Below are 144179 nucleotides of genomic sequence, written 5' to 3'. Positions count from 1 at the left end.
TATAAGTTCCTTTTATAATTTGGATATTAACCCCTTATTGGATATATGGTTTGCAAATACTTTTTCCCATTCCACAGGATGACTTTTCATTTTGCTGATGGTTTCCTTTGTTGTGTGGAAGTTTTTACTCTGATGTAGTCCCATTATCTATTTGTGCTTTTGTTGTAAAATATATATTTTTTAAGTTGAGTGATGGTTATGTGGTTTTCTTTTATAATTACTATTATTATTATTATTCTTTAAATCACATATACACATAGGGTCACAAACTATTTTTTTAATTTAAAATAACATTTAATAGCAGAATAAAATGCCCAGGAATTTGTAAACTATTAGAGTTTTGTAATGGTCATGTTCAGGACTTAGACAAACCAAGGAACTGAGATAGTAAATATTTGTACATAGGCTTGGTTGGGATAATGTAATTAGATAGCAAGTTTTATCATCAGCATGTAGCTATAATCCTGATGTATAGTAGACATTCTATAAATGTTTGCTGAATGGAAGAAGAAAAGAAGGGACTGAAAATTCTTGGGTTGGGCCTTAAAAACTATAGGCTTCATTTCACTACTAGTGGGATATAAGGCTTTAAAAGAAAATGATAGAATACTTTTGAAAATGTTCCCAATGGGATATAGGCCATTAAAAATGAAGAATAATAAAATGCTTATGGTTAGAGGGAGTCATAGGCATAATAAAAACAACTCATCAATTCATTTAATCTGTCAGCTTTGTAGCCTCACACAGACATACAGCTTAATAATTTTATTCATATAGCAGATTAATTTTAGGAATATCCTGTGGGAAAATTCCATCTTTATAAGAAAACACTTAATAACACATTCCTAGAAATATAGCTCTCTTATGCAGCATTTAGTGTTTTATATGTATAAAATGCTGTCAAATACTTTGTATCAATTACTTATAAAATTTCATGATCATATTCATATTTCACATGAAAAACAGAAAGACCAAATGTATCACCTTGTCACACAACTAATTACATAAATATTCAACTGAGCCCAGACTGCCCTAACATAGCAAAGTTTAAGTGCTCCGAATAAAGTGATATGTGGTTCAGGATGCACATATGTAATCTGCTTAAACTTACTTGAAGCTTTAATGCCCAAATGATTCATTTAACTAAAGTAGGGAGGAAACTAGACAAAAGGTGTCTTTGGAATCCGTTGTCATATTATTTCTGCAGCCATCTCCCATGTTTTTTCTATCTAGGCTATTTGCGTTCCTTTGGAGTTTTGACTGTTCCCCACCATATACTGTACCCTTCTAAAACCAGGCTTTCCTGGCAACACCCCATGCAAAAAAACCCTACTATCCTTTTCATCCCATCCTTAACAAAACTTGCCTATTTCATACCTAATCTCTCAGTAACCTGATGACTAAATTTTGTCCTAATCAATGATAAACAAACTCATAATTTTGCTTTTGATTTGTACTGGCTTAGCATATCATGTCTCCCAAGAACATCACCATCTTAACAGATGATGATAGATGATTAGATGCTTTATTGTGAGGTATTTGACAAACTTTCTTCCTTCCCTACCACTGCTAAAATCCAGTATGCCTCTTTAGCTTCCCCGAGATGCACTTTTCCTACTTATCACCTATATGATTCACATTCTAGACAATCTCTTTCAAAAACTACAATTCCTAATATATGCTACTGCTATAAGTAGCTATTCTTCTGTAGAGGAAGCACTTAATAGTTGACAAAGTGTACTAAGTCTTTGGGTCTGGCAACTCTCATTTTTGCATGATATATTTGCTCACAGTCACACTCCAGAGCAAGTCTTTCATGTAGCAGAAAGACTGCTGCACCCATAATCCCTGATTGCCCTGTCCCCATAAGCCCTGAAATGTCACACCATTAGAAATTCATTCCTTTAGGCTGAAGGAGAGTTCGACACACTTAAAAAAATTTCTTGGTATTCTCAGGAGAGGTAGCACTTTTTAAGTCCTTAAAATCTAAGTGGTCACTATTTGTTTTCCCACAGATCAGTAGTCAAGAAGTTCCCATGGATAAACTCCAAACGGATGAAAGACCTCGATGTGAGACAGGAATCCATCAAAATCATAGAGGAGAACATAGGCTGCAACCTCTTCGACATCAGCCACAGCAACTCTTTTCATGACAGGTCTCCAAAGGCAAGGGAACCAAAAGAAAAAATGAACTTATGGGACTTCATCAAGATAAAAACTTTCTGCACAGCCAAGGAAAAAATCATCAAAACAAAGAGGCAACCCACAGAATGGAAGAAGATATTTGCAAATGACACTACAGATAAAAGGCTGGTATCAAAGATCTACAAAGAACTTCTCAAACTCAATATGAGAAACAAATAATCAAATCAAAAAATGGGCAGAAGATATGAACAGACACTTTTCCAATGAAGACATACAAATGGCTAACAGACACATGAAAAGATGTTCAAAATCATTAGCCATCAGGGAAATTCAAGCCAAAACCACATTGAGATACCACCTTATGCCAGTTAGAATAGCAAAAATGGACAAGGCAAGAAACAACAAATGTTGGAGAGGATGTGGAGAAAGGGAACCCTCTTACACTGTTGGTGGGAATGCAAGTTGGTACAGCCACTTTGGAAAACAGTGTGGAAGTCCCTCAAAAAGTTAAAAATAGAGCTACCCTATGACCCAGCATTTGCACTACTGGGTATTTACCCCAAAGAAACAGATGTAGTGAAGAGAAGGGCCATATGCACCCCAATGTTCATAGTAGCATTGTCCACAATAGCTAAACTCTGGAAGGAGCCGAGATGCCCTTCAACAGATGACTGGATTAAGAAGTTGTGGTCCATATATACAATGGAATATTACTCAGCCATCAGAAAGAACGATTACCCAATATTTGCAGCAACATGGACGGGACTGGAGGAGATTATGCTAAGTGAAATAAGTCAAGCAGAGACAGACAATTATCATATGGTTTCACTCATTTGTGGAACATAAGGAATAGCAGGGAGATTGGTAGAAGAAGGAAAGGAAGAATGAAGGGGGGGTAAACAGAAGGGGAAATGAACCACGAGAGACTATGGACTCTGGGAAACAAACTGAGGGCTTCACAGGGGAGGGTGGTGGAGGACTGGGCTAGGCTGGTTGTGGGTATTAAGGAGGGCACGTATTGCATGGAGCACTGGGTGTTATACGCAAACTATGAATCATGGAACACTACATCAAGAACTAATGATGTACTGTATGGTAACTAACATAACATAATAAAATTTTTTTTAAAAAATGTAGTACCGCCAGAGGCGCCTGGGTGGCACAGCGGTTAAGCGTCTGCCTTCAGCTCAGGGTGTGATCCTGGCGTTATGGGATCGAGCCCCACATCAGGCTCCTCCGCTATGAGCCTGCTTCTTCCTCTCTCACTCCCCCTGCTTGTGTTCCCTCTCTCGCTGGCTGTCTCTATCTCTGTCAAATAAATAAATAAATAAATCTTAAAAAAAAAATGTAGTACCGCCAAAAAAAAAAAAAAAGTTCCCATGGGAGTATGTTACAATTGAGGGATGATGACCTGAGAGAAGCTGAGGCTAAGTTTCGTGTATGGGAGCACTGCCCACTGAAGCCACTCTAGTAAAAGCATTGAGCAGAGAGATCCAAGACTAACAGAGGAAGCAAGAGATAGTCTGCCATCTTGAAAGAATACCAAAGGAAGAGATACACTACTGAATAACTTAATGGAATAGCCTTAAAGTCTGATGTTGTCTCCTCTACTATTAGACACAATGCCTTCCTGTTCATCTGCTCAACACCTCCTAGGAGTTTAAGAAAAGGGAAAGTACCCAGAGAGTTACAAAGGGGTCAAATCACAGCCCAAAGAAGATTAAAGGATGATTTTTTTAAAAAGCAAAGTGGTGCAGAGTCAAGTTTTAATACCAGGAGAAGGGATAGAGCATAAAATGTGAAAGATAACCATGGTATAGTTCATTTTAGAGTTCTTCATTCTGTCAATTAGCTATTTATTGAGTAAGCACTAGTAGACATTACTGTGTCCAGTAATGAGGCGAATCCAGAGAAGAATAAGACGTGGATATGTGATAAGGCATGAAAGTCAATCAACAGTGTAGACTGTGGATACTATAGCAGTTTTGAGGAAAAAGAATTCCTTTTGGATGCATGTGCTTAATGGAGGAGTAGACATCTGAGTAGAACTTCAAAAGTGCTTGAAATTATGTTAAAGAAAGGCAAAAAGGCAGTATGAAAAAACAGAAGTAGTCAAGCAAAGGCAGTGAGGCAGTAGAGCACAAGATATCTTCAGGAAGCAGAGTAAGCTGTTACAAAGAGGTGGTGGTACAGTTTCCAAGAGCCTGTAGGGTCAGAACCCACTGCCTAGGTCAAATTCCAGCTCTCCCATTGGTGATCCTGAGCAAGACATATAGCTTCTTTGTGCCTCAATTTCATATCTGAAAAGAAATATTAAGAGTACCTACCTCATGGGAGTGCTGTTAAGAACAGAGAGACAAACTATGAATGTAAAATGTTCAGGACAATGATGGATACATACATTTGATAATTTTATTTATTACTATTTAATGTTATTTTTGTTAACACAGAAGATTTATATCTGTTATCAGTAGGAAATAGAGCTATAAAAGCAAGATCATTCCTTAAATGCTAGATGACAGTATGTAGATTTTACTCTATGGGAAATGAGGGAGTGACTGGAGCTTTTGGAAGCATGTCATACTTGGGGAAATTTACCCTGGCAGCAAGGTGCTGGGTGTGTCATAAGTGCTGGATGGAATGGGAGCTTAGAGACTAGAGGAAAAGAAATTGAATGGGAAGCAATGGGTGCAGGTGATGCATGAGGTAATACAGTCCTGAACTAGGAAATCATAGCAGAGGTGAGAAGGAAGTTATAGACTTGAGGGACACTGTGAAAGAAAGGTCTATTTGAATCTAGAAAGGAAACAAAAGTGTTAACTGACATTTTGAGCTTTAATGGCTAAGCCTACTATAGTGCCATAATAAAGAGCAGAAAATCAAGATAAAAAGATTTAGGAAAGAAGGAGAATAATTTGTTTAAAAAGTACTATGAAATTTAAATGAAATATACTGTAGACAGCTGGAAATGCAGAATGAGAACTCAAGAGAGGGCTTGGGCTGGAGATGTACTGCCTCTTCCAAGTAACTGAGAGGGGGTTGATAGATGACTTTTCTGCAAGCAAAAATGTCAAGGTAAGAATATCACTAATGTCTGAACCTTGGGGATTATGCAGACTTGGGCTTTGGAAGAAGAGCATTATTTTATTTTCTCTTGCTGTGATTATGCTGTTATAGAGCTATTAGCAATGAGGCCTAAATCCATGTTTTTCATTCATATATTCTTTCATTCATTTGTTCACTTCTGAATATTCATTATATCATTTTCAAGGTGTCTAATGCCCAGTAGCTACTTGATAAATGAATAAAATCTGTGGTTATCTACTGAATCCTATAGAATCGCTTATCGGACAGTCCTTCAGACTATTAGCACTTTTAAGGTGAGCATTGCATAGAGATCTGTCTGACATCACTGGGGCCCATAGCCCCTTGGCCATGCATATGCAGGCTGTAGCTTTGGAGAAATCTGATATGCCTTTTGAAGAGCTTCTCTTTTCTTCATGACCAAGCACTTTCATTCAACATATTCCAAAAATATTTTGACCCCATTTGGGAGTGTGAAGGGGACAGACTGCCCCTGGGAGCCTCACCTTGGCAGCACATGCTCCACAACTCACCCTTACTCACTTTGGCAGCAGTAGCTCCCTAGTGGGACACTGCTTTGCATTTTAACACTATGAACTGAGGTTGTAATTAGCATAAAATCACCAACTAAACACTGCTAGGTCCCTTGCTTCTTTAAAACAAAACAAAATGCTACAGCTAATTGTCCTTAACTGCCTAAGCCACACTGAGGCAAAGAGTACTTTGTACCCCTTCCTACCTCCAAGACCTGCCCCCATCTTTGCTCCACCATCTCCATGGCAACCGCTAAAACAAGCCCTTACAATTCTGACATGGCACCAGGCTGACACCTTGGGCTGGGATTTAATTTTGAGTTATGACCGCGTTAGGAAAACATATGATGTGGCCATTTGCTTACAGAAAGAGGAGGGAGAATCATAAAACCCTCTTTTTTTATGAGCTGTCGCTTGATTCGTTCCTGGAGCCCCAAGTAGCGAGCTTCTAAATCAATGCGTGCAGCTGTTTTGGCTTCTTGGAGCCCAGCAGGTGTATTGCTCAGCTCGGCTGCCATCTCCCTACACTCACATAACAAATAATAACGTCTTACACACACCAGCCATCCATCAGAGTTACTGCTGGTCCCTGAGAGGCTTCCTTCCCTCTTCTCTACAACCCTTTATCCTCCTTTCTTTTTTTCCTTCCTTCCTTTCTTTCTTTTTTTTAATTTTTTCTCTTTAACAGTAGATGTACTCCATCCATGGATTTTTCGTCACACTTTCTGGATGCCTTTAACTGAATAACCTTTGGGTCTTTTGGCAAGAGGAGAGAGGGAAAAGGAGGAGAAAATCCACCACAGTGTTTATTTGTGTTTTTTTAAAAAAATAAAACAATAGAAGTATTGTGACTAGTGAAATCAATTAGTCTTCCTAAGCAGTAAAGGCCCACATCTGGTGTGACTTAAGTTAATGTAAGGGAAGGGCTGCAGAGGCCCAGAGAACTTGCATTCTCATTTCAACAGGTGAGAGAAGGCATAAAAGGCTAATAATATACTACAAGTGCAGAGATGGTGTGATAAATACTGGGGGAGGGGGGGCTTGCCTAGGAGGTAAAATCCTCACTGGCCCATGACAACCAAATAAATGTTCCTTCTTTATGTTGGCCATTGACTTCAGGGAACTGAAGGGCTGAGACTATTCTAAAGGGTTGAGAGTATTCCAAAGGGTCAGCCAGCCCATTTCCCAGGGTAATGCAAAGATAAGAGCCTAGAACTCCAAGACTAGTGGTGGTGGGCAAGGGGAGCAAGTGAAGACAGATTTGACAACTTGTGGACTCTCCAATCCGTGTGGGTCAATTGAAAGAAGGCTATGGCAATGCCATGCATGGTGATTATTGCATAGTGGAGTCTTCTAGATGATTCAAATATATGGCTCAGAACTTGACCTTCTAGTAGGGTTGCTAGATTTAGCAAATAAAAATGTGGGCAACCAGTTAAATTTGCATTTTAACTAAAGAATGAAAAATTTTATAACTATGCCCCATGCAATTTTTAGATATTTTTATACTAAAAATTAATGTGTTGTTTGTCTGAAATTCAAATTTTACTGAGTGTCCTATACTTTATCTGGCAATTCTACCTTCTAGGAACTTACAGTTTTTAACTTGATGCCCTCCTCAATGTTTTCCATATTGTGTTATGGGTCAAAATAAGAAATGGCCATAATGAATGCATGTCTGCCATTTCTACAAAGCCACTGCTCATGACAATACCCATCACATTATCTAGTACCCTTTGAATAAGGACTCATGAAATAAATCCTTTTAAAACTTATTTTGAAAACTGTCATTCTTATCTAAAGAGCTGTATTCCTTCTTCATAAATGTCCTTTTTTGCCTTGATGCCTAAGGAGCTTGGAATTTAAATTGCTGCTCTGTTCCAGAAACCATTTTGGCATAGATCCATTTTTCACAATGTATGTTCTGCAGAACACTATGAAAAAAAACATGTAGTGGTATCCCTCTCTTGAAAGTTTATAGAACTTTTTAGCAAATTAAAGGATCTGGGGAATTTTTCAGTAAAAACATATCTGTTTAGCTTTTCTCCACTCAAAGTTTTAATTTGTTTGATTACAGAACCTTTTCAAGAAATACTATTTATACCCAACAGAACTAAGTGAGCAATTAAGATAGTTTGACAAATACTGGTTTAAGATTTTGTTATGTTTATTTTGTCCTCAGTCTACATGATTTTCAACCTTCTATTTAAATATTAACTGTCTTGTTCTACATGTATTTTATTGCAAGCTATCTGAAGTCTTTCTTCAAAGAATGCAACAAATAAGTTCTAAACAAATAAGTAATAAATAAATGCCTTGAGGTGGTTGACAGGTATCACATATATAGTACACAAAATACTCACAAACAACCTGTGATTCAGAACATTCAGAGAATCATGGTCATTAAAGAAACCTCTTACCCTTTCCCTCTCTATAACACTGCTCATGTATGTTAGGGTGCTCCACCCCCAAACAACCTGCCCCTTTCTTTCTGCCATTGGCTCCTGCCCCTATGATAACCCATCACCTGGGTGGGCAGCTTCATAGTGTGCTAGCACTCTCTACATCCAGTCTCTCCAGGTGATACCTTCCACCCCAGATATAGCTGAGTTTAGCAGGAGTTCCAGGCTTGGGAGTACATTACATACACAGTACTTAGGAACCTTTCAGGGATAAAGGAGGTGGAGACCATGTGAGTTATTGTTCTAACGGTCTCAATTATTAACTTAGCCCTCAGGCAAGATCCCCTTGGTACCTACCAATCATTCCAGCACAATATAAATCTATTTGTCACAGAGAAATCTCATTCCAAGGGGGAAAGACTCCCTTATTTATACCAAGACTGATGGCAGGTACTGGAAACCTGGAATGACAGGATAGTCCAAGAGTATTTTTATTTTTATTATTTTCTTAAACCAGTTTCCAACAGCTGGTCGCCAGTTGCCCCCTAATGTGGACACATAAAAGCAAAGCCTCCAGCACTGTGCCAGCCAGGATCAGGGAAGAAACACAGCCCTCATAAATCAAGGCTGCACTGTTCTACAGCTTTAGCTCAATGAAGTGCATGTGCCTGGGATAAAGGGGACGAGCTTTGGGGAAAAAAAAAAGAGCAATCCTCCCCCATGGATAAACCAACACCAGTTTGGATAAAGCTTTTGTCATCCCCTCAGTCTCCCTGCACCAGTCAAATCACTCCATCAAGAGCCCGTGGGCAAAGATATCAAGAGTCTAGTCCTGGATGTTTTTAAAGAGATGCCTCATACCTCTCGTTTCAGCTTCAGAAAGGAGGATCTCTAAGAGAGAAGAGCAGAGATCTGTAGGGTTCATTCCTGATCTGCTAGGAGGCAGTTCACTAGAGATAGTGATGCAAATTTGGGGCTGGGTTTTTAGGAAAGAGAGGAGAAGGTAGGTCATACATAAGTTTTTTATATGGCTTTTATTGTGTTGAGGTAGTTTTCTTCTTTTTAAAAAATTTTATTTACTTATTTTTTAAGCGATTTATCTATTTATCTTAGAGAGAGACAGAGCACAAGCAAGAGGAGGGGCAGAGAGAGGGAGACAAGCAGACTGAGTGGGGAGCCCCATGCAGGGCTTGATCCCAGGACCCTGAGATCATGACCTGAGCCAAAACCAAGAGTTGGATGCTCAACCTACTGAGCCACCTATGCACCTCCCCCCACAAACTGACATTTAATAACAGTGATCCACTTATAGTTAGGGGCCGAGTGGATACTCCAGCCATACTGCTGGATGAAAAGAACCAGAAATAAGTCAGTCAAACAATAAAATCAAAGGAGAATTTACCAGGGCATCAGACTTAGGTTATTGTCCAACACTGTCATGCTTAAGACCATCCACCGGTAAAGCATTCACAATTCCTCAGCATAATCATACAGCCTCACCTAACCTCTCAGAGCTAGTAATATTGGTCATGAAAAATGTGGCCTTAACACTAAAAGGGTCTAGGTGCTAATGTAAGGGAGAAAATATTAATGAATTCATTGCGGTCCATAATTTAGTCATTCATTCACATGTGAGGGTCAATTCTATGCCAGACATTGTGCCAAGTGGCTGTCCAGGTCGGGTGGAAGTCCCAGACCTAGCATTCCTGTCACCTTCCAACTTTATTCTAGCATAGATGCACAGGTCTGGAGGATGTGAGACTGGGGGCCCTTAGAAAGAGCAGGAAACAGAGGGCATCAGATTCTAAATGGAGGTTAGAAATCATGTGGTTAATATTACTTATTTCTATTTTTAGTGTCCCAATACAGTCATACACCTCTGGAGTAGTCAAGATAGACTATGTTATTTCTACTTCATAGCTGAGGAAACTGAAGCTCTGAAGAGTTAGAGGATTAGCCAAAGTCATCCCGTCCCTCAGTGACAGATACAGTCTGACTTCACCACCCAATTCCACCTTCCCAAAGGGCCTTCTCTTCCTTAACTGGTTAAGAAGGTCAACCAAGGATCTCCTTACATCTCCATATCTCCACTGTCTTCATTTCCAACAACAACTCCTCTCTGCACTATGGCCAATGGAAAGCCAGCTGCAAAAAAGTCAGGTGTTTGCACAACTACATCAACTAACATAACTTCTCAAGGCAAACTCCCAAACTAAATAGCCTTCTGCAACTAGTGGATGATCGTAAGAGAATCTTGTTTTTAAAACCAAGAGAAAAAAATTAAACCTATAACACACATAACCTTTATTCCTATATACCCTTTAACAGGAAACTCTACCTCATCAACCATAGGCCAGATCATAAAAGGCATAACACTGCACAAAATTTAATTATATGTGGCAAATTTGATAATAGAGAAAAGGTAATATCATAGAGCTCACTGATCTAAGTGTAAAAAAAATACCCAGGATTCTAATTTTTCAAAGAGATACCATCAAAATAAGATCTTTCTCTGCACAGCTTCTCATTTTAAAAAGAAAACAGTGAATCACTCTGACAACCTAAGATGTTTTGCATTAACTTAAGACCTGGAAAAATATTTAAAAGAAACATTTCTTCTAATTAAAATTGGGGCAAATTATTTTATAATTAATAAAACATATTTGCATGTTTTCTCAACCATGAATTGTAGATAATAGTGTATATTGCTATTCTTGAAAAACAGATGAAAGGAGAGGTTCTAGAAGGGTTTTAATACCCTTATAGAATTAAAGAAAAAACTTTGCTGTATTTTGCATCATTATTATTGTTATTGTGTTTGCTTATGGGATCTACTAATTTACTATCCTATACTATCTAGTCTCACCTCCTAAAGCTCCAGTAACTAAAGTTCTTCTATGGATTAGGGAGAATAATTCAGAGGTCTGTGGGTTTTTACAACAAGAATATTTATGAAAAAGTTACTTTTAATCATTTTTATAATATTTTATGATAATATTTATACAGATAATTCTCTTAGTTAACTTCCCACTCAATATCTTGAACTTCTCACCTCTAATGGTACTGTCTCTCACCCTACTTCAGCTACTCACACAAATGCTTATCCCTTGTCATTAACAATAAGTGCACATTCCATATAATCTCAATTTTAAGTATACTACTTTCCAGCCAGTGGTTCCTATCTCTCCATTTTTTTTACTTTGGTACCCTGATTCCCATCAATATCTAAGACAAAAAAAAAAAAAAAAGAAGAAGAAGAAGAAGAAGAAGAAGAAGAAAGAAAGAAAGAAGAGAAAAGAAAAGAAATTATCCATGTATGATTTTTAGTGCCTTATGACCTCACTTCTTACTTAACCTAGGTTAGATACTCTGGTTCCTCATTACAATCACTTTCTTGTATAATACCTTCAATCCCCTTGGTCAATTCTCCATTTATCATACCTTTTTGGCAAAAATTGCAATAATGATTAAATCTTAAATTCTGTCTACTCCACACTAGCTGAATATGTCTGGAGAAAAACATACATCTATATTGATGAGTCTCATTCTAATTTCCTCACCAGTAACACCAGGAGGACTCTTGTGCTACCCAGCAGTCCTACTGCATCCTTTCTAGTCTTACATGCCTTAACCCTTTCTTTTCTCCAAAACTCTGTCATTTCCTCCTTCATCTTTACTCTAAATTGATGACCTTATTTCCTATTTCACTGAGAAAAAAGAAGCAGTCAAAAGTGATCCTCTAAGAGAAAAAAAAAATGTAGAGCTAAGAAACTAGTACAGAGAAGAAAGAAAAATTTTACTATACTTAATCAAAAACAGTAATTATATATATGTTAAATACTTCAATGAAAAGATAAAGATCAACAAACTAAAAAAAAACCTAAAACCCAACTATGTGCTGCTCATAAGAGGACTATTTTAAATACAATGACATAGAAAAGTTGAAAGTAAAAATGTCTAAGAAAAGAGATACCTTTTAAACACCAACTAAAATAAGCCTAGTGTATATTTGCTCATATTAAACAAAGTAAACCTTAAGAAAAGAAGCATTACTAAACACAGATATTTCACAATAATAAATGCTTAATCCCAAAAACATAACACAATTCTAATTTATACGCACCTACCAACATAGCTCCCAAATTTACAAACCAAATATTGTCAGAAATGAAGAATAAATGAGTGAAACCATATGATAATTGTCTTTCTCTGCTTGGAACATGAGAAATAGGAAGATCGGTAGGAGAAGCAAGGAAAGAATGAAGGGTGGGTAAACAGAAGGGGAATGAACCATGAGAGACTGTGGACTCTGGGAAACAAACTGAGGGCTTCAGAGGGGAGGGGGGTGGGGGATTGGGATAGACTGGTGATGGGTATCAAGGAGGGCACATATTGCATGGAGCACTGGGTGTTATACGCAAGTAATGAATTATGGAACATTGCATCAAAAACTGGGGATGTACTGTATGGTGACTAATATAACAAAATATAAATTATTAAAAAAAAAGAAGAAAAGAAATGTTACAAAGTTAAAAAAAAAGAAATGAAGAATAAATAGAAACAAGTCTACAGTGATAGAGATCTTAACACACCTCTCTCAGTTACACATAGATCAAGGATCTAAACAGCAGTAGGATAAGCACTGAATGTTGTATGTAAGTAATGAATCACTAAATTCTACACCTGAAACTTACATTACACTGTATGGTTTTTGTTTTCTGTGGGTTTGTGTGTGCGTGTGTGTGTGTGTTACACTGAATGTTAACTAACTGTAATTTAAATAAAAATTTGGAGAAAGAAAACACAAGTATAGATGCAAAAAAAAAAAAAAAAGAACAACTCTATTACTACATGCTTCTTTTTTTTATAATATTTTTTATTATATTATGTTAGTCACCATACAGTACATCCCTAGTTTTTTATGTAAATTTCCATGATTCATTACTTGCGTGTAACACCCAGTGCACCATGCAATACATGGCCTCTTTAATACCCATCACCAGCCCATCCCATTCCCCCAACCACCCCCGAAGCCCTCAGTTTGTTTCCCAGAGTCCATAGTCTCTCATGGTTCATTCCCCCTTCTGTTTACCCCCCCTTTCTTCTTCCCTTTCTTCTCCTACCGATCTTCCTACTTCTAATGTTCCATAAATGAGTGAAACCATATGATAATTGTCTTTCTCTGCTTGACTTATTTCACTTACTACATGATTCTACACATAAATTTACAACAATTATATCTGAAAGAAAAAAGATGTTACTTGACAGTTTATACATAGTGTAGTTTCAAAGAGGTCAGCACGTTGCTATTCTCATTTGCTTCCACACGTTTACAAACTTAGATATGAAAGAAAGATGTTATTTCACAGATGGTTTGTACACAGTGTAGTTTCAAGGGGTTAAGCATACAACTGTTTTCATATGCTTCCATACAAAAGTTTTCATACACTACACTCTTAATGAAAGAAGATATTACCTGAAAGACAGATTCTATACAGTTTCGGCCAGTTAAGAACAGGAACTGTGAATTATAGGATACCATGCACATACCCTAGCCCTAACCAAACCCTAACTCTAACCAGTACCATTACCCTAACCCTAAACCTAACACTCTGGAGAGGTCTCTAAACTGCAGGTTACCAGGCACATATCCTCACCCTAACCCTAACCACAGACCTGACAAAATGGATTCCTGAACCCACAATAAGAAAAGCTGAGAAGCAGCCTAGTTATTCTCAAGAAGATACTAAACTTTTTAGAATTGGTAATATTTATGGAAATGGGTGTAAAGGTAGAGATAAAAACAGAAGGAACAACTGAATATCTATTTAAAGTGCATTTAGAGGCTCAAATCCCCTCCTTGCCTTGTCTCAGTAGATGGCTGCCATGACTATTTCACCCCAGAATAAGTTTAGGGTTTTCTTCTCTGGAGAGGTCTCTGAACTGCATGATTATCAGGCATATACCATAACCCTAACCCTAACCCTAACTTAAACATAACCCTTACAACCTATAACCCCCACCATCTAACCCCTAACCTTTACCCTAACACTAACACTAAGCTAACACTCTCAAGAGGTCTCTGAACTGCAGGACACCAGGCACATATTCTCACCCTGGTCCTAAACCTAACCCTCACCTGCCTCTCACCCTACTATGAACCCTAAACCTAGATCTGAGGAGGAAAAAAAGGAAGATGTGGTATATGTAATGGAATATTACCCAGCTATTAAAAAAAGTATAAAATCTTGCCATTTGCAATGACATAGATAGAGCTAGAGAGTATTATGTTAAGTGCAATAAATCAGTCAGAGAAAGAAAAATACTATGATGTCACTCATGTACAGAAATTAAGAAACAAAACAAAGGGGCAAAAAGAAACGAATATTACACTGTGTATTAACTGGAATTCAAATAAAATCTTTTTTTTTTTAAAGATTTTATTTATTTATTCGACAGAGATAGAGACAGCCAGCGAGAGAGGGAACAAGCAGGGGGAGTGGGAGAGGAAGAAGCAGGCTCATAGCGGAGGAGCCTGATGTGGGGCTCAATCCCATAATGCCGGGATCACGCCCTGAGCCGAAGGCAGACGCTTAACCGCTGTGCCACCCAGGCGCCCCCAAATAAAATCTTTTTTAAAAAGGAGTAGGATATAAAAGAATTGAATAATACAATTAAGAAAATGATTAGACATGTATAGAATATTGGAACCAGCAACTATATAGACTACTTATAAGGATGACATATGCTGGGCCATAAAAAATGTCTGAACAAACATCAAATGAGTGAAACCATTCAGAGTCCACATTCCGAACACAGCATAATTAAGCTAGAAATTAATAACAAAAAGATAACTAGAAAATTGCATGCTTAAAAATTTAAAAAAATAAACTTCAAGACATTGATAAACTAGGGGGAAAATCACAATAAAAATTTTTAAATGATTTGAACTGAATGCTAATAGCGCATATCAAAACTTCTTAGATGCAGCTAAAGTTTTAACCAGAATGAAATTTACGTCCTTAAGAAAAGCTAAAAACTATTTTTCTCAGTATCCATCTTAAAAAGTAGAAGACAACAGCAAATTAAACCTAAAGCAAAGGCAGAAGGAAGAAAGTAATAAAGGTAAGAAATTAATGAACTAGAAATATATACATATGCAATAAAAAGAATCAACAAAAAGAATCAATTGTTCCAAAAGCTGTTTTTTTAAGACTAATAAAATTGAATTAAATTAAAACTTCTGGCAAAGCTGGTCAAAAAAGAAAACACAGAATACAAAGACTGCCCATAGTAAGAAATTTAGATATTACTATAAATCCTAAAGAGGTTAGAAATATAATAAGAGAATATTAAGGACAAATTTGGGCCAATAAATTTTAAAATGTAGTTGCAATAGATAGTCCTAGAAGAATAAAACTTACTAAGACAGATGCAAGAAAATCTGGGAAATCTTATATATATTAAAGTAACTTAACCCATACTTTCAAACCTATCCACCAAAAAAAACCCCAGACTCAAGTGATTTCAGCAATGAATTTACTACGTTTAAGCAAAAAACAACATCAATCCTATATAAGCCCTTCCAAAAATTAGAAAAATAAGAAACAATTACCAACTACTTTTGCAAAGTCAGAATAACTTGATACCAAGCTTGACAAGAACATTACAAATTATTAAAATTACAGAACAATCACACTCATAAATATAGATAAAAAATTTAAACAAAATATTCATAATTTAAATACAGTTCAAATGTGAATATGGGATAATATATCATGACTAATCTGGATTTATTCTAGGAATGCAAGGTTGGCTTAACATTTGGAAAGCAATAAGTATAACTCACCACATAAACAGAATAAAGTAAAAAAACATATGATCAAAATAGTTGCAGGAAAAATATTTCATAAAATTAAGCATCCAATCATGATTTAAAAAAATTCAGCAAGGAAAGAAGTAAACGTCTTTATCTAATAATGTATATCTACCAAAAATCAAGTAAACTATTTTTCAGGGTGAAATGTTAAAAGATTTTCTTCTGAGAACAAAGATATACTATTCTATTATCCTGGCTAGTGTAATATGATAAGATAACAAAGTATAGACAGGACTTCTATCTATGGAGGAGCAAGGAGCTCTGTAAATCCTCTCTCAAATAAATAACACAACACTGGACAAAACCATCAGAAATTTTCATTAAGGGCTCTTGAAATTGACTAAAAGTAAATAACAAACTGAGAATTGTTCATTCATGAAAAACTATTGAACTTCAGGTAAGAACAGTAGGGAAATGTACCTTACTTACTTGGAGCTGCTTGCATTCCCTAACCAGTTTAGTTGACAAGGTAGTTCCCCAGAAAAGGGCCGGTTAAAACCAGCAGCTTTACTGTTGGAAAGACCTACCTTCTTTTGGAGGCATTGTAAGTAAAGATAGCAAATTCAGTAGGTAATAAACAGAGAAATCCTATAGCCTGACTAGCCTAAAGTCACAAACTCTTTTGGGATTAACGAAAGACCAGAGGACTAACAAGAAACCCAACAGGTAAATTTGGTAAATTTTCCATATACCTTGGCTGACTGAGAGACTATATGCACACACAGGGAAGACCTAACAGTTTCTAGGTGAAAATAAAACCTGTGGGAGACTTGAAAACTGCCTAAACTTTGAATGTACTACCAAACCTTCACACAGAGCGATTGACAGAAGGTAGAAGACTTAGTGCTGGAGATGTTTGGGTAAGCTCTGATCAATCACTGGCTGATCACTAAGCTCTTAAGAAAAAGTGATAATCCCTAGGAAGCAAGGCTAAAAGTTTAAGATAAAAATACAAAAATAAACTCAGCAGAAACACCAGCAACAACACGTTGTAGAGGTGACAGATTTTACCAATCAGACTAGTTATATGAAAACAAATCAACCACACAGGAAAAAAAACAAAAACTAAAAAACGCACAGCAACAATAATACTCAGGGGGAAAAATCAGAATCTAGAGTTGCTAAATGTTCAATTGTCAACTAGAAATTATGAGACATGCAAAGAAATAGGAAAGCATGACCCATACTTAGAAATATTCAATAAAACTGTCTCTGGGTGTGTCCAAATGTTGGCTTTGAGGAGACAATGATTTCAAAGCAATGCTCAAAGACTAATGAAAGTATTAAGGAAAATATTTTGACAATTATTTAAAAAACAGGGACTATCAGTAAAGGATTTAAAACTACCAAAAAAAAAAAAGTCTATAGCAGAAAAGTGCTATATCAAAATAATAATTCACTACACAGGCTTGAGATTAGATTTGAGATGGCAGAAGAAAGAATCATTGAACTTGAAGATAGATAAATAGAAATAATCCAATCTGAATAAATATATCTTTTCTCTTTTATTCTCTCTTTTCTTTAAAAGGAACAATTATAAAAAGCCTTAATTATAACACTACATTGTTGGGTTTATAACATATATAAATGTAATATACACATCAATAATAGCCCAAATGGGGGGGAGCAGTGGTAAATGTGAATATATTTAAATAAAATTGCTATATTTTGTGGTAATTGAGTCATTATTTACTTGAAAGTGAGTGTGATTTGTTAAGATATGTTTTACAATACCAAGAGCAACCTTTAAGGGAATAATTTAAATATATATATAATTATAAAATCAACAGAGAAATTAAAATCATACACTAAAAATATTTGTTAAACACCCCCAAAAGAGCAGTGAAGGATGACAAAAGGATAAAAAAGTCACAAGACATATAAAAAATAAATAACATAAAATAAGAGACAAAAATCCAAACATATGAATAATTATATTAAATGAGTATGGACTAATTACATTGATCAAAGGTAGAGATTGTCAAACTGAACTTAAAAAGCAAGATTCATCTACAGCCATTTACTAGAGACAAACTTTAGATTCAAGACAAAAATAGCTTTAAAGTAAAAATACCAAAATACATATACCATGCAAAGAGTTAACCATGAGAGCTGGAGTAGCCGGCTATTCTAGTATTGGGCAAAATAGACATGAAGACAAGAAATATTACTAAAGGTAAAGAGGAATATTTCATAGTGATAAAAGTATCAATAAATTAGAAAATATAACAAATATAAATGTATACATAGCTAATAAGAGTTGTTTACATAAATCAAAAACTGACAGAATTGAAAGGAAAAATAGACAACTCAACAATCAAAACTGGAAATATCAGTGTCCCACTCTCAATAATTGATGGAACAACAAGAATGAAAATCAGCAAGAATATAGAAGACATACACAACACTATAACAAATATGATTTAATTGACATTTACATAAGATATCAACCAGCTATAGCAGAATCCACATTGTTTTCAAGCACATATAAAACATTCTCCAGGATAAACCACATGCAATGGCATAATATAAGTCTCAATAAATGTAAAAGGAAATCATCCCAAGTATGTTCCCAACCACAATGGAATTTCATTAAAAATCAGTAACAGAAATTAACTTAAAATGCCCTAAATATTTGGAAATTAAGCAACATATTTCTAAATAACCCAAGGGTGAAAAAGAAATCACAGGAGAAGTTAGAAAGTGTTTTGCACTGATTAAAAACAAAATCACAACATAACAAAATGTGTGAGATACAGCTAAAACAGGGCATACAGAGAAATCTGTAGCTATAAACATCTTATTTTTTTCTTCAACAGTTAACTTTATTTTTAAATTTTTTAATTTAAATTCAATTTAATTAACATATAGTGCATTATTAGTTTCAGAGGTAGAATTTAGCGATTCATCAGTTGCATATAACACCCAATGCTCATTACATCAAGTGCCCTCTTAAAGCCCATCACCCAATTATTCCATCCCCCCATCCACCTCCCCTCCAGCAACCATCTTATTAAAAAAAAAGATTTCACCTTTAGGGGCGCCTGGGTGGCACAGTTAAGCGTCTGCCTTCGGCTCAGGGCGTGATCCCAGCGTTATGGGATCGAGCCCCATATCAGGCTCCTCCGCTATGAGCCTGCTTCTTCCTCTCCCACTTCCCCTGCTTGTGTTCCCTCTCTTGCTGGCTGTCTCTATCTCTGTCAAATAAATAAATAAAATCTTAAAAAAAAAAAAAAGATGTTTAAAAAAAAATAAGTGTTCACCTTTAGAAACTATAAAAAGAAGAGCAAATTAAATCCAAAGCAAGCAGAAGGAAAGAAATAATAAAGATCAGAGGGGAAATCAATAAAATACAAAAGAGAAAATAGAGAAAAAATGAAAACTAAAGTCATGCTTATAAAAAAATTTTTAAAAATTCATGAGCCTTTAGCTAGCCTAACCAAGAAAAAAAAAAGAGAAAACAAAAATTACCAAATTTAGGAATAAAAGAAGGGATATCACTTCCACATCTACAAAAATTAAAGGGATTTTAAAGGAATATCAAAGTAACTTTGTTCTAACAAATTAGACAACTTATATGAAATGAAAACATATACAATTATAAAATTTTAATTTAATTTAAATTTAAATTGTACTAATTTAAAATCTTACCATAATCTAAGGACCAGACTTAGATGTCTTCAATAGTAAATTATTTCAAATTTTTGAAAAAGAAAAAAAAAGTGAATTCTACACAAACTTTTTCAGACAATAGAGGAGAAAGAAACACTTCCAAACCCATTCTTTTAAAGTCAACATTACTTTGACACTAAATCCAAAAATAATGCAAATGAAGAAAAGTACAGATGCATAAATTATTTACAAAATTTTAAACTGAATACAACATATAAAAAGAATCAACAACATTACCAAGTGACATTTATCCCAGGATCGCAAGGTTGGCACATAATATGAAAATCAATCAATGTAATTTACCATATTAATAGCATAAAGAACAAATAATACATGATCATCTCAATAGACACAGAAAAGCTATTTGATAAAATTTAATCTTACATGATAGAAGCTCTCAACAAAATAAAAGAAAAGAAAACTGTCTCAACCAGAAAAAGTAAGGCAACTACAAAAAACCTATAGCTAGGGACACCTGGGTGGCTCAGTCAAGCATCTGCCTTCGGCTCAGGTCATGATCCCAGGGTTTGGGATCCCTGGGATTGAGTACTGCATCAAGCTCCCTGCTCAGCGGGGAGCCTGCTTCTCCCTCTGCCTGCTTGTGCTTGGTCTCTCTCACTCTCTGGCAAATAAAAAAAATCTTAAAAAACAAAACAAAACAACCTATAGCTAGCATTACACTTAATGGTGAATGCCTAAATCCTTTCCCTCTAAGATCATGAGCAAGACAAGACACCATTTCTATCCAACATTGTACAAGAGGTTCTAATTTATACAATAAAATAAGAAAAAGAAATAAAAGGCAACCACATTAGATAGGAAGAAGTAAAACTGTCTGTTTTCACAGATTGCATGATAGTCTATGCAGCAAATCTGACAGAATCTGCAAAAAAGCTAACAGAATTAACAGGTAAGTTTAAGAATGCAGGACAGAAGATCAACATTAAAAATAAATTGAATTTCTACATGCTACCATTGAATAATTGGAAGATGACATTAAAACAATTTCATAATATCAAAAAATACTTACAAATAATTACAAATCATTGATGAAAAAAACTAAGATCTAAATAAATAGAGAAATACAAAATATTCATGAATCTGGAAGAGTCGATATTGTTAAGAATGGTAATTTTCCCTAAATTGATCTATAGGTTCAATGAAACCCCAATAGAAATATTAGCAGTTTATTTTGTAGCAAGTGACAAGCTGATCTCAGGATTTATATGGGAGCACTAAGGATCTAGAATAGCAAAAACACTTTTTTAAAAAAGAAGACCAAAGTTTGAGGACCCACACTGCCTGTTTTCAACACCTATTATAAATCCTAATTAAGGCAGTGAGGTCTTAATGAAAGAGCAGACACAAGAATCAATGGAACAGAACAGAACCGAGAGTCTAGAAATAGACCCACACATCTATGGCCAACTGATTTCTTACAAAGGTGCCAAGGAAATTCAGTGAAAAATGAATAGTCTTTTCCACAAATAGAATGGAATAACTGTATATGTATATGCAAAAAAAAAACTGAACCACACTTCACAACACATGCTAAATTATCTCGAAATGAATCCTAAATCTAAATACAAAACCTAAAACTACAAAAATTCTAGAACACAGAAGATAAAATTTTTATGACCTTGGGTCAGGCAAAGATTTCTTAGACAAAAATCATTAATCATAAAATTTAAAAATGGATAAAATAGACTTCATCAAATAAAAAATTTCTTTGGGAGACACTAAGAGAAAAACAAAAAGGTAATGGTAATTCACTGAATGGGAGAAAATACTTGCAAGATATATACCTGATAATTTAAAGAACTCTGAAAACTCAATAATAAAGCATCATTAAAAATGAGCAAAATATTTGAACAGATACTCCACTAAAAATGAGATACAACTTAAAAAATGAGATACGACTGGCAAATAAGAAAATGAAGAAATGATCAACATAATTATTTATTAGAAAAATTCATATTAAAATAACAATTAGATCTCTGTACCTCGTATTTGAATGCTGGTGTGGATACAGGGCATCTAGAAGTCATACACTGCTGGTAGAAACGCAAAATGGTTCAACCATCTTTCTTATAAAACATAAACTACTGTACAACTCATCAATCTCCCAGGTATTTACTCAAGAGAAATGAAGATATATATATTCATACAAAAACCTAAATGTGGATGTTTAGAGTAGCTTTACTGATAATTGTCAAAAACTGGAAAAACAAAACAAATGTTCATCAGCTCGTGAATGGATAAACAATCTATGTTATATTCATACACAATGGAATACTGCTTAGCAAGAAAATTAATGAGTTACAGATATTTTCAGCAACATAGGTGAATCTCAAAAACCTTAGGCTAAGTAAAAGGAACCAGATTTATATACAGACTACATATTGTATGATTATATTTAATTATATTCTTTTTTTTTAGATTTTATTTATTTATTTGACAGACAGCCAGCGAGAGAGGGAACACAAGCAGGGGGAGTGGGAGAGGAAGAAGCAGGCTCCCAACGGAGGAGCCTGATGTGGGGCTCGATCCCAGGACTCCAGGATCACGCCCTGAGCTGAAGGCAGAGGGTTAATGACTGAGCCACCCAGGCGCCCCTACATTATATTCTTACAAAGGCAAAACTATAGGGGCAGAGAACAGCATTACCAGGGTATGGGAGCAAGGGTAGGGAACTGACTATAACTACTCTTCAGGGTAATGGGAAAATTCCATATATTGATATCTTTTATTAAAAGATTTATTTATTTATTTATTTATTTATTTATTTATTTATTTATAGAGAGGGAGACAGCACAAGTGGGAGGGGCAGAGGGAGAGGGAGAGAGAATCTCAAGCAGACTCTGCACTGAGTGCAGAGCCTGACACAGGGCTAGATCTCACAACCTGGAGACCATGACCTGAGCCAAAACCAAGAGTCCAATGCTCAACCAACTGCACCACCCAGGTGCCTCCCATATATTGATATCTTGATAGTAGTGAAGGTTATACAACTGTATGCCTTGTCAAAAACCACAGAAATTTATACTTACACTAAGAGATTTTATTGTATGCAAATTATACTTAAATAAACTTGATTTAAGTAATCTGGGAGTGGAGTAGGATTGAGTGGGGTAATTTATGAAACAAGATTGGCCATTAGTTGATCACCATGGAAGACAGATGAAAGGGTACATCATTATTCTGCTCTGTCTACATTTATATGTGTTTATACATAAAGATTTTAAAAAATCTGCAAATATAGTTTAGTCTTAAGGAAGTTATTTAATTAATAATAATGATAACCAGGGAAGTATAGTACAAGCCAAATGCCCATAAATAATTATGGTAAATAAATAATTACCATAAGAATTAGGGGCAGATATAAGCTATTGCTAAAGTTTTGGGTTAAATAGTAAGTTTAAGTGTGTTTTGTTTTTATTTCCAAAAATTGGTATAAAATAGTGCCATGCATGTAGCAATGATGATAGTGTGTCATGAACTAAAGTTGACAACAAATTCAATTTTACGTTGAGATTTTCAAATATGTAATACATTTTTTCTTGCCTGATCAAAACACTTCAAAGCCTTCTGATCTCATTCAGAGTAAAAACCAAAATCTCTTCAAGGTCCCACATGATCTAGACCCTAGCTAACTCTCTGATTTTATCTACTATTACTTTTTCATTCTCTTCAACAAATGCTGGCCTCTTTGCCATTCTTCAAATATACCAAGCTCCCACCTTGCCATCTGTAGTCTTCCTGCACCCTCTTGCCTGGAACTCTCTTTCTCTGAATATGCCAATGGCTTGTCTCCTCACTTCCTTCAGGTCTCTGTTCAAGTGTCCCTTATAAGTGAGGGTGTCACTGAACACCCTAAAACAGCACACACAGATATAAACACAACATTCTTGCAATGGCATTCATCTTGACCTGGTCAACCCTCACTCTATTAACTACCTACCTACAATTCCTTAACCTGCCAATCAGAAATTTACCCCATTAAGTGCCATCTTTCTTGACAAAAATAATGACGATAGATAACATTTTGCTATTAAATAATTGGGTCTAAAGGTAGTGGCTTAAAGAGGCTCAATACACAATTCTCTCTGGTTCTAACCCATTCCTACACATCAATCTGCTTGGCACTTACTCCATATAAGGCAATGTGCTGAGTGATGAAAGGTTCCAGAGAAGAGTAAGGTATGAATAAAGTCTTCCAGAGTTTAAAAGCCAATTTTGTGAGGTGAGATCCTTACATATATAAAGAGAAATAACAGCACCCCACAGAACATGTTGTGAAAAAAAAAAAGTGTTAAAGATAATTAGGGATTGAGAGTTCAAATGAGGAAAACATCACTGGAAGCCTGAAGATAAAACTTCACAGAGGAAATGGGTTTTGGACAACTTCTGAAGAATGTGGATAAGTGGGAGGAAGTTGAGGACAGTGATACAAGTAAGTGGCAAATATGAAATGTGCAAAATATTTGCAAGACATATGGCTAGAATGATGGATTCGGGTAAGACCTACAGTGGCAAATAAGGTCACAATGTCAAGTTGAGGCTCTGAATAAAGCAAAAGGTTTTCTGTGTTTCATATGGGCAGAACTGGAATATGTAGGAACTGACCATGTATGTGTCTATGTACGCCTATGTGTTCAGTTGTATGCATACATATTAAATAAACACAGTGTGGAATATCTGATATTTGCTTATTACTTCATCCTTCTACTCTGCTCTTCCTTAAAAAACAATTAAAAAGTGATGCAAACTTTATGTTTTGCATTCCCTTAAATTTTGGTCAGCCTATTTTGTATTATTGCAGGGTTCTCATCATTTAATAAATAAACATTCATTTACATTAGCTGTTGGGTTATTAACTATTCTCTGCATAGAGCAAAGACATATTTACATACCTGCTGTGTGATTTATTAACTTGTTATGCTATGTGAAACACAATTAGGCATTCCTACTCTGAATATTTTGTTTTCTCTGTGTTCTGGAATAAGAACTAGAGTTTTGTGTATTTGCTTATTTTTCAGATACATTTTTTTAAAAAATCCCCAATGCTTTTTTTTATGAGTTGGAGCCATTAATGAGCGTAAAATCAACACAACTTAGCTATATAAATTCTAATAGTCCTTTCCATCCAGAAGGGAAGGTGAAAAAACAGGAATTTGGCTTATTCTATGGCCTGTGAGTTAGGAAACGAAGGTTTTGTTGACACAGGAAAGGAAGGCAAGTCCCAAGCCAGAGCAGCCCAGAGGGAAATATCTTGTTGCTTCCTGGGGTCTGGCTTCCTGCAGCCACCAAGTCGTTAACACAAGTGCTGCTGTTCATATCTTCAAGCCCACAGAGTGGTGGGAAGGTGGTGCAGAGGTGGCTGGGAGGTGATCAGGAGTGGAGAGTGGGGCCTGAGTTCTTCTCTAAGTGTTAATGTAGTTAAGTGCTCTCTTGTGTCTTTCCCACCTCATTATACTTTTAGCTAAGAAACTCTTGTCAAAGACTGGAAGCTGTGGGCCACAGACCACCCCACCTTTGTGACAAGTAGAAATAAGAGACTGTCCCAGCAACCACATGGGAGCAAAGAGGCTTGCATATAGCTACAGACATGGAAGGAATCTGTTCCCAGGGACCTCAAGTAGTTACTATCACTTGAACTAAGTTTCATTAACCAAGGCAGAAAAACAAAACTCTCTCACTATCATCTATCTCTCTATCATCTATCATCTCTCTATCATCTATCTATCATCTATCTATCTATCTATCTATCTATCTATCTATCTATCTATCTAATCTATCATCTATCTAATCTATCTACTCATTAGTTCTTTTTGTGTCAATAACTCATCTAATAGTAAAAAACTCTTTCATAAAATTATGGTATTGCTTCAAATGGGCAGGACCGGGCCTAAAAATTAAGGCAGCATTTATTAAAACTGATTTTTAACAACTGAAAAAAAAAAAAACTTGGTCATGAGATTTGTCCCTCGGAGTTGCCTTAGGAAAAGAAGGGTAGAAATAGATTGAGTGGAAAGAAATACCCAGAAGTCTGATATGAATTTCCTGGATCATTGCGATGAAGAAAAGCAAACTCAAAGGCAGTTGGATTTGGGGGAGTAAAAACATTTTTGACCATGGAACAAACACTGCTTTTCTGACTTATATCCTAACACACACAAAATAAAACATAAAAAAACCCCATGATCTCTGATAATGACAGGCCACAATTCCTGGCATGATGCCTGACACCTGGCAGGTCCTGAACAAGTGTTAATCTCTCCTTTTCCCTCTTATACATTAGTATGCATAAGTATGCCTCCAAAAATAAGTACACTTAATACATAAAGTCCAAATTTACACAACAGATATATTATGAAAGTATTTCTGTTTTCCCTAGCAAATTGGTTAATGTATTTAATGAATTATTATTCAGCTTACAACATCTGATTTGTATGTATTTCAGGGACAAACCAGTTACATAAAGTTACACAGAACTATAGACATGTTTTCCAAATGTGAATAAATCTAATTTTGATTAGTTGAATCAAATATTAAATTTCCTTGGAGAGTTGGTTATTTGAAAGGGCCCCTAGGTGAATTCTTTTGGTAAAGCATAACTCTTTCTGAATGGTGAAAAATTTCTGTGAAACTTGATGACAACTTCTCTTGGCAGAAGAAGTCCTTGTCAAGTTTCCCAACAGTGGAGTCTAGGCAAAGTTCTGACAGCAGCTACAGGAGGGTAAAGGAAAGAATAGGTTATGGGAGGGGGTGGGCAGATGATCAAGCAAGGATTTCTAACCTTGGCTAAAAGATGGATGGATGCATGGTTTCCAAGCACAAAATCATGCCTGCCTCTATTTTTTATTTTTTATTTTGGCAGTAAGTTTTCCTCATGCATGTACTAGCTACATTTTACAAATTGAAAAATACAGTATTGACTAAATCTGGAGAGAATTACGTATGGAGCCTCATTACATATGAAGGTGAGATAAATGATACTTAAAACCATGAGAGAAGATGAGGACACTCAAAGGAGTGTGCAGCTCAAGAAGGAGAGAAAGGATGACAAGCCTCTAAGAAGCACTAATAATTAAGGTACAGCAAAGGAATAGAGTGAGAAGGGCTGGTCTGAAAGGAGGAGAAAAACTAGGAAAGAATGGTATTACAGGAAGCCAGTAAAGCATGCCTTTCAAGGAGAAAGTACCCAGGTTAATTGCTGAGATTAGTTTTGGAGGTTAGACTTTAGGTTTAGCATTCATGAGATCATTGTGACAGGTGACAGACCAGTTTCAGTGTAGAAGGAGGATAGACTTGGAAATAGGTGACCCATGCCTTTTGACCTTCAGCTGTTCCTGAGAGTCTACTGATAATCTAGTAGTGATTCTCACATCAAGATTGGATTCCCTTGGAAAACCTGAAGAAAAGGTAGTGTGTTGCTGCTTAGGAGAAAAGCAATGTACTCAGAGATACCAGGTATGGGGATGGCACAGATGCTTTACTCTGGTAAATACAGAAGTAATTATATATTCTCGACTTAATGGTGTATCTCAACTTGCCAACATAAAAGTTTTGTTGCAAGTAAATTTTATACTTTTCTCAGTAAACAATTCTGAATATCTGTTATTTTACATGCCAGTGACCCCATGATAATGAGACTATTTGTAGAAAATATTTAGTTCTAGTCTCCTCCAACACAATTTCTATGTCCTTGTCTTTTAAGAATTCCTATACTTATATTAATGAACTGTTGGATTCTATTAGCCAGGATCTTGTTGAGGATTTTGGCGTCCATATTCATTAGGGAAATCGGTCTGTAATTCTCCTTTTTGAGGGGGTCTTTGCCTGGTTTGGGGATCAAGGTAATATTGGCCTCATAGAATGAGTTTGGTAGCTTTCCTTCTGTTTCTATTTTTTGAAATAGCTTTAGGAGAATAGGTATTATTTCTTCTTTGAATGTTTGGTAGAATTCCCCAGGAAAACCGTCCGGGCCTGGAGTTTTGTTATTTGGAAGGTTGTTTATCACTGACTCAATTTCTTCATAATTAATTGGCCTGTTTAAGAAATCAATTTCTTCCTGTTTCAATCTTGGTAGTTTATAGGTTTCCAGGAAGGATTCCATCTCTTCCAGATTGCTTAGTTTATTGGCATACAGCTGTTGATAAAAATTTCTAATAATCCTTCCAATTTCAATGGTGCTTGTCGTGACCACTCCTTTTTCATTCATAATTTTATTGATTTGGGTCCTTTCTCTTTTCTTTTGGATAAGTCTTGCCAGTGGTCTGTCAATTTTATTGATTCTCTCCAAGAACCAGCTTCTAGTCCTGTTGATCTGCTCTACTGTACTTCTGGTTTCTGCTTGATTGATTTCAGCTCTAATTTTGGTCAACTGCTTCCTCGTGTGTGGATTAGGCCTGTCCCTCTGTTGCTGTTCCAGCTTCTTGAGGTGAGAATATAAAAACTGCATTTTAGATTTTTCTATTCTTTCAAGTGAGGCTTGGATGGCTACGTATTTCCCCCTTAGGACTGCCTTTGCAGTATCCCATAGGTTTTGGACTGTTGTATTTTCATTCTCATTGGTCTCCATAAATTGTTTAATTTGATTTTTGATTTCCTGGTTTATCGAGTCATTCCTGAGCAGGCTTATATTAATTACATGTTTGCATTGGTGGTTCATAGATTATTTATTCAACACTTATTGAATGAAAGTGTTCTAGGAGATAACCAGGATGAATAAGACATGTATCTTAACAACCTGCTAGACGAAATGAAATAACAAATAACTACACATATGATAGAATTAAATAAATGTTGGAAGATGAATTCAAGCAAACTCTCAGAAAAATGTGAACAAAAGAGTAATTAGATCCAATGCAGAATAGGGATTGATTCCAAATATTTCAAGTAAGAAAATGTGTTAAAGTGCCCTTGGCTTTCTCTTCTCTCTTTCACTATTCTCATATAACTTATTTCTCAAATCTTTAAATATTTGGAACTCTTCTTTGAAATTATTTTCCAAGCTTTTCAAATCCCATAGAATCCAATATCTGGCCTGCTATAAGTACAAAAATTAATATATAAATATTTCTCAAATGAATGTGACACCATGTACTATTATTTATTGGGCATTGGTGTACCCTATGACAGTGAATGCCATGGACTGTGCTTGAGGTCAGAACACATGATGCTTCTGATGGATGGACAACAGCAGTTTGCCCCTGGCCTCCCAGTCATGCTGGGAGAATTTCCAGAGAGCACCTCCAAGAGTGTACATATCCTGTTTCAGCCTGCAAAGGTATTACCATTAATTCAAACATAGCTGACAACCAAAAGGTGATGCAAAACTGCCCAACATGGGTTGGGAAGTCAGGAAAGTTGATTAACTGTTATTTCCTGATCTATAAATCATCAATTTCCAAACTCTTTGTGTGCTATCCATAAAATATTGGCTGTGGGCCTTTGTTACACAAAGACATCTCATTTTTTACAATGATCTTGTAAATAATAATTAATATGCTAAATGAGAGAGTATCCTGTTGTAAACCATGCAAAATCAGGTCACATATTTAACTGCTGTGGTAGTTAAGAAACATGCTAACCATGTATGTGTCTATACATCCTAGTAAGCACTTCATTAAGGCTATGTATCTCAGAATATTCATTTGCATTAGTTTGTCAATAAAGTTACTGTGTATTCAGAGAAAGATCTTCCTTACTAATCACCTCTCCTTAAGGACTTATAATAATCATGTTAATTTAAAAAATAAGGTATTATATATGCAGAATATTTTTTTTCTTTTTTAATTTAAATTCAGTTAGCCAACTTATAGTATATCATTAGTTTCAGATGTCATGTTCAATAATTTATCAGTTTAAAACTTTCAAGTTATAAAAAACACCCATACTCATTATATCATTTGGTTCACATAATCAGGTAGGTATCATTTTCCCTACTAAAAGGTGAGGAGAGTAAGATTCAGAGATAAGTAAATTTCCTAAGATCAACCACTTGTAAGTGACAGAAATGCAACATTGCAGGAGCCATGACTTTCAGTAGCTTTCCATATTGTTGCTGTTGATTGGGGACATTTCTGTCACTAAAGGTCAGATTCATAGACTAGTAACATTGACATCTCCTAGGAGCTTTTTAGAAATGCAGAATCTCAGTCCCCATTCTAGGCTGACTGAATCCAAAGCTGCATTTTTACAAGATTAGCAGATGATTCATATGTACATTACAATGAAAGAAGGAATGAAAGCAATTATTTCAGAATAATTTTTCAATGAACAATTGAATGAAAAGCTCATTTATTCAGCACATGTTCAGTACCTGTTAAGTAATATTTACTCAGTAACTGATTTGATAAGTTTAACTGATAACAGTTGTACATTTTATGAAGTAGGAATTAAAAACATTCAAGTATGGCTCTATCTCCAGCTGTTTGCTTGCTTAATGATTTTGACTGACTTCACAGATCAAGTCAATCAACTAGTCAATTAAAAAACTAAGTTTTTCCATTTTGTAATAAAATTGACACTAACATAAAAGGCAGTTAATGATTTATAGGTCTGCCTCACAGACTACACCCAAGGCCATTGGACAGGGGTCATCGCTGGCACCGTCCTGAACTCAACACTGGATTTACCATTAAATTAAGCAGATTCTCAAAAATAGTCAAATGAATTAATGAACGACCAATGAATAACTTGGGGTGGTTAGAGAATCATTCCAGATATTGTTTGCATAATGCCCCCCATTTACTCATTTAATTAATTAGCTACATTTCTTGAAAAATATCTCCTGAATATATATATTTTTTAAAGATTTTATCTATTTATTAGAGAGAGAGACAGCCAGCGAGAGAGGGAACACAAGCAGAGGGAGTGGGAGAGGAAGAAGCAGGCTCCCAGGGGAGGAGCCTGATGCAGGGCTCAATCACATAACGCCGGGATCACGCCCTGAGCCGAAAGCAGGCGCTTAACCGCTGTGCCACCCAGGCGCCCCTACTGAATATATTTTCTCTTAATTTCTGTATTTAGGGCGCAACAAAACAGTCTGCTGAGTATTGCTATTACGGATTATTTTTGCTGATTTTTTAAGTAACCACTCATTTTTTAGGACTTTGAAAAGGGAATTAAAAGAAGTAGTTACTCATTAAGTTTATTAAAAACAGGCAAATATCATGAAGGAGACATTAAACTAGAAATGGAAATAGATTTCATAAGTCTGGGGGAAAAATCTGAATTGGAATACTACCTCAAAGAGGTGCAACTGATTAAGGTCTTAAGTACATTGTTCTTTATTAATAGCAGTGTTTTTTGGAACACACTATATCCTTTTCCTTTTTCTCTTTCTTTCACCCTTTATTCAACATTTTATCTTCCAATCCAGTCATCTATCTTTTTATTCAGAACCCATATGAATATATGCAGATTTATGACTATATCCTTCTTCTTTTGCTTTAGTTTGTATTCATGCTGAACTTGCATTTTATTTTATCATTACCTAAAGCACAGCATATCTTTGCTTCATTCAAATAGATTATAACTAGATTACAACAACAAAGACTAATATTTTAGACAACTTGGTTATTCTGGAGGTTTGGAAGATCACTTGGATTGTCATGTGCCAACTGACCACCAATCTATCAAGAATATGGTGACTTTTGAATTAACTATCCCATGGGGGATTTTGTTGCAATGTACAAGTAAGGCCTTATTGTTTCTATGGGCACCTTTCATTCAGAATAGTGTGACCCTTGGAGGCTGACATTCCCAATCTTAATGGACCTTTTAGTGATTTCCACATTAAAAACTATATAAAAACCCATTTTTCTTCATGCCTGTGAAATTATGAAATCAAGACTGTAAGATTTATTGCTAACAATATATAAGGCTTCCCTTGCAATAGGTGTTATGTTGCATTAACAGAGATGCTGTGCATCTCTGACTAGCTTTTTGCTGAGGTATAATAAAATGTTTTGAACTCAACAGACATTTGTGAAAGTTATACAGATTTGGAATTCCATGTGAAAATCCAGGAAAAGACATGAAATGTGCATACCTTTAAGAGAGAATCTGATTTCTATCTCTGACACTGACTTCCCATTTGACTTAAAGAAAAATCATAAAATCATAAGGTGAGATTGTCATCTAAATAATCAGGTATACTTGTTTGCATTTTGTGTCCTACTAGCTTCCAAAAGGATTTAATTGACTTATAGATTGAAATACCAGAAGAATAAGACATAAAAAGAAAACAGACACTACAGTAACTTTTTAAAAGACCTTTAATGCACTGGTGTTTTAACCAATTCCACTATTTGGGCATTACCTCTGGGTCTAAGCTTTTTTTTAGAAGAGAAACAAAGAAATGCATCCATAGTATTTTAAGATCTCCCACCCAAATTTTCCAAGAAACCTGTGTACTTATTTATTTCAAAGGAGTCAATCCTGCTTCCAAATGCCAAGACGAGAAAGAACTGGATGTCCACCATGTCCAGTTGCCATTGTTTTGCTGCTAACATTTAATCTAATGAGTTTTTATTCATGGCTGTCCCCTTTACTGGTTAAGCAGAGTAACATGCTCAGGACTTACTAAGTTATGGCTGTGTTTAGCTTACATGACTGAGCCTAGCCATTCCTTCTGAAGCAAATCAATTGTGCAAGGGTAGCAGGAACATTTTTCTTCCAGTGACTTTTAATCAGATTAGTCCTAATAGTAACACTGATTCTTTTTTTTTAAGATTCTTGATTCTATATATTTACTTACTTCCTGCTCAAAACTCAGCATTGTGTACTAAGAGATATTGGAAGAAGCCATTTCTTGAGGCTTTGAAGGATCGCTTAAACAATATTCCAAGAAAATAAGTGGCTAATAGACTTATATTTCATTCATTTGTATAAAACAAAACTTTATGAGTGACTCTAATCTGCCAGACATTGTTCTAGGTTCCCAGGAAACCACGGTGAATAAATCTGACCAAGTCCCTGCAACCACAAAATTACATTCTAGTGAAAAGATGAACAAAAAACAAACATCAAGATATTTAATGTAAGGTAATGGTATGTATTAATAACATAAAGCAAGGAGCTAGAGAAGGAGACAGGTTATTTTAGATAGAGTTGTCACAGAAGGACAATTTAACATTGAGTGAAGTAGGGAGTAAGCCATGTAGATTCTGAGAGAAGAAAATTATAGAAAAACAGCATGTGCAAAGCCCTGAGGACAGCGTATGCTTGGCAAGCTCAGGGAACAGTGAGGAGACCAGTGTGTTTGGAGCAGAGTCAACAATGGAGAAGTGGCAGATGAGGCCAGAAACATAATCAGCGGCAATTACATCAAAAACTAGGGATGTACTGTATGGTGACTAACATAACATAATAAAAAATTATTATTAAAAAAAAGGCTTGAACAACAACAACGAAAAAAAAATGTAGATCCTTAAAGACCATGGTAAGAACTCTGGATTGAATTTGATGTGAGTTGCGAGGACTTTGAAAGATTTTAAGCATGAGACTGAGACAACCTCATTTGTATTTTAGAAGAGAAATCCTAACTGTTATGTTAAGACTAATAGTGTGGGGCATGGGGTAGTGGCGTAACAGTGGAAACAGAGAGAACAATAGGAGCAGTTGAAAAAATATAGCACTGATAATTTGCCATTGGATTTAATATGATGGAGTTTATTGGTAGCCTTGACAAGAGCTGTTTCATCAGACTGGTAGAGACAAAAAGCTTTTTGTACAGCCTTCTATTCTCTACTTCTATCATGAGCTGTCTTTGAGACTCTAGCAGAATTCATTCACTCAATTTGGCATTTGGGGGGGAGAATTACTATGTGCCAAGGACCACACTTCTTATCAGAGATACCACAAATTAATAAAACATTCGTTCTTATGTATCACCAGCTAGGAAAGACAGACACTTACAATGATAAATTATAACTCAGTACTGTAAACACACCTTGTTGGAATGAAATGTATACAATAAGAGCTCAGTCACTTTTCTTCATGAGTGTTTAACCCATCTGAAAATGGTCAGAGGCTTAGGAAACACATCAAACATGCCCTTGTCTCCCTTAATTTGTATAAATTTTTTTTTAAAAAAAGAGAAGCTAAATTGTTAAATGGCTTTACAAATAGTTTGCAAATAGTAGACCTACATTCGAAAAATGGTTTTCTTACTTTGCATTTATTGGCTATTGTCCCATCCCATTTACACAGGACATGTATGGGATGATTGTTTTTTTTCCAGTTCTTGGAACAGAAGACAAAGCTATGTAAAGGATGAAAGTGGGAAAGAACTGCCATAGCAAGGACACTTACAAATCTAGGGCAGGGTGTTTATGTTCCTTAACACAACAACACAAGAGCCTAATAAACCAAGCAAGAGGACATACTTGAGCAACCACACCATAACCCCTTCAAATAAACACCCTGACTGGGAAATATCTGAATGCTTTGTGTGTGCAAATGTGTGTGTGTATGTGCATGTATGTGTGTTTGTGTGGTCATACAATTTAATAAGTGCAGCTGTGTTTATTCAACGATATAACATTCCACATATACATAGAGCACACATGTAGCTGGAGATCATGCATAGCTTCATTTTTGGAAAAAAAATGAAAGTAGAAATATTGTACAACCCATGAAAACCAACTCACACTGGCTTACATACACACAAATGCAGAGAGATGCTTAAAGTAAATCTACGGTTGAAATCACTGCTTTAAAAGCTGAAACTGTTGGTTTAACTGAATAACTAGATGTAGTCCATTTAGAAGCATTTCTGAGAATAGCCACACACCTGAATAAAAGGATTGGAAAATCAAATTTACATGAGAACGTTAAAAGAAAAAGAGAAAAGTGTGATAACATATTGTTTTAAAATAAGCAAAAGTTATACTACAGATGACAATAACCCACATTTTCTGAAAATAAAATAGAAGAGATACATATGGAATTAGATAAAGAGAATTTTGTCTTTCAAAAAGAAGCTTTCTCAAATAATTGAACTGCATTGCAAAAATGGAGATTAAGAACTTAGTTCAACAGATATTTTTAATATGTAAACAACTATAAAAATACTGAAATTCCCTTTAGGAACTTACTGTCTTTTCTCAAGACCTTCTTTTCCTATCTTGTCCTGTGGTAAAGCATGAAGAACATAGAAACTAATAACTGCTGTGGAAAGAAGAAGACAGGACAAAAGAGAGAGAACTGACAACCTAAAATGTTGACTGGTAATCTGAACAACTGGAACTCTCAGACATTGCTGGTGGGAGTATACTATGGCACGAAGAGCTCAGAAAACTGGGTTATTATCGAGTAAAACAGGCATTTACTCTATGACCCACCAATTCTACTCTTAGGCATTTACCCAAAAGAGATGAAAACATATGCCCACAAAAAGACCTGTGTAAGAGAATGTTGATAGAAGTTCTACTTGCAGAGGATACAAACTGAAGACAACCGAAATGTCCAAAAATCACAATAGATAAACCAATTGTAATATTTTCATAGAACCATACACTACTCAGCAATTAAAAAATGAACTACTGATGCATGCAATAACAAGGATGAATCTCAAAAACATTTTTTTTAAGTGAAGGAAGCCAGACACAAAATAGTATGCACTATACAATTCCATTTATATTAAGTTCAAGAATAAGTAAAATGGACTTCCAGTGTTGAAAATCAGAATGGCAGTTTCCTGTTAGACGGGGATGGAAACTGATGGATAGAGAGCAAAAGATAACTTTGTGACGACTGCTTATGCGCATTGGCGTATACATTTACCAAAACTTATCAAACTGTGTGCATTTTGTTTCATGTAAATTTTACCTCAATAAAAATAAATGCAATGATCAAAACTCTCCAATGACTTTTCATCTCCCTTAGAATTAAATTAAACTTACTTTACATGGTCTCTAAGTCCTTCTCTTTCTCTCAGATCAGTCTGTCCCTTGCACATTCCTTTCCAAACTCAAAGACCTCCTTATCATTTCTTGAACATGTGGGCGTGCTCCTGCCTCAGATCTTACATGGCTCTTCCTTCTGTTAGGAACTCACCTTTTTAGGATAGATACAACCAGGTTCCTCACTTCATTCTGATCTTTGCTCAAATGTCACCTCATTAGACAGTGTTCCCTCAACATCTTTGCTAAAATGGCAACAACTTTCCCTAACACATACATATCCCATCACTCTTTATACCATCTCCCTCTTCTTCATAGTACATATCAATCCCAGACATTATATAATTTATTTTTTTTTGTCTTTCTCCCCTCCATAGAATTAAGGCTTCTGCAGATAAGACCTTTTCTTTTAATTCACTGATGTATTCTGTAGTGCCTAGGAAATGTCTGATACATAGATAATAAATATTTGTTGAATGATTGACTAGATAAGTAGAGGTTAGATAACTGAGAGGATAGAGATGCAAACGTCAGTGGGGGAACAAACTAGATGTTCCACCTACCTATTATTGCATAACAACCTCCCCAAACTAATGGCTGAAAACAACAAGAAAAACTTTGCTCAAATCTCTAATTTGGGCAGGGCACAGAAGGAACAGCTACTCTGTTCTGTAGGTTCAGCCTTGGTGGCTTGACTGGGGTAAAAAGGATCCACTTTCAAGGTGCAAATGACAGCTGGGAGCTCAGCCAACTAGAGGCATCCATCAGTTCCCCCCATATGAGTATGGTGGCTGGGTTCTAAGAGCAAGCATAGCAAGAGACAGAAAGTTGAAACATCACGTCCCCACTATGACATCATATAAGTAGTTATAGAGCTCAGACTCAATGGGAGGTAATATAAACCTCATCTCTTGATAAGAGTCAAAGAATTTTGGGGTCATTTTTTACAACCACCACACAAGATAGTCTTTTAGGAATGTTCTACTACTTAGGATTTATAATTCTGTGATTTATTTTATTGCAGAGCTTTTCAAAATTCATGTGAAGAGAAGTTATTTAACATTAAACAAGGCCATAATTCAAAAATCACTGGCTAATTATACTAATATTAAAGTTATGATTATGTACTAGATATAGCGTGTTAAAACGTTTTCTATATTAGATCTCATTATTTTTAAATTTGACAAACATTTATATAATGTTTACTATATACCAGGCACTGTTCTTAGTGATTTAAAGATAAAACCTAATTTAATCCATGTAATAATCCCATAAATTAAGTGCTATTATTATCCCCATGCTATAGATTGGAAAACCTATACAAGAAGGGATTAAATACATACAAAGTCACACAGACAATGAGGATGGAGCCAGGATTTGAACCTGCAATCTGATCCCTGAGCCTGTACCCTTAACCACAGTGTTATGTTATTTCTCTCATAATTACCCAGTAATCCTATAAAGTAAATACTATTGTTATCCCCATGTGACAGAAGAAAAAAACCGATGCTTAGAGCAGTTATGTCACCTTCCCAAGGTCTCTCTACTTATATGCTCCCAGCACTGTGCCAGTATTTTATACAATGTTTCTATCCTCATAGCAACACTGCAAGATAGATGTGTCAAAACTGAAAATCAAATGTTAAGTAAGTTGTTCTAGGTCACATAGCTAGCAAGTAGAGCTGGGATTCAAACTCGGGTGCATGTGGATGCAAAACTAGGCTTTTTCATTCTGCATTGCCCTCATCTTCTGGGGCAGGACAAGAAGGGAGGGGTGGAGCAGCTGATACTAGAAGAGAATACCCCTCCCACAGTGGGATTCCTGATAAACTTCTGAGAGGGCTGGAACAGAGATACCCAGAGGTGGTAAGAGGTCTAGAGATTATTAGGAGAGGTTTCCTGGTTCTACTGTTAGATTATAAATGCTAGCTCCATATTTTTCTCTCTCCCATAGATAAGTAGTTTTACTTTCCTTTCTCTGCTCTAGGACATGACCTGTTTTTCATTGCAGCCATCATCTTCAGCCCAACTGATGGAGGAGGAAGGTAAAGTGATGAAAGTCAACATCTATCCAGGGACCTCTTGTGGTTTAGTCAATTAATTGTTGGTCCTTTGGGGAGAGGGGAGTGGAAGAAGAGTGAGGAGCAAAGGAAGAGATGGGGGAAAAAAAATCAACTAATCTCCTGAACCTGTCAGGGTTCCTCTCAACTTTTCCTATGAAGATGTCCCCTGTGGCCCATTTAGAGCCATTTACCAAACCTTTTTCAGATTTCTTTGATTTTAACATCTGCTTTCCTCCTTCATCCCCACACAGTCCTATGCTTCCTGGATACATGGCAGTCAGCCTTTGATCTTGGTGCCTCTGGTTAGCTGCATGTTGTAAGTTATCCTTCCTTAACCTAATTCTGGGCAATGATGAAATCTACATCCCTTCCTTCTTCACCCTCTTTATCATAAGCTTCCCATCCAGTCTGACATGAGTCGGACCATCTCTCCCACGGGGACTCACAGAACTCACTAATCCTTTACAAAGAACAGGGACTTCAGGCTATACACAGTCCCAGAGTTATTATGTTAATCCTATAAATCAACCAACCTGAAAAGTCAGAGAGGCTCCAAAGAAATCAAATTATCAGCAAATAGGAAGTTTAGTATAATTTTCAAACACAATTAGGTTAGGTAAGGAAATTCTCTGGGTTATTTGAATCATCACCATTATTACTGTTACTTGATTTCTGTCATCCTCAAATTTGCCATGATACTGATTTAAGTGTGGGACTAGCTGAAAAACACTTTAAAGACAAGCTACAGTAGGGAAGGCTAACTTAATGAGAAGTCTTAATTGCAGAAGCTTTTAAAAAAAAGAACACAATTGTATTCTTATAAAATTACTCTGGTTATCTACGTTCCTAAGGATCCTTGCATAATGAAGAGATAAGGTAATTTATAATAATTTGAAATGTAATAAACATTTCTTGAAAACATTTTCTCAATTTTAATATTTCCAGGTGATAACTCCATCACATAATATTTGTATCCAAATTACTCTTTAATGATAGTGAAAACAAAGGTGAATGTAGGACCATTTCCTAAGCAAATAATCATAAATTCTGAATAATGAAGATTTTGTTGTACTACTTTTCTACCATCTGGAGAAAATGCAAGTAGTATGTAAAACGTTTCTTCTAGTGAATAGGAATTACTTCCTATATTTAAAAATTATTCATTATTATAAGTTTCCCAGAGGAAACCATGTCCTGTTACTGCTAATTCATTTTTTAAATAATTTTTATGGTTATATTAGTCACCATACAGTACATCCCCAGTTTTTGATGCAATGTTCCATGATTCATTATTTGCGTATAACACCCAGTGCACCATGCAATATGTGCCCTCCTTAATACCCATCACCGGCCTATCCCAATCCCACACCTCCTTCCCCTCTGAAGCCCTCAGTTTGTTTTCCAGAGTCCACAGTCTCTCATGGTTACTGCTAATTCTTGATATCCAAGTGAATTTTTCATTTTGTGACTTTTCCATGGCCAACATACACTAGCAATTACATTTTAGTCACAGTCTCTCTCTACTCTACAGCATGTTTCTGGTAGTTATTCTCCACTTCCTAGCTGGTAGCAAAGCTTACGGAAACATTCAGTGTGATAGCAGACTGAATTAAACAACTAGAATTTTAAGCATATCACTTTTTAATTATCTGGTACTTATGGGTTACCCATATCATGTCCCTTTCTAGATAATTAAGAATACACTTTAATAGCCTGCCATGTTAGAAGAGGGCCACGGGAAAGTGAAGGACATTTTTCTGTGTATACGATGATTTATTAGTAACCAAAGAAGTAAAACACATACACAGTCTTGTATAAAAAACAGGTAATAATGTGGTTTTGGCTGAAATACTCAAGATATAAAATGACCATGGATGGAATCAAGAAAGTTGGCTTTTAGATCCATGCTTTTTTAAATTGTTCTGTGGCCACTAAACTGAGCCATGTTCCAAGAACTAAACAGAATACAGAGAAGAGAAGGAATCTGAGATAGGAAGCGTTAGGGAAGGTATTCAGAGGCAGAGGTTCTTGATTGGATTTTAGGGTCAGGTGAAGGATGAAGTTGGTAGATAAAAGGGAGAATAACTGTCCTAAGCAGTGGTGATCAGCACTTGCTAAGAGCAGAATTCCTCCCCAGCAACACATGTTTTCAGACCTTCTTTGAAGCAATGAGCTACCCTTGCAGAACCTGGGGTGGGCTGTCCTCACCCTGCTCAAGCAGGGGTTCAACTTTGCTGACTCCATCATGTGCGGCTGTTGGTGAAGGCCCTGGAATGCCTGTCTTTGAGCCTCAACCCTCTTCACGACCCCCCCAGAGAGAACTGTCAGTGGGACGTTCCTGGCCATAAAAAATTATCCTCTTCCTGGGGACTAGATTATCTCACCTGGAAATCTCAAGAATCCTTTCTTCCTGCAAGCATTTGTCAATGGGACAAGACCTGTTGCTCTCCAGAGTGGGGATGGCTCTACCCTCTTCACTGCCTGCCCCTAGAGTTCTGAGATTCAGCTGCTGGGCATTATTGCAGTCTCTTCTCTTCCCTATTGCCCTTATCCCCAGCACAACCTGGTCTTTTAGAGTTTATAATCTATGCACACAATTCTGAGAGTAGCCTCTGAGACAAATATTTCTCAACCTGCCTACTTCCAGTGAACCAATTAAACCTAACAGCTGGAATTTACACAGCACTTACCTTCCAGGGAACTCAGAGCCTTTTCCAGTGGTAGACTCTAATCCTTCCCCAAGCTCTGGGTGGTAAGAAGCATTAATACTGTTCCTCTGAGTACATAAGAGGAAGATTGAGCCAAGGAATGTGTAATGATTTGCTGAATATTGCATTCATTCAACTTTTTTTTTCCAATTTTGTTCTTGTCACTTTACTGTAAGGTATTTTCACACATATTAACTCATTTTCCCCCAAATTTTCTCAATAAGAATCACCTAAGGCTCTTTTAAACAACTTCCCTGACCCCTGTCATGGACTTTCTCATCTAGGGAGTCTACAATGAGACTCAGGAAGTTGTGTGTTTGTCCAGGTGATTTTTTCTCTTTTTTTGTGAAGTATAACATTACAGATGATTATTATCATTAGGAAAGTTTGGAAGCACACTTTATTTCATTTAGTTTTCACAGTAACCCTGGGTGATAGTATTATTTACCTTTATAGATAAAGAAACATGGGATCAGTTTATCAATATAAAAAGCCGAGATATAAAATCAACTCTAACTCTCACAGACAAGAGGTGACAGTTGATTAATTTTTTATATTTCTTGGATTTCCCAAATCACACCTTCTCAGTTAAACAGTTTTTTAAAAGGCTATTCATCTGAGGTTTGAGCTATACATAATTTCTACTTAGACCTGTGCCATACATTAGTGCCATGAGAAATTTTTAGTAGATATTCTTCAAAATAGACTCTTTTTCCTTTTCCAAAAACATGACATCTCATCTATTAGTTTAAGTTCATCTCCTGAGTGCCCCCTTGGACTGTTCCTCACCCCTATTCAATTGTGGTAACTACTGTTTTCTTCTCCTGCTCCCTTGCCATTGCTCACTCATCATGGCCAATTTTAAGCTACCAAAGATTTAACAACCAGCTTAAAAGATTCCTGAATATTTAACAGGCATGAACCAGCTCCAGCACACCTCTGTATAAACCTGATCCCAGAAAAAATTAATTCATTTTCTCCAGTGTGCTTCCCACTGCGTACCCTAGTACACAAGGATTACTCACTCCTCCTCAGACATGCTCTGTTCTGTTCCACCACTATGCCTTTCTTCAAGATGGTCTATTTGCATTTCTGGCAAATAGACCATCTTCCTCATCTCCTCAAAGCCTATTTCAAATGTTTCCTATTTCCTGAGTCTTCATAACACTTGATCTACAACTCTCTTATGATATTTACAATTTTCTATTTTGTATTAGAGCTATATTTTTACTTGTGACCCATACAATTACTGGATAAATGTTCTCTACATTACCTCTGTATTCTTACAGCACTGATATCAATGCCTGGTGCAAGCAAGCACTTAAAGCCACTTTGACAACCATCTATCACATGCCTTCAATGTAGCAGGCACTATTCTAATCCACTGGAGGAAAAACTCGGTATTTGAAGAATTTGAGACCTTAAATTGAGGTTCTGTGGGGAAGCTTCAGAGTCAGATGGTCCATGTAAGTTGACTATTAACCCAATATATTTGGAAAAAGTTGATGACACCACTAAGTAGACAGCTTCCACCCAAGACTGTTGAAACAATTAGTCTAGACGGGAGGTCAGCAAACTTTTTCCAAAAGGACCAAATAGCAAATATTTTAAGTTTTTGGTCCAGAAGGTCTCTACCAAAATGGCTCAACTCTGCCATTACAGTGCAAAGCAGCTATAGGCTATACATAAACAAAATGAGCATGGTTGTGTGCCAATAAAACTTTATTTTATGTTTTATGGCAAGACAGATTTGGCCCTCATATTTTTGTAACTTATAAACTGCTAGTCTAGATACTTGAAAGCTCTGATTTCCAAACTGTCACGCAGCTAATTTGAAAAACAGTACAAAAACATGTTACACTGACTTTGCCAGTAATGATACAACTTATAGATAATATATAAATGAAGTAAAATGTCTTTGCAATAGAAGATGATGTAGATATTATCAGGATGCAGCTATGACTGCTGTCATGATAACATCTAGAAGCAATACATTTAAGTTCAATTAAGGTTAACTGTATCTCTTATAAAGTATTTGAGTCCCTTTTCCTGTGGTGAAGTCAGCATCTTCAATGCCAGCAATGTCCAAGACATTGTTCTGTGGTATTAGTAGATCATTTGTGGTGTATGACTCCCTAAAGCCCTAAATGATTCCTACAGGAAGTCTGTATGGATAAAACTCTTCCTAAGAAAATAAAAAATAATTGGTAAAATAAATTCCTAAGATTAATTATCTCACCATAGAAGCTGGAAAAATTAATATGGTCATCAAAAATTAGTTCCCTACTTTGGCTGCCATAGTAAATAATGCAGCTCTTATCCTGAGTATACAACTGACCTTTTTAAATTCCTTTGCCCAAGTAATTATGGAAAATAAAATAGCTTTAGATTTCCTTCTGGCAAACCAGGGGAAATCTGCCCCCTTTCTAATACTTCATGTTCTACCTGGATTAACAACGTGGGCAAAACAGAGAAATCTGTATCTAAGCTAAAATAAAAGGCAACCTGGCCATCTAAGGAAGATCCGAGGAATCAAGGGAATTGTTTCCTTGGTCAAGTCTGAGAAGTTTTGTTTTATTATTTGGAAGTGACTACTGTTTCCTTCTTAAAATACTTTAGTTATATTTGTCACACAAATTGTTCAATGTGTTTTCCAGAGTCTTAAGTGTTTCCATCCAGTCACTTTTCCAACAGATGATTGACCAAATAACAAGAAAACAAAGAACAGGATAAAATCATGCTGATCAACATTCAACTAAAATTCAGATGTCTGCAAACAAAACCTCATGTGCAAAGAGATTGTGAAAATATGAATAATGCTATTTTATGTCTTTCTTGAAACTTTAGCTAGAAGAGAACCTAAAGGATGATTGAAAAAAATTTAAATTTTCCACACCTCTAGAAGATCAATTGGTCTCATAGTAAAGATGACTAATAGACACCAGAATAAGTTTTATTTTGTCAAATGCTTTTTCTGCATCAATTGAAAGGATCATATGGTTCCTGAGACTTTTCTTGTTGATATGATGTATCACGCTGATGGATTTGCGAATGTTGAACCACGCTTGCATCCCAGGTATGAACCCCACTTGGTCATGATGGATAATCCTTTTAATGTACTGTTGGATTCTATTAGCCAGGATCTTGTTGAAGATTTTGTTGTCCATATTCATTAAGGAAATCAGTCTGTAATTCTCCTTTTTGATGGGGTCTTTGCCTGGTTTGGGGATCAAGGTAATATTGGCCTCATAAAATGAGTTTGGTAGCTTTCCTTCTGTTTCTATTTTTTGAAATAGCTTTAGGAGAATAGGTATTATTTCTTCTTTGAATGTTTGGTAGAATTCCCCAGGAAAACCATCCAGGCCTGGAGTTTTGTTATTTGGAAGGTTGTTTATCATTGACTCAATCTCTTCATAATTAATTGGCCTGTTTAAGAAATCAATTTCTTCCTTTTTCAGTCTTGGTAGTTTATAGGTTTCCAGGAAGGATTCCATCTCTTCCAGATTGCTTAATTTATTGGCATATAGCTGTTGATAAAATTTTCTAATAATCCTTCCAATTTCCTTGGTGTTAGTCGTGACCTCTCCTTTTTCATTCATAATTTTATTGATTTGGGTCCTTTCTCTTTTCTTTTGGATAAGTCTTGCCAGTGGTCTGTCAATTTTATTGATTCTCTCCAAGAACCAGCTTCTAGTCCTGTTGATCTGCTCTACTGTACTTCTGGTTTCTAATTCATTGATTTCTGCTCTCATCTTAGTCAACTGCTTCCTCGTGCATGGATTAGGCCTGTCCCTCTGTTGCTGTTCCAGCTTCTTGAGGTGAGAATATAAAAACTGCATTTTAGATTTTTCTATTCTTTTGAGTGAGGCTTGGATGGTTATGTATTTCCCCCTTAGGACTGCCTTTGCAGTATCCCATAGGTTTTGGACCGTTGTATTTTCATTCTCGTTGGTCTCCATAAATTGTTTAAATTGATTTTTGATTTCCTGGTTTATCCAATCATTCTTGGGCAGGATGGTTCTCAGTTTCCAAGTGTTTGAGTTTCTTGCAAATTTTTCCTTGTGATTGAGTTCCAATATCAAAGCATTGTGGTCTGAGAATATGCAGGGGATAATTTCAATCTTTTGGTATCGGTTGAGACCTGTTTTGTGTCCAAGAACATGGTCTATTCTTGATAATGTTCCGTGGGCATTAGAATAGAATGAGTAATCTTTGGTTCTGGGGTGTAGTGTTCTATATATATCTATGAGGTCCAACTCATCGAGTATGGCATTTAAAGCCTTGATTCTTTGCTTAGTTTTTGCCAGGGTGTTCTGTCTATTTCTGATAGTGGGGTGTTTAGGTCCCCTACTATTAATGTATTGTTATCTATATGTCTCTTTATTCTGATTAAGAGTTGGCTTGTGTATCTTGCTGCTCATCTAATATTAGATCCAAGGATACAGTATTGAAAGTGGCCAGGACAAAGAAATTTCTCATGTACCAAGGCAAAGGTATCAGAATTACGTCAGACCTGTCTACACAGACCTGGAATGAAAGAAAGGGTTAGGGGGGCATTTTTAAAGCTCTTTCAGAGACAAACATGCAGCCAAGGATCCTTTATCCAGCAAGGCTGTCATTCAGAATTGATGGAGAAATAAAAACCTTCCAGAATCGCCAGTCATTAACCAATTTCGGTAACCATGAAACCACCCTTACAGGAGATATTAAGGGGGGTTCTATAAAGGCAGAATAAGTTTTAAACCTGTTTAATCAATAAGTAAGAATTCAGTAGCAATGGAAACATCAGAATTGTTTGTAAACATATTTATTCAAATGAAAGTCAGCATGTCTTTATGAACACATTTCTGCAGGCCAACCAATTATTGAAAACTTCTTGCTTCTGAAGGTCAGCTGATCAGGAATGGTTAATTCCAATGACTTCTTCTGAGAACATACAGTTAACAGTGGTCCCCCCCAAATAATCACATTTTAACCGTTGATACCAACTTATTTACAATTCTGAACTTCCATCAATCTCTGAACTCTATGCCTCTGAGAGTCCTAATATATGACCAACAGTCTTTTCTGCTTAGAGAAACTGCAACTGAAAAACATATCTCCTGTACTTAAGTAAGCAATAAATTCAGCATTGTGGGCTTTTATTTGTTGGTTTGTTTCACCACCATTATGAATGACGGTTTCACACTTTAAAAAGATGGAGAAACATAATATAGAAAGGGTCCTAGGGATCCTTGGACAAAGACATGAGAGCACAAAGGTACTTGGGTGAGTTCAGGAATGTGGAACTCCTTGCAGTAGCTGATTGACATTTCAAAGGTCAACCAAGACCTAGATTTTGTACTTTAGAGGACAATATAAAGAGGTCATATTTTATCTGATAGGTGGTGAGGCCCCATCAAATATTTTAAGGAGGGCTATTATAATTAACTATGAGTTTTAGGGGATGAAAAATTCAGTGCCAAGGTCACTGGTTGAAGTGACCTTGATATAGTCAATATCTATGTTAGAGATTTAGGGATAGACTACTGAAATCTTAAGACTTACTGAATGAGAGAGGTAAGGAAATTAGAGTTAAGGATGAGATTTTTTTATTTGAATGATTTATTGGAAGAGAGAGAAGGGAAGGGAAGGGAAGAGGGCAGGAGGGAAGGATGAGAGAGGAATTATTGTAAGATTAGGATCCTAACAAGTGTGGACAAGGGAAGAAGTCTGAGCAAGATTTAATTATGTTAAAATTTTCATACACTCAGCAATCCATTTATCTCTGAACCTTCTATCTCTAGATCAGCAACTTGAACATCCACCCATCTCAAGAAGACCAGCATAAGGCACGTGATAAAAATATAGAGAAAGGAGATTTTTAAAAATGGAGATTAAGAGGTACAAACTTCCAGATATAAAATAAATAAGTCACAGAGATGAAAAATACAGCATAGGGAATATAGTCAATAATACTGTAATAACGTTGTATGGTGACAGATGGTAGTTACAGTTATCATGGAAACCATTTTGTAATGTATATAAATGTCAAATCACTATGTTGTAATCCGAAACTAACGTAACATTGTATGTTACTTATACTTCAATTTTAAAATAACTTTTTAAAAATGTATATGTTTTCCAGTACTTAGTCCTCTCCTCATCCTGTGTTTCTTTCATGCATTTATCCAGAAGCTCCTCCTTACTTCCTCAACAATCCACTTTCCAACACTGGTGATCCACCACCCCAGGGTTATGCACCAAGTAAAACAATCTGCACAGGGAGTTATATGCAACTGATAAATTATTGAACACTACATCTGAAACTAATGATGTACTTTAAGATGGCTAATTGAATTTAAATACAAATAAATAAATAAAAAATAAATAAGAAAAAAAATCTGGGTTCTGGGTCCTGCCCTCCCCTCATTTCCCATCTAAACAAACATGGAGTTGTTTGGTGAGTTAAAAAGTGAACTCTTATTTAGGTAGGAGAGTAAGGTGCTTGTATTTAGGATTTAATTTTTAGAAATGGCTTCATGAACAGATTTACCAAACCTTTCTTGGAACATGATCAATTAGGACAGCTACCATGGAAATTTTAGGGTCCTCTTACTACCTTACCTTATTACCTCTTATTATCAGGCTGTGACTTAAGGAAGCAGCCAGCAAAAGAGAAAGGGGGATGCCAACAGGCTCTGTACTAAAAAGCTGTAAGATTTATGCACATACCATTTATCCATGATCACTGCATCCTCCATCCCCAATACACACACACACACACACACACACACACACACACACACACACCACTTGGCACTACCACTGTGGCCATACTGATAAAGTGGCTACCAAATAATCCTGTTCTTCCACAGAACTCTTCCACCAATTTGGGGCCATTCTTCCCATCCCAGAAACACAAAGTATGAAGTAAATATGAATGAATTTATTCTTTTACTGACAGAGGTACCAACTGCTATCAGTGGAAGCTCAAAAATGCTAATACTCATTGAATGATACTACTTTCCAGGTACTTTAAGTGCTTCATATGTATTCCCCATAATAAAGTACCTATTTTTTGTCCATTTATAGATGAGGAAATGGAATTTGAGAAATTTACCAAGTACATAAAGCAGGGATTAATGCAGGTTTGTTTATTTTTAGAGTTCAAGCTTTTAACCACTGTGTTATACTATTTTTCCAATACAAACCTAAGAACTTACATTAAAATTATACATAACATAGGACCCATCTAAATATCTTTCCTAATTTTCAAGCACCACTACCACCTGTGTGACTTCTTTTTTCTTCAAACATGTGCAAAAGTTTCTTTCTAACCTTATTATAAAAAATTAAAATGTTGATTAAGGGGACAATTCTTCACAGATTTAGCCAAAGCTTTCACTCCCCTAAGAGTGACTTTGGGCTCAAATAATAATGAAAAATTACATTTCCATTTGATCTGGGTTATCTGAACAATGCTTCCTATTCAAGTACATTTCCTACTGAGACTTTAATATCTCATCCTTTATATTAATCTCTTAGGACTACCATTAAAAAGTACCAGATACTGGGTGGCTTAATGACAGAAATTTATTTTCTCACATTTCTGGAGGTCTGAAGTCTGAGATCAAGGTGTCAACAGGGTTGGTTTCTTCTGAGGCTTCTCTCCCTGTCTTGTAGATGGCTGTCTTCTCCCTTTATCTTTACATTGTCTTCCCTCTCCACATGTCTGTGTCTCTTCTTATAAGGGCACCAGTCATATTGGATTAGGACCAAACTTAATGACCTAATTTTAACTTAATTACCTCTTAAGAACCCTATTTCAATGTAGTCACATTCTGAGATACTCGAAGTTAGAACTTCAATGTATGGATTTGGAGTCAGGATACAAAACTCAGCCTATAACATACTCCAAGCCCTGAACCAGCACCTAACATGATACTGATGGTCAGGAAATGGATGAAACTTTTACTAGTCAGATAACTATCCAGAAAAGCAAAAGGAATAATAAATAAAATGATAGCTTGAGAGAGATATTCAAAGAAAGGCTGAGTTTAAATTTCCCCTTCTGGATGAGTAAAGCTGAGCTTTGCTCTGAGGGTGTGGGTGGGAGTGTGAGATGGGGAGGGGAGGTCTAACCTTGGCTTTCCTGCAGACTTGGTGTGTGGCCTAGCAGTTCAAAGGCCCCACATCTCCATTTCTTCCTCCTTCACTCCCAGGGGCTGTGATAGTGAATTAAGGCAAAGGCAGAGTCTTTGGGGGTCCCTTAGCTAGTTGAAGCTCAAATAGGTAGCTTAAATATTCTCCCATCATTACATGTTCAAGTGATACCTTCTCAGACTTGCTTTCTAGCCTGCAGCAAATATTTTTTGAGAATTTAGAATTACCCACTGAGATGTTTTTGAGCTGTAGTGCACCAAGGGATTTGACTGTAAAAGCTTTCACTCTGGCTTTTGCTTAGCTTCGAGCACAGGATTATATTTAGACCTGCTGCTTTATTTTCATGCTTATGGTTTAGGGCCTTAGGAGTCTGAACAAGTTCTCTTGGTCTTCCCTGGGGTTTAAGATGTCTGAAAACAAAATAAAGTATCTCCTCTCAGGCTTTTCTTGAGCTGGTTTTAAACAACAACAAAAAAAAAAGTTGAAGGGATGATGCAAGAGGACAGACCCTAAATTACTTGGTAAACACAGGCACTATAAACTGTAATTGCCTATCCCTTCACCTTCTTTGGCTATGAGGACAATCAATCCACCATACAATATATCTTATAAATTTCAGGGATTCCTTGGTAGAATTGTTCTCATGGCCTTGTGTTCCATGGGAACTCTTATGAGGCTGAGATTCCTCTGGGGTTTACCACTCAGGGCCCTAAGCAATAGAACACAGTTGAGTTCCTTCAAGCTTTAACTGGGCGGGGGGAGGTATCATCCTATTCCCTCTTGAGAGCTTAAATCCAAAATACAGAATTCCTTTTGGGGATCCCAATGCAGTCCTAAATGATATATTCATATTTCTATTCCTCATACTATTTCCTTCTCTCTACTCCTCTCGAGCTCTTCATTTTCTTTTTCCTTCTCCACTCTCTTTTAGGTCACCAGACTTAGGACTCCAAACTTACGCTGTCTAAGAATACCATTTGCTTACTGGAAAGAAGGTTAGGCATAGAAAATTTAAAAACTTGAGTTCCAAACCTAGCTCTACCATATACTACCAGCATGACCTTAGGCAAGACACCTTTTATTTCTTTAGGCTCTAACTCCCATGTCTGTAAAAAGGGGATAACAATAATGCCTGACAGTTTTATTGTGAGCAGCTCATAAAATAACATATGCAAAACTATCTGGAAAGAGACACTATGTACATTTGACTTCACATTAACCAAGCCTCTGAATAAATCTCAAATTTGAAAAGCTTCAGAATCCTAATCTGTAAAATGGAAAAAATTACAGCAACCCTGCCTTCTTCATGATTAATTATGGAGATTATGAGGTAAAATATGTATAAAAGAACTTTACAAATTGGAAATCATTGAAATAATGTATAAAGTATCACTTTCTGATTACTTCTTCACAGGGTGGAGGATGACAGTTCAGGATCAACTTGAGTGATGCATTTGAGGGATGGAGTCAAAAGTCAGTATTGCCCACTTGTTCTGGTTCTTTTCTTTCTTTCTCCCTTAGGATGGAATGCTCTGTTGAAAAGACTCTCCTTTTCTGTCTGACATGATTTCTTTCTGCATTACAGGCTGTTCTCCAAAATGAATAATGACAATGCCATCTCTTCAATGAGGCAGAACACCAACACTAAATTGTGTCATCGCTTGTCTCATGCTGTAAAGTAGCATGTGGTGGGCCCAGGATCCCAGTTAGGGAATGGCCACCCTGGTGAGCTGGACAGATCTAGCCTGTTGAATCCATTGCCCAGATCCCTTGGCAGCCATTTAATACTATTACTTTCCCTTCTTTTCTTGGAATTGTGCTTCCTCCTGTCTCCATATGAAGCATGAGTGAATAAGGAGAAGGTTGGGAAGACGAAGAGGCTCAAAATAGAACAAAAGATAATAATGATAGCGACTCACATTTGTAGAGTGTTTTACAGTTTATAAAGCCCTCTAAAATGTTACATATGGTTCTTACTCTCTGCATAACTCATGCAAATTATTTCATTTCCACACCTCAGTTCCTCATCTATAAAATGGTGAAAACGCCTACTTCATAGGGTTTTGAGGATTGAAAACTAATGCATGAAAACAGTCCAAAAGTGTGTCTGGAACTCAATCCTTCATTTACTTAACAATATTTTAGAACGCCTACTACATCAGATACTGGACTAGGAATTGGGAAAAGGTCAGTAAAGAGGACACACTTAAGCCCCTACCCTAATGGTCCTTACACCCTGATGGCATACAGTAAGAACATGAGCGTGCATGCACACACGCACACACACACACACACACACACACATACACACACAAATATAGCTGATGTTATTAACAGAGAAATGAGAATTAAGAGAAATGAATAATTGAAAGAAAGTGTGAAGATACGATTCATTTTTATTAGGAGATCAGGTAGTATTAAGAAGGTGGGGAAAGGGCAAAAGCAAGGATTATTCTCAAGGTTCTAGAGGCTCAGATGAAAGGACTGTGCTTCCATACACAGAAATGCAGATGGAAAGACAGTTTGGGTATGTGGTACGCAGCCTCTATAATGGCGCCTAAAGATCACCACTCCCAGAGTAAGGGAGTGAGGTCTGAACCTTTCAATGACAAGTGATGGGATATCACTTTCAAGATTAGGTAAAGGTTGTGACACCTGTCTTGCTTGTTCTCTTTTACTTGTGCCCTCTTGCTCTAACTCTCACTCTCTCTCTCTCAAGGGCCTCACTCTGAGCAAAACCAGTTGCCATGTTGTGAGTAGCCCACTGGAGAGGCCTACATGGCAAGGAACCAGTGTTACCAAACAATAACTAGTGAGGACCTGAGCCTCTCATTTCACATGAATGAGACTGCAAGTAAATTTTATAAGGCCTACCAAAGTAATGAGCTTGCAAGTGGATCCTTCCACAGTCAAGAGATGACTGCAGCCCTGACTGAAACCCTGATTTCAACCTTTGAGAGACTATAAGTCAACCAGTTAAGCTTTGCCCATATTCCTGACCCATAGAAACTGTGAGATAAGACATGTTTGTTGTTTTAATCCACTACATCTATATCATGAAAACATCTATTTAAGCAATATATAATATGGAGTATGAAGATAATGAGCTCATGTTGGTGATTTCAGTTTAAGACACATCTAAGAGTTAGCCAACAGCAGTGTGTCTGGAGGTCGTTTCCCTAAGATGAGTAGTGAAAATAGAGGCTAGACTTCAGAGGACTGAGGAACGATGGAAGGTGAGAGAGTAGAAGACAGAGAGATTCCTCTTTTGAATAGTGTGACATTCAAGGAAGAAGAGAAATACTGGGCCAGCTTCTTCCCAAGAGGAGAGAAGGAGTTCAAGAAAAGTTTTTTGTTTGTTTTTCAGATACATACTTAAGCAGAAAAAATTTTAATTGATTGGTGAAAGGTGAGAATATTTATATTGAGGGAGAATTGCCCCAATTTAGACGGCAAGCTCAAATATAAGGGAAAATAAAAGGATAATTAATGAAACAAGGTTCTAGATAGAGTAAGAGGGAGCCAAAAGAATTAACAAGGGGATTAGACCAAGCCAAGAGAGAAGTGCATTAGTTTTCCACTTTGCATAACAAGTTACCACAGATGTAGCAGCTGAAAACATCAAACATTTATTATCTCACAGTTATTGTGAGTCCATGAACCCATGCATGGGTTAGCTGTGTCTTGTTGGAGTCTCACAAGCCTGCGATGAAGGTGTTAGTTCCTTTCTATGTTCCTTTCTGAACCTTGGAGTCCTCTTTCAAACTCACATAGTTGTTGGAAGAATACAGTTGCTATGGTTGTAGGACTGAGGTCCCTGTTTTCTTGCTAGTTGTCAGCCACCTCCTTGTTTTCAGTTCCTTGAGACTACCTTCAGTTCCTTGCCACAAGGCCCAGTCACAGACTCTCACACAACATGGAAGCTTACTTCCTCAAAGTTAGCAGAATAATCTTTCTCTAGACTGTTAAGATGATGTCTTATATAATATAATGAAGTCAGGGGAGTGACTTGCCCATCGTCTTTGCCACAGTCTGTTGGCTAAAAGCAAATCACAGGTTCTACCTACATTCAAGGGTTAGGATTGTACAGTAGCATGACTTATTGGGGTTTCCCCTCAGGGTGTATCCACTGCAGGAAGGAAGAACAGGTGGAGACAGAGATAACTCATTTTACATGGACATTTGCTGGGAAGATTTTTTTCAAGGGTTGTTTAGATGAACAACTCATCTAACATGAGTAAGACATTCTCCTGGTCATGTAGTTATTAAGGTGCTGAAAATGCACCTTACTTTTGCCCTAATGGCCCCTATTGGCTTTACTTCAATTATGGGGCATGCTTTCCTAATATCCAAGCCAAGGAATGGGCCTAACAATGAGTTTGAGATGACATCTGTATTCGAGTTAATAATTTTATTCGGAGATGAAAATTTATAACACAACACAAGCAATTCTGAAGATAAGAGCGGACCTGCCTGAGGTGCAGTGGCTCTAGAGAGACACATGTAGTATAGAATAAATACTAGAAAGCAAGAAGTCAAACTGAGACTATGCAACCAGATACCTATTTAGACTGAAACCACTCATTACCTGACTCTACTGCTTAGTTTCTCATCTGTAAGATGATGCTCCTAAAGTATATTGCTGGTTTCAAGTGACACTTTTCAAACTATAAAGCAACTTCTACAAAGATGCTTTAGGTTTTCCGTAAATGAAAGTGTTTTCCACCAAACAATAAGATTTCAGTTTCCTGAGAAACCCATTAGTTCATCACTTTTATTTATCTATTTGACATTTCAGATTTCTGTGAAAAAGTTCAACTCCTTTTAATTCCTCAAAGTGAGAACCACCAAGCTAGTTAATCTCTAGGGTCTAACTCTGATCTTCTTTGAATCCAAGACAGACAGTGTGCTATAGAGGGTTTTTTTTTTCTTTTCTTTTATTGTGGTAAAAATACATAACATTTTATTGATCCTCTTAACAGATGTTTAACTGTACAATATAGTGTTACTATATATAGGCACTATGTTGTATAACAGATCTCTAGAATTTATTCATACTGCATAACTAAAATTTTAAACCCATTGATTAGCAACTCTCATGTCCCCCTTATCCCTAGTCCCTGGCAACCATCATTCTATTATTTGCTTCTATGAGTTTGACTGTTTTAGATATCTCACATAAATGGAATCATGCAGGATTTGTCTTTCTGTGACTTTAGCATAATATCCTCAAGGATCATCCATGTTGCTGCATTTTGCAGTACTTCCTTCTTTTTTAAGGCTGAATAATATTCTATTGCACGTATTTACCACATTTTAAAAAATCCATTCATCTGTCTGTGGACATTTAGGTTGTGTCCATACCTTGGCTCTTATGAATAGCGCAGCAGTGAACATGGGAGTGCTAATATTTCTTCAGATCCTGATTTCATTTCTTTTGTATATATCTTCAGAAGTGGGATTGCTGAATCATATGATACTCCTATTTTTAACTTTTTAAGGAGTCTCTATACTGCATTCCATAGTGGTTGCACAATTTTGCATTCTAACTAACAATGTACAAGTGTTCCAATTTCCCGATATCCTCACCAACATTTGATACATTTTGTTTGTGTGTGGGGGTGGAAGGGGAAGTGCTGGCATAAAAACACATATAAACAACAATGGAACAGAATAGAGATCCCAGAAATAAATCTACATAGGTATGGTTAAATGATCTTCCACAAGGGTGCCAAAACTACAGAAAAGAGAAAGGACAGTCTCTTCAACAAATGTTAGAAAATTGTATATCCACATGCAAAGGAAAAAAGGAAAGAAGAAAGAAGAAAGAAAGAAAGAAAGAAAGAAAGAAAGAAAGAAAGAAAGAAAGAAAGAAAGAAAAAGAAAGAAGGAAAAAGAAAGAAAGAAAAAAGGGGAGTGAGAGGGAGGGAGGAAGGGAGGGAGACAGAGAAAGAAAGAAAGAAAGAAAGAAAGAAAGAAAGAAAGAAAGAAAGAAAGAAAGAAAGAAAGAAAGAAAGAAAGAAAGAAAGGGAAAGAAAGAAATTAGACCCTTATAGCATACATAAAAAAAATTGAATTCAAAATAAAGACTTAAACATAAGCCCTAAAAGTATAAAACTGCCATGGAAATGACCAAAGCACAGGCAAAAATGACAAGTGGAACTACAAAAGACAATGTTTGGAATTGGGAAAAAAAATTTGCAAATCATGTATCTATTAATAGGTTAATATCTAAAATATTTAAGGAATTAGTACAATTTAGTGATAAAAAAACGAATAACCAATTAAAAATTGGCTATGAACTTGAATAGATGTTTCTTCAAAAAGGACATACAACGACCAACAGATATATGAAAAGATGTTCAACATCAGTAATCGTGAAATGAAAAGCAAAACCATAATGAGGTATCATCTCACACCTGTTAGGATGACTATTATGAAAAAAAAAAGAGAGAGTATTGGTGAGGATGTGGAGTTAACTGAAACTGTTATAGGAACTTAAAACTAGGGCTCTAGAGTCAAATGTTCTTGGATTGAATTCTGTCTCTACCACTGTGGAAACTCGAACAAGCTACTTAATTTCCCTGAGACTCTATTTCCTCAGGAAGGTAATAATTGAATTTCCCACATAGGACAAATGTGAAGATTTATTCTGAGAGTTAGAGTTAATTTGTCTGTGACTTGTTCCCATAGCCCAGCTCCCTGAAAAGTTCAATGGAAACCAGCTAGATACAGTCAAACGCTTAAAGTGATCAAAGCTGACAGAACACTGAGGGGGCAAATTGAGTTCCAGTTTGCCAAGTCATAAAAGCTGTAACCCCAAGGCCTTGACCTTAGCTCCCTTCACCAGGGAAAAGGCTAATGTTTCTGAAACCCTGAATGCTGAGGTGGTAAGTCATGCCACCTGCCTGCCATGTCATACAGTTGCAATTGCATGGCTTGGATTTCTGATCACATTAGCATATGGTTTCTCAATCTCACACTACTGACATCTTAAATAGGGTAATTCCTTTTGTGGGGAGCGGCCCCATTCACTGAAAGGTATTTAGCAACATCTCTGGCCTCTATCCCCTGGATGATAACTGCATGCCTCTCCCCATGTTGGAACAATCAAAAATGTCTCCAGTTTTTGCCACATGTCCCTTGTGGGATCAAAATCCCCCCACTTGGTTAAGAATTGGGTGAACCCCAGACCAAAAATGCTGAACTGGTAGAATAAGGCTGTAGCCAAGTGCTAATCCTAATACTGCTCTTGAATCCCAACTCTGATTATACCAGGAAACAAGTTGTACTTCCCTAATCACACAGCTTAAAAGCCCACAAACCTTGAGTCAAGGATTTTGTGGTGGGAAGAATAATGCCCCCCCAAAGATATCAATTCCAAATCCCTGGAATCTATAAATGCTACTTTGTGAAAAAATGGGATTAAATTAGGGATTTTGGGGTGGAAACATTATTCTGGATATCTGAGGGGGGGGACCTAGATTAAATCACAAGTGTCTTTATAAGAAGAGGGGGACTTGAGACATAGCAGAGGAGACTCACACACAAAGGAGAGAAAACAATATGAGCATGGAGACAGAGATTAGAGTGATGGGGCCACAAGTCAAGGAATGCTAGCAGTCACCAGAGGCTGGAAGAGTCAGGGAATGGAATCTTCCCAAAGCTTCTGGAGAGAGCACTGCCCTGCCAGCAATGTGAGTTCAGCCAATGATAATTTTAAGCCATCAAGTTTGAAGATAATTTGTACAGTAGCCACAGGAAATCCATACAGGTCCTACTCAGCATTTGACTCTGGGCCTGCTCTATTCCTGTGTGCTGTCCCTGCTCCAGCGTCTCTGAGATTTCCATAATAAATTGCACTCCAATGGGTCCTATGTGTGTGCCACCTGGAAGTTCCCTTTGGCTTGCACAACACATTCAGAAACAAAAACTCTTAGTATCTATTATACATCAGACAATGTTCAAGGCCCTGGGAACACAGTACTGAATAAAACTACCCCTATATCAGGCCAGGAGTGAAAGTTGTAGAAAGGAAGGAGAAGAAAGTAGAAAGGAGGTAAGATATAACAAAATAGATAAACAAAACTAAATAACAACAGAAAAACAGTCCAGAAACAAACATAGACCTTAACAAAAGCAACACTGAAATGCCAGTGGGAAAGCATGTATTTTAGTAAATGGTGTTGGTCAAGTGGGTACACATATGGGGGAAAATTAATATTAAGCCTTTATCTCACATTATGCTCCTATATCAATTTCAAATGAATTGCATATCTGAATATAAAATGAGAAACTGTAAAGCTTTTAGAATAATACATAGAATACCGTCATAATTTGGAATAGGCAAAATTCCTTAACATGTTTTGAAATGCACTACCCATAAAAGAAAAAATAATAAATTGGGCTAAATAAATATTTAGAACTTTTGCTAATCAAGACACTATTAATAGAGTGAAAAGTAGTCCACAGAATACAAGAAAGTACTGTGATTTTTTTTTTCAGGCAAGTGAAAAAAAATGGGCTTAACACTTGAATAGACATTTTACAAAGGAAATGATGCAAATGACAATAAATATATGAAAAAGTTGTCAATCTCACTAGTCATCAGGGAGAAGCAAATTAAAACCACAATGATATACATACCTATCATGATACCATGCTGTCCCTGCATAAAGAAGGATATGTAGTGTGGGTGAGACTACTTCAATGCATATTTGAAAGTATCCTTGGACACAGGCAAAGTGAGATCCAGACCTGATGTTTTCCTTGACTCTGCTTCTACCTGATTTCCACATTCATTCCACACTTACTATATACCTAACACTGTACAGCAGTGGGGATACAGAGGCCAATAAAACAGGTATTGTTCTTACCTTCATTAAGTCTAATGAGAAATCCAGAGAGTCAACAAATACACTCCTAAATATAAAATCACAAATGGCATGTGCTACAACATAAAATAATAGTTACTCTGAGAGAGAAAAATAAGGGGAGGGGCTAGGCAAATGTTTAGAGGAAGTGCTATTCAGGCTGAGAGGTGAAAGTAGCCCTTCAGGTAGAAGTGAGTGCCTAAAGCCCAAGGCTGGCAGAAACATGGGGTTAGAAGAAGAGAAATATGGACAGCATGTTAATTGTACATTAGGTGAGGGTGGGAGGAGATGAAGCTATACATGGGCCAAGGGTCATACAGGTCCTTGCAGCCTCTTAACAGTTTTGAATTATATGTTAAGTGCAAGGAAACCACTGTAGTGTTTTAAGCATGAAAATAATATAGTCCAATTTAGATTTTTTTGCAAACTATGGAGAAAGCCCAAATCTCCATCAACTGATGAATGGATAAAGAAGATGTGATAGATATACATATGTATATAATGGAATATTATTCAGCCATCATAAAGAATTTGCAATGCCATGATGGAGCTAGAGTGTATTTGAAATAAGTCAGTCAGAGAAAGACAAATACCATATTATCTCACTCATATGTGGAATTTAAGAAAGAAAACAGATGAACATATGGGAAGGGGGAAAAGGAAAAGAGGAGAGAAGAAAACAAGCCATAAGTGACTCTTAATGATACAGAACAAACTAGGAGTTGATGGAGGGAGGTGGATGGGGGATGGGCTAGATGTGGGATGGGTATTAAAGAGGGCACTTGTGATGAGCACTGTGTGTTGTATGTAAGTGATGAACCACTGAATTCTGCTCCAGAAACCAATATTGCACTGTATGTTAACTAACAAAATTTAAATAGAAAAGAAAAGGCTTTCTAGCTTCTATGTGGAAGATGAATTGAACGAAGATATCAAGAATGGAACCCTGGAGAACAATTAGGAAGATATGGTTTCACTCATATGTGGAACATACAGAATAGTGAGAAGGAACACAGGGAAGGGAGGGAAAACTGAGTGGGAAGAAATCAGAGAGAGAAAAACCATGAAAAACTCTGGACTCTGGGAAACAAACAGGGTTACAGAAGAGGGGTTGGGGGAGATGGGGGTGTAACAGGATGATGGGTATTGAGGGCGAGTGTGGTGATGAGCACCGGGTGTTATACACAACTAATGAATCATTGAACATTACAACAAAAACTAATGATGTGTTATATATTGGTTAATTGAACATAAATAAATATTAAAAAAAGAAAATTAAAAAAAAAATATGTCCAGTGTTCAAGTGAAAGATGGGGGGGGGGCATGTCACTAAGTCATCATGCATAGGATATAAGATTGTTCAGGGACAAAACAGAAATTAGTCTATCCTTCCCACTTCTGAATTCTCTCTTTTCCTCTTAGGCAAATGTGAGGATCAACTTCCAGCTCTATGGCTGTTGGATACAGTTGTTTTCCTTCTCTTTTAAAATCCTCTTAAGTAATTTCAGAGACAATTCCTAAAGCAATCCAATGTTAAATATGTGTACTTAATTTAATCTGAATGTTGTAGAGGTTACATTCAAGTTTCTTGTTGGAAAATGGCTTTCTTCTTCCCAACAGGAGGCAGTGTGATATTTTTGCAGAAACCTCTGAACCTCACTTCTCACCTTCTCCTCCTACCTCTCTGTGCCGAGAATCCACTTTATCTGCCATACACGGGAGTGCAGGAGGCAAAGGCCATCTTCCTTAGACTGCTTCTGAGGAGGCTATTAAAAAGACAGCTTTACAGGATGTTTATAGCATTCTTGATTCTAGAGGGCAGGACTGCAGGGCCTGGCAGGGGAGAGTGTTTGTGTGTGTTCTGGATGAAGCTGCTGTCTTCAAATCCAGATGGCCCATGATGTCACTGGAAAAAACCCTGAAACGTGCTACAAGAAAGAACGTTTTTATGGCTCCCTGTATAATGTTCCCATACGCTGGGCTTGAGGTGGGGAGAAAAAGGAACTGACAGACTTTCCTCCTCCCGACAGCCCTCCCCATCTGTCACTTTGGGCTGCAGGGAAAGGAAAGGCTGGAGGAAGGAAGAGGATTAGGTGGGAAGACAGGAAACACAAAAGGACAAAGGGAGTTGAGAGCTAATCCTCTCCTTCATCAGGCCTCTGCACTGGGTACTTACCACATGGGGGTACAGTGATTTGTTTGTCTGTGTGACTCCCCTACTGGACTGTTTGAGATCACTGTTCCTGCCTTACTTATTTCTGTAACCTCAGAACCTAAAGCAATGTTTTTAGATAATAGATGTTCAATAATGTTAAAAGAATGGAGTTCTGCATTGGAGCCACATTATTAAAGACCAAAGCTGGAAGAGTCAAGAAAAAGAAAAGAAATGTATTGCTTGTTTTATTGTTATACTGCTTGTATCACATATTGTAATAGATACTTTTGGATAAATTTTCCTTGATGTTACTAACTGAGGTGGAAATTATTAATCCCACTCTACAGAGAATAAAAGTGAAGCCTAGAGAAGGTAAATACAGTGCCCATGATCAGTCAGCAAGTACAGCCAGCATTCAAGCCCAGGTCTGCTTGACTTTGAAGCAATTCTCACTAGCATGACCTTCCTTTCCCAGGAAACTACCACTCTGTGTTCTTCCATACCTCACATATAAAGCAGAAAGAAGTAGGCCATGCGTGAGGAGAGGTGGGCCAGGAATGTGAGTCCTAATTCAGTACTCGTTATAAGCAGATTCTGCTATAACACAGTGTATGGGTGCTTTTAGTAACATTTACAGCTAGATTTCTTATAATTTTCTAGCTATCTCCCTATGAACTGAAAGTAAGTTTTTAAGAGCCTAAGTTACTCAAGTAGTAGCTTATATAATGAGAAAAGATGGCTTACAAGGAGAACCAATCCCAACTTACATTAAATCAACTTTGGTTCTTCGGTTAAAAAAAAAAAAGTGTGGGGAGAGGGAGAAAAGAAAAGAACAAGAATGAAATGATCAAGAGTGACTCTAAAATACTTTGTAGTCAGAGAAGAGGAAAACTCCCCTCTTCTGGATTTTATTCCCTCACTGTTTTATCCCTTACACATGCAAGTGTTTAGGAGTAGAAGTTGGGGCAAGACTCAGGTACATATCTTGCTAATTATAAGCACATAAGATTTTATAACTGAAAACTCTTTTGAGTGTAAAGTTTAAACTCTAAACTTAAATATCTAGGCCATCTACCTCACTTCATGTCTGAGAAAACCTGGTCCAGAGGGTGGAGAAACTTGCCAAAATTTAGGTCAGGTTACTGGCAGAAGCGACATAGTACCCAGAGGTTGGGTCCCCCAGTTAAGAGGTCATGCTACTATATTAAGAAAATATGCAAGGTGCCAAATGCTAGCCCTTACCTGAGCCACTCTGTTCTAGCAATTATCAAAGAATCTTCAGGGCCAGTTTGAAGATGATAGGAAGCATCTCTGCTATGCTCTGCCAAGAAGTCAGGGATTCCCTAACAATTGACCAGAGAGCATCAAAAAAGAAGTGTAGGTTTGGAAAGTGGGATGTGGGTACCTCTCCAGGCATATCAGGGTCATGATTCTGAGGACTATAAGGTACTAATTGCAAATGGGAATGATAAAACTTTCCACAGTGATGAAAGTGTTCTACATCTTGACCAAAGTGGTGATTTACATTTCTGTGTACACTGAGTGTGTACATTTGTCAAAACTTGTTGAACTGCACACTTACAGTTTTTGTACTTTGTTGTATATAAATTACATTTTAAAAACAAAAATAGAAGCAATATTAAAAAGAATGGTTAAGGAGGAAGAAAATGTACATATATATAATATATATATGAGAAATACGTATATATAAACATATGAAATATATATACATATATATGTATGATAGTGTTCCATTTAAAAGCATAGCAAACTTTTAATCTTCGACATGATGAATACTTTGTAAAAGTTATGTAAGAATTAGATAAGGAGAGGGCGGAGTTAAGATGGCGGAGGAGTAGGGGACCCCTTTTTCAGCCGGTCCCCTGAGTCGAGCTGGATAGGTACCAGACCAGCCTAAACAACCACGGAATCAGCCTGAGACGCAGGAAGATACATCTGGATCTCTACAAATGAACATCTCCAGCGCTGAGTATTGAGGTACGAAGCAGGGAGCCGTGAAACCGCGCACAGATATCGGAAGATAAACAGAAGGGGGAGAGAGCCGCCGCGTTCGGGCGCCGGGAAGCAGCAGCCACCTGCACGGGGGAGCGGGCAGACTCATGGACAGCACCCGTGAGAGAGCGGACTGAGACCGGTGAGCCGGGAGCTCGCGCCACCAGGCATCTCGCGGGACACCGGAATTCCGGTGTGCTCACTGGATGCAGACTGAGACCGGGAGCTCCCAGAGCATGCGCAGGGCGGCTGGCGGCTGGTGGGCCACCTGCACGGGGGAGCAGGCGGACTCACGGTCGGCACCCGCGAAACAGCAGACTAAGACCCTGAACCAGGTGCGCGCGCCACCAGGCTTCTCACGGAACTCCGGAATCCCGGTGTGCTCACTGGGCATAGACTGAGACCCGGAGATCCGGGAGCGCGTGGGGGCGGCTGGCGGCTGGCAGCGTTAGAAACACAAAGGACAGAGACGCGCCGGCTCTGGAAGTGAGGGCAGGGACGCCGGCTGTGGGGCGCACATCCCGGGACGCTGCAGGGTTGAGCAGCACCAACAGTAACGGAGTTAAAGTGGCAAGAACATCAGTGGAGAACGGGTCACAATCCCTCTGTTCTGTGACAATTCGGCCTCTGCTGCTCTGACTCTCAGAAGAGGCATAACAGACCGCCAGGGAAAGCTGCCAGAGAACAAAAGCCTGGAAATACCGGCTCACAGAGTGCCCATCCCCATCCCCCCTCGCAGGGGACACGGAGACTCTACCCAAACAGGGTTGCCTGAGTATCGGCGCAGCAGGCCCCTCCCCCAGAACACAGAAGGAAGGCTGAAAAATCAAGAAGCCCACAACCCGGGGCACCTGGGTGGCGCAGTCATTGAGCACCTGTCTTCGGCTTAGGGCGTGATCCCGGCATTCCAGAAAGGAGTCCCTCATAGGGCTCCTCCGCTGGGAGCCTGTTTCTTCCTCTCCCACTCCCCTGCTTCTGTTCCTGTTCTTTCTGACTGGCTGTCTCTCTCTCTCAGATAAATAAATAAATAAATAAATAAAATCTTTAAAGAAGCAGCCCACATCCCTAAGATCCCTATAAAACAAGGGGCACGGCCTGGGACCCAGTCAATAATTTGGGCTCTGGACAACCCCGTAACCTCTCCTCATCAGAATGACAAGAAGGAGAAGCCCCCCCCAGCAAAGAAAAGACAGTGAGTCTGTGGCCTCTGCCACAGAAATAATGGATATGGATGTAAACAAATGATCAGAAATGGAATTCAGAGTAACAATGGTCAAAATGATGAGTAGAATTGAAAAAACTATTAACGAAAAGGTTACTGAGAATATAGAATCCCTAAGGACAGAAATGAGAGTGAATCTGACAGAAATTAAAAATTCTATGAGCCAAATGCAGGCAAAACTAGAGGCTCTGACGGCCAGGGTCACAGAAGCACAGGAACGGGTTAGTGAATTGGAGGATGGGTTAATAGAGAAAAAAACAAAATAGAAGCTGATCTTAAAAAAATCCACGCCCACGAATATAGGTTACGGGAGATTACTGACTCAATGAAACAATCCAATGTTAGAATCATCGGCATCCCCGAGGGGGTGGAGAAAAACAGAGGTCTAGAAGAGATATTTGAACAAATTGTAGCTGAAAACTTCCCTAATCTAGCGAGGGAAACAAACATTCGTGTCCAAGAGGCAGAGAGGACCCCTCCCAAGCTCAACCACGACAAACCTACGCCACGTCACGTCATAGTGCATTTTGCAAATATTAGATCCAAGGATACAGTATTGAAAGCGGCCAGGGCAAAGAAATTTCTCACATACCAAGGCAAAGGCATCAGAATTACGTCAGACCTGTCTACACAGACCTGGAATGAGAGAAAGGGTTGGGAGCATTTTTAAAGGTCTTTCAGAGAAAAACATGCAGCCAAGGATCCTTTATCCAGCAAGGCTGTCATTCAGAATTGATGGAGAAATAAAGACATTTCAGAATCACCAGTCATTAACCAATTTCGTAACCATGAAACCAGCCCTACAGGAGATATTACGGGGGGTTCTATAAAAGTAAAAAGGCCCCAAGAGTGATACAGAACAGAAAGTCACAACCAATACAAACAAAGACTTTACTGGCAACATGGCATCATTAAAATCATATCTCACAGTTCTTAGTGCCAATGTGAATGGTATGAACGCTCCCATAAAAGCCACAGGGTTGCAGATTGGATGAAAAGAAATGACCCATCCATTTGCTGTCTACAAGAGACTCATTTCGAACCCAAAGATGCATTCAGACTGAGTGTAAGGGGATAGAGTACCATCTTTCATGCAAATGGACCTCAAAAGAAAGCTAGGGTAGCAATTCTCATATCAGATAGATTGGATTTTAAACTAGAGACTTAGTTAGAGACGCAGAAGGGCACTATATTATTCTTAAAGGAAGTATTCAACAAGTGGATATGACAATTATAAATATATATGCCCCCAACAGGGGAGCAGCAAAATACACAAGCCAACTCTTAACCAGAATAAAGAGATATATAGATAAAAATACATTAATAGTAGGGGACCTCAACACTCCACTATCAGAAATAGACAGAACACCCTGGCAAAAACTAAGCAAAGAATCAAAGGATTGAATGCCATACTCGATGAGTTGGGCCTACACCCCAGAACCAAAGAATACTCATTCTATTCTAATCCCCATGGACCATTCTCAAGAATAGACCATGTTCTGGGACACAAAACAGGTCTCAACAGATACCAAAAGATTGAAATTATCCCCTGCATATTCTCAGACCACAACGCTCTGAAATTGGAACTCAACCACAAGGAAAAATTTGGAAGAAACTCAAACACTTGGAGACTAAGAACCATCCTGCTCAGGAATGACTCGATAAACCAGGAAGTCAAAAATCAAATTAAACAATTTATGGAGACCAACGAGAATGAAAACACAATGGTCCAAAACCTATGGAGATATGTTTAGTAAGAAGGTGCTGTGGCCATCAGAAAGAACTATTACCCAACATTTGCAGCAACATGGACAGGACTGGAGGAGATTATGCTAAGTGAAATAAGTCAAGCAGAGAAAGGCAATTATCATATGGTTTCACTCATTTATGGAACATAAGAAATAGCAGGAAGATCAGTAGGAGAAGGAAGGGAAGAATGAAGGGGGCATAAACAGAAGGGGGAATGAACCATGAGAGACTATGGACTCTGGGAAACAAACTGAGGGCTGCAGAGGGGAGGGGGGTGGAGGATTGGGCTAGGCCAGTGATGGGTATTAAGGAGGGCACATATTGCATGGTGCACTGGGTGTTATACGCAAATAATGAATCATGGAACACTACAGCAAAAGCTAAGTAAGTACTGTATGGTGACTAACATAACATAATAAAAAATTATTATTAAAAAAAAAAAAAAAGAAGTCGCTGTGGCTGAGGTCAAAGATGTTGCTGCCTGTGTTCTCCTCTAGGATTTTGATGGATTCCTGCCTCAATTTAGGTTTTTCATCCATGTTGTATTTATTTTTCTGTATGGTGTAAGAAAATAGTCCAGTTTTATTCTTCTGCATGTTGCTGTCCAATTTTCCCAACACTATTTGTTGAAAAGACTGTCTTTTTTCCACTGGATATGCTTTCCTGCTTTGTCAAATATTAATTGACCATATACTTTTAGGTCCATTTCTGGGTTCTCTATTCTGTTCCATTGATCTATGTGTCTGTTTTTGTGGCAGTACCATACTGTCTTGATGATTATAGCTTTGTAATACAACTTGAAGTCTGGAATTATGATGCCTCCAGCTTTGGTTTTCTTTTTCAACATTACTTTGGCTATTCAGAGTCTTTTCTGGTTCCATATAAATTTTGGAAGTGTTGTTCCAGCTCTGTGAAAAATGCTGGTAGTATTTTGATAGAGATTGCATTGACTGTGTAGATTGCTTTGGGCAGTATAGACGTTTTAACAATATTTGTTCTTCCCATCAATGAGCATGGAATGTTTTTCCATTTTTTTGTGTCTTCCTCAACTTCTTTCATAAATGTTCTACAGTTTTCAGAGTATAAATCTTTTACCTCATTGGTTACTAAATCAAGACAAACTTTAAATATAATGTTAAGGTAAAATACATTTTCAGCCTCACAAGTTGTCAAAAAATTTTACCTACCATGGCTTCCTTTTTCTGAAATAGATTACATGATGTCCTTCAATAAAATGAAGGGTAAAGCCAAAAAAAGAATACATGGGTCCCAGGAAACAAGATCCAACACATGAGATGAGAGAGGTGAAGACAATTTTCAAATTAATAATAAAAGAAAATCTGTAGGCAAAATTTTGCTGCACTCTAGCAATCCACCAACCCATGCTAAAGCAGAGGGCAGATGACCCCAAGAGGAAGTTGTCCAAATAATGATGATGATGATGATGATGATGATGATGATGATGATGATGCAATGCATTTGACCATTCTGCCAGGACTTTTACAACTCTTTTGGAGTTTCCAGGAAAAATCAGAAATAGTGTATGGCACACAACCAAAAGGGGCTGGTGAGGGGAAAGAGCAAAGATAATTACTGATTCCAAGAAAAAACAAAATAATGTGCAAATAAGGTAAAAGTAATTGTGGTATACTCTATGGTTTAACTGTAAATAGCATTTACATAGTAATAATAATGTGAATAATTAATGTTCACCTAATTCAAATAAGATATAAATGTTTGGGAAAGATTAGAAGAAAAGGTGTGGAAAATAAGTATGTGTGCAATTAGAATAGGAGGAAAGCTAATATGAAAAAAAGAGATAAATCCTACATGCCATAGTAGAAAGCAAGAGATAGTACTTAATCTATAAAATCAAATAACTATATAGGCAATATTTAGCCATATGGAAGCAAGTGCCCAAAGAATCAGCTTATTTAATTAAAATGGTTGCCTCTGGAGTGATAAAAATGAGAAAGTGGGAGCTTCTCTTTTGCTCCCTTTGCTTGTTGAAACTATGTAGATATATAATTTTAACAAAAATATAATCTCAATTAAAATAAAAATGAAGAGCTAAGCAAAAAATTATTACATTCAGAAAAATAAAAATTATACAATAAGAGAAACTGGTCATAATATAATAGGTGACTCCCCTGTAAAAAATATGTAATCATAGTCTAAATGTCGATTGTTAATTTACCAAAAAGCCTGATAAAAACCACATTGGTTCATGTGAAAAGAGAAAGATTTACTTATGCATTTCCATCACAAGACTGCAAGACCTGAGGTGTGCTTTCCCACGGTATGGTCACAGGTTACAAGTAGTATTAGAAAAATGAGGAAAAGAGAAAAATAAAGGCTCCATTACAGCACTATTTAGCAAAAAATGTGAAAGAGATCACAATGAAGTCTCATCTAAATTATGTTGGAAAGTCACCAAATATTCGGAAAAGACCTTTGATCTCATGAGGTCATGTTAATAAAGTTTAAAATAAAGAGAGGTGGGAACTACAGACAGAGAATAGCATGTAGAAAGGGGAAGAAATATGGAATGTAGTTTGAGGTATTAGGAACTACCATAGTTTGTAATAGCTAGTGCAAAATGTGTCTGGTATTTTGGCCATAAGCATCTTTGCCACAAGCATTTTCATCACAAACATTTTTGCCACATAACTAAATAGCCTACAAGGAAATTTTGCCATAAAAAATAAATCACAAAAAATAAAAAAGAGACTTTCATTAAGGACATAATGAAACATGAAAAATTAATAACAAAATTAAAAGATTTTATTATGGAATATAAAATATCTGAATATGTTAAAAATGTATATTGTAGATTCATGTAACAGATTTTATTTTGTGGATTGTACCAAAGCACTTGTTTTCAAAGTTTTTCACTCACAGTATTACACATATTTTTTTCCTTGTTGATTTGTCTCCTTCTTTGGCATCATACTTTTTCTTTTTTTTTTTTTTCACTAAATGTTTTTCTTTCAATAAGAGAGGTGTCAGTTTCCAAAATATGAGAATGCATATTTGTAACTGAGCTTTGTATTCCATTGTGAAAGCCTTCCACAGTGTTGTTTTTTCTTGATGCACTGTCACATGTCCACTGATAGATGTTCTAAAGCTCTATGGGAAATGTGGGTTCAAAACTCTGCACCACTGTATAGACCATTATGAGAGCTAAGATTTGTATAATATATAAAACATCTGTTTGCAGGATTTTGTATGGATATGAGTTTTCAGTTCAATTTGGATAAATACCAAGGAGCATGACTGCTGGATCATATGGTAAAGGTATGTTTAGTTTTGTAAAAATCTGCCAAATTGGTGTTGGGGGGGAGTGCAGTTCAAGATGGCAGCATAGGAAGACCCTGCACTCACCTCCTCCCACAGACACACCAAATCTACAGCTACATATGGAACAATTCTGAAAAGGACCTGAGAACTAGCTGAACAGCTCTTCCACAATGATGAATAAAAAAGCCACATCAAGCCAGATAAGAGAGACAGAGATACAGTCCTACCAAACTCCACTCCCAATGCAGTAACCCACAAGCAGGAAGGACGTAACAAATATGGAATGTATCTCTGAAGAACAAGGGGTTTGAGACCCACATCACTTCCCATCCTTGGAACCTGCACTGAAAATTTAAGACCCCAAAACATCTGGTTTTAAAATATAAAATAAAGACATAAATGGGTCTTATGTCCAGGAGATGCAAAAGGCTGTAGGAAACTGACTCTGCTGTTAAAGAGCTCATATAGAGACTTATTTGCTGCAGGATGCAGTGTAAAAGCAGCAGGTTAATAGTGTCTAGACCATATGTGAAAGAGATTCATTGGCTAATCTTAAAGCATCTGCTGGATGGGAAGTAGTCTGTTGGAACTCTCTCTGGGAACAGAGGTGCTGGTGGGCACCATTTTGCACTCTCCTACCTTGCTAATGCTGGCGCTGGTGGGAGCCATCTTCACACTCTCTCCCTACCTTGCTAGTGATGCTTGCTTTACCCCTATACTGTCCTATGGCCCCACCCCACCAAACCCAATGAGTGAGTGTGCCCTGGCCCAGCACTCCTTAGCAAACTAGCCTACTAAACTCAGCAGGCAATCTTGCCCTGGCCTATCACTCTTCTACCACCCTGACCTGTGAAAGCCCACAGGAGACTCCTCCATAGCCCTGCTAAAGCCAGCAGGTGTATGCACTCCAAACAAGGGCTGCCCCTTGAATGCCTGGCTCTGGTGGCCAGGGGGGCTTGCCTTACTGGGCCCCATGGGACTAAAACAATCAGAGGAACAGTTCTTAACAGGACTTCCCCCAGGGCACTGCACAGATAGGAGACTGAAACACACTCCCACTCCTCCTGTGACCACCCCTTCAAGATTAGAGAAATACTATTTTGCCAAAAACATAGAAACACACAGAGACTGTCAAGCAAAATAAGGAAACAGATATGTTCCAAATGAAGGAACAAGATAAACTCACAGGGGGGAAAAATAATGAAAAGGAAATAAGTAATTTACCTGATAAAGACTTCAAAGTCATGATCATAAAGATGCTCACCAATTTCAAGATGAACAAAGAAAGTACCAAATAAAAGTTACAGAGTTAAAGAACACAATAACTAAAAAGAAAAATACACTAGAGAGGGGGACACCTGGGTGGCTCAGTCAGTTAAGTGGCTGCCTTTGGCTCAGGTCATGATCCCAGGGTCCTGGGATTGAGTCCCACATCAGGCTCCTTGCTCAGTGGGGAGCCTACTTCTCCCTCTGCCTGCCACTTCCCCTGCTTTTGCTCTTTCTCTCTCTCTGACAAATAAATAAATAAAATCTTTTTTTAAAAAAGAAAGAAAGAAAAATACACTAGAGGGGTTCAACAACAAACTAGATGAAATGGAAGAAAGGATCAGTGACCTGGAAGACAGGGCAGTGGAACCCACCCAGAGTAGAAATATAAAAAGATTTTTTAAAAGAATTTTTAAGAAGATAGCTTAAAAGACAACTGATAATGAAAATAAAATCTGTGGGATGCAGTAGAGGCAGTTCTAAGAGGGAAGTTCATAGTATACAGGCCTACATCAAGACACAAACAAAAAATTCTCAAATAAACAATCTAACTTTGCACCTAAAGGAGCTAGAAAAAGAAAAAAATAAAGCCCAAAGTTATCATAGAAAATAATAAAGATCAGAGAAGAAATAAATGGAACAGAAACTAAAGACAATGGAAAAGACAGTGAAACCAACACTTAATTCTCTGGAAAGATAAGGAAAATTGATAAACCTTTAGCTAGATTTACTAAAAAAAAAAAAAAAAAAAAAAAAAAAAAAAAAAAAAGAGTGAGAGAGGGGCCAAGTAAGTGACATTAGAAATGAAAGAGGGTACTAGCAACTAATACCAAAATATTCAAAGGGTCATAAGAAACTATTATAAACAATTATACACCAACAAATTGGATAACCTATAAAAATGGATAAATTGTAAAAATAAACAATCTTCTAAGAATGAATCATCAAGAAATAGAAAATCTGAATAGAACCAATTGCTAGCATGGAGTTTGAGTCAGTAATCAAAAACCTCCCAACAAACAAAAGTCCAGCACCAGAAGGCTTCACTAGTAAATTCTAAAATTCAAAGATTAAAACCCATCTTTCTCAAACTCTTATAAAAAATACCAAAGAGGAGGGAGTACTTCCAAATGTATTTTACAAGGCCGACATTATCATGATACCAAAATCAGACAAGCACATCACAATAAAAAAAAAGAAAAATGATAGGCCAATATCCCTGATGAACATAGATGCAAAAATCTTCAACAAAATATTAGCAAGTAAATTCAACAATACATTAAAAAGATCACATGCCATGATCAAGTTGGATTTATTCCAGGGAATAAATCTGATTTGTGGTTCAACATCCACAAATCAATCAACATGCTAATCTACATTAACAAAATGAAGGATAAAAGTCATATGATCTCTCAATAGGTACGGAAAATGAATTTGACAAAATTCAACATCCACTTATGATAAAGCTCTCAACAAAGTAAGTAAAGAAGAAATGTACCTCAACATAATAAAGACCATATACGACAAGTCAACAGCTAACACTATGTTCCATGGAGAAAAGCTGAAAGCTTTTTCTCTAAGATTAGGAACAAAACAAGGATACTCACACTCACTACTTTAATTCAGCAATTGGAAGTTGTAGCCAGAGCAATTAGGCAAGAAAAAGAAATAAAATGCAACAAAATTAAAAAGGAAGAAGTAAAATTGTCATTATTTGGGGATTACATGATTTTATATATAGAAAACCCTAAAGACACCAAAAAAAAAATTAGAACTAATAAACTCAGTAAAGTTGCAGGATACAATATCAGCATACAAAAATTGGTCATGTTTTCATATACTAACAACAAAATATCAAAATGATAAATTAAGAAAAAATCCTATTTACAATTTCATCAAAAAGAATAAAATACCTAGGAAAAAATTTAACCAAGGAGATGAAAGACCTGTACACAGAAAACTACAAGGCATTTATGAAAGAAATTAAGGGAGACACAAAAAATGGAAAGACATTCTGTGCTCACAGGTTGAAAGTATTCATATTGTTAAAATGTCCATACCCAAAGCAATCTATAGGTTAAGTGCCATCCCTATCAAAATCCCAATGGCATTTTTCATAGAAATATAACAAACAACCCTAAAATTTGTATAGAATCACAAAAGATTCCTAATAACCAAAGCAATATTTAGGGAAAGAAAAAAAAAAAAGAGAGAACAAAGCTGGAGGCATCAAGCACCCTGATTTCAAACTTTATTACAGAGCTATAGTAATGAAAACAGTATGGTATTGGCATAAAAACCAGACAAACACATCAATGGAACAGAATTGAGAACACAGAAATAAACCCATGCATACATGGTGAATTAATTTATGACAAAAGAGGCAAGAATACACAACGGGGAAAGAATCATCTCTTTTAAACAGTATTGAGGAAACTGGACAGCCACATGCAAAAAATTGTAACTGGACTTCTATCTTACACCACACATAAAAACTAACTCAAAATGGATTAAAGACTTGAATCTAAGACCAGAAACAATTAGACTCCTAAAAGAAAACAGGTGGTAAGTTCTTGACATCATTCTTGGCAATATTGCCACTTTTTTGAATCTGACTCCAAAAGCAATGTCAACAAAAGCAAAAATAAACAAATGGGACTACATCAAACTAAAAAGTTCTGTACAGCAAAGAAAACCATCATCAAAATAGAAAAGCAACCTACTGAATGGGAAAAAATATTTGCAAATCTTATATCCAATAAGAGGTTAATATCCAAAATATATGAAGAACTCATACAACTCAATAACCAAAAAACCAAATAATCCAATTACAAACGGGCAAAGGATCTGAATAGGCATTTTTCCAAAGAACACACACAGATAGCCAATAGGTACTTGATAACATTAGTTTCAGGAGTAGAATTTAGTGATTCATCACTTACGTATAACACCCAGTACCCATCATAACAAATGCCTTCCTTAATACCCATCACCCATTTAGCCCATCCCCCACCCACCTCCCTCCATCAACCCTCAGTTTGTTCTCTATCATTGAAGTCTCTTATGATTTGCTTCCCTCTCTCTTAAAAATTACTGGGTGATGGGCATTAAGGAGGGTACATGATGTGATAAGCACTGGGTGTTATACACAACTAATGAATCATTGAACACTACACCAAAAACTAATGAGGTACTACTATATGTTTGCTAATTGAATTTAAATTAAAAAACAGCAACAACAACAAAGAAAGCTGCATTCAAAAAAAAAAGAACTTGATTTTTCCTTGCCTTCTGCTTTTTGTTAGGACAGAGTGAAAACCTTAAATCCTTACCTCTCACCTGGATTTTATGTCACTCAATGATGACCTTATTCTGCCTGTCTTTCTTGGAATAGTTATTTTCTTGTATCAAGGTATTTTATATCAATTGGAAAACACTTTTTTTTCAGTTTTATACCTTTATTTGACAATCAGTGGCTAGTTTCCATCCACATTAACTGTAGATTTTTGAAAGTGGTGACAGGTACATAGGTAACCTTGTACATAGAGCTTGTTTGGTGAATCTTCACCTTCATTACATTTTCTGGACAACCACACACAGACACAGTATAGAACATTCCTTATTCCTTTGGCCTAGACAGTTTTGTTGAGCCTGGTGTTAATGCACACATCTGGAGTTCCCATCTCCTTCATGGCAAATTTCCAGATTTCTTTGAGTGCCCAAGGGGCACACTTCTTGAAACCCGTTCCATTGATGCACTTGTGACTGTTGATGGTGCATTCTCTGGTCACTAACTCATTGATGACAGAATAGCCCTTCTTCTTGCCATCCTTCTTTGTGGAAGCCATACTGCTGGGTCCTGGAAAGCTGGAAAGCATTATTAGCCTTGTCATGATTTACTTACAGGCTTTAAATATAAAATCTCCATCTTGCAGTCAAATAGATCTGTTAAATACAGTAACTCCAAAAACCGTGCCTTGCCAGTGTGCCCATGGGAAGGGCTCTGATGTACTAACAGCCCAGAGTGGCTTTTCTCTTCATCTGAGTTTCTTTGGGCTGAGGTGTAGCAGTCAGCACAATTACAGACAGCCCTTAATTTTGGTGAGTATGATCTTCTGCCATGGTGAAGTTACTGTCTATGCTAACTATCAGAATCAGATATTCTACCTGATTGCAGTATACAATGGGGTTCTGTTCTTTTTTTTTCCCCCAGTGAGTTTTTGTTCTATTTTTACATATCTAAAACCAAAAAATAAAAAATAAAAAAAAAAACAAGTAGCTCAGCTTGTTTTGGGGTAGTTTAGTGCAAAAGTAATATCAAACTCTAGATTAACCTATGTTTGGAAAGATAAGAAAACTTATCGAGTCTAACCATGAACATACCTAGGAGAAAAAGTTTTTAAAGGTGTAAGTCTGGAGACATTGTATCAACTGTTATTGCATCTTCCTTCAAAGACCTGGGTCATTCACTGCAGTCAGACACACACACCAATTTTTACGTGTAAGGAAGAAAACAGTGATATGTAAAAAGAAAACTAGAAAACGAGTTTCAAGAGATCAGGAGAACAGCCCTGATCTTTCCAGTACTGGGCATGTGACTTTCTGTACAGGGCTCTCAACTTTGGGGGGCCTCAGTTCCTATCTGTGAAACAAGAGTCTGCTTAGATTACTATTAAATTAGTCCCTGACTAGGTCCCATTGGCAGAGTCAAGAATGCTAGCACATGAAATAAGTTTAGTAGGACAGTAGGGATGGCCCTGGCCTGTATCCAGAAGGACTGGAAACACCATTATTAAGTATGTGAGGTCAAAGTATAGGGGAAAGAATGAATCAGAGCCAAAGGGGAAGTACTAACTTCCCAGTCTAAAGTCTTGGTATAAACTATATGAAGAAAATCTACATAGTATTTAGAAATGGAGATCAGGGAGAGATTGGAAAGCAGATTACAAAAATGAAGTAGCAGTTCAAAACACGCTTAAGCCATAATGGAGAGAACAAGATGGCAAGAGCCTCTTCCTGTTGGAAACATGGCAGCTAGTTCATCAGGATAGAAAGGGGTTGGTCCTTGGCTGGGTTTCTTAAAGGAAAAGATCTAAAAAGCCCATGGCTCTAAGTGCATGGTAAGACTTAATAGAAATAATTTCAGGATAATATGTGATTTTTAAAATTATCTGGCCATAATTTCTACTGTCATCATGGTTCACCCTCACCACAGATGTTTACTCACTGATCTTACACGGTGAACAAGTCCTGTACAATGATTTCTCTTAGCTTCTCTCTTGTGCGCTTTCTCTCATTCATACTATCCCCACACCCCCCTATTAATTAGTTTTTAAATTTTCTTTTTCAGGATTTCTTTATAGGGTTAGTTATAGTAATTGGATTTCTGTTGGTAGCCTGTAGATTTTATTAATTTAGGAGTGACATTTTTTTTAAGAACACCTGGTAATGTTGGAATTAGTGGGCTTTTTTTATTACTAATTTTATAGATCTGCCTTTAGGGAAAAACTGGACAGGTTGTTTTGCCACAAAAGTAAATTTGGCTTATGATTAAAATATTAGAACAGTTTCACTAATAGCTTGCAAGTGGCTACTGGAAGTGTAAACACAATTGCCAAAGGGTCCTTTATTTTCTCTAACTACCTGGTGGCTCATTTCAAACAAAACCTTTAAGTCACACCAAGAACAATTACAATTGTTTTCTCCCTGACTTTTATGGACATAAGAATAAATGAGACTGTCATATTCAGAAAAACAGACATATACAATTTGAGGCCACTAAAAACGTATTGTGTTAATAGTAGGTTTTCTTCGACTTGAATTTAAGGCCTATGATACGAAAAGCAATTCAATACTTGAAAGGACTGGAAGTACTCTGAAGATTTCATTTAGTAATCCCTATTCATGCTATCTAATGCTGTGTAACAAACCACCTCAAAAGTTGTTGTAGAATAATTGTAACAAGCGTTTTGCTCTAAAATCAGCAATTTGGGTAGGGCTTAGTTGGGATAGTTAACATTTGCTCCACTTGGTATCATCTGGATAGAAAATGGAGGCCGGAAGCATCTCATGGCTCGCTCCCTCAGAAGTGGTTGATTCTGGCTGCTGGCTAGGAGTTTCAGTTCCTTCCCACCTGAGCCTCTCCGTGTGGTCTTTGTGTGAGCTACTTTGGGTTTTTTCACAGCACACTGGCTTCTTTGAAGGTTGAGCATCCAAAGAAAGAGCAAGACAGACAGAAGCCTTTTGTAACTTGGCAACACAATTTATGCAACATCACTTCTGCTACATACTGTTGAACTGTTTATCAAGTTGGTTGCAAAAGTCTGCTAAGGTTTAAGGTAGGGGTACATACACCTTGTTTCTAAATGGAAGAGTGTCAGTGTCGCATTATAAGAAGACCATGTGGAATATATAAGAAGCCATAATTAGATAATACAATCTGCCACAGGACCTATACAGAAAAGTGTCTCTGTGTCTAACTAGCAGGACACTACTTCTCAACTACTACATATCAAACATGGAAACAATTACACCCTCAGCTTCTCATTACCAGTCATTCAGTTTCTTGTCATTAGGAATCAAATGGATTTTAGGAGAGGATGATGCATTCACTTCCTGAGGGCCATGCATTCATTTTCCCTTTCCCATCCTAGAATAGCTGTTCTGCTCTGAACTCAGAGAAGAAAATAGTGCCTGTGCCCACCAAGCCTTCTCCAACCCCATGCTCTTCCCCAGTGTTCATCAGAGATATTGATGCCCTCAGGCCAAAGAGAGTGCCATGATAGAGCAACCTGCCCAGGTTATACTCCAAGCTATGTCCCTTCTGGTTTTAGTACTCCCATTAGTGAAAAAGAACATTAAAGTTCAAGGAAAGTCTCTCTTGAATTTAATAAAGCAAAAGAAATACTTATTCCAAATGGGGGTTTAAATTGCATTGTCTTTTTAAAAATTACTTCGATCTTTTTTCATAGGTTTCTGGGCCAGGCTACAAAGTTCTGTAGCCCATACAAACCTTCAAGGTAGCTCTAATTTCCAACAACATCCTTGGTCCAAAGAAATGCAAACTACCATCTTTTCAAATGTGTGATTTAGCTTGGTCACTGGTCTTCTCATTTGAAGATTCCTGTAAAAGCAAACTTGGAAATCAAGATACTAATTTTTTTTCTTGAAACAAATGAGAAACAATTGCTGAATCTAGCAGCCTGAATCTATTTCTGAGGACCCAGTTTCAAAACCTAATTTCTAAATACCTATGTTCAAATGGGTCTAATGCCAACTAGAATGACAGGGGATCTTATTCATTTTAGAAAAATTGGAATTTCCCCCTATCTAAGAAAATAAGGTTACAAATTAGACTCCAATCATTCTTACAAGATAACATATTCATGAAGTTAATTATCAATAAAACATTAACATACGTGTTCAGTTTTCCTATGCTCCCCAAATACCTGAGGATAAACAAAGGTTTAGAAATTAAGGAATGTGGATAGGGGAAGAACTTGTTGCTGAGTATACGTATAGGGGACAAGACCAAAAGCCTCCAGAAAAGACTGATGTATAACAATCCAAGCACAAATAGGAGTCCTCTTATACAGTTCTATCTTCACTACAAAATGTACCCCATTTTAAAGGGAAAATGACATTGCACTTTCTTTCCACTTACATACTCCAGACCTGTAAGTCTTCACTTTCAAAGCAGGGGATCTGTTCAATATCAAGAAATATCCAAAATTCTGCCTTTTCCCCCTAATTGAGGGCAATTTTCAATTAAGATACAAATGAATTAGCAAGAAATCTGCCCCCTCCCCAGAGCAAAGCTCAACTGGATGAATTGGCGAGGGTATCTCATTTATGCAATATCACACATAGACACCCAGTCATATTGATTCTACCTCTGGAGCCCCTCTGGGATGTCTCAAGTGAAAGGAATATGCTAGATTGAAAAATCTCCCATCTATTTCCCACATAATTTGGACACAATCTAATGTTAAAGAATAGCACATAAGAGCTTAATATTCTTGATATGAACAGTAGCTATCTAGTTTATGCAATTCAGTTGAGTTGAAATATTATATAGTCTTTTTTCACCTCTGGTTTCATAATTATTCAATTTATATATTTTCTGCAGACATATTTAAAAACTATGATTAAACGAGTACACTTTTCTTGTTATTCAAATATTTTGGATTAAGTAAAAGCACCAATTAGAAATGGTATACAGTTACTAGAAAACAGACCAATATAATGTGGTTTAAGTAATATAGAAGCTAATTTCTCTTTTCTGTAAGATAAATCTAGAAACGAGAAGTTGAAGCAAAGCACAGTTTCATTTGAGACCTGAGTTCCACTATCTTAAGCCCATGTCTTCTTTCTTCATGATCCAAGAGGCTTGCTCATCTATCATCCTCAATAGTTTCTAAGTTTCTCAAGGGAAAGAATCATTTATTTCCTTTTTTAGCCACAGCACCTGGCATATATTGGGTCTAAGCAGTATTTGTTGAATGAATAAATGGATAAAAGGAAAAATGAACAAATGAGTGAAAAACAAATGGAGGACAAGTCTAGTGAGACTACATTTAAATGTACAATTACTATACAGGCATCAGTACATTTATTGTTCATTCACTCATGGAGTACATGTATGCATTACATACACCAGAGCATATCTTATGGGGAGAAGTGATTTTTTAAAAGATTTTATTTATTTATTTATTTATTTATTTATTTATTTATTTAAGAAAGAGAGAGAGAGAGCACACAAGCAGGGGAGAGAGGTATAGAGAGAGGGAAAAGAAGGCTCCCTGCCGAGCAGGGAGCCCAATGTGGGGCTCAATCCCAGGACCCTGAGATCATGACCTGAACCAAAGCAGACGTTTAACTGATTGAGCCACCCAGACACCCCAAGAAGTGATATTTAAACTGGATATTGAGTGATAGGCAAAATCTGAAGAAAAAAAGTTGTATCTTGCTGCGAGGAACATAGGATTTGGAATCAGAAGATTGGCTTGCAGCCCTCCCTAACTTAATCATTTGTTACATGTAATTTTTGGCCAACTAGGGAAAACTCTCTGAGCCTCCATCCTTGTCTATACAATGGAGATAATGATAGCTACCTTATAAATTCTTGTGAGGTTTTCTATATTCTTTCAACTCTTCTTTTTAAAGGTATGCCATCTCGTTTTATTCCATCTTGCATATTAATTCTTCTATAAATGTGTACATTCTTAGAAATGTACCATTCCTGTTAACCATTCTTATGATGGTACTTTTTATTTGTTAACTTCATTGGGCCAAGGGGTGCCCAGATTAAACATTATTTCTGGGTGTGTCTGTGAGGGTGTTTTCAGATAAGATTAGCAGAATTAGAATCAGAATTAGATCGCATTAGAAGTAGATTGCCTTCCCCAGTATGGGCAAGTATCATCCAGTCCACTGAGGGCCTGAATAGAATAAGATGCAGACAAAAAAAAGGAACTGTCTTCTTCCTGCCTGCCTATTGAGCTAGAACATTGGTGTTCTCCTGCCCTTGGACTGGGAATAGCACCTTTGCCTCACCTAGTTCTCAGGTCTTTGGACTTCCACTAGAATTAAACAGATTGAGGGATTGCTCAGATTCCATAATCACTCTATCGTTTATCTATCATCTATCTACCTATCTATCAATCTATCTATCTATCTATCTATCTATCTATCTATCTATCTACAGGCACATCTCATTTTGTTGCACTTTGCATTATTGTGCTTCACAGATATTGCATCACAAATTGAACGTTTATAGCAATCCTGCATGGAACAAGTCTGTCAGCACCATTTTTCCAACAGCATTTGCTCATTTCATGTCTCTGTATCACATTTTGGTAATTCTCTTAATATTTCAAACTTTTTCATTATTACTGTGTCTGTTATGGTGATCTGTGATCAGTGATCTTTCATGTTACTATTGAAATTGTTTTGGGGTGCCTCAAACTGCCCATGTAAGTCAGCAAACTTAACTGATACATGTTATATGTGTTCTGACTACTCCACTGACTGGCTGTTCCCCCATCCCTCTCCCTTTCCTCAGACCTCCTTATTCCCTGAGACACAATAATATTGAAATTAGGCCAATTAATAACCCTACAATGACCTCTAAGTGTTCAAGTGAAAGGAAGAGTCACACATCTTTCACTTTAAATCAAAAGCTATAAATGATTAAGCTTAACAAGGAACACATGTTGAAAGATGAGATGGGCCAAAACCTAGGTCTCTTGAATCAGTTAACCAAGTTGTATATGCAAAGGAAAAGTTCTTAGAGGATATTAAAAGTGCTACTTTGGTGAACATGCTAATGATAAGAAAGTGGAACAGCCTTATTACTGATGTGGAGAAAGTTCTAGTAGTCTGGATGAAGGATCAAACCAGCCACAATATTCCCTTAAGACAAAGCCTAATCCACAGCAAGGCCCTAACTCTCTTCAATTCTATAAAGACTAGGAGGTAAGGAAGCTGCAGAAGAAAAGTTTGAAGCTAGCTAAATAAGATCATGAGATCTAAGGAAAGAAGCCATCTCCACAATATAAATGTGCAAGGTGAATCAGCAAGTACTGATATAGAAGCTGCAGCAAGTTATCCAGAAGATCTAGCTAAGATAATTAATGAAGGTGGCTACACTAAACAACAAATTGTCAATGTATACAAAACAGCCTATTGGAAAAAGATGCCATTTAGAACTGCCATAGTTAAAGAGGAGAAGTCGAGCTTTGATGCTTCAAAGAACAGTCCGACACTCTTGATAGGGGCTAATGAAGATGGTGACTTCAAATTGAAGCCAGTGCTCATTGACCATTCTGAAAATCCTAGGATCCTTAAGAGTTGTGCTAACTCTACTCTGCCTGTGCTCTATAAATGGAACAAAGCCTGGATGACAACAAATCTGTTTATAACATGGTTTACTGAATATTTTAAGCCCACTTTTGAGACCTAGTGTTCAAAAAAAAAAAAAAGATTCCTTTCAAAATAGTATGGCTTATTGACAACCTACCTGGTCACCCAAGAGCTCTGATAGAGACATACCATGAGATTAATGTTGTTTTCATGCCTGCTAACACAACATCCATTCTCCAGACCATTGATTAAGGACTCATTTCAACTTTCAAGTCTTAGTATTTAAGAAATACATTTTGTAAGGCTATAGCTTCCATATATAGTGACTTCCTCTGATTGATCTGGGCAAGGTAAATAGAAAATCTTCTGGAAAGAATTTACCATTCTAGATGACATTAAGAACACTTGCAATTCACGGGAGGGGGTCAAAATATCAATGTTAGCAGGAGTTTGGAAGAAGGTGATTCCAACCTTCTTGGATGACTTAGGAGTTCAAGACCTCAGTGGAGGAAATAACTGGAAATGAGATGAAAATACCAAGAGAACTAGAATTAGAAGTGGAGACTTAAGATGTGACTAAATGGCTGCACTCTCATGATAAAACTTTCACAGATAAGGAGTTGCTTCTTATAGATGAGCAAAAAAAGTGATTTCTTGAGATGAAATCTACTCCTGGTGAAGATGCTGTGAAGATTGCTGAAATGACAACAAAGGATTTAAAATATTTCCTAATCTGAGTTGATAAAGCAGCTTCTGGATTTGAAAGGATTGACCACAATTTTTAAATAAACTCTACTGTTGGTAAAATGGTATCAAACAGCATTGCATGCTAGAGAGAAATCTTTCATGAGAGGAAGAGTCAGTTAATGTGGCAAACTTCAGTGTTGTTTTATATGAAAACATTGACACAGCCACCCCAACCTTCAGCAACCACCACCCTGATCAGTCAGCAGTGAACAATATTGAGTCAACACCCTCCACCAGCAAAAAAAAATTACTAATTATAACTTGCTGAAAGCTCCGAATAAGGTTTGCATTTTTAAGCAATAAAATATTTTTAGTTAAGGTATGCATATTGAAGTTTTAGACATTGCTACTGCACACTTAGTAGATTACAGTATATTATAAACATAACTTTATATATACTGGGAAACAAAAAATTCATTTGACTCACTTTATTGAAATTTTGGTTTTATTGCAGTGGTCTGGAACCAAATTTGCAATATCTCCAAGGTATGTCTTCATGTATGTTATATATGCTACACAGTATGTATATATGTGTGTATATATATATGATATATAATGATGTATTATATATTATATATATAATATGCTATATGTATGTTACATATTATCTATGCAAAGTATACATCTATTATATATATTTATATATTATATATGTTGCATGTATATATATACACACACACACACATAAATATATATACACCCTTGAAAATGGTGCAAAGGTCATACACATTCAGTATACACTGTACATACTCCGAATTTTGTATTTTGATCTTTTCCCAGGCTAGCAATGCTGGGCAGCTGCGGCAGCAAGCTGCAGCTCCCAGTCAGGCAGGTGATCACAAGGGTGAACAACCGATACACTGACAACCATTCTATTTTGTTTTTCACTTTCAGTACAGTATTCAAGACATTACATGACATATACAACACTTTACTATAAAATAGGATTTGTGAATGATATTCATTGTAGGCTTTTCATAGATGGTTTTTATGAGATTGAGGAATGGACACTCTATTCCTACACTCTGAAGGGTTTTAATCAGGAAAGGATGCTGTATTTTGTCAAATGCTTTTTCTGCATCAATTGAGAGAATCATATGGTTCTTGACACTTTTCTTGTTGATGTGATCTATCACACCGATTGTTTTGCAAATGTTGAACCACCCTTCAATCCCAGGGATGAATCCCACTTGGTCATGATGGATATGATCCTTTTAATTTACTGTTGGATCCTATTAGCTATGATCTTGTTGAGAATTTTGACATCCATATTCATCAGAGATATTGGTCTATAATTCTCCTTTTTGATGGGGTCTTTGCCTGGTTTGGGAATCAAGGTAATACTGGCCTCACAGAATGAGTTTGGTAGTTTTCCTTCTGTTTCTATTTTTTGAAACAGTTCCAGGAGAATAGGTATTATTTCTTCATTGAATGTTTGGTAGAATTCCCCGGGGAATCCATCAAGCCCTGGACTCTTGTTTTTGGGGAGGTTTTTGATCACTGCTTCAATCTTTTTATAATTAATCAGTCTATTTAAATAATCAATTTCTTCCTGTTTCAGTCTTGGTAGTTTATAGGTATTCAGGAAGGCATCTGTTTCTTCCAGGTTGTTTAATTTATTGGCATAAAGTTGTTGATAAAATTTCTAATGATCCTTCCTATTTCCTTGGTGTTGGTCGTGATTTCTCCCCTTTCATTCATAATTTTATCAATTTGGGTCCTTTCTTTATTCTTTTGAGTAAGTCTGGCCAGTGGCTTATTGATCATATTTATTCTCTCAAAGAATAAGGTTATAGTTTTGTTGATCTGCTCTACTGTGCTCCTGGTTTCTAATTCATTGATCTCTGCTCTAATCTTGATCAACTGCTTTCTTGAGCGTGGATTAGGCCCATTCTTCTGTTCCAGCTCCAGCTTCTTGAGGTGAGAATATAAAAACTGCATTTTAGACTTTTCTATTCTTTTGAGTGAGGCTTGGATGGCTATGTATTTCCCCCTTAGGACTGCTTTTGCAGTGTCCCATAGGTTTTGGACCAATGTGTTTTCATTCTCATTGGTCTCCAAAAATTGCTTAAGCTCATTTTTAATTCCCTGGTTTACCCAATCATTCTGAAGCAGGATGGTTCTTAGTTTCCAAGTGTTTGAGTTTCTTCCAAATTTTTCCTTGTGATTGAGTTCAGTTTCAAAGCATTGTGGTCTGAGAATATGCAGGGAATAATCTCAGTCTTTTGGTATCAGTTGAGACCTGTTTTGTGACCCAGTATATGGTCTATTCTGGAGAAAGTTCCATGTGCATTCAAAAAGAATGAGTATTCTCTTGTTCTGGGATGTAGTGTTCTGTATTTATCTATGAGGTCCATCTAGTCCAGTATGTCATTCAAAGCTCGTTTCTTTGTTGATTTTCTGCTTAGGTGATCTATGTATTGCTCAGAGTGGAGTGTTGATGTCCCCTACTATTAATGTATTATTATCTATATGTCTCTTTATTCTGGTTGAGAGCTGAAAGCCTTTCCCTTAAGATCAGGAACATGACAAGGATGCCCACTCTCACCATTATTATTCAACACAGTACTAGAAGTCTCTGCAACAGCAATCAGACAACAAAAACGGATAAAAGGTATTCAAATCAGCAAAGAAGAAGTCAAACTGTTTCTCTTTGCAGATGACATAATACTCTATATGGAAAACCCAAAAGACTCCACCCCCAAATTACTAGAACTTATAGAGCAATTCAGTAATGTGGCAGGACACAAAATCAATGCTCAGAAATCAGTTCATTTCTATACATGAACAATGAGACTGAAGAAAGAGAAATTAAGGAATCGACTCCATTTACTATAGCACCAAAAATCATACGTTATCTTGGAATTAACTTAACCAGAGATGTAAAGGATCTATATTCTAGAAACTATAAATCACTCTTGAAAGACATTGAAGAGGGGTGCCTGGTTGGCTCAGTTGTTAAGCATCTGCCTTTGGCTCAGGGTATGATCCCAAAGTCCTGGGATCGAGCCCCACATCAGGCTCCTCCACTGGGAGCCTGCTTCTTTCTCTCCCACTCCCCCTGCCTGTGTTCCCGCTCCTGCTGGCTGTCTCTCTCTCTGTCAAATAGATAAATAAAATCTTTAAAAAAAAAAAAAGACATTGAAGAAGACACAAAAAGATGGAAAAACATTCCATGCTCATGGATCAGAAGAATAAACAGAGTAATGTCTATGCTAACCAGAGCAATCTATACTTTCAATGCCATCCTGATCAAAATACCAATGACATTTTTCAAAGAACTGCAACAAACAGCCCTTAAATTTGTGTGAAACCAGAAAAGGCCCCAAATCACCAAGGAAATGTTGAAAAGGAAAAACAAAGCTGGGGGCATGACATTGCCTGATTTCAAGCTATACTACAAAGCTGTGATCACAAAGACAGCATGGTACTGGCACAAAAACAGACACATAGACCAATGGAACAGAATAGAGAACCCAGAAATGGACCCTCGGCTCTTTGGGCAACTAATCTTTGACAAAGCAGGAAATGACCCCAAACTCCCAGCCACCTTTCCCCTTAGCCCCAGGCACAGAGAAATGTCCAAGTAATATAGTCAAGTATTACAGGTAAACTCAAAGATGTTGGAGGTATTTCTGGTGCCCCATCTTTTGGGGAGTTCACATCTTGTTTCTGAAATCCCTGCCTTTGGTAACTCCTGTTAAAGCCAGTTGTAATGTACTTGTAAGATCAAATGCTCAGAGGAGAGTCTGTTCTGAATTAGAAAATTGTTGCTGCTAAGGAGCCCCTGGGGGATGGGGAGTAGGGGGTGGAGGGCTGCACATGGGTTCAGCATGGCAGGCCCCTATGCTGATAATGAATGGGGAAACGTGGCCAGTAAGGCCCACAGAAAGAAAAACACTTAAGCCTCTTGATGAAAGGCCAGATGAGAAGGTAAGTGTTATAATTCAACTGAAAATAAAAGCCAGCGGCAGGTTATCCTTCCTTCCAGGCAGACAGTTTACGGGACTGCTTTCCTGCAGCTACAGTGGCAGTGATGGATTATCTGGGAAGGTGAAGCAGCTGAGCTGATCTACCCCCTCCTTTTCCACCTCCAAATCCCCCTCAGGCTACAAGTTTTCAGAGCAGCTTTAATCCCTCTTAGCCTCCCCTCTCTCTCCCACAAATCCCAAAGACAAGTCCCAGCAGTTGTGGGGACTAGAGAGCATCCTCCCAAGCTGTTTCCTGAAATCCAAGACTGAAAGACAGGAGTTGGCCTTCAGGTGCTTGCCAGAAGCCTCCATTCATTACCCTGATGAGAAGGACTGTTTGAGGAGTTCCCAGCTAAAAAGGATTGTTTGCGTCTGGCCTCAGAGGGAGTGTTGGTTGTTCAAGAGTGGCTTGTTCAAGGTATGTCTGGAGCTATCTGTTCATTTCAGAAGGCCCTCAGCAGGCCTTCCTGGAGGATGCAATGATGAGATTGATTGTGGTGGACATGGAGAGTGGGTCCTCTGCTCCAGCCAGTTTCTGCCTCCACTCTGTAACAAAGAGGTCTTTGCCTTCTGCTCTGTCTGCCCCAAATCCTAGTTTCCAATCCTAGTTCCTAAAATGACTGGCTTGAGTCACCAACCCTTCCAAAGCCATTTTATTTATATTGGGAACTCTGGACCTCTCAAAACCTTCCAAGAAGTACAAATATGTCTCTAGTTTTGGAATTCTAGTGCTCTTAGAGAAATGTTTTTTGATAAGAAGGCCATTCTGGAGTCTCTCAAGTCTCTCTACTTGGGAAGTTATCATGCTTCCTGTTCAAGGCTGGCCAGAATCTCTAGACTTAAAACAAATAGATAGAACAACAGACAAGTTATCTGTCTCTTTCCACACTTTGCTTATCTCCTCTAAGGATCTTGCATTCAATACTTTATGCAACAAATAGTACAGAAAGAATGGGAGGAAGTAAAGCACCAAATCATAAAGGGAGGGTGAACCTCTTTCAAGAAAAGATAATTAATTCTCTACCAAGTACCACTCCATCTTTTAGTCCCAGTTACATTTACTTTGTAGGAAATCCCTTTTAGACTATTCCATGAAAACTTACCATTTTATACCTTATCAATTTTGTAAACCTGGAGTAAAAAATCCTACCCACACAATCATAACTGTTATATACTCTTAGTCTTAGTATTGAAGGAACATGTTTGTCAGGGCATGATGAAGAGCAGGAGTGAAACTCTCAAGTGCTCCAGTTCTTCAGAGAAGGGTGAGAGCAGCAGCATAAACTGCAGTAGCTTGGGAGAGTCATGTGGCATATAAGCGAGGCCTTGTGGGATATTACAGAATGAGTAAGTTAATGCTCTTGTGGCAAAAGCCAAAGCCAGACATTCCCAACCTTGCCTGAACATTAGAATCATCTGGGGAGATCTTCTAGAATTCTGATACCTGGTCTGCAGCCCCAGAAATTCTGTTTTAACCGGGCTGGGATGGGGGCCAGGCATCAGAATTTTTAAGTTTCCCCTATTGATCCTAACACAGTGAAGGTTTTGCCTTGTACTGTATGGTAAATATACCTATTTCCACAGAATTAGATATATATATCTCTCATGATAAGATAAAATATTATATTTGTGAGAATTAGTTTAGGAATTCAGGTTTTGTTCCTTGGGTTTCCCATAAATTTTCCTGAATGAAGATGCAGGATATTTATTATAAGTTATATATGCTGAATATGTGTTATGTAAGCCCACTTTGGTTAATTCCTGCTACATCATGTCCTTGTTAAGTGAACGTATTCAGATGAGGGTGCACTGTCACACTAACTAGCTGTATCTATGTACTCGTATCTACAAAGCTCCATTTGTATCTATTATACATCTGGCTGCTAATAATAATTCATTTAAAAAAGGATTGAGACTAGATGTCAGTAAAATAGAATAGGGAGTTACAAATACCTGTTCCAAAAGAGCAGTATTCACAACAGTCAAAAATTGGATATAGGGGTGCCTGGGTGGCGCAGTCATTAAGCGTCTGCCTTCAGCTCAGGGCGTGATCCCAGCGTTATGGGATCGAGCCCCACATCAGGCTCTTCTGCTATGAGCCTGCTTCTTCCTCCCCCACTCCCCCTGCTTGTGTTCCCTCTCTCGCTGGCTGTCTCTCTCTGTCAAATAAATACATAAAATCTTGAAAAAAAAAAAGTCCATAATGCGGTACTGCTATAAAACCCTTTCCACAGAAAAATAACCAATATGTTCAGTTTGCAGCCTTGTCATCTCAGACAAGGTTTCCATTAAACACCACCTAGCCCCAATACCACAAAATCTACTTGTACACGGGGCACCTGGGTGGCACAGAGGTTAAGCGTCTGCCTTCAGCTCAGGGCGTGATCCCGGCATTATGGGATCAAGCCCCACATCAGGCTCCTCTGCTGTGAGCCTGCTTCTTCCTCTCCGACTCCCCCTGCTTGTGTTCCCTCTCTCGCTGGCTGTCTCTATCTCTGTCAAATAAATAAATAAAATCTTTAAAAAAAGAAAAAATTGGATATAGCTCCAATGTCCATCAATGGGTGAAGGGATAAACAAACTATAACAAATGCAAACAATGAATATTATTCATTTATTTTTTAAAAGTACTGATATATGTGAATGAACATGCAATGTGAATGAGCCTCTAAAACATTATGCTAAGACAAGACAGAAATAAAAGGCCACATGTGGCATGGATCCATTTATGTGAAATATTCATAGAGATGGAATGCAGACTGGTAGTTGCCAGGGACTAGGGGAGATGGGAATAGGGAGAAACTAATTAAAAGGTATGGGGTTCTACTCTGGAGTGACAGAAATGTTTTAGAACTAGCTAGAGGTAGTGGTTGCACAGTATTGTGAATGCACCAAATGCCACCGAATTGTTCACTTTATTTTTTTTTAAGATTTTTATTTATTTATTTGACACAGAGACAGATAGCCAGTGAGAGAGGGAACACAAGCAGGGGGAGTGGGAGAGGAGGAAGCAGGCTCCCAGCGGAGGAGCCCGATGCGGGGCTCTATTCCAGAATGGCGGGATCACGCCCTGAGCCAAAGGCAGACGCTTAACGCTGAGCCACCCAGGCGCCCCAGGAATTGTTCACTTTAAAGTGGTTAATTTTGCCTCGATAAATTATTGGTATTTCTTAAAAAAGAATGAGACGTGTTGGGTTACATAATAGTTAAGGTCCATCTCAACTCTAAAATTGTACAACTATGACTCTATGAAATAAATATAATTTTTAAAGTATAAGGAGTACCAAGGGAACCATACAGAAAAAGTGCTCTATGGGTTCACATGAAGAGTTCGGAGCCTGAGAAAAAGTTTCATGAAGAAGGAGACATTTAAAACAGGTTCTGAAGGAGACGGGGAATTCTACATGGAGATGGCAGAGAGCATTCACACAGACATGGAGATAGGAACTTGGAAAGGAGTTGTTGGTAGGAAAATTGGTCTGTACTGGGGATAGGGATCTCAGGCTGGAAATATGGGTCTGAGCCATACTGAGGAAGATCTAAATGCTAGGGTAAAAATGTTTAAGCTTCATTTGGTCTCAGACAAATTATCGTTAAAGTTTCTGACTAAACAAGCTCCAAACAATTCCAATAGAAACTGGAATTTTACCTTAGCCTGACTGTCCTGGACTCAGAGTGTCAGGGGAAAGCTTTAGAAAGGTAGCACTGTGGAGTGGTTAAGGGTAAGGACTCTGAAGCCAGGCTGCCTGAATGTGACTTCTGGCTCTGTCACACTCAAGCCAGGTGTACCTGGGCAAGTTACTTAAACCTCTTCTTGCCCCAGTGTTGTCATCTGTAAAATGGAAACTATGCCCACCTCACAGAATTGCTGAGAGGATTAAAAAATCAAAACAAGTGCTTAGAATAACACATGGAGCAGAGTAAGGGTTCAATAAATGTTAGCTGCTATTGTCACTGGAGTGAGGGTTGTGTGTGTTCAGGAAATAATGGCGCTAATGGGAAAAAGCAGACCTGCTGTGCTGCTATTCTATGTTGTAAGTGAAGAAGTCCTTTGTGTGAATTCAATGTTACACTGCATTTGGAAGACTACAATGTTTTCTCTAATGTTTATGCCAGAGTAAACAGTGAACAAAGAAGTTCTATAAATGTATTGGGGCATGTGGTAGAGACCATGAATGGAGGAATTGGTAAGAGATTAATAATATCAGGATGATGACCTTTCAAAGTATCCTCAGATGACCTCAGGAGTCTTCCTATGGCCCAGATTCCTCAGGAGTATATGGCAATAATTCTGGCTACAGGAAAGTCATTACTTTGAATTGGACACACATTGGTGAAAACATTGGAGGGAAACCACATGATGTGGATCAGTCTGGCAAGAGGAGATTATATTGGTTGGGGACACCTGTTTTTATCAGCAACACTGACACAGAGTTTAAGGGGAAGGACAGAGCTGAAGCTGAGGGAAACTGAATTCAGAGGGGAAGCAACTCCTGTGGCCACATTAGAGGAGGTGCTAGCTGATGAAACTGACAGCACAAGATTCTTCAATAACCTCACCCCCTAAGCTAGAATTCAAGCCTTTTGTATCAGTCAGTCAACAAATCCATTGCACACCTATAATGTACCAGGAAATATAAGTAGCTTCCAGGTATATACTGATGAAAAAAACCGAAAAAAAAAAATCCTGACTTTGTTACAGTTTAGCAGGGGAGAAGTAATCAAGTATGTTGATGTCTCAAAGGCATTTCAAAATTCAATGTGTCCAAAAGTGAGTTCCAGAACTTCCCTCTGGGCTTCTTCTAGGTTTCCTTTTGCAGTAAATTCTATAAGCAAAATTCATCTTTGATAACTTTGGCTCATTACCTCTATGTCCAATTCATCACTATGTCTTGCACATTTTGCCTCTTAAATATCACTGAAGTCCATTTACTTTTTTTCATCCCCAAGGTCCCAGTCTTCGAGCCGCCATCTACTGGAGCAGAGCAAATCCTCCCGACAGGTATCTCATATCCACTCTGTCCTCCTGCCAATCCATTCTTGACTTAGAGCAGTGTTCAAGATAAAGTGCAAAATCCTTCATCTGGCCTACAGATCTTTTCCTGATCCATCTACTGCCTACTTCCCCATTCTCATCACTTTCTTGCCACACTACCACAATTTCTCAAACTTGTTACATGCCCTCCTGCCGCAAGCTTTATGTATGTTGTCCCTGCCTGACTTTTTAATCTCTTAGCTAACTCTTGTTCATTCTTGGGATCTCAGTTCAAACATCACTTCCTTAGAGGAAGCCTCCCTCATTGGCCAGATCAGATCTCCCAGTTAGTAACTTCTCTTAGCACTACGCACCCTGTCTTCATAGCTCTTATACAATTAGTAATTATAGATTTATTTGCATGATTATTTAAGTTCTGCTTCTAGCTGAAGGCAGATTCCTATTTGCTTATCATTATTTCCCTATTATCTAGCATTATTTGTTGAGTAACTGAATGAAAGGAAAAATAAATGAATTACCAATAAATTATTGCAAGTGCTCTGCGCTATTAAAACAATCAGAGCTGAGCCACCTGGGTGGCTCAGTTGGTTAAGTGCCTGACTCTTGATTTCAGCAGCTCAGGTCATGATTTCAGGGTTGTGGGATGGAGCCCTGCATCATGCTCTGTGTTTAGTGCAGAATCTGCTTGTCCCTCTCCCTCTGCTCCTGCTCTCTCTCTCTCTCAAATAAATTAATAAATAAAATCTTTTTTAAAAAAATAAAACAATCAGAGCCATCAGGGAAGGCTTCCATGAGATTTTGATATTCCAACAGCTATTGAGAGAATGAATAGAATATAGATAGCTGAGGAAAGTACAGAAGCACACTCCAGACAGAGGGAACAGCATTGAGATGAGAGCAAGCACAAAACAGTCATGGATTTAGACATATCCAGTGTGGAGAAGACCAAAGGAAGGCCAAGTGTTTGGTGGTGGTGGGAATATTAACAGTGGCTAGAGAAACACGTAGAGGTTTTGTTTCCAGTGGACTTTAATTCAATGGTCAGTGAAAAACCATTAATGCTTTTACAAGTTAAATACCATGTTTGGTATATAAAAAGACTTTTAAAAGATTACTCAGGCTTAAGTAAGAAAAATGGAAAAGAATCTGAGAAAGAGAGACTATTTTGGAGGCCAAACCTGTGGCTTGGATATTAAAAAGCTATGATAGCCTGGATTAGGGTAGAGTAGAGCTGGAAAGAAGCATATGGAAGAACATTTAGGGAGTAAGTTAATGATTTGTGAAAATACTCATGGTAGCATGTGTGGGGAGGCAGGGAAGATATCTGAAAGAAATTTCTCTAAACTGTCAATAATAGTTATCATTAGGAAGTTCAGCGGCTGTACCAATGAGTGGCTTCAAGGGATCCTGGCCCTTGCTCTATAATGTCTTTTACCCCAAATTACAACACAATCTAGGTAAAAATAGTGTGCTACTTACAGTGCAAATACAAACTCAAGATAAGTCTTACAGCAATTCCTTTTAACCTCTAAATTCTTCCTATACATACTTGGGCCCAAAAGCCATCATATGTGCTACTGTAATTTTTAAACCAGAATTTTAGAATATCATTTAATGAGTATGTTCATATTTCTCTTCATTTAATAATCACAACTTTATTGTTTCCCAATCTTCCCAGATAGAAAATTGAAGTACAAAAATGACCAAAAAAAGTGCCCCAAATTATAGAGTTAGAAATAACTAAGCTAAGGTTCAAATCCAGATGAGGCTGATTGCAAGACCCAGACTTCTCATTGTAAAACCCCCTAGGTCCTTTCCTCCACCATGTGGCAAACTGAAATACCAAGCAGCTTCTCCTGAAAGTGCTTTGGAGCCCAGGCCTCAGCACTAATAGGGTATTAGCATTTCTCTTTGCATTCATCCCCAGACATCCTTTCAGCTTGGCTTATTCTGACACCATATTTCCTATAGCAAAGGAAATGCTGTAAAATATGGGAGCTTTCAGATGTGGACTTGATTGAAATGGGTGAAGTTTGTTTTCTTTTATGTTCTATTTCTCTCTCATGCCTTCATAAGCTAGTGGATCCAGATGGCTGAAAACACCAATTAAAAACAAAGAGAACACTAGGGAAGGAGCAAGGGAGAGAGAGAGAGAGATACCAAGTGGTAATTAGGGATGAGACAGCTGAAATGGCTTCATGATGGTAAAGATTCTTTCATTCCAGAAGAATGTGTGCGCAAATTAGAGTCTTTTTCTCATTCTGCACTGTAAAAGCAATTTAACATTAATAAATTGCCACCAGAATTCCTTATTTCTGTAAGAAAATGTGTGCTGGTGGGTATTTCCACAGTAATCAAAGTATGTCATTTAAATTACAGATTGACTGATATAAAAAGGTAAAGGAAAAATCCAGGAGGAACAGAGCATCCCTCAGGCTTCTGATCCTCAAACCCATGGTTAGGCAACCTGTGTGGCTAGTCCAGGGGCTGCTGCTTAGACGACAGACATTTTCAAGGACTACCAGCCTCCCCCCAAAGTAATTCAGAGGAAGACTTAACACCTTGGAAACAGACTGACCACTTTCATATTCTGTAAAGCAGATGTATATAAACTTCTCTCATCTTAGAAGCAAAAGAGAGAGGCTGAGGGAGCAAGAGAAGTGGAGTTGGAGGTGGGGTGAAGGAAGAAAGAGAAAAGAGGAAGGGGAAAGGAGGAATGAGACAGGGTAGAGAAAAAGAAAACAAAGAGGGAGGGATCAGGAGAGATGGGGGAGAAGGGAGAGGTAAAAAGGGGAGAGGGAAGGCCTTATGTGGAAAAAACAAGAGAGAAGAATTACAGGCCACTTCACAAAGAAATGTATTAATTTTTTATACCATAAATATTCTGAAATAAGTTAAATAACTGCTCCTATGCACTAAATTCACTGCTAGCAAATGTAAGGACAGCTGTAAAATGATTTATGATTAGTTTTATACTTACATGTATCTAAAAAGGGCTTTGAATATGTTTGAAAGCAGGTTTACTAAAGTTTATAGAATCAATTTGTTTGGGAAATTGGGGGGGGGAGGTTTCCACAGGGAAACTTAAATAAACTTCAGCTAAGTCACTCTCCAAATTATCACAAGTTCTGACTAATAAAATCCAAATGATTGATGTTTGGCTGTATTCTTCATTCTCAAAACAAGTCCACTTCTCCCTGTGGTTTCATGTTCAATGAAGCTGAAACAAAATGTCGAAGAGTGATAAAAAAAAAAAAAAAGCACAGCCTCTCCTACTTTCAAACTTGTTCTACATCCATTGTGCTTTCTCCCCAATATCTCTTCATCAGGATCTGGCTACCAGGTGTCACCCCAGAGTACTGAGGGGCTGAGTTTCCCACTGTCTCTCCACCAAAAAGTCAGCTCCTTAAGGACTATAATTCTGTCTGTCTTAGTCACCCCAGGTCTGGTACATCTAAGAGCAGCATGATTCCTGTTTGTTGATAGAATCTGCATTCTAGCTTGGCTCTTGTCATGTCAGTAAATAATAGGCACTGCAGTCTGTTTCCTTGAGGTTACCATCGTTGAACTGATTCTGGTATTAACCATACTTAAAACTATAGCTATGCTTAACTTCTCTACTATTCCGACCCAGTTTCTGTCCTGGACTCTGCTACTCACTACACCTGTCCTGGTTTTGGCTCAATTACACCTGTCCTGGTCTTGGCTCGATTACATGACACTGTTTCAGTAGCTATACAACCATCCAAGGTGTTCCTGTGTGATAGTTCTTGGTGATCAGTCATGAAACTTTCATGAGCTGAGATGCCAGGGAAGAGACCAAATACTAGAGGTAACTGTATATCACAGGAAGAGACTGGACTTCATGTCTGATCTAAACTGTTGGTTTTCAAAACTCAGGGCACAAAATAATCACCTAGGCACTGTGAACAATTACATAACAACAAATTAGATAATCTAAAAAAAAATGGATAAATGCCTAGAAACGTATAACCTACCAAGACTGAATCATGCAGAAATAGAAAATCTGAACAGAACAAATTACTAGGAAGGAGACTAAATCAGTAATCAAAATTTTCCAGCAAAGAAAAGTCCAGGACCAGATGGCTTCACTGGTGATTCTACCAAACATTTAAAGAAGAATTAATACTAAACTTTCTCAAACTCTTCCAAAAAAACAGAAGAGGAGAGAACACATTCCAACAATTTTACAAGGCCAACACTATCCTGATACCAAAGACAGACAAGGACACTACAAGAAAAGAAAATTACAGGCCAATATCCCTAGTGAATATAGGTGCAAAAGCACTCAACAAAATAGCAAACCAAATTCAACAGCACATTAAAAGGATCGTACTCTATGATCAAGTGTAATTCATTCCAGGATAGCTCAAAATCCATGCATCAATAAATGTAATACACCACATTAACAAAATGAAGCATAAAAGTCATATGATCATCTCAATAGATGTAGAAAAAGCATTTGACAAAACTTAACATCCTTTCAAAATAAAAACTCTCAACAAATTTGGTAGAAATGGAATGTAACTCAGTATAACAAAGGCCATATAGGACAAACCCACTGCTAACTTCATACTCGATGGTAAAAAACTGAAAGCTTTTCCTCTAAGATAAGGAACAAAACAAGTTTGCCTACTCTTACCACTTTTATTCAACACAGTACTAGAAGTCCTAGCCAGAGAATTAGGGAAGAAAAAAGGGATAAAAGACATCCAAATCAGAAAGCAAGAAGTAAAATTGTAATTGCTTACAGATGACATGATACTATACACAGAAAATGCTAAAGACTCCACCAAAAACTATTAGAACTAATAAATGAATTCAGTAAAGATGCAGGATACAGGGGCGCCTGGGTAGCGCAGTCGTTAAGCGTCTGCCTTCGGCTCAGGGCGTGATCCTGGTGTTCTGGGATCGAGTCCCACATCGGGCTCCTCGGCTGGGAGCCTGCTTCTTCCTCTCCCTCTCCCCTGCTGTGTTCCCTCTCTCAATGGCTGTCTCTCTGTCACATAAATAAATAAAATCTTAAAAAAAAAAAAAAGATGCAGGATACAAAACCAATATCAAATATCAATTGTGCTTCTATACACTAGCAACAAACCTTTGGAAAGAGAAATTAAGGAAGCAATCCCATTTACAAAGGCATCAAAAAGAATAAAATACTTAGGAATAAATTTCATCAAGAAGGTGAAAGATCGGGGCGCCTGGGTGGCACAGCGGTTAAGCGTCTGCCTTCAGCTCAGGGCGTGATCCCGGCATTATGGGATTGAGCCCCACATCAGGCTCCTCCGCTATGAGCCTGCTTCTTCCTCTCCCACTCCCCCTGCTTGTTCCCTCTCTCGCTGGCTGTCTCTATCTCTGTCGAATAAATAAATAAAATCTTTAATAAAAAAAAAGAAAAAAAGAAGGTGAAAGATCTGTACACTAAAATCTATAAAACATTGATGAAAGAAATTGAAAGAAAAAACAAAGAACGTGAAGGTGTTCCACACTGATGGGCTGGAAGAGTTAATATTGTTAAAATGTCCATACTACCCAAAGCAATCTATAGATTGAATGCAATCTCTATTAAAATTCCCATGGCATTTTTTGCAGAAATAGAAAAAACTATCCTAAAATTCTTATGGAAGCACAAAAGACCCCAAATAGCCAAAGGAATCTTGAAAGAGAAGAACAAAGCTGGAGGCATTACACTTCCTGATTTCAAATTATAGTACACAGCTACAGTAATCAAACAGTAGCATAAAAGCAAACACATGGATTAATGGAACAGAATAGAGAGCCCATAAATAAATACATGCATATGTGGTCAATTAATTTCCCAAAAATGAGGCAATAATATATGGGAAATAATGGGAAAAAGTTAGTTTTTTCAATAAATGGTGCTGGGAAAACTAGATATCCATATGCAAAAGAATAAAACTCTACCCCTATCTTATACCAAACACAAAAATCAACCCTAATCAATAAAAGACTTGAATGTAAGACCTACAATTATAAAACTCCTAGAAGAAAACAGGATGGGTAAGCTCCTTAACACTGGTCTTCGTAATGATTTTTTGGATTTAACACCAAAAGCAAAGGCAAGAAAAGCAAAAATAAACAAGTGGAACAACATCGAACTAAAAAGATTCTGTACAATGTAATGATCTAACAATCAACAAAATGAAGAGGCAACCTATGGAATAGGAAAAAATATTTGCAAACTACATATCCAATAAGGAGTTAATATCTAAGATATTTAAAGAACCTATACAACTCAATAGCAAAAGGTAACCTGATTTCAAAATGAGCAAAGGACCTAAATAGATAGTTGTCCAGAGAAAAAGTACAAATGGCCAACAAGTACATGAAAATTTGTTCAACATCACTAATCATCAGGAAAACGGAAATCACAATCACAGTGACATATCACCCCACAACTGTTAGAATTGGTATTATCAAAAAGACAAGAGATAAATACTGGCAAGGACATGGAGAAAAGGGAACACTTGGTAAACTGCTGGTGGGAATGTAAATTTGTACAACCACCATGGGACAGTATGGAGGTTCCTCAGAAAATTAAAAATACAACTATCACATGATCCAGCAATCCCAATTCTGGGTTTATATCCAAAGACAATGAAATTATCTTGAAGAGATAGTAGCACCCCTATGTTCACTGCAGCATTATTCACAATTGCCAAGACATGGAAACAATCTAAGTGTCCATCAATAGATAAATAGACAAAGAGAATGTGTTATAAATTTACAATGAATATTACTCAGCCTGAAAAAAGGAAATCCTGCCATTTAAGACAACATGGATGAATGTGGAGGGCATTATGCTAAGTGAAATTAACCAGGCAAAGACAAAAACTGCATGGTATCACTTATATGTAGAATCTTAAAAAAAAAAAAAAAGTTAACTTCATTGAAACAGAATAGAATGCTGGCTGTCAGAGGCTGCAAGTGGGGGGAAACAGGGGTTGGTCAAAAGGTACAAAATTTCAGTTACAAGATAAATAAGGTCTGCAGATCTAATGTATAACATAGTGGCTACAGTTAGTAATACTGCATTATATAATTGAAATTTGCCAAGCAAGGATTTCAAGTGTTCATACACACACATACACACACACACACACACAAACACACACACACAAGGTAAATAATTGGGGTGATGGATATGTTAATTATCTCAATTGAGGGTGTCCTTTCACAATGTACATGTATATCAAATTATGTATATTTTAAATATATTATTTTGTTTGTCAATTATGCCTCAAAAACTTGGAAAAAATAAAAATAAAAAGAACTACTTGGGAATTAAACTCTCTACTTGGGAATTAAACTCTGTGGCTTCACCTCCAGGGGACCTGATTCACTAAATGGAAAAGTTGGGGGAACAGGGAAAGTACATAGGAAGTTGCATATGAGTAAACAATGCTCATCAGGAAGTCCTAAACTATCTTTAAAAACCACCCAGACTTAACTTTTATAGCATTCAGCCTCATTCTCTTCACTTCCAGTAATTTCTGTATACTCCCAATTTTCTGCAGAGTGCCTACTTAAGCAATTTACTTCAGGAATTCTTTTGGGTTTTCATTTTATTTAGCTTGTCACATGGTTTAGAATTAGGTCAATCTAAAATGAGTTAGGGCAGAAGAGAAAGCAACTTTAGCCAGAAAGAAAATCAAAAGACACAAGGTTATTCTTACCAAGGTACTGCTTTTTATATTTTTTTGTGGCAAAAAAAAAACCAATTAATTTAAATAGATAAAGCCAAGAAACAAGAGCTTCTTAGGATCCAACTGCTTTCAAGACTCCATTCATTCATGTGTTTTGAATTGAGAATACTGGAGCTATAATAGTGGTGTCAGCAAAGCCACTAGACTATTTAGTCACTGTCTGGAATCTTCTGATTTAGGGAATCCTAGCCCTGCCTTCAAAAATTACGTGGGTTTTCAATCATCCCCAGAGATGTCATAAAGTTCTCAAAACCAATTTAATCTCAGCTTAACTTCATTTAAGCACAGCAATTTCTACTTAAATAAAACATTTATGATGGCAATTAAAGAAAAAACTTATGAGATAATGTCCAACATGATTCCTTCCAATAAAAACAGTTGATATATATCTCTTTACATCTTAATTTATTTATTTAGAAAAATGTCTTAGAGGGTATTCATTAAAATGTCAACAATGATTCCCCCCTGAAGAGTCCAAATCTAGGTAAATTCAATTTTTTTCACTTTTTCTATTCGGTATCTTTTTCTGAATTTTTTCTAAATTTATATATAACAATAAATATGAAATAAGAAAAAAGAAATGCCTTTCTGAACAGCAGTTATGAGTTATAAATCTAAAACAGTTGGAAATCACTGTGTCAATTTTCAGTTCATAAACAATCCCTTCATTTTCAAGAACACCTTATCTTTTAAATAATTTCTTTTCCTCAGATTATTCCTCTTCAGAGTCATTAAAAAATACACCTAGCGTAAAAAATGAATCTCTCTTTTGTATTCCCTTTCCCTCTGGTTACCAACCCTTGGATATCTTTCCATGATATAGTTTTCTTCACTGTGATACCCCTTCTTCTCAAAACAGCACCACATTAATTATATAAAATCTTTGGTTGCATTATATTTCAAATTATTTTCCTAATGATTTAAATGATGCATACTAATTTGTAGACAATTAGGAAAAAAAAAATAAAAATCACCCATAAGTGCACTATCCAAAAATACACTAAAATATTAGCAGACACTATTTTCTTCTAATTTGTCATATGGGGGGGTTGTGTGTGTGTCTAGTTGAGTGCAATTCACTTGGCCCACAAGAAGAAAATATAACCAAAGGGGTGAAAGACCTGAACTTTGAAAACTATTAAGACATTGATGAAAGAAATTGAAGATGACACAAATAATGGAAGATATACCATGCTCACGGAATGGAAGAATTAATATTGTTAAAATGTCCATTCTACCCAAAGCACACCACAGATTCAATGCAATCCCTATCAAAATCCCAACAGTATTTTCAGTTGGAACAAAAAATCCTAAATCTGGATTTAGGATTAGTCTGGAATCTTCTGGAACAAATCTTCTGGATTCCAGATTAGTCTGGAATCTTCTGGAACAAAAAATCCTAAAATCTATACGAAGCCACAAAAAGATCCTGAATAACCAAAGCAATCTTGAGATTAAAAGAACAAGTATGGAGGCATCACAATCCCAGATTTCAAACTATACTACAAAGCTAGAGTAATAAAAACAGTATGGTACTAGCACAAAAACAGACACAGAGATCAATGAAATAGAATTGAGAGCCCAGATAAACTCATGCTGATATGGTCAATTAATCTACGACAAAGGCGACAAAAAATACAATGAGAAAAGAGAATCTCTTCAATAAATGGTTTGGGAAAACTGGACAGCTACATGCATAAGAATGAAACTGTACCATTTTATTACACCATAAACAAAAATAAACTCAGATTTGATTAAAGACCTAAATGTGAGACTCCAAAACACAACACCCCTAAAAGAAAACATAGGCAGTAATTTCTTGGACATCAACCTTAGCAATATCTTCCCAGATATTTCTCACCAGGCAAATATAACAAAAGTAAAAATAAGTGGTTGGGACTACATCAAACTAAAAAGTTTTTGCACAGTGAAGGAAACCATCAGCATAATGAATAGGCAACCTATTAAACAGGAGAAGATATTTGCAAACAATATATCCAATAAGAGGTTAATATCAAAAATACATAAAGAACTCATATACCTCAATACTACTACTAATAATAATAATAACCCAATTTAAAAATGGTCAAAGGACCTGAATAGACATCTTTCCAAAGAAGAGATGCAGATGGCCAACAGACACATGAAAAAATGCTCTACATCACTAATCATCAGAAATGCAAACTAAAACCACAATGAGCTATCAATTCACACCAGTCAGAATGGCTAGTATCAAAAAGACAAGAAATAACAAATGTTGGAGAGGATGTGGAGGAAAAGAAAACCTCATGTGCTGTTGATGGGAATGTAAATTGGTGCAGCCACTGTGGAAAAGTATGAAGTTTCCTCAAAAAACTAGAAATAAAACCACCATATGATCCACTAATTCCACTTCTGGGTATTTACCCAAAGCAAATGAAAACACTACTTCAAAAAGATATATGTACCACTATGTTTATTGCAGCATTACTTATAATAGTCAAGATATGAAAGCAACCTAAGTGTACATCAACAGATGAACAGATAAATCAGACGTGGTGTGTACACACACACACACACACACACACAGATATTACTCAGCCATAAGAAAAAATGAAATATTGCCATTCGCAACAACATGGATTGATCTAGAGAGTATGATGCTAAATAAAATAAGTCAGACAGGGGTGCCTGGGTGGCTCAGTTGGTTAAGTACCTGCCTTCGGCTTGGGTCATGATCCCAGGGCCCTGGGATCGAGCCCCATGTTGGGCTCCCTGCTCAGTGTGGAGTTTGCTTCTCTCACTGCATCCCCCCACCCTGCTCATGCTCTCTCACTCTTGCTCTCTCGTGTTCTCTCTCACACAAATAAATAAATAAATGAAATCTTACAAGAAAATAAGTCAGAGAAAGACAAATACCATGTGATTTCACTTATATGTGAAATCTAAAAAACAAAATAAACAATAAAACAGAAAAAGATTCATAAATACAGAGAACAATCTAGTGACTGCCAGAGGGGAGGGAGCTGGGGAGATGGTCAAAATCAGTGAAGGAGTTTAAGAGGCACAAATTTCCAGTTATAAATTAGGTAAGTCATGGGATGAAAAGTACAGCGTAGGGGATACAGTTAATAATACTATAATTCTGTGTGGTGACAGATGGTAACTACACTTATGGTGGTGAGCATTTCATAATGTATATAATTGTCAAATCTCTATGTTGTATACCAGAAACTAATATATGTCAACTATGCTTCAATTAAACATTTTTTTAAAAAAAGATATCTGAATCTCTTTCTGAGACCCAATATCAAATTCCCTGGAAGAAGGCTCAAATTGGCTCAGTTTTCCATCTCTAGTCCTACCAACTATAGACAGTGTGAAGGGTCATAAACAGGGCTCCTAGAAGCTGATCACTGGGAATGGAGGCCACAGTAAAAGGAACCCCATTAAGCTGGGCAGATACTTCAAGCACAGCTTACTATATAATAAAAAACTGGGAGAAGACTTACTGGGTACACACTTGTCTCTGAAAGGTAAAACTCAGGCTCCTGCCTTTAAAAAGAACATTATTTCAGTAACTGATGGTATTTTGTCTTTATATTATGTGAGTTTCATTTTATTATGGCCAGCTATTCAGTAATCCTTAACTTCATAATTGTCCTCTTAGATATAACTCTTCTATATTTTTTTCTGGAGGGTAAGAACTCAATGCCATTCTGCTCTTTTTTTGAAATATGGATTTTAAAGATATACTTGGAGGTATTAACATGAATTTGTGGTTCTAATTTAGACAGATAGATGATGAATAGATAGACAGATAATATGTGTGTATGCACTGAGAAATGGGAAAGTGGCCTGTGTCATCCAGACATTGGCTGGCACCCACAACTAGGCCTTGATGCTCTCCTTTATAAAAGATCTCCAATATAAAGTAGCTCACAGGAAGAAAGGAAGGAGGGAAGGAAGGAAGGAAAGAGGAAGGGAGGAAGAAAGAAAGATGGGAAATTGTCAAAGGACACAGGAGCCAATCTGAAGGGGTTTCTGATTAACAAATATGAAACAATTTGAACAACAAAATAATAAAGTTAGTAATGGATTATAGCTCACAAAATAAGATAAAAACCCATCAGTCCATACTAATGTAAATAAATGGGTAAATAAATAAATGAGGGAGAACGAATAGTTCTTCCTTACATTACAATTTGAACTAATAAATGTAGAAAAATGATGAAAATAGAAAATTATCAGTTAACAAACACCAAATGTTTCAGGCACAGTCATCAATGGATTAAAAAGATTAGTGGGCTGGGGCGCCTGGGTGTTGCAGTCCTTAAGCGCCTGCCTTCGGCTCAGGGCGTGATCCCGGCGTTATGGGATCGAGCCCCACATCAGGCTCCTCCACTATGAGCCTGCTTCTTCCTCTCCCACTCCCCCTGCTTGTGTTCCCTCTCTCGCTGGCTGTCTCTGTCTCTGTCAAATAAATAAATAAAATCTTTAAAAAAAAAAAAGATTAGTGGGCAAAAGTCTAATGATAAACAGGATATTTTCATGGTCTCAAAATATCTTACCATCAGATACTTATTAATTACAAAAGGAAAAATGTTAACTTTAGAGTGGAGAAAACTGGCAAACAAGACCTTATTCACGTTATGAATGTTAACATCACTAGTAATGGGAAAAATCTTCATCATGTGTTTCCTGATGCCACACTATGAAAAACACACCACTTGCTTCTTTGGTAATCATAATCATGAAGAAATGTCTGACACACCCAAAATGAAGAACATTCTACAAAAATAACTGGCAAGTACTCTTCAAAAGTGCTGAAGTCATAATAGACCAAAAAAAAAAAAAATAGAGGATTGTTCCAGATTAAAGAACATGTGAAAATTAATGGTGATTTATGATTCTGGGTGAAAAAAGGACATTAATTTTTAAAATATGAATAAGGTCTATAGATTAGATAATAATATTATATCAATGTTAGATTCCTAATTTTGATAACTGTAGTATGGTTATGTAAGATATTAACATTTAGGGAATCAGGATTATGTATTTGAATATTTGAGAATTCTTAACACTGTTTTTGAACACTTTCATAAGCCTGAAATTATTTCAAAGTGAAAAGTTCTTTTAATTAAAAAATTTAAAAATAGGCTTCTATCCTTCATCTTTGTCTTACCCATGTATTAAATTAACAAAAAGGCAGTTAAACCTTAAGCCTTCAAAAGCCACATGTCATAAATGCTTCTTTAGGGAAGAGTTAACACATAGGTTAGGAAAATTGCAAAGAAACTATCTAAACTTCAAATTTCACTCATGTTCAGTTTTTAAAAAATACTAGTGTTCACATTATATGCAATTTTAAAAGTTGTTCAGGTAATTCTGCACATTGCAGCTTCTTCCTGTTACTTCCTCTTATTTTCTTTTTTCTCCTAATTCCCTACTACTACTGCATTTTCAATTAAGTTATTGTTCCATTTATTTTTATTTCTTAGATAACTTTGCTTAATATATTTCCAAAAAATTTAAGAAAATAAATTAATCAACGCACAAAAATCACTCATAATCCCATTCCATTTTAAAAATGATTATTTATTTAAATATGTAAAAAATAAACTATATGTACTTTTAACACCGTCAGTGTTACAAGGTAGAAATATCATTATAAGTCATTATTTTACACATCATGCCTAAGGCTATATCTACCCAAAGATATAAAAGAATGTAATGAGCCAGATGTTTGGGTCTAAAGAAAAGGCAAATATATGATAATTAGAAACACCTCGTGTATGTGTAGATGGTTCCAATTTTACTCAAATGTTTAGCTTCAGCTAGGTACAGTTAGTGTGTCTCATCTCCTTGGTAGATGAACACAGATTTTCTCACACTCCCTATGTATAAGGTCCAGGAACAGGTATAGATAAGTAAATCTATAGGTTGTTGACACTTCAAGATGAAGGGGTAGCTCACACTAATGTTAACTAACACAAGTATTTTGAAATTATTTTCACTGCCTTGACAAATTCTAGGAATGGTGGTTAAAACATAATCTAAAAGAGATTCCGTTTCAACAGTTCTTTGGTGATTCTGGGCCTTTTCTGGTTCCATACAAATTTAAGGACTATTTGTTCCAGTTCTTTGAAAAATGTCATCATTATTTTGATCGGGATAGCATTGAAAGTGTAGATTGCTCTGGGTAGCATGGACATTTTAACTATGTTAATTCTTCCAATCCATGAGCATGGAATATTTGTCCATCTTTTTGTGTCTTCTTCAATGTCTTTCAAGAGTGATTCATAGTTTCTAGAATGTAGATCCTTTACGTCTCTGGTTAAGTTAATTCCAAGGTAACGTATGGTTTTTGGTGCTATTGTAAATGGGACGGATTCCCTAATTTCTCTTTCTTCAGTCTCATTATTCGTGTATAGAAATGCGACTGATTTCTGAGCATTGATTTTGTATCCCGCCACATTACTGAATTGCTCTATAACTTCTAATAGTTTGGGAGTGGCTTCTTTTGGGTTTTCCATATAGAGTATCATGTCATCTCTGAAGAGAGACATTTTGACTTCTTCTTTGCTAATTTGGATACCTTTTATCCCTTTTTGTTGTCTGATTGCTGTTCCAAGGACTTCTAGTACTATGTTGAATAATAGTGGCGAGAGTGGGCATCCTTGTCATGTTCCTGATCTTAAGGGAAAGGCTTCCAGCTTTTCCCCATTGAGAATGATATTTGCTGTAGGCTTTTCATAGACGGTTTTTATGAGATTGAGGAATGTACCCTTTATCCCTACACTCTGAAGGGTTTTAATCAGGAAAGGATGCTGTATTTTGTCAAATGCTTTTTCTGCATCTATTGAGAGAATCATATGATTTTTGAATTTTTCCCTCTGTATAAAATCTAAGACACAGATAGATTTGCACATGTTGAACCACCCTTGCATGCCAGGGATGAATCCCACTTGGTCATGATGGATAATCCTTTAAATGTACTATTGGATTCTATTAGCAAGGATCTTGTTGGGGATTTTGACATCCATATTCATTAGGGAAATCGCTCTGTAATTCTCCTTTTTGATGGGGTCTTTGCCTGGTTTGGGGATCAAGGTAATACTGGCCTCATAGAATGAGTTTGGTAGCTTTCCTTCTGTTTCTATTTTTTGAAATAGCTTTAGGAGAATAGGTATTATTTCTTCTTTGAATGTTTGGTAGAATTCCCCAGGAAAACTGTCCAGGCCTGGAGTTTTGTTTTTTAGAAGGTTGTTTATCACTGATTCAATCTCTTCATAATTAATTGGCCTGTTTAAGAAATCAATTTCTTCCTGTTTCAGTCTTGGTAGTTTATAGGTTTCCAGGAAGTTCTCCATCTCTTCCAGATTGCTTAATTTATTGGCATAAAGCTGTTGATAAAAGTTTCTAATAATCCTTCCAATTTCATTGGTGTTGGTTGTGACCTCTCCATTTTCATTCATAATTTTATTAATTTGGATCCCTTCTCTTTTCTTTTGGATAAGTCTTGCCAGTGGTCTGTCAATTTAATTAATTCTCTCAAAGAACGAGCTTCTAGTTCTATTGATCTGCTCTACTGTATTCCTGGTTTTTAATTCATTGATTTCTGCTCTAATCTTGGTCAACTGCTTCCTCGTGCATGGATTAGGCCTATCCCTCTGTTGCTGTTACAGCTTCTTGTGGTGAGAATATAAAAACTGCATTTTAGATTTTTCTATTCTTTTGAATGAGGCTTGGGAACTGTTGAAAAGGAAAAACAAAGCTGGGGGCATCACAATGCCGGATTTCAAGCTGTACTACAAAGCTGTGATCACAAAGACAGCATAGTACTGGCACAAAAACAGACACATAGACCAATGGAACAGAACAGAGAACCCAGAAATGGACCCTCGGCTCTTTGGGCAACTAATCTTTGATAAAGCAGGAAAAAACATCCAGTGGAAAAAAGACAGTCTCTTCAATAAATGGTGCTGGGAAAATTGGACAGCTATATGCAAAAGAATGAAAGTTGACCACTCTCTCACACCATACACAATGATAAACTCCAAATGGATTAAAGACCTTGATGTGAGACAGGAATCCATCAAAATCCTAGAGGAGAACATAGGCAGCAACCTCTACGACATCGGCCAAAGCAACCTTTTTCATGATACATTCCCAAAGGCAAGAGAAACAAAAGATAAAATGAACTGGTGGGACTTCATCAAGATAAAAAGCTTCTGCACAGTCAAGGAAACTGTCAAAAAAACTAAGAGGCAGCCCACAGAATGGGAGAATATATTTGCAAATGATACTACAGATAAAAGACTGGTATCCAAGATCTACAAAGAACTTCTCAAACTCAATACACGAGAAACAAATAAACAAATCATAAAATGGGCAGAAGATATGAACAGACACTTTTACAATGATGACATACAAATGGCTAACAGACACATGAAAAAATGTTCAAAATCATTAGCCATCAGGGAAATTCAAATCAAAACCACACTAAGATACCACCTTACGCCAGTTAGAATGGCAAAAATTGACAAGGCAAGAAACAACAATTGCTGGAGAGGATGTGGAGAAAGGGGATCCCTCCTACATTGTTGGTGGGAATGCAAGTTGGTACAGCCACTCTGGAAAACAGTTTGGAGGTCCCTTAAAAAGTTAAAAATTGAGCTACCCTATGATCCAGCCATTGCACTACTGGGTATTTACCCCAAAGATACAGACGTAGTGAAGAGAAGGGCCATATGCACCCCAACATTCATAGCAGCATTGTCCACAATAGCTAAATCGTGGAAGGAACCGAGATGCCCTTCAACAGATGACTGGATTAAGAAGCTGTGGTCCATATATACAACGGAATATTACTCAGCTATCAGAAAGAACGAGTTCTCAACATTTGCTGCAACATGGACGGCACTGGAGGAGATAATGCTAAGTGAAATAAGTCAAGCAGAGAAAGACAATTATTATATGATTTCTCTCATCTTTGGAACATAAGAACTAGGAAGATCAGTAGGGGAAGAAAGGGATAAAGAAAGGGGGGTAATCAGGAGGGGGAATGAAGCATGAGAGACTATGGACTCTGAGAAACAAACTGAGGGCTTCAGAGGGGAGGGGGTGGGGAATGGGATAGACTGGTGATGGGTAGTAAGGAGGGCACGTATTGCATGGTGCACTGGGTGTTATACGCAACTAATGAATCATCGAACTTTACATCAGAAACCAGGGATGTACTGTATGGTGACTAACATAAGATAATAAAAAAACATTAAAAAAAATAAAAGAGATTCCCTGTTTATAGTAATTAATCAGCCATGGACTAGGGTCAACTCAAAGTTTGAAGCAATGCCAATAGCCTGGAGTGACAATGTTCTAATATATTTAGAATAGTTTCTCTGGCCCACTGGAGGCAGAGAAGGCAAATAGTAACACAGAACACCTAGCACCGAAACTTTAGGGACACTATAGGCCTTTAGTTAGTTATGGTAATATCTTGTCTCACTGGGGAGCCTCATGACCAAAAGATGCCCCAACCCTGTAGCCAAAGTCCTAGGGTGTGTTATGAATGCCCTTGGTCAGCACTGGGAAGTAACCATAACATTTTGTTATATAAAAACTGTAGCATTAAATATGAAGGGCTTTTATAATCATCATTATGATTTCCTCTTGGTCTGCTATAAGGCTCCTCCAAAACTCTTTGCCTTAGCACCATAGCCTCATTATGCCTCAATAATCACTCTGAATGTAAATGGACTAAATGTGCCAATCAAAAGACATAGGTTATCAGAACGGATTAAAAAAACAAGACCCATCTATATGCTGCCTACAGAAGATTCATTTTAGACCTAAAGACACCTGCAGATTGAAAGTGAGGGGATGAAGAACCATTTATCATGCTAATGGACATCAAAAGAAAGCCTGAGTATCCATACTTATATCAAATAAACTAGATTTTAAACCAAAGACTAACAACAGATGAAGACAGCCACTATGTCATAATGAAGTGCTCTATCCAACAAGAAGATCTAACAATTGTAAATATTTATGCCAACTTGGGCACAGCCAAATATATAAATCAATTAATAAAAAACATAAAGAAACTCATTGATAATAATACAATAGTAGGAGACTTTAACACCCCACTTAGAGCAATGGACAGAATTCTAAGCAGAAAATCAATAAGCATTTGACAAACTACAGCATCCATTTTTGATAAACACCTGCAACAAAATATGAGTAGGGGGAACATACACATATCACATACACATACACATACACATATCACAAAGGCCATATACAAAAGACCCAAAGCTAATATACTCAATGGGGAAAAACTGAGAGTTTTTCTTTTACCAGGAACAAGACAGGGATGTTCACTCTCACCATTGTTATTTAACATAGTATTGAAGTCCTAGCTTCAGCAATTAGACAACAAAAAGAAATAAAAGGCATCCAAATTGGCAAGGAAGAACTCAAAATTTCACTATTTGCAGATGACATGATACTCTGTACAGAAAACACAAAAGAATCCACCAAAAAAAGTGCTAGAACTGATACATGAATTCAGTAAACTTGGAGGATGCAAAATCAACGTACAGAAGTCTGTTGCACTTCTATACACAAATAATGAAGCAGCAGAAAGGGAAATCAAGAAATTGATCACATTTGCAATTGTACCAAAAACCATGAAATACCTAGGAATAAACCTAACTAAAGAGGTAAAAGATCTCTACTCTGAAAACTATATAACACTTATGACAGAAATTGAAGAGGACACAAAGAAAAGGAAAAACATTCTATGCTCATGGATTGGAACAACAAATAATGTTAAAATGTCTATACTTTCCAAAGTAATCTACACATTCAATGCAATCTCTATCAAAACAGCACCAGCATTTTTCACAGAGCTAGAACAAACAATCCTAAAATTATATGGAACCACAAAAGATCCTGAATAGCCAAAGCAATCTTGAAAAAGAAAAGCAAAGCTAGAGGCATCACAATTCCAGACTTCAAGCTATATTACAAAGCTGTAGTGATCAAGACAGTATGGTACGGGCAAAAACAACAGACATATATATCAAAGGAACAGACTAGAAAACCCAGGAATGGACCCATAACTCTATGATCAACTAATCTTTGACAAAGCAGGAAAGAATATCCAGTAGAAAAAAGACAATCTCTTCAACAGATAGTGCTAGGAAAATTGGACAGCCACATGCAGAAGAACGAAATGGGATCACTTTCTTACATTATACACAAAAATAAATGCTAAGTGGATGAAAGATCTAAATGTGAGACAGGAAACCATCAAAATCCTAGAGAAGAACACAAACAGCAACCTCTTTGACATCGGCTGTAGCAACTTCTTGCTAGACACTTCTCTGGAGGCAAGGGAAACAAAAGCAAAAGTGAACTATTAGGGCTTCATCAAGATAAAAAGCTTCTGGTGCTTGTTCAGCACCACATATACTAAGATTAAAAGCTTCTGCACAGCAAAAGAAACAATCAACAAAAACTAAAAGGCAACTTTAGGAATGGGAGAAGATATTTGCAAATGATGTGACTGATAAAGGGTCAGTATCCAAAATATATAAAGAACTTAAGTTAAACACTTAAAACCCAAATAATCCATTTAAGAAATGGGCACAAGACATGAATAGATTTTTTTTTTTCCAAAGAAGACATACAGATGGCTAACAGACACCTGAAAAGATGTTTAACATCACTTATCAGGGAAATACAAATCAAAACTACAACAAGATATCACCTCACACCTGTCAGAATGGCTAAAATTAACAACAGGAAACAACGTGTTGGCAAGGATGCAGAGAAAGGGGAACCCACTTGCACCGTTGGTGGGAATGCAAACTGGTGCAGCCACTCTGGGAAACAGTATGGAGCTTCCTCAAAAAGCTAAAAACAGAGCTACCCTACAACCCAGCAATTACACTAATAGGTATTTACCCAAAGGATATAAAAGTACTGATTTGAAGGAGCACATGCACCCCAATGTTTATAGCAGCATTATCAACTGTAGCCAAATTATGGAAAGAGCCCAAATAAAGAGGATGTGGTGTGTATATATGTTATATAAACACACACAATGGAATATTACTCAGCCATGAAAAAGCATAAAATCTTGCCATTTGCAATAATGGATGGAGCTAGAGAATGTTATGCTAAGTGAAATAAGTGAGTCTTGGAAAGACAAATACAATATGATTTCATTTATATGTGGAATTTAAGAAACAAAACAGATGAACATAGGGGAAGGAAGAAAAAAAGAGAGGGAGGCAAATCATAAGAGACTATTAACCATAGAGAAGCAACTGAGGGTTGCTAGAGGTGAGGTGAGTGGGGGATAAGGAGGGCACTTGTGATGAGCACTGGGTTTTATTTTATTTTAAGATTTTATTATTTCTTTATTTGAGAGAGAGAGTGAAAGAGAGCATAAGCAGAGGGAGTGGCAGAGGGAGAGGGAGAAGCAGGCTCCCCACTGAGGAAGGAGTCTAATGTGGGGCTCGATCCCAGGACTCTGGGATCATGACCCAAGCCTAAGGCAGATGCTTAATTGACTGAGCCACCCAGGCACCCCAAGGAGGGCATTTGTGATGAGCACTGGGTATAAGTAAGTGATGAATCACTAAATTCTACTCCTAAAACTAATATTACACTATATGTTAATTAACTAAAATTTAAATAAAAACTTAAAACATAAAAAACAAAAATAAGTTAAAAAAATAAACTTACGAAGAATCGAAGATGAGAGTAGTGATAGTTGTTGAGTATGCCTGCGTTTTTGAAAAAATGCTAAATACTAGTCACCATATTCCTAAGCCTGTCCACCTTGTTCTAATAACAACTTGCTTCATAGTAGAAGACATAGCTGTCCTTGAACTGAAGGAATAAGTGCCACTTGATATTCAGAGTTAGACACCTTATATTTACCTCTGTGTTAGAAATACTAATAGCTGCAAATGTGAGGAATGTTAAAATAACCCAAAAGATATAAATCAGGCCATCCATAGAAATAATAAATCAGACCTGAAAAAATGGAGATATACCATGTTTCCTGCAACATACTTTTATTGAAATACAGTTAACATACCAATGAACTGCACTTATTTAAGCCATAAAATGATATTTGACATATAATTGCATCCTTGAAATCATCAACACAACCTCAACACCAAAATTATGAACATATCCAACCACCAGTTTCCTCACGTCCCTTTTATTTTGCAATTGTAGTAAAAACACATAACATTAGGGGTGCCTGGGTGGCTCAGTCATTAAGCATCTGCCTTCAGCTCAGGTCATGATCCCAGCATTCTGGGATCGAGCCCCACATCGGGCTCCCTGCTTAGCAGGAGGCCTGCTTCTCCCTCTCCCATTCCCCCTGCTTGTGTTCCCTCTCTTGCTGCCTCTGTCTGTCAAATAAATAAATAAAATCTTAAAAAAAAAAAGAAGCACAAAACATTAAAATTGACCTATTAACCATTTTCTTTGTGTGTACAATAGTGTGAACTATACACACCATGTTGTACCAAAGATCTCTAGAACTTTTCATCTTGTAAAACTGAAACCCTACACCCATTAAATAAAAACTCCCCTGTTCTCTGTATTCCCAGCCCCTGGAAAGCATCATTCTATTTTCTATTCCTAATAGTTTAACTACTTTAGATACCTCATATAAATGGAATCATACAATATTTCTCTTTTTATGACTGGCTTATTTCACTTAGCATAACGTCCTCAAGGTTTATCCATATTGTAACATATGACAAGATTTCCTTCTTTTTTAAAGCTAAATATTTTATTTATGTATATATTACATACATATTTTATATATACATATACCACAGTTTCTTTATCCATTCATCCATCAATAGACATTCAGGTTGTTTCTACATTTTCACTACTGTTAATAATACTGCAATGAACATGGGACCGCAAATAGCTCTTCAAGATCCAGTTTTTAATTCTTTTGGATATATATCCAGAAGTCGGATGTTAAACTATATGGTAATCCTATTTTTAATATATTGAGGAATCTCCATACTGCTTCCCATAACATCTGCACCATTTTATATTACCACAACAATGTACAAGTGTTCCAATTTCTCCATATCCTCACCAATGCTTAATTATTTCCTGTTTTTTTGATAGTGGCCATCCTACTAGGCGTAAGGTGAAAGATATTTCATTGTGGCTTTGACTTGCATTTCCCTGATGATTAGTGATGTTGAGCATCTTTTCACATGCTTGTTGGCCACTGTATACCTTCTTTGGAGAACTGTGTCCTCAAGAATATTGCCCAGTTTTTAATCAAATTATTTGTTATATTTTGTTGTTGAGTTGTAGGAGTTCTTTAGATATTCTAGATATTAACTCCTTATCAGATATATGGTTTGCAAATATTTTTCCCATTCAGTAGGTTGCCTTGCACTCTGTTGACTGTTTCCTTTGTTGCTCAGTTAAGTTTGATGTAATACCATTTGTCTCCCTTTCCTTTGTTTGTGCTTTGGGTGTCATATCTAAGAAATCATTGCCAAATCTAATGTTATGAAGATTTTCTGCTAATGTTTGCTTCTAAGATTTTTATAGTTTCAAATATTATATTCAGGTCTTTAATCCAATTTGAGTTAACTTTTGTGTATGGTGTAAGGTAAGAATCCAATTCCATTTTTGCATATAAGTCCACAGTTTTCCCAGCACCATTTGTCAAAGAGACTAACTTTTGCCCATTGTGTACCCTTGGCACATTTGTGAAAGATCATTTGACCATATACATGAGGGTTTATTTCTGGGTTCTCTATTCTATTCCATTGGTCTCTATATGTCTTTATGCCAGTACCATACCGTTTTGACTACTGTAGCAAGTTTTGAAATCAGATATGAGGCCTCCTTTATTTTTCTTTCTCAAGATTGTTTTCACTATTCAAGATCCTTTGAGATTCAATGTGAATATTAATTTTTTTCTATCTGCAAAAATGCCATTAGGATTTGATAGGATTTGCATTGAATCTGTAGATCACTTTAGATAATATATTTGAATAATATGATGTTTTCCAAGCCACAAACTTATGATCTCTCTCCATTTCTTTGCATCTTCTTTAATTTCTTTCAGCAATGTTTTATAGTTTTCAGTGTACGAGTCTTTTGCCTCCTTGGTTAACTTTATTTCTAATATTTTTTGTGTTATTGCAATGAGATTGTTTTCTTTTTTTCTTTTTTTAACTTTTTTAAATTATTTTTATTATGATATGTCACCATACAGTATATCATTAGTTTCTGATGTAGTGTTCCATGATTCATTGTTTGCATGTATCACCCAGTTTTCTTAATTTCCATTTAAGATTGTTAGTTGTTAATGTATAGAAAGAAACATAACTGATTTTTATGTGTTAATGCATTCTGAAACCTTACTAAATTTGTTCATTAGTTTTAACAGTATTTTCATGTAATCTGTAGAGTTTTCTACCTATTAGCTCATGTCATCTGTGAACATGGATAGTTTTACTTCTTTTTTTATGATTTGGATGACTTTCATTTCTTTTTCTTTCCTAACTACTCTATGATTTTCACTACTATATTGGATAGAAGTGATAAGAGAGAGGAATCCTTGCCTTACTCTTGGTCTTAGAAGGAAATCTTTCAGTTTTTCACCATTGAATATGACATTAGTTGTGGGATTTTAATATTTGGCCTTTATTAAACTGAAATAATTTCCTTCTGTTCCTAGTTTGTTGAATGTTTCTATCATGAAAGAGCACTGAATTTTATGAAATGCTTTCTCTGCATTGAGATGATCGTATGGTTTTTGTCCTTCCTTCTGTTAATATGGTATATTATAATGACTAGTTCTCATAAGTTGAGCCATCCTTATATTGCAGGAATAAACCCCACTGGTGTATTATGATGGTGTATTTTTTTTTTTTTTTTTTGGAGAGAGAGAAAGAATGTGTGAAAGGAGGCTGGGGTGGGAGGGGTAGAGGGGTAGAGGGAGAAGTGAAGCCCAGTTCAGGGCTTCATCTCAAACCAGATATCATGACCAGAGCCAAAATCAAATGTCTGATGCTTAAACAAGTGAGCCACCCAGGCACCCCAGTGTGTAATCCTTTTAATATGTTGTGGAATTGTTTGCCAGAATTTTGTTAGGTACTTTTGCATAAATATTAACCAGGGCTATTGGCATGCCATTTTCTTTTCTCATAGTATCTCTTGCAGATTTTCATATCAAGGTAATGCTGGCCTCAAAAAATAAGTTTGAATTGTTTTGGGAAAACTTTGAGAAGAATTGGTGTTAATTCTTCAAATGTTTGGTAGAATTCTCCAGTGAAGCTATTTTCTTTTTGGAGAAGTTTTCATTACTGCTTCATGACACCTCATTAGTAATAGGCTTTGGGCTTTTTATTTCTTCATGATTCAGTCTTTATAGGTTATGTTTCTAGAAATTTGTCCATTTTTTATAGGTTGTCCACTTTGTTGAAGAATAATTTTTCATTGTAGTCTCTTATGATCTTTTTTTATTCATGTGGCATCAGTTGTAATGTCTCTTCTTTTATTTTTAATTTTATTTATTTGAGTGTAGCTAAGGGTTTGTCTATTTTATTGATCTTTTCAAAAACTGACTCAGTTTCATTGATTTTTAAACTTTTTACTTTCTATTTTATTTATTCTGCTTTAATTTTTTACTTCCTTAAGCTAATTTTTGTTTATTTTTTTTTCTAACTGAGGTATAAAGTTAGATTGTTTGTTTGAGATCTTCCTTCTTTTATAACGTAGGCATTTGTCAATGCTATTAGTGCAACCCTTAAGTTTTGGTATGTTTTGTTTTCATTATCATTTGTCTCAAGATATTTTCTAATTTCCTTTGTGGTTTATTTCTTGACTTGTTTGGTTATTTAAAAGTGTGTTGTTTAGTTTCCACATATTCATGAATTTTCTAGTTTTCCTTTTGCAATTGATTTCTAGTTTCATTCCACTGTGGTTACTTGGAAAAGATACTTGGTATGATTTCAATATTCCTAAATTTGTTAAGACTTGTTTTGTAGCCTAAAATGTGATCTACCCTCAAGAATGTTTCATGGCACTTGAGAAGAATGTGTTTTCTACTATTGTTGGGTGGGGTGTTCTGTATATGATTGTTGGGTCCAATTGGTCTATAGTGTTGTTCAAAACCTCTACTTCCTTATTTATCTTTGTCTGATTGATACATATGTTATTAAAAGTGAGCTTTAAAATCTCTTACTATCATTGTGTTACTATTTCTCTCTTCAATTCTGTCAATGTTTGCTTCATATATTTGGATGCTCTGCTGTTAAATGAGTATATATTTGTAATTGTTATATCTTCCTAATCAACTGATACTTTCACCATAATATAATGTATTTCTTTGTCACTTGTAACAGTGTTTGACTTTAAGTCTAGTTTGTCTGATGTAAGTACGCCCACTTTTGATCTCTTTTGATTACGATTTACATGGAATATCTTTTTCCATCCTTTCATTTTCAGCCTATCAATGTCCTTATTCTAAAGTGAATATTGTGGAGTGACATACTCATCGTGACAGAATAAAAATTTTCTCCCATCTTCCCCACTAAGAAAACAAATTTAGACAGTTGCCCACAGAGGAGAGAGCCTTTGTAGAAGTTCAGGAGTCCGGTGGAGAAGTTTCAGAACAAACTGGAGCAAAAATATCTGACATTGGATACACTGAAAAGAATAAGAGGAACAGTTTCACTTTACCCATATTACTCCTTCCTCAAGTCAGCACACTTCAGTGTTATGACAGACATTCTCAGCCATGGTTTTTCTCATGAAGGAAAGTGAGAACATGTGAGTAAGTACCCAGCATCCTCAGCTATGTAGGTGACTGTCAAAGAGATCCACTTCTTTCCCCCCTATTCCTCAGAATACTGAGGTGTGCTGCACAATTAGAGGGCAGGGAGTGGCTATGAGTAGAGCACACAGAACTCTTGCAAGGGATGCAGATCAAACTTACTTCACCATGGACTCCATCAGGAAGCCTATCCACAAACCACTAAAGAGGCCTCACCAGCTGACACTCCAGATGGCCTATGGGCACCCCCAATGCTCTGTGTACCTCATGCACACACCTCCCCACACCCTGGCCAGCTGCCTATGCCCACACTTGACGGCAGCAAGAACAGGAATTGCAGATGGCTAGTGATCTTGTGCAGAAAACTAGTCCAACTCTGCAGGACTTAGAGAATCCATACAAATCTGTGTATTCAGCACCACTCCAGGGAAAACAAAGGGAAGCTGTCAGGATCCAGCCCAGTTTTGCTGAACTGAGAGAAGACATGCAAGCTTAAGAAGTCTTCCATAAGAGGGAACAAAAAGTGTGGGGCAGTCCTATCCATAGAGAAGATCTGAGACAGTCTCAGAATCTTTAACAGTGCTACAGAATTTCTTTCCCAAAGCCTGTCAGTAAAGACTAAAGGAGGTGACTGCTTCTTCAAATGTAAGATAGCAATACAAGATTCCAAGGATGTGACATTCAAGAAAACATGACACCATCAAAATAACAAAATAATTTTCTAGTAACCACCCAAAGATATGGAGATCTGTGATTTGCCCAATAAAGAATTCAAAATAGTTGTTTTTAAGTAAGCTCAGTGAGCCACAAGAAAAAAGAGAAAGACAACTCAATGAAATCAGGAAAAAAATACACAAACAAAATGAGAAGTTAACAGAGATATACATATCATTCAAAATAACCAAACAGAAATTTTAGAGCTGAAGAACTCAATGAATGAAGTGAAAAATACAATAGGGAATATCAATAGCAGAAGAGTAGATCAAGCAGAAGAAAAATCTGTGAAACAGAAGACAGGTCTTTGAAATTATGTAGTCTGAGGAGATTAAAAAAAGAAAAAGAATGAAAAATAGTAAAAAGGAAAAAAAGCAGATGCAAACTATACAATATCATTAAGTTCTGTCAGGTGGGGAGCCAACCTGATTGGGAGCCCACCTGAGCATTCCAGGTAACTTCATTTTGGGCCACCCTCCCTCAACTGTCCCCAGCTATCTTCATTTTCTTCTTTTCCACAGACCTTACTGTGGTTTCCTTCATACTATTTGCTTTCATGCACACCACAGACCATGCCACCTTCACCTACCTCATGCCCCCAATAGAAAAAAAAAGGGAGAGAGAGAGAAAATACATCATCCATGCATTATTAAAGTCTTCAAAAGAAGAAGAGTGATAAAAGGGGGCAGAAAGCTTATTTTAAAAATAATGGCTAAGAACTTCCCAAATATGGGTAGAGATTTGGACATCCAAGTTCAAGAAGCTAATCAGTCACCCCAAAATTTCAATACAAGACAATCATCTCCAAGACACTTTATAATTAAACTGTCTAATATCAAAGAAAAAGAGAGAATTTTTAAAACAGCAAGAGAAAAAAATTTCCATGGAGGCTATCAGTGGATTTCTTGGTAGACACTTGCCGGCCAGGAGAAAATGAAACAACATATTCAAAGTGCTTTCTAAAAGAAAAATACTGCCAACCAAAAGTGCCTTATCTGGCAGAGTACGCCTTCAGAAATGAAGGAGAGATAAAGACTATACCACCACTGGGGTGGGGGGAGGACCTGAGGGAATTTATCACCACTGTTTCTGCCTTACAAGAAATGCCAAAAACTGTTCTTCAAGCTGAAATGAAAGAATACTAATTTGATATGAAAACAAATGAAAGTATAAAACACACTGTTTGTAAGCATACACTGGAATTAAGAATACTCTAAAACTGTAATACGGTAATCTGTTAAGGATTTAACTCTAGTATAAAAGTTAAAGGACAAAAATATAAAAATCACCATATCTACAATAATTTATTAATGAATTTGCAATATAAAAATATGTAAACTGTGACATCAAAAACAAAAATGGTGGAGGAGAGAAAAAGGGTAGTTTTATATGTGATTGAAGTTAAGCTGTTATCTGCATAAAGTATATTATTATATTTATAAGATCTTTTATGTATGCCTCATGGTAATCACAAAGCAAAAAGATATAATAGAGACACAGAAAATAAATAGAGAAGGGACTCAAACAAAGCACATCACTACAGAAAATCATCAATTCATCAAGGAAGACCACAAGAGACAAGGAAAGAAATAAGAGAACTATAAAATGTCATAAAACAATTAACAAGATGATATTAATAAGTCCTCACCTATCAATAATTACTTTGAATGCAAATGGAGTAAATTTTCCAATCAAAAGGCATAATATGGCTGAATGAACAAAGAAACAAGACCCAACAATATGCTGCCTACAAGAAACTCATTTCAGCTCTAAGGACACACATAGGCTCAAAGTGAAGTGATGGATAAAAATATTCAATGCAAATGGAAACCAAAGTAGAACAGGGATATCTATACTTATATCAGTCAAAAGAGATTTTAAGTAAAAACTGGACCTGGAATAAATGGATACATTCTTAGAAACATACAAACTACCAATACTGAATCATGAAGAAATAGAAAATCTGGACAGATCAATAAATAAATAAGGATTGGTAATCAAAAACTCCCCAACAACAACAAAAAAGCCCAGTACCTCATTTCACTGGTGAATTCTACCATTTTTAAAGATTTAATGCCAATCCTTCTCAAGGTCTCCAAAAAAACTGAAGAGGAGGGAATGCCCTCAAACTCATTTTCTGAGGCTAGCATTACTCTGATATCAAAGACAAATAAGAACACTACAGGAAAAGAAGATTACAGGTCAATATCCTTGATAAATACAGATGCAAAAAATACTCTATGAAATACTAGCAAACCAAATTCAACAGCACAATTTGAAAATTATACACCAGAATCAAGTAGGATTATCCCTGAGATGTAAGGATGGTTCAACATATGCATATCAACCAATGTTATATACCATAAAAATAGAATGAAAGACAAAAATAATATGAACATCTCAGTAGATGCAGCAAAAGCATTAGCCAAATTTAACATCCTTTCATGATAAAATCTCTCAACAAATTAGTGTAGATGGAATGTAGCTCAGCATAATAAAGGCCAAATATGACAAAGCCACAGTTAGCATCACACCCAATGTGGAAGGATAAAAAGCTTTACCTCTAAGTTCAGGAGCAAAACAAGGATGGCCAATCTCACCACTTCTATTTGGCATAGTAGTGTAAGTCCTAGATAGAGCAATTAGGCAAGAAAAAAAATAAAAGGCATCCAAATCAGAAAGGAAGAAGCAAAACTGTCTCTATTTGCAGTAGATATAATCTTATATATAGAAAATCCCAAAGGTTCCACCAAAAAACTATTGCAATGAATAAAAAAAATTCAAAAGTTTCAGGACACAAAGTCAACATACAAAATAAATTGTGCTTCTATAAACAATGATTTTTCTGTAAAAGTAATTAAGAAAATAATCCCATTTATAATAGCACCAAAAACAATAAAATACTTAGGAATAAATTAATCAAGGTCACGAAATATCTCTACACCAAAAACTGTAAGACACTGCTGAAAGAAATCAAAGAAGGCACAAATAAATGGCAAGATAGCCCATGTTCTTGGATCAAAAGAATTAATATTGATAAAATGTTTACACCACCTAAAGCCATCTGTAGATTCAGTGTAATTCCTATCAAAATTCCAATGGCATTTTCACATATTTAAAAAAATCCTAAAATTAGTATGGAACCACTAAGGGCCCCAAATAACCAAAGCAATCCTGAGAACAAAGAACAAAGTTGGAGACATCATACTTCCTGATTTCAAACTGCATTAAAAGGCTATAGTAATTAAAACAGCATGGTACTGGCATTAAAATAGACACATAGATCAATAGAACAGAATAGAGAGCTCAGAAATAAACCTATGCATATATGGTGAACTAATATTTGGCAAAGGATCTAAGAATACTCAATGAAGGGGGCGCCTGGGTGGCACAGTGGTTAAGCGACTGCCTTCGCCTCAGGGCGTGATCCCAGCGTTCCGGGATCGAGCCCCACATCAGGCTCCTCCGCTGTGAGCCTGTTTCTTCCTCTCCCACTCCCCCTGCTTGTGTTCCCTCTCTCGCTGGCTGTCTCTATCTCTGTCAAATAAATAAATTAAATCTTTAAAAAAAAAAAGAATACTCAATGAAGAATAGACAGTCTCTTCAATAGATGGTACTGAAAAATCTAGATGAGCACATGACAATGAAACTGGACCCCTATTTTATACCACTCACAAAAATTAACTTGAAATGGATTAAAGACTTAAATGTAAACCTGAAACTGTAAAATTCCTAGAAGGAAACATAGGAGAAAAGCTCCTTGACATCAATCTTTGGTCTTGGCATTGATTTTGGGGTTGTAATACTAAAAGTGCAAGCAACAAAAGTGAAAATTAATAAGTGGGACCACATCATAATAAAATACTTCTGTACAGCAAAATAATCAACAAAATGAAAAGGCAGCCTACAGCATGGGAGAAAATATTTACAAACCACCTAATAAGGGGTTAATATCCAATATAGATAAGGAATAAATATAATTCAATAGAAAAAATAATCCATTTAAAAATGGGCAAAGGACCTGAATAGACATATTTTCCAAAGAAGACATACAAATGGTCAACAGGTTCATAAAAGATATTCAACATCACTAATCATCAGGAAAATGCAAATCAAAACCACAGTGAGAGATGACCTAACACCTGCTAGAATGACTATCATCAAGAAGACAAGAGATAAATACTGGTGAGGATATGGGAAAAGGAGACACTTGCACACTTTTGGTGGGAATGTAAACTGGTACAGCCACTGTGGAAACCAGTAAGGAGTTTTCTTAAATTAAAAATAGAACTACCATGTGATCTAGCATTTCTGCTTCTGATTATATATCTGAAGAAAATAAAATTATTATCTCAAAGAGATATGTGCACTTCCATGTTCACTGCAGCATTATTCACAATGGCTAAGACATGGAAACAACCTAAGTGCCCACTGATGGATGAAAGGATAAAGAAAATGTCATATATATATATATATATATATATATATATATATATATACACAATGGAATATTATTCAGCCATAAAAAAGAGGGAAATCCTGTCATTTACTACAACACAGATGACTTTTATTTCTTTTTCCTATAATTATAAAACAGGAGCTTTGTTCTAGAGTATAGTTAAATTACTTGGGAAAAATCTGATAGTTTCACACTTCTACTTAAAATCTTTTAGGTAGCAAAAAATACTATTTTGTCTGGGGCTTATGCCCCATTACTGAGGCAAAACCCATTTGGAAACTCTCCCCAGTGGTTCTGTGAATAAGATCTTTCATTCTGGCTAGTGGAGGCAGATGCCATTACTGGCCCTTTGTAAGTGTTGCTACTGATCTCTCTAATCCATTCAAGTAATTTTTCCCTCCAGACTCAAGGAGTCTCCTCATACACATGCAGTGTTCAGTATTCTCCCAAATACCCAAGTGGTACCCTTTGCAGATCTCAGTAGTCGTCTCTCTGTGCAGTTCTCCCTTCTCCAGTACTCTACTCTGAAAGCTTTAGCTGCCCTTATCTCCTAGAATCTCTAACTTTGCCACCTCAACCTAAGAGTCTGTCAGGCTTGTTTTTCTGCACTGTAGCCTGAAAATTGTCTCAAGGTAATAAACTGGAAGCATTCATAAGGGACTTCACTTATCTCCTGTCTTTCATGAACCAATGTCCCTTCATTGCCTGGTGTTGGATATCTTGAAAACCATTATTTCATATTTCAGGTTTTTCCATTGTTTTAGGTAGGCAGATATTGTTCCTGCTGTTCCATATTTTCCAAAAGTAGAAGTGATCCTACAATGTTTATCAATGATAAGATTCAGTAGTATCAAGATAGCAAACTTCCAACAAGTTAATCTATGTCAACAAAATTCCAATTAAAATATACAATGGAATATTACTCAGCCATCAGAAAGGATGAATACCCACCATTTGCATCAACATGGATGGAACTGGAGGGGATTATGCTAAGTGAAATAAGTCAAGCAGAGAAAGACAATTATCATATGTTTTCACTTATATGTGGAACATAAGGAATAGCATGGAGGACACCAGGAGAAGGAAGGGAAAAATGAAGATGGTGGGAATCAGAGGAGGAGATGAACCATGAGAGACAATGGACTCTGGGAAACAAACTGAGGGTTTCAGAGGGGAGGGCGGTGGGAGGATGGGTTAGCACGGTGATGGGTATTAAGGAGGGCACATATTGCAATGAGCACTGGGTGTTATATACAAACAATGAAGCATGGAACACTACATCAAAAACTAATGAAGTACTGCATGGTAACTCATACAACATTAAAATAAATAAATAAATAAATAAATAAATAAATAAATAAATAACAACAAAACAACAACAGAATTTTTTAAGACTAGAAACACTGATTCTGAAATCTATATGGGAGCTAAAGTTCTGACTACAACAAAACTCTTATAACATTGTCATGCTTTATCTTCTTACATTGTTTATTTGCCTTCATAGTACTTACCAGCACTTGACATATTGTCTTTATCTCTTTCTGTTCTGTTTTTCCTGTCTTTAACACCCCACTAGAATTTAAGATATATGAGAACAGAAATTTTGTTTTGTTCACTGCTGTATCCTAATATCGAATACACAGACACAAAATAATCATTTACTGAACAAAAATATATGTCAAGACAATTCTGAAAAAGAAGACTGGATTTTGGCTTACCAGGTATGAAGACACTAGGAAACAATAACCAGATGATTTGGTTATTATTGTATGAACACACAAAGAGATCAATGGAGTGATAGGGAACACAGAGGCAACCCTTATCATATATAAAATTTGGTCAACATATGATATTAGTAGCATTACAAATCAGTTGTGGAAGGATGGAATTTAGTTCACAAATGTTCAGAAAATTGGTTTTCTTATAGGAAAAATAAGTCTGTTCCTTATTTACATGTTCCCTTAGTACTATGTACAAAAATAAATGCTTTATGCTTTGAAGACTTAAATATTATTTTTTAAAAAAACTTTTAGGAATAAGTAGAAAAGAATATTTTTATGAGTCCATGGAAGGAAAGGATTTTTTAGATATGGCACAAAAGTTCATCTTATAAAAAGAAAGACTGATAACTCTGATTATATAAGAATGTAAATCTTCTGTAATAAAAAAGAAAAGCACATAGTAAAAATATCAAATCCAAAAACAAATATTTGAAACTTACATAAGAGTCAAAGAGTTGGCTTTAATAATACATGGAAGTCCTACCAAAATATTTACATATATGGGGCGCCTGGGTGGCTCAGTTAGTTAAGCATCCAACCCTTGATTTGGCTCAGGTCATGATCTCAGGGTCATGAGATCAAGCAACATGTCTGGCTCTGCACTTAGCACAGAATCTGCCTGGGATTCTCTTTCTCTCCCTCTTCCTCTGCTCCTCCCCCAGCCTGCATGCTCTCTCTCTTTCTCTCTGTCTCTCTCTCTCCCTCAAATAAATAAATAAATAAAATCTTTTTAAAAAAATTTACATATATAAATAAGCCAATGGGAAAATGAGCAATGGATATAAACAGGAAATTCATAGAAGAGAAAATCTGGACAGTCAACAAACACATACAAAAATGCTTATCTTTATGCATAACCAAAAAAATATATATGTAACATGTTATTTCATACCCACAAAATTGGCAAAATTGAAGTCTGACAATATCAAGTGTTGGTAAGAATGTGGGAGATGCAAGCTCTCCACACTGCTGAAGACTATAACTTGGCACAACTATTTTCGAAGAGCAATTCTGCACTCTCTAGTAAAGTTAAAAATGTCCCCATTCCACAGTTCAATAATTTTATCTCTAGATTTATGTTCTAGATAAACTCTTACATATATGTACCAGAATACACGTAAAAGGAAGTTTATTTGTTCACGTAACATTTTGGAAGCATTTAAATGTAGTCAGTATAGAGAATAGATCAATACAATGCAGTGTAGTGATACAACAGAGCAGACTGTTTCAACCGCAGATCAAGAAGAGACTTAAGCCCTAGTGGCCTAAAGTTTTCATTATAGGTAATGAATTAGCATCTTTTTTATAAATTTTATTTATTTGTTTATTTGACAGACAGAGAGACAGCCAGCGAGAGAGGGAACACAAGCAGGGGGAGTGGGAGAGGAAGAAGCAGGCTCCCAGCAGAGGAGCCTGATGCGGGTCTCGATCCCAGAACTCTGGGATCACGCCCTGAGCCGAAGGCAGACGCTTAACGACTGAGCCACCCAGGCGCCCCTGAATTAACATCTTCCTATACATTTAGAATGATACTAGTGAGGTACCACTAGTGAGAATTGAGAAAAGAGCCATTCAAATCATTGTCCTGGGTTTATGTTGAAGAACCCTACTTGAGAAATTTTGCTACACAGCAATTAAATGCTATATGTATCAGTATGGACAGATTCCATAAAAACATAAGAAACTAAGTTTAAAAAACAAAGATGTAGGGCACCTGGGTGGCTCAGTTGGTTAAGCATCTGACTCTTGATTTCGGCTCAGGTGATGATCTCAGGGTGGTGGGACTGACCCAAGTCAGGCTCCATACTCAGCAGAGAATCTGAGATTCTCTCTCTCCCTCCCCCTCTGCCCCTCCCCTCACTCATGCTTGCTCTCTCTTTTTCAAATAAACAAATCTTTAAAAATAAAACCAGGATGCAATAAGATACATATAATATGAAAGCATTCATGTAAAATTTAAAAACATAACATAGTGTTAAATATTTTCTGGATAGTAGCTAAATACATAGTAAAAATATAAAAATACAAACTAGAATGATACACATTAAATTAATGAAAGTAGTATTTGGGGAGAAAGATGGAATGAGGGAATTTGGAAAAGAAGAAGGAATGAGGGAACTTAGGGATAAAGAAGGAATGAGATAGAAAAGCAGACTTCAACTTATAAGTAATATTTTATATATAAAATACAGTTGACCCTTGAACAACATGCCAGTTGGGACACAAACCCCCATGTAGTCGAAAATCTGTGTATAACTTTTGACTCCTCAAAAAATTAAATAATAATACCCTACTGTTGACCTTAGGCTGAGCCTACTGTTGAGCCTTACAGATAATATAAACAATCGATAAACACATTTTTATATGTTATATATATTGTATTCTTACAACGAAGTAAGCTAGAGAAAAGAAAATGTTAAGGAAATCCTAAAGAACAGTAAATACATTTATAATACTATGCTGTATCTATCCCAAAAAACTGCATATAAGTGGACCTGCACAGTTCAAATCCAATTGTTCAAGGGTCAACTGTATATCCGAGCAACAACGTCAAAATACTAACATTTGTTCATTCTGGGTATTGGATACACAGAGTTTGATAGCACTTCCATATTTATTAACTTTTACCAAAATTTTTTAAATTAAGACTTTGCCTAAGGCTTTTATAAAAGAAAGAAAAAGAAAGTAAATAAACTAGTAACTCTTGATTCCTTTCCCTCTTTTCCTACATTCGCTAACTTACTGATCTGTCACAAGTGTTTTACGGTAAAGAAGACCATTCTATTGTTTTTCTATATCCTGTCATTCAGTACCCGAAAGCCTGACTCTGTTGTCATTCTTGAGTGTGAGAGGGCTGCAAACACTAGAACAGCTTTTCACAATAACCCGCTGGCTGGGAAACGTGAGCAAACAAAGAAAGAAAATTAACTCTGGTTTCTGGCCAAAATAATTTGCTTATGATAAACAAAATAGACAATTTCCAGTTCCCACCCCATAGCAGATTAGGACCACCTGTTGTTAATTCTCTTCAAATTATTTGATAGTTCTTATTCCTATATGTTTCTCAGTTATGTCATTACTCTTCACATTTTTATTTTAACCCATGCAGCACTATTTGCTCTTCCTCAGCTTTCAACTTTTTGAGTCAACACTTTTAACTTATTTCTGCCTTTCTCATCCTAAAATTTAGACAAGATTCTAAAACTCTGATCTTGTTACTCCTTAACAAATGATGTCCAACTTAACATGAAGCCTTTGACTTTTCCTGAAATAGCACATTGACTTCACTCCCTGTGTCTACCCCAAGGGTGGAAGATGCTGGCTCTCCCATACTGGAGCCACTAAGTAATGCTTTCTCACAATTCCACACTGCCTCTTCTATCACTGAGGGGCTCAGCGGGCAAGAGAATAAACTTGTATTAGCTCCATGAACTACAGAAAAATAGGCAGATTATGGGGTAAAATAAACATTAAAACACACGGAGATTAGCAAAAACAAGAAAGTATTGCCACATCTAGGGCTAAAGAGGCAAGGGAAAGGAATTACAGAACCTAGTGAGTACGGTACGTGGAAGAGGGGCTACTCACTGAAGCTGTAGTCTTGCAAGGATTCAGCTGCTATTAGAAGTTGGGCTGAGAAGAAATAGGGCAACCTGTCTCTCCTCTTGCCCTCAATCCTCTCTCTGGCCAAACCCACCAAAAGCCACTCAGAAGCGTACCCAGGTGACACAGGCCTTAGGTGTCAGCCTTCTAAGGCCCAAAACTGGTTCCACGGTTATGAAGACTGGTTTTATGGGGGAAGGGAAAACAGAATAACCATCACATGCCTAAAGACATGATGTTTCCACCTCCATAAAAACCCTTCCTCCTTTCAAATTTGTTATCTGATTATGCCACCCTCTATCATTTCTCAATGCTGTCATCTATCTGTGTCACTTCACTACAACTCCTGCCATCATCATAGGCAACTTCCCTGTTAATGTGGATGACCCTTCTGACAACCTAGCTTCCAAGTTTGTTTACCTCAACAACAACAGCATGTATCTATGCCTTAGATCAGCATCCTGTGATAAGTTACTGATCACAGCCTAGTATCTCATACTGGGGTGGTACTGCCTGTAGTAACAAAGAAGAAACTGGTTATCAGTGAGATATGATCTTCCTCCAGTTTCAAAGAATAGGTTCCTTCTCCTCTTCAAAGTAATCTATATACCCATACTCTTTATCTTCCTGTCTCTTTCAGGACTTTGCTCCATCAATTAGATTCTCTTCCTTCCTACTATCCCTTCCTCATAGACCATCTGTAGGCTCAAGTTCCTCTCATTTAAGAAAAAAGAAAAAAAACACAATTCTTCCATTGATCCAATATTTTTCTCTCATTGCTATCCTGCTTCTCTTCTTAGCAAGTTCCTCCCGATAGCCTACACTTGTTTTTCTACTTTCATATGCTCTCTCCAACTACTTAACCCTCAGCAATCTGTCTTACTCACTCAATGAAACTGCTCTATAAAATAATGATTTTCAAAATGTTAAATCCAGTAAATATTTTTTCAGTGTCTTTGTGTGGCATTTGACATTGTTGGCTATTCCCATTTCCATTCTTTACTTTCATGACTTCTGACATAACACTCCTTCCTTAACTTCTTACCTATCGCTTTTCCTTCTCCGTTTCCTTACTAAATCTATAAGCTGTAGCTACTCCTTAGATGTTAATGTTCTGAAAGGTTCTGCCCTTGGACCACTTCTGTCACTCAACATGATACTTCTAGTCAGTGTCATGTATTATCTCAAAGCTTCAGCTACCACCACATGCTGATGGCGTGTGGCACATCCTGCCTCCAGCCCAAACCTTATTTCTAACTTCTAGATACCACATATCTATTTAACAAATACCTTAATGGTGCCTTCCATGTTCTAGGCACTGAGCTTTACAAATGTAAATTCATTTAATCCCATAACAACCCTATAAGGTAGGCACAGAAGAGGAAAACTGAGGCACTGACAGGTTCTATATCTTGCCCAAGGTCACATAATTAGTAATTGTCTAAGGCAGGAATGAACTCAAACAGTCCATGTTGAACTCCAGAATCCATGCTGTCAACCATTAGGCTGTCCTACTGTTATATAAATTCCTGATATCTTCATTCTGATGTCCCTTAAGTATTTCTAACTCAGCACATCCAAAACTTGACTCATCACCTCACCCTAAAAATTGGTTCTTCCCAGATGAACTAACGTTAGGCAGGCAAATATTCAGAGACCCCTTAAAATTAAAATTTTTCATTATTTTTTCAATATTTAATTAAATATAGTGGGAGAAACTGATTTAATAAACACATATACTTCATGATATAGAGACTTACTATATCCTTTGACACAATATAACATTTCGATATTTTTAAAATTGTCTTTTACTTTATAGTTCTCTATCACTCTAAAATAAATGACCTGTAGTAAGGATGAAGTTTCACTTCTATAGGGTTAGAGTCTTTTTAAAATACACTTACAAATTTTTATTTTTCTGATTTATAGGTCTGCAAAATATTTTATGATCACTTTTTGAGAAGTAACATTTTACATAGATAATGTCAAATAAGTCAGATGTTACTTGACATGGGTGTTTCTGGATCCAATAGGTCAGACTCTTTCTTCACGTATGTGATAGAGTTTTAAAATAAACCAAAATTACTATAGAAATAAACTTTGTTAACAGATCAATGAATGTTTTATCCATCTAGAGTCTGTACAAGATTGTAGGTAAATTCATCTTAATGAGCTTTGCTAAATGCACCTAAAACCACAAGCCAGATTTACAAGTAAAATTCCTTAGCACTTTTCCTATATTATATGAAACATAGAATCAGTTATAATTAGAATTCCGAGGACAAATAAACTCACTGTTCATTTTTGTATATATTCCCTGAAATATAATTTGGTTTCATATTGCTAAATTAAGTGTAACAGGCCACCTAGCAAGATTATAGTAATGTCAGCAATTAGTCAAATATTATTTTGGTGTGTGTGCTACAGCGTCAGTTCTACAAAAAGAACACTTTCAATCAATCAATGCTCAGTAACAAATTCTTGAACATAATTTTCTGATGTAGCAGAGATTGGGTGTTGTTCTATTTTATTTTTCACTTGAAGTTCAAGAAAATTTCTAACAGTATAGGAGAAATAAAAATATATTCACTAATTTACTTCTACTCATCAAACCTGAGCACATCCTCTAAAATTAAAAAAAAAATCTTGGGGTGCCTGGCTGGCTTAGTCAGTGGAGTACTCGACTCTTGGTCTCAGAGTCATGAGTTCAAGCCCCACACTGGATATAGAGATTACTAAGAAAAATAAATTTTTAAAAATGCATAAAAAATCTTGGTAAGTTTTTGCTACCTTTTTTTAGTTCTTGTCAACCAATCAACCCCTTAATAGACATATTAAGATGTTTACATTTTAGCGAGTAAAATAAATAAATATAATAAATCACATGTCCCACGTAAACAGCATCTTGCCATGCTTTGGTTAGTATCAGAATAGTGGCTGACAGTAGATGCTGGCCTCAGGCAACTCATATGGCTGCTCTCAGGCTTGGGGACAAGACCTGCAACTAGCCCCTGTATCCTGAACACATGCTTCCCATCATTCCTCAGAGGGAAGAGGGTGGTGTCAGTGAAGAGTTGTGTTTATTTCTCTTGCATATGCTATTTAGTTTATGAAGACTGGGGTCAATTTATCTGGAAAACACCAATTTAAGTGATTGTGTGTGGAAACCTGAGTCTTTAACTGGCACCATAGCTGTGATTCATGATTATGGTAGATTAGGATCTTTTACAGACTGATGCCCTGGGCAGCTGCTTTCAGGCTAACTCATCACCTAACTCTTCATTCTCCTCATTTTGTGGACTGTAAAAACTAACCAATGTTTTCCAAGACAGAAATCAGAGAATCATCAAAACTTATCTGTCTCTCAACTCCCTTCCTGAATTCAGTATATTACTAAGTTTTCAGGCTATCCTATCAATCAACATACACACCTTATTAGGAGTGGTTATGCATCATGTCCTCTGCCCCTCTCTTCAAATCTAAGCCCTTGAGGGTAGAAATGTTGTCTTTTTCTTTAGCCCCAATCACCAAGGCAATGCCTGCCCTATAGCTCATATTTTTTAAATGACCACTGAAAGTAAGCATGAATGAATGAGTACATCTCTGAGCTGATAACTAGGAAAACTGTCCAGAAGATAATGATAGGCACGGAGGAGCATTACACGGTTATTTGAAAATAAACTTAGATATGTAACATTAAAAACAACTATAGCTACCTCTTTCAAAGACCAGGATATCAACAATAAACAACAAATAACATTTTTTGGAATGATTCACCACTAAAAGCATGTGAAAACAATCTTAACTTAGTCTTAACTTAGACTTGGATTGTCCAAAAGGTCTGGTTCCTCCAGTTGAGGAAGCAACCAACACTATAGACTGATGTTGCAGCTTATGGTGCAAAGAGGTCAGACCCTGGCTTTGTATTTGTAATGGAGTTTTAAAGTAAACTGAAATTATGTAATAAACACTGTAACACATAAGTGCATGTTTGATCCACTTACATTCTGTAATAAATACATAGGAAATGAGATGCAATTTAACAAATTTGAGAACAACAGGCCTCTTAGGGCCTCTTCTCTGCTTTTTAACTCTTCAGTCTCTTTTAACTAAACTTTTGAATATTTCTATGCTTTAATGAATTTTAAACCACTTCCCTTCAGAGACAAAGCCTCACAGTTTGTATTCCAGGACTGCGTGAATTGCCTCAAAAATCAAATCTTAATTCACGACAGCTGTTTTGATGCTTAAAGTCTTGCAAGGACCTCAACCAATGGTGTTTCAAGTTCTCTGAAAAAAATCCCTGAATTTGTGTACAAAAAGAACTGAAAGCCTGAGTGTATCCAGCCTCAACATGAGATCTTTCAGTCATCCCTTGCAGTAGTGCTGTATTGGAACTGACCTGCCTTAATGTAAGGATTTGAAACATTCAAGGGAGAAGTGTATACCAACTTCTCTCTAATGAGAACTTCACCTTGGAACCAGACCCAATTTTGGAAACATTGCCTGATGATTTCAATCCTGCTTCTTTTTCCTTTGATCATTCCTTTTTCCTACTTCATTTTATATCAAACTTATATTCTGGTTTCTTATGCTACATGTTATTACTCTCCTTTTTATTTTATTTTTTTTAGTTCTAGATCCAACTTCCTTGCTAGAATTTTTTTAGACAACTAAAAATGCCCTTCCTCAATTAAAAATATACTTTTTAAAACTCAGAAATAATATTACTTATCTTATACCTTCTTAGAACCTTGTTGCTCACTATTTCATGAATATTGAAGATAGCAACACTAACGTATTTTTTTCAGCTGTAAATAATAAAAAAAATATTTCAAGTAGGAGTTTATTTTATAAGAAGTCCAAAAACAGTCAAAGAAGTTCCAGATTGCTTTCAAAGGACATAAAGATTCTTGGGGGTGTGGGGTTTTATGATGAGGTGTAGAAACATGGTACACTTGCATTCATATTGCTTTAGCCAATACTCAATCACATAGCCTTCTTTTACATATCATTGGTCATATGATCACACTAAGTGCAAAAGAGTCCAGAAAACATTCTTTCAGTAAGGAAGAGTGAGAACTTGGTAGGTAATTAGCAATATCTACCACAGGGATACAACGGATAGTCTCAGCCTTTCATGTGCTTATGTTATAGTTGGGAGATATTAGCATGTCTCATGAGTGATACAGCAGTGATTTCGATAAAGTAACATGGGAATTCATAACAGTGTAGCTAGCTCTTTTTTAGAAGACTTAGAAAAGACTTCACAGAGAATATAACACTTAAATTACAAGCTAATGAAAAATTCAGAGTGTAGAATATGGTTTGAAGAGTAGGATGATGTCACATTATACCTGGACTTAGAATCTTGCAAAAGAATTATCCAAGAATTGGAGTATCATCAGAAAATTTTCAGCATACGGTGATATGACTGGCATCATTACTGAGTAACTGGTGATATGGATAGACTATGTAACCTTGCAACTTCAAAACTGCCACAACCCAAGAGACTCGCATATTCTTCAATTATGGGAAAAGAGTGATGCAGAAAGAGGAAAAGAGGGGTTTGGGGAAGGGATGCTGAAACCCATCTCACCTCTAAGATCTCTGATAATGACATCCATTTGGTTTCCCCTTCAACCCCCAAGTTGTGGTCATTCGGCATCAGATAAAAGTTCCTGGGATAGAGCTTCTGATGCTCTCAAGATCACCCACTGGGTTTTGACAATTAAAGTTTAAGAATAATTCCTTTCCTACAAGCCAAAGTGAACTTCTTTGGGGCGCCTGGGTGGCTCAGTCATTAAGCGTCTGCCTTCGGCTCAGGTCATGATCCCAGCATTCTGGGATCGAGCCCCACATTGGGCTGCCCCGCTGGGAGCCTGCTTCTTCCTCTCCCATTCCCCCTCCTTGTGTTCCCTCTCTCGCTGCCTCTCTCTCTGTCAAATAAATAAACAAAAATCTTTAAAAAAAACAAACAAAGTGAACTTCCTTGAAATTTTCATCCATTGATTTTTGTCAATGGTTAATCTTTTTGAGGGTCATGGTCATAGTATTCTTTGGAAATATAAAAAATAGCTATAAACCTTCCCTCAAAAAAGTATGCATTTGTACATACAAAACTCCCATGTAAGTCATTCCAGGGGCTCTCCAATTAAGAACGCATGACCTATAGCAACTCAAATAAAGGTGTGCTTACACTTCTATATTATAGCCCCTCAAACATTTGAAAACAGCTTTTATATCCTTGCATTTATTTGTCAAATGCTGTTTCAAATACTGTTACTTACTAGTTTCAAATACTGTTCTAAGCACTTTATAATTATTAATTCATCTAATCCTTATAGCAACATTATAAGGTAGGCATTATTATTTTTCCACTTTCACAAATGACAAAACTAAAGCAACTTAAACAACCTGCTGAAGTTTGCACAGCCACTAACCACCAGAAGAACAAAGATTTGAAAGTAGACAATCTGGCTGCTAAGATTATGCACTTAGCACTATGACGCCTTGTTGATGTTTAGCTGGGAAAAGACAAATCTAACTTCTTTGACTATATTTGTATTTTATAATTTCTAGGCCCCTCAGTTTTCTCTAGATAATGCAATTTGATGATCAATGTCCCTTTAAAATGTGCTGCCCAGTTCCAGACACTGTAAATGTACTGGTATAGCATCGCACTGGAGCAGCTTTTTCTGACAGCCACAAAGGGGTCATTCAGGCTGGGGAAGGACAGGATGAAAGAGGAGGCCTATGGGTCTTCTTCAGCTTCACACTGTTCTGGGTCCTCCTAAGCAAGGGTTAGGAATAGCTTTGGGATGGATATATCTGCAAGACTTTATTATACAGTATCCCAGGCAAAGTCATGCATGGATTCTTTTCCTTTCAGAATGAAACCTATCCCAGGCTCCAAGTAATCATCCCCAAGGGAATTAAGTAGACCCTAATTAAGAACAATACTACTAAATCCTAGCTTGAACCAGAAAATAACCACACTTGAGGAATCCACATCCCTAAATAAAGAAGGACTGTTAATCTATGCTGACACCTTTAGCTTGATTTTATTTTATTATAAGGATTTTATAATGGTTATTATCTGCTGGTTTACATAATCCTACACTTCCCTTAAGGCAACGTGAACTGAGATTCATAGCTTGGATTTACAATCCTATGCAGCTGGCAGTGCTGGGACTCAAATTCAAGACCACAGAATGTCACTAGTAGATACATGTTTGGAAAGTTGGGGGTTGGTGGGGAGTTGCTGGGATGTGATCCATCAAATTGTCTGTGGTGAGGTGTTTGGGAATTTGTACTACAAGCAAATCTAAACTTCAACTAATTTGACTTAAAGGTTCCATGACCTCTCTTAAGTGGGAGACTCCCTTGCTCCAGCGTACTTACCCTCCATCTTTGTCTGTTGCTAATAATTTAGCCAGCGACAAGGTATGCTTAAAGATCAACTTTTTTCTGCTACAAACATGACTTCAGTCCAAGTATTTAAGCACCTGAACTCAAGTGAGGATAATAAATGTCAGAGGAATATTTATAGCTTGGTATATGGAGACTTTCCAGGTCCCTGCTCTGCAATAACACAGATCCATCTGCTAAGGGCATTAGAGTTGTGTGTTGTTGCTTTTTTTTTTTTTTTTCCAAAATGATAGGTCCTGAAAATAGAAAAACTGCAGTATGCAAAGACCAACATTGATTTTAACCCTTTCCTACTCAAATAATTATTGAATTAGGACTTAATTACCAAGGGCAAAGTTTCCCTACAATCCCTGGCTATTGGATGCAAGCCCAGAAGAAATATTAGCTCAGTCTTATATAAGCCCCTGTCATCATTGTGCTGATAGATCTACCCGAGGATTTACTATATAGTTGTCAGACTTTAGGGACCTGGGGTTAGTCCACTCCCTAATCTATCGTTGGGATTATGATTGTTTTCACTGCTATATCATAAACATAGTTACCACCGGTACTATCATAAACTAATGTATTTCTGTCATAAGGTCTGAGAAAGAGTACCTTTAAACACTGACAAAGAACAATATGTATTTGTACCAGGAGGTTATTTAATCTCCCTTCTGTGATTGTCAAGGGCAAGAAGAACTTCTTTGGTTCTTTTCTATCTCTGTGTATCAACCTAGACAATTTCCATAGCCCTGACTGAGAGAGTCAATTAGCTGCTAAATGAGAAATTGTATGCGTTTGTTGAGATTAACACAAAGGTACATAAGCAACACAATAAAGTGAAAGAAGAATGATATGATATCTCTTTTGTGACTAAAGAATGAATATTCTCTGCTGCACAAAAGATATGTGAGGTAGTTTGCCTCATGTTACATCTGGGCTTGTTCTGAAACAGTATGCAATTTAAATTTTGCACAATATATTTTCCTTTACAGCACAGTCTCAAGCACATTTCATTTTTAGGTCATCAACTGGCACTGACTTCTCTCTTTAATTTAAATTTTATTTTATTTTTTAAAAAACCCCAATTGCAGAGAGCTGAGTTAACCATTCTCCTCAGGCTGTGGCATATAATTATAATTGGTCTGCACAAGGCAGTTTATATTAAATGTCATGCACACAGCAACCTTTCCCATTTTTGAGGCTGTGTATGAAGAAAATGCTTACAAACAAGCTTATGAGGGGAGTTGACCATAGAGTTAGAGCATGGGACTACAGAATGGGAATGAAAAGGCAACAAGTTAATAAATAACTTGTAAATAAATGCAAACTGCTAGTGCTGTGCTGTAGATACTACCTTTCTTACTTTTTTTCACTCAACAACATATTTTTAAGATACAGTCTTCTTGAGATAGATGATGATAGATGATAGATAGATAGATAGATAGATAGATCACTTTGCACTTTCCGGTTTCTGCCAATATTCCATCATATGTATCCATCTTGTGTTAATACTCCACCAGGGTTGGAAACCAGATTGCTACCATCTTCCTAGTACCACAAATAACACTACAATAAACAGTGCTTTGAGCATCTCTTTGTTCTCTATCCAATAATGAAAGCCTTTAAACAAATATTCAAGTGCAATGATAGATTTCCTGAGAAAACATGCAAACTCTATTGCAAATTAGGTTACATGGCTAGTTCCATTATTATGCAAATAATTATCCTTAATATGTTTGTGGTATAAGTTTTCTGTCTGGACTTACATACCCTTGACTTCCATAAAGATAAAGCATATATATGAAAAATTGGACATTCCTCCAGCTCAGTGGGCTTAATGCTTTGTTCCCTAATGTTTAAACTCTTTCAATTAATCAGTTTTCTTCCTTGAGATATTGTATCCCAAGCCAATAGATACGATTGCTTAAAAGTCCTAACATTTGACTTACATTTTCTAATTTTTAATGTATTTAATTACTTTTTATATTTTTTATTTAAGTAAAATTGGTATATGACAGTAGTTAAGTTTCAGGTGTACATTATAATTTTACATCTGTATGCACTACAGAGTGATCACCACCAAAAGTCTAGTTACTATCTATCACAATACAGTTGACCCCCTTCACCCAATTTGCAAACTTTTAACCCCCTCCCCTCTCATAATCACCTGTTCTCTATGAGTTTGTTTTTGTTTTGTTTTGTTTGTTTTGTTTTTTAATTACACATGACTGAAACTTTATGGTATTTGTCTCTTTTCCATCTTATTTCTGACTTATTTCATGAAGCATAATATCTTCAAGGTTCATCTAAATTGTACAAATGGCAAGATTTTGTTCTTTCTCAAGGCTAAGCAGTATTCCATTTTAACCACATCTCCTTTAACTCTTCATCCAACAGACATGTAGGTTTTTTTTCTATTTCTTGGCTGTTGTGAATAATGCTGCAATAAAAATAGGGATTCAGAAATCTTTTTGAAACATTTTTGTATTCTTTGTAGAAATACTAAGAAATGGAACAGCTGGATCATATGGCTATTCTATTCTTAATTTTTAAGGAATCTCCATACTATTTTCTACAGTAACTACACCAATTTATATTCCTACCAACAGTGTACAAGGGTTATCTTTCCCCTACATCTTCTCCAACACTTGTTATTCCTTGTCTTTTTATACCCATTCTAACCAGTGCAAGGTAATATCTCATTGTGGTTTTGATTTGCATTCCCCTAATCATTGGTGATGTTTAACATCTTCTCATAGGCCTGTTGATCACATATATGTCTTATTTGAAAAAATATCTATTCAGATCCTGTCCCCATTTTTCAACCAGGTTAGTTTTTTGTTGTTGTTGAGTTGTATGAGTTTTTATATATTTTAGATGATAACTGCTTGTCAGATATATGATTTTGAAAAAATTTCACCCATGCAGTAGGTTGCCTTTTCACATTGATGATGGTTGCTTTTGCTGTGCAGAAGCTTTTTAGTTTAATTTAATCCCATTTTTTTGTTTTTGCTTTTGTCTCCCTTGCCTTTGGAGTCAGAGCCACAAAAAAGATTGCTAAGGTGGATGCTGAGGAGCTTACTGACTTTTTTCCTTCTAGGAATTTTATTCAGGTCTTACATTCAAGTCTTTAATCCATTTTGAGTTAGTTTTTATGTATGTTGTAAGATAGTGGTCCAGTTTCATTATTGCGTGTGGCTTCCCAGTTTTCCAAAACATAATTTATTGAAAAGACTGTCTTTCTCCATTGTATTTTCTTGCATCCTTTGTTGTAAATTAATTATGTACATAAGTGTCTTGTTTAATGTTGGGGTCTAAATTCTGTTCCATTGATCTCTGTGTGTCTGTTTTTATACAAATATCATACTATTTGGATGACTATAGCTTTGTAGTTTTTAAACTATAAACTACAGTATATAAACTATAGTATATTTTATACCTTTATAGTTTAAACTGAGAGAGTATGATACCTCCAGCTTTATTCTTCTTTCCCAAGATTGTTGTGGCTAATTCAGGCTATTTTGTGGTTCCATACAAATTCTGGAAGTGTTTGTTCTAGTTCTGTGAAAAATGGTACTGCAACTTTGATAGAGATTACACTGAATCTATAGATTGCTTTGGGCAGTATGGATACTTTAACAATATGAATTCTTCCAGTACATGAACGTGGAATATCTTATCATTTATTTGCATCTTCTTCAATTTCTTTCATCAGTGTCATAATTTTCAGAGTATTGGTCATTCTCTTCCTTGGTTAAATTTGTTCCTAAGTATTTTATTCTTTTTGATGCAACTATAAGTGGAATTGTTTTCTTGATTTATCTTTCTTATAATTCATTATTAGTGTATAGAAATGCCACAGATTCCCGTATGTTGATTTTGTATACTGCTACATTACTGAATTCACTATGTAGTTCTAACAGTTTTTTGATAGAGTCTTTTAGGTTTTCTCTATATAGTATGATGTCATCAGCAAATAGTGAGGTTTACTTCTTCCTTTCCCATTGTGATGTTTTTCTTCTTTTCCTTGCCTAATTGCTGTGGCAAGGACTTCCAATACTATGTTAAATAAAAGTGGTGAGATGGTACGTCCTTATCTTGTTCCTGATCTTGGAGGAAAAACTGAATGGAGGAAAAGATTTCAGCTTTTCACCACTGACTATGGCACTAAATGTAGATTTGTCCTATATGGCCTTTATTTGGGTAGGTACATTCACTCTATATTTCCTTTGTAGAGAGTTTTTATCATAAATGGATACAGAAATTCATCAAATGCTTTTTCTGCACATATTGAGATGACCATATGATTTTTATCCTTCATTTTGTTAATGTGGTATATCACATTGATCAGTTTGCTGATGGCGAACCGTACTTGCATTCCTAAAGTAAATCCCACATGATCATGGTATATGATCCTCTTAATGTGTTGGTGAATTTGATTTGCTAATATTTTCTTGAGAATTTCTCCTCCATGTTCATCAATGGCATTGGCCTATAATTTTTTTGTGATATCTTGTCTGTTTTGGTATCAAAGTGATGCTGACCTCATAAAATAAGTTTAGAAGTATTTCCCTCCTCTTCAATTTTTTGTAAGAGTTTGAGAAGGATAGGTATTAAGTCTTTTTTGAAAGTTTGGTAGAATTCACCCCAAAAGCCATCTGATCCAGGACTTTTGTTTGTTGAGGGGTTTTTGACTACTGATTCAATCTCCTTACTAGTAATTGGTCTATTCAGATTTTCTATTCCTTCATGACTTAGTTTTGTAAGATTGTATGTTTCTAGGCATGTATCCATTTCTTCCAGGTTATAAAATTTTTTGGCATATGATTTTTCATAGTAGTCTCCTGTGATCTTTTGTATTTCTGTGGTGTCAGTTATAACTTCTCTTTCATTTCTGATTTTATTAGAGCCTGCTCTACTTTCAATCGTTAGTCTACCAAAAGTTTGTGAATTTTGTTTATCTTTTTTAAATTCTAAGTCTTAGTTTTTCATTGTTCTCTTCCATTGCTCTTTAGTCTTTTTATTTCCATTCTGATCTTTATTATTTCCTTCCTTCAACTTACTTTGAGTTTCATTTGTTCTTCTTTTTCTAGCTCCTTTACAACATGTAAAGTTAGATTGTTTATTTGAGATTTTTATTGCTTCTAGACATAAGCCTGTATTGCTCTGATCTCCTCTCTCAGAACTACTTTTGCTACATCCCAAAGATTTGTGGGATGTCATATTTCTGTTTTCATTTGTCTCTTGGTATTTTTTTTGTTTCTTCTTTGATTTCTTTGATGAATCATAGGTTGTTTAGTAGCATGTTGTTTAATCTCCACATTTCTGTTTTTTCCAGTTTTCTTCTTGTACTTGGTCTAGTTTCATACTATCGTGATCAGAAAAGATACTTAATATTTATTTCAATCTTCTTGAATTTACTGAGACTTGTTTTGTGGCCTAACATGTGGTCTATCCTGGAGAATGTTCCATGCACTTAAAACTCAAAAAGAATGTGTATTCTGTTGTTTTCAGATTAAATGTTCTCTATATATGTATTACGTTCATCTGGTCTATTGTGTCACAGAAGGACAATGTTTCCTTACTAATTTTCTGTTTGGATGATCATTGATATAAGTGAGCTGTTCAAGTCCCCTACTATTACTATACTATTATTCGTCTCTCCCTTTAAGTCCATTAGTATTTGCTTTATATACCCTTGTGTTTCTATTTCGGGTGCGTATAATTGTTATATCTTCTTGCTTGGTTGATCTCTTTACCATTACCTAATGTCCTTCTTTGTCTATTATTATATTCTTTGTTTAAAGTCTATTTTGTCTTCTACAAACATAGCTACACAGCTTTTTGCTTCCATTTGCAAAGAATATCCCTCTCCATCCCTTCACTTTCAGTCTGTGTTCTTACTTATGAAATGAGTGTGTTGTAGAAATAGCATATAAATGGGTCTTGGATTTTATCCATTCAGCCACTCTATGTTTTTTGAATGGAGGCGATTATGTTAAGTGAAATAAGTCAAGCAGAGAAAGACAATTATCATATGTTTTCACTCATATGTGGAACACAGGAATAGAGCAGAGGACCACAGGGGAATGGAGGGAAACCTGAATGGGAAGAAATTCCCATTGGGGAATTTCCCATTGGGGAATACTATACGCTTCCTGAATGAGAAGCATATAGTACATCATAAGCATAAGTTTTTGTTGTAGTGTTCAATGATTCATTAGTTGCATATAACACCCAGTGCACATCCCAACACATGCCCTCCTTAATACCCACCACCTGGTTACCCCATCCCCCCATCCCCACCCCCCTTTCTGTAATCCTCAGTTTGTTTCCTGGAGTCCAGAGCCTCTCATGGTTTGTCTCCCTCTCTGATTTCTTCCCATTCAGGTTTCCCTCCCTTCCCCTATGGTCCTCTTATAAGTGAAACCATATGATAATGGTATTTCTCTGCTTGACTTATTTCACTTAGCATAATCCCCTCCAGTTCCATCCATGTCGATGCAAATGGTAGGTATTCATCCTTTCAGATGGCTGAGTAATATTCCATTGTACATATGAACCACATCTTTATCCATTCATCTGTTGAAGGACATCTCAGTTCCTTCCACAGTTTGGCTATTGTGGACATTGCTGTTATGAACATTGGGGTGACTGTGCCCCTTCTTTTCACTACATCTATATCTTTGTTTATATTCTTTTCCTATTTTCTTTTGCGTATTTACTATAAGTTTTTGTTTTATAGTTGCACATACAACTTCCTATGTATATAACTGTTTTGAGTTGATCCTAGAAGAAATTTAATTTTGAATACATTCTAAAACTTTATATATTTCTCCCCCTATTTTATTTTTGATATCATGTTTTACATCTCTTTATGTATCCCTTAATTATTATAATTTCAGTTAATTTTACTATTTTTGTCATTTAGCTTCATACTTGCTTTATAAGTGATTAATCCACTCATTTTATTTATATTAATCTTTTCCAGTGAGATTTTTATTTTCTATGTTGTCTTGCTATTTAGTGCCATTTCTTTTCAGTTTAGAAAAATGCCTTAACATTTCTTGTAAGGCCAGTATAGTCGTGATGAACTCCCTTAGCCTTTGCTTATCTGGAACACCCTTAAAATCCCCTTCAATTCTAAATTGTAACCTCATCAGGCAGAGAATTCTTGGAAGTTTTTCCCTTTCAGGACTTTGAATATGTCACACCACTCACTGTCTCCTAGCTTGCAAAGTTTCCACTGAGAAATACACCAATATCTTTTTGGGTTTCCCTTGTATGTAACAATTTTCTGTTTCTGCTTTTAAGATTACCCTTTTAGGGAGCACCTGGGTGGCTCATTTGGTTAAGCAACTGTTTTTGGCTCAGGTCATGATCCCAGGGTCCTGAGATCAAGCCCCACATTGGGCTCTCTGCTTGGCAAGGAGCCTGCTTCTCCCTCTCCCTCCCTGCTTCCATTGCTTGTGCTTTCTCTCTCTCTGTCAAATAAATAAAAATTTTTAAAAAGATTACCCTTTTAATTCTAATGTGTCTTGGTGTAGATCTCTTCAGGGTCATCTTATTTGGAAATATCTGGACTTCTTGGACCTGTATGTCTATTTCCTTCCCCTGGTTAGGCAAGGTTTTGACCATTATTTCTTCAAATAAGTTTTGTGACCTGTTCTCTCTCTCTTCTCTTTCTGGGACCTCTATAAGGCAAGTGGTATGCCACTTAATGCTATCCAGAAGGACTGTTATCTTTCTTTTTTAAAATTATTTTTTTCTTTTTGCTGCTGTCTAGGTTAGTCCTACTGCTTTCTCTTCTACCTTATTGATATGATCTTTGGCTTCATCCAGTCTGTTAATTTAACACCTCTAGTGCATTTTTTCAGTTCAGGTATTGTATTCTTCAGCTCTATAACATCTGTTTATTTAATAATTTATTTAATTATTTTAGAGATAGCATGAGAGGGGGGAGGAGCAGAGGGAGAGGGACAAGCAGACTCCACACTGGGTGCAGAGTCTGATGTGGGGCTTGACACAGGGCTCAATCCCATGACCCTGAGATCATGGCCTGAGATGAAATCACAAGCTGGATGCTTAACTAACTGAGCCACCATGTGCCCCTGTCTGTCTTGTTTCTTAAATTCCACATATGAGTGAAATCAAAGGTATTTACCTTTCTCTAACTTATTTCATTTAGCATAATACTCTCTAGCCCCATCCACATCAATGCAAATGGCAAGATTTCATTCTTTTTGATGGCTGAGTATTATTCCATTACACACACACACGCACAGACACGCACACACACACCCCTCATTCATCAGCTGATGTACTTTTGGCTCTTTTAATAATTTGGCTATTGCTAATGATGCTGCTGTAAGCTTTGGGGTGCATGGGCCCCTTCAAATCAGTATTTTTGCATCCTTTGGGTAAATACCTAGTAGTGCAATTGCTGGGTCATAGGGTAGTTCTTTTTTAACTTTTTGAGGAAACTCCATACTGTTTTCCAGAGTGGCTGTGCCAGTTTGAATTCCCACCAATAGTGCAAGAGGGTTCCCCTTCCTCTGCATACTCGCCAACATGTTGCTTCCTGTGTTCTTCATTTTAGCCATTCTGATGGGTGTGAGGTGACGTCTCATTGTAGTTTTGATTTGTATTTCTCTGATGATAAGGGATGTTGAACATCTTTTCATATGTCTGTTAGCCATCTGTATGCCTTCTTTGGAAACGTGTCTATTCATGTCTTCTGCCCATTTCTTAAATAGATTTGGTTTTTGTGTGTTGAGATTTTGGATACTAACCCTATATCAGGTACGTCATTTGCAAATATCTTCTCCCATTCCATAGGTTGCCTTTCAGTTTTGTTGTTTCCTTTGCTGTGCAGAAATTTTTATCTTCTTGAGGTCCCAATAGTTCATTTTTGTTTTTGTTTTCCTTCCTCCAGAGACATATCTAGTAAGAAGTTGCTAAGTCCAATATCAAAGAGGTTGCTGCTTGTGTTTTCCACTAGGATGTTGATGGATTCCTATCTCACATTTAGTTCTTCCATCCATTTTGAATTTATTTTGGGGTCCTTTATTTTTGCAGGTTGCTATCAGTTTTCTAAACACCATTTGTTGAAGAGACTGTCTTTTTTTCCACTGGATATACTTTTCTGTTTTGTCAAAGATTAGTTGCTTACACAGTCAGGGGTCCATTTCTGGGTTTTGTATTCTGTTCCATTGATCTATGCATCTGATTTTGTGCCAGTACTAACCTGATCACTACAGCTTTGTGATAGAACTTGAAGTCCAGAATTGTGATGCCTCTAGCTTTGCTTTTATTTTTCAACATTATTTTGGCTATTTGGGATCTTTTGTGGTTCCATATAAATTTTAGGATTGTTTGTTCTAGCTCTGTGAAAAATGCCGGTGGTATTTTGAGAGGAATTGAATTAAATGTGTAGATTGCTTTGGGTAGTATAGACATTTTAACAATATTTGTTCCTCTAATCCATGAGCATGAAACGTTTTTCCATTTCTTGGTGTAATCTTTTATTTATTTCATAACTGTTCTATAGATCCTCTCAATAGATGCGTAAAAAGAATTTAACAAAGTACAACATCCATTCTTGATAAAAACCCTCAACAAAGTAGGCCTTGAGAACATATACATCAGCATCATAAAGGCCATATATAAAAGACCCAAAGCTAATATCATCTTCAATGGGGAAAAAATGAGAGCTTTCCTCTACCATTGAACAAGACAGGGATTTCCACTCTCACCAGCGTTGTTCAACACAGTACTAAAGTCCTAGCTTCCACAATCAGACAACAAAAAGAAATAAAAAGCATCCAAATCAGCAACGAAGAAGTCAAACTTTCACCCTTCACAGACAACATGTTACTCTATGTAGAAAACCCAAAAGAGTCCACCAAAAAATTGCTAGAATTGATACTCAAATTTAATAAAATTACAGGATACAAAATCGATATACAGAAATCTGTTGTTTTCTATACACCAATAATGAAGCATCAGAAAGAGAAATCAAGGAATCGATCCCATTTACAATTGCATCTAAACCCATAAGATACTTAGGAATAAATCTAACCAAAGAGGTAAAAGATCTGTAGTCTGAAAACGATATAACTCTTTCTTGAGGATCTTACTGTGTACATGTATTCTTCTGAGTTCAATAAGCATCTTTATGATCATTACTTTGAACTCTTTATCAGGTAGAATGCTTATATCTGTTTCATAAGGGTCTTTCTGAGGTTCTGTCTTCTTTCATTTGGAATATATTCCTCTGTCTCTTTACTTGGCTTGAGTCTCTATTTCTATTTGTTAGGCAGATCAGCCACCACTCTCTGTCTTGAAGGAGCAGCTCATGCAGGAATATGGAAGCCAAAAGCATCATCCCCTCTGACCACCAAAGCTAGGAACATAAGGGACATACTGTTTGGGCTGCACACACCTCTCTGCTATGTCCAAGGCCACAACCACAGTGCAGGGATGGGCAGGACTGTCACCTGGCCCAGCCATGATGCACTGCTGTGCTGGGACACAGAGGTTAACCAGGCTGCCATTCCGCCTGGCTGTGACATGTGGTTGTGCCATGAGGGTAAGACAAGTTCTCAGCTATGCATGCCTACCAGCCTTAGCATTCAGAGAGCTAGTTCCAAAATGGTGTCCACGAGCACCAACTTTAGTGAGGTAGGATGAGGTCACAAATATGGCACCCACCAGTTTCTATATCCCTGGAGAAAGTCCTAATATCTTCTTGACTCTCAGCCAGGCACTTTAAGATTAGTAATTGGGTCTTCTTCACATATGCTCTAGATGCTTTTCAAATTGATGGTTTTGTGTTGGGTTCCAGCGTGAGCAAGTCTGCACATGAACCCTTTAAGAGCAAGTTCTCCTTTCACTACAGTTCTCTATTTTCCTGGACA

Source organism: Ursus arctos, unplaced genomic scaffold (genome assembly GCF_023065955.2).
Source record: "Ursus arctos isolate Adak ecotype North America unplaced genomic scaffold, UrsArc2.0 scaffold_12, whole genome shotgun sequence".
Taxonomy (NCBI): domain Eukaryota; kingdom Metazoa; phylum Chordata; class Mammalia; order Carnivora; family Ursidae; genus Ursus; species Ursus arctos.
This window is presented reverse-complemented; position numbering follows the sequence as displayed.